Raw genomic sequence first — 133,351 nt, forward strand, 5'->3', positions numbered from 1 at the left:
TACCATCAAGATCAGCTCAAATGACCCTGTACTTTGGGTAGCTCCCTCCACTCGCTCTCCGTTCCCCGTTGTTCTTTGCAGCACAGTAAGGATTTACATCTGCCTCTCAGCTTGACCATAAACTGCCAAGGACAAGGATGGAGCCTGATTATCACTGTCCCTCAGTGCCAGCACAAAGCCGGTGCACAGTTGGCCCAGGAAGTGCTCGAAGGATGAAAGAATTCTCTCCCTGAGTGGGAGAGGAAGCCATGAGAGCGAGAATTTTCCCGAACAGATGTGCATCCTTGCCTTTGCTGTTGCTACACTCCCTACCCCTGCCCCCAAGAAAGAGGCAAGTTTGTTTCTCTCTTGAAAAAGAGGAGAAACGCAGAAGGAAGGTTTGCTGCCTCTGCAGCCTCTCCCAGTCTGAGCCCCCCTGCGACCCTCAGACGCTCAGTGAGTGCAGTGGGTGGATGTGGTCCTGGACCACCCAGCATCTTCTCCCTTTCCTAGCTGGGGACCGTCCCCTTCACCTCTGGTTCCAGGTGGTTGCAGGGTGAACTCCAGTCGCCGGCTCCCAGGACTGGTCCGTGACTGAGTAAGTGAGCTCACGTCTCATCCCTCACATTGCATAGGCCGGCCACCAGGAAGGGACACCTGCCTGAGCCCCAAGACCACCCGGAAGCAGGCTGAGTGGGAGAAGCAGCGTGAAGACACGTTTGTGTCCCTGGAGCTACTTTCCGGAAGAGTAAATTTCCTCCCTTTTTCACTTGAGCTGATGTCTTAGTCAGCGCGGGCCGCGGTAACAGGACAACCATGGACCCTGAGCTTAAACAGTAGGCCTTCACTTCTCCCAGTTCTGCAGGCTGAGAAGTCAAGATCAAGGCGCTGGCAGATTTGGTTCTTGAGAAGGGCCCGTTTCCTGACACAGGCAGCCGCCTTCCGCCGTGTCCTCACTGGCCTTTCCTTGGTGCAAGCCCGTGGAGAGACAGAAATCTCTCTCTTCCTCTTCTTGCAAGGACGCTAACCCCGTCATAAGGTCCCCACCCTCATATCTCATCTAACCCAATCACCTCCCAGAGGCCCCACCTCCAAACACCAGCACACTGGGGGTCAAGGTTTAAACATACGAATTTGGGGGGGGACACAAACATGCAGTCAAACAGCCAGTTTGAGGCACATTTGTGCCCCATAAACTGAGCAGAGGCCTGAGGCCAGTGCTGTGTGGGCCTCCAGGCTGGCTGCATGGCAGGGGTGGTAGAGGGACAGAAGGCAGGAGGCGGGCCCACCCAGAGCCCTGTGCTCGGTGGAGACCTAGGGGGTCCCATCACAATGAGCCGTCGACGTGCCCTGGTCACAGGAGTACAGGGATTTCTGGACTGCACATGAGAGAACACAGTGTCGCATGCCAAAGTATCTTCAGTCAGCCAGGTGTGGAAGGCACCTGCACAAAGCCACACAATGGCCAGGATCCCTGGAAGGGGCCGTCCCCATGACCTGCGCGTGTCTTTAGGGTCAGTGGGTGCTAAGACAGGGTTATCATGCCCCTTCCAGGAAAGGCTTCTGTGGCCTCTTGTTATCAGTATCTCTGCCGTGATTCCCTCTGTGCACATGGACATGCTGGGCTGGAGGGCTAGGAGTGCAGATGTCACCTATTTTCAGTTATTTTTGTCCACCAACACCTGCAGACTCCAGAGAAGATCCCAAGCATTTCACTCAGCAGACCGAGATTGGTAAGCTTCCTGACAGGAGACAGTTTGCACCCCTAGAGTACAGGGAGCCCCCCTGGGCCTCAGTGGGTGGGCTGAGCCAAGAGAACCATGACCTCAGCTCAGTGGGCAGGAGTGGGTGGGAGGGGTTCCGGGGACCACTGAGAGGAGCTGGTGGTGGAGGGGAGGCAGGGCCCCATCACCCCTCTGTGGGCACTGTCCCTCCAAGGAATTTGAGGGCCCTGGCACTCACGGACATGGTTCCCAGAGGGCCTGCACGTGTCTCCACAGCCCTCGGCTCACAGTGCAAGCAGAGGCCTGAGTCACAGGCCTGCAGCCCCTCACTGTGCGGGCAGGACAGGAGGCCCACACTGCTCCTCCCAGGTGAGGGGCTGGCTCCATGCTCCCCAGGAGCACCAGGCCCCTTAGACAAGAAGCCATTCCCGCTAGGCTTGGAGGCTCTTGATCTCTTTTTGCAGGAGGATGATGAAAATGTTCTGAAGTTGATTGTGGGTCACACAACCCTGTGACTATACTAAAAACCTTAGAATCTTATGCCTTAAATGCGTGGCTAGTATGGCATGTACATTATATCTCAATAAAGGTGTTACATATAAAGCAAAGCACAGGGAGAATTACACACTGCATGGCATTGTTGTAGCCTCCTTTTCTGCTCAACAGCACACCTGCACACACGTGGGCCACCCCCTGATTCTCAGGGCTGCATTTCACGACGGGAATGCTCCATTCTTCATGTAACCGGTGCCCTGTTGATAGATGTTACCAAATTTCTCTCTAGCAGCTTGTACCCACTGACACACTCTCAGGCAGTGCGTGAAAGTTTCTGCTATCTCCATTTTCTGGAAGAAGAGAAAGCCTTGTTCAAGTCCCCACCACGAGGCTGCAGAGAGCCAGGGCTCACGCCTCGCCAGCCCCGCTCCGGGGCCAGTGCCTCTCTGCTCTCCCGGAGCCTTCTGGCCTGCCCTGGCATCTCCATCCTCCCTTGTCCCACACCTCCTGCCGCTCCAGGCTCTGGGACTGCTGATTTTCCAGCTGCGAATGGTCCCCGCACAGCCTCCTGCCTGCTTGGAGCTGTTGGCATCCTGATTTGAATCAACAACTCTAAAAAGACATTTTTGAGACAACTAAGGAATATTGAATCTATTTTAATATAAATCAATATGGAATATAAGGTGAGTGTCAGATAATATTAAGGTATTACCATTAATTTTGTTTGGTGTGATCCTCATATTGCAGTCATAAGAGCCTTTATCTGTAAATACACATAACGAATTATTAACGATTCAAACCATATCAGGACTTATTCCAACGAAACAAAACCTGGAGTGACAGGCGAGACAAGATCCATTAAATGTCAGTCATTGTTGACTCTGAGTGATGAGTACATGGGGGTTCATCAGACTACTTTTGAAATTTTTCATAACAAAAAAAAGTCTGTGTGTGAGTGTGCGTATCTGCCAAAATCAAAAAGATTTTCTAAATATAATATTGTTAAGAAGGGAAGTGAAAAACTGCACACTCTGGTTTCCGTTTACAAGAAAGAAAGATGGTTTTTGTAGATGGGCCAAGTTACTCCAGAACATGAACATGAACATGAATATGAACGGAGCCTGGCTTTACCGGCCCGTTGTCTTGTTTGAAGGAGGCGTTTTCTCTCCTGGAAGCATCAAGGCCCCTTACTATCAGCTCGGGCCAGGAAGAGGAAATCTCCATCCCAGGCAGGGAGCCGCTACCTGATGCCAAAGCCAAGCAGACCAGCAGCAGACCCAGGCGGGCGAGCCCTCTGGCGATCTCGGGCCGGTGTCCTGGGCACTGTGAGCTGGGCACCCACTCCCCACACTCCACAGAAGGTAGGAATTATGGTAACAATCAGCTCACAGGTTATATAAACAGGCCATTGTGCTACCCACATCCAGTGAGAAACCTCAAGGAATTTCACAAAGATAAATGCTTGGAGGACCATGTCACAGGAAGGACCCACTCCTGCAGGGCACTGCACATGAAGGTAATGAACACCTACTCAGTGACTGGCAGACTACCTGGAGGCCCCCAAACATGGCCAAGTGTGGGGCAGCAGGGGCTGGGGAGGGGGCAAACAGTGCAGTAGTCCCTGGGGGCAAGGGTCAACCTCACCTGGTAAACCAGGGCCCCCACCCAAGCAAGGACAAAATACCTGAGAAGTCCAGTCATGAATGCCTTCAGGTAGGGCTGGATCCAGGTGCACAGATCTGCTTTTCTCTATTTTGTCTCCTCTCCTGGATTCTCCCTACTTGGGGTCAAGCTGGCCACATTCTAATACCTTAGTAACTTCTTTCTTCAGAAAGAAAGCCCCTCTTCTGACGAATCCAACAAAACTCCTCCAAGAAGACACTCGCGGGTTCTCACGGGCCTGATTCAGGTCCCTTGCCCAGCACAGATCCAATCCCCCTGTCCTTCATTCTCCAGGCCTGGGTCATGTACCCACCCCAGCAGCCAGGGGACAAGCCAGCCCCAGGTGACCCACCAGGCTGAGAAAAGAGAAGGGGAATCCAGGTGTGATCCTAGAGGGGAGGGAAACAGGCCCTGATGTCCCCTCTGTCCCCTGGTCACTCCAGAAGTCACCATTGCTGGCATGCCTACTGACACCCAGGCAGGCCCTCCCTGAAGCCTCCTCCTAGCACCAGCAAGGTCTGGGAAGGTCTCATGACCCAGCTGCCTCAACAGACAGGGAAAGGAGGCCACACATGGCACAGGAGGGGCTCCAGGCACACTCCGGGCCGGGCCCCCTGCCCTGTGGGGCTGGAGTGACACTTGCATAAAAATACCCTCATTGCCCTGTCTGCATGGCCCACCCAGAAGCACCCCGTCTTCACTGTCTGATGGAGAGGGACATCAGAGGAGTCTGGGAGCCCAAGCTTTACCCTCTGTCCCTGCCCTGGGCTCTAAGAATCATAGCCAAATGCCACTGCCAGACTGGACAACTTGGAGGGGGCATTAGCCACCACCCTCGGAGAGCCCCCTCCTCCACCTGCCCCTGTCCCTGGGAGCTGTCGGACAGCAGCAACATGTGGAGGGGCCGGCTCAGCTGCCTGCGGGGCCAGGTGGGAAACCCAGGCAGGTGGGACAACCAGCATCAGCCGAGGAGGGGGACAGGGAGAAGATGGGCGGCAAGCCCCTCAAAGGACACAGCCATCCTCAGTGCCAGGCAGCTGTTGCCCCTCGGAGCGGGGCCAGGATTGCCAACTCTTTAATTGGTCACGAGAAACTGGAAGTCCAGAGCACTGCCTGGGCCCTTCTTAACCTCGGCTTAGCAGACAAGAGGGTGAGGAAACAAGAATGTGGCACCAGAGCCTCTGCAGGAATCGGTGGCATCTAGAGTGACCAACCATCCCAGGACTGAGGGATTCCCTGGCACCGGGCACTTCAGTGCTAAAACCTGCACAGTCCCAGGCAAACTCAGGCAGCAGTCACCCTGGGTCGTGCCCTTGGACAGGGTGATTCAGAGCGTTTCCTGCAGGGGTGTGCAGGGTTAAGGAGACCCACAAGGCACGTCAGCCACGGGGGTGCTCAGCCACAGCATAATCCACTCCAGACCTGAGGGGGCCGGCCTCAGACAGGGCAGCTATGAGACGCCACCAGAGAGAACCTGAGGCCTGGGGGAGAGGGTGAATGTCCTGACCACACCCCTCCCTCCCCAGACCTGCTGCTGGTTGTCTCCTGCTTGCCAGAGCCAACCAGAGCCAGAGGACCTGGGACCCTGATGAAGGCCAGCCCCTGGGGGCACAGGGCAGAGGGAGGGGTGAAGGGCATATCTGCCGGGGCACAGAGGTGAAATTTAGGCCAAGAGATCCTGAAGAATCGTCAGTGAGGACAGGGTTGGGCAAAGGCCCCTCAGAAGAACACAGCCTCACCAGGCAGGCTCTATGCTGACCTCCGACCCCCAGGTGTCCTCAGTCACCATGGCGGCTCAAGTGAGCAATCCAGACAATTCTGTGCTCCCCTCGCCTGCATTAGAACACCCCTCCAGGAGGATGTGCTCTGGGAAGCCTTGAGTTCCCCATGCTCAGGGGTCCTTCCCCCGGGGCCCCTGGACAGGGCTGCAGGACAGGGCCAGCAGCATGCACTCATCTTTCTGGGAATAGCATCCAGACCTGGCCCTCTGCGGGCCAAGGGATCCTTGTGCAGCGTGGGGAGGCCTCTGGCGTGTCAAGAAGGGCTCTGCACTCCATCTCCTGTGGACCCCGCTGGTCTCCTGAGCCTGCTTCTCTAGACTTCCTACTGAGTGTGTGAGCTCCTCACTCCTGCCAACAGCAGCTGGAGGAGGGGTGGGCTCTATACCCCATACTGGACCAACAGGGCCTTCCTCTCCTGAGGGTTTAACTCCGTGGCAGCCCGGGGCTGAGGGCTTCCATCAGAACAAGGGTCAACAAACCTCCGTCCACAGGCCAAACCCTGCCGCAGACTTGGTTTTCTATGCCCAGCAAGCTAAGCATGGCTTTCATATCTTTAAAGGATTGTAAAACACAAAAGAAAACAAAAAGAAGCTGTGACAGAGAGAGCTTCTGTGGCCCACAGAGCCTGAAATACTTACCTAATGAATTCCCTGCTGTCCCATTTCTCTGAGTCACCACCCAGCCTTCATGCCCCAGGCCAAGCTTCCCAGCCAGGCTGGCCGGGGCTGCGAGGGCAGCCTCCCCTCCGGGATTCCACAGGGGAAATGACCCCAACAAAAGCAGAGGTTCGGGTGGGGCAGTGGGCCAGCGTGCACTGGGACTGCTGCCCTGCACCTTTCAGAGCACCGGAGGGGCCGGGCTTTCTCACAGCTGCCAGGTCAGCACTGGCGTCCCCGGGCAGAGCTCTGTCCCCAGCAGCACCGTGCTCCGGGCTTCCAGGAAAGATCTGTTTGTAGAACAGACATATGAATGAAACGTAAAACACCTACCTTGAATTATTAAAAAAGAGGCTCTTATAAATTTGGGGGTCCTCTCTCCCCTAATTGATCTCTGCTCTGTGGCCACCCTCACCCGCACAGCATTTTTTTTCTTCTTTAATTATTTTATTGAGGTCATAATGGTTTATAACATTGTGTAATTTCAGGTGTACATTATTATTTATCAGTTTCTGTATAAACTACATCCTGCTCACCACCAATAGTCTAGTTTTTGTCCGTCACCGTACCTATGTGTCCCTTTACTCCTTTCGCCCACCTCCCAACCCCCTTCCCCTCTGGTAACCACTAATCTGTTCTCTTTGCCCCTGTATTTGTTTATCTTCCACAAATGAGTGAAATTATGCTGTGTTTGTCTTTCTCTGCCTAGCTTATTTCACTTAACATAATACCCTCAAGGTCCATCTGTGTTGTTGCAAATGGGATGATTACGTCTTTTTTTCTGGCTGAGTAGTATTCCATTGTATAGACATACCACATCTTCTTTATCCATTCATCAGTCATTGGGCACTTGGGTTGCTTCCACATCTTGGCTATTGTGAATGGTGTTGCAGCGGACATAGGGGTGCAAAAGTCTCTTTGAATTGTTGATTTCAAGTTCTTTGGATAGATACCCAGCAGTGGGATAGCTGGGTCCTATGGTATTTCTATTTTTAATTTTTTGAGGGATCTCCATACTGTTTTCCATAGCGGCTGCACCAGTTTGCATTCCCACCAGCAGTGTATGGAAGTTCCCTTTTCTCCACATCCTCTCCAAAACTGGTTATTTCTTGTCTTGTTAATTATAGCCATTCTGACAGGTGTAAGGTGATACTTCAGTGTAGTTTTGATTTGCATTTCCCTAATGATGAGTGATGTTGAACATCTTTTCATGTGCCTTTTGGCCATACATATATCTTCTTTGGAAAAATGTCTGCTTATATACTCTGCCCATTTTTTGATTGGGTTGTTTGTCTTTTTGTTGTTGAGATGTATGAGTTCTTTACATATTTTGGAAGTTAATCCCTTATCAGATATATGATTTGCAAATATTTTCTTCCAGTTGGTGAGTTGTTTTTTCATTTTGTTGATGGTTTTCTTTGTCTTGCAGAAGCTCTTTAGTCCAATGTAGTCCCACTTGTTTATTTTTCTTTTGTTTCCCTTGCCTAAGTAGACATGGTATTTGAAAAGATACTGCTAAGACCCATGTCAAAGAGTGTACTGTCTATATTTTCTTCTAGGAGTTTTATGGTTTCAGGTCTTACATTCAAGTCTTTAATCCATTTTGAGTTAAGTTTTGTGTGTGGTATAAGCTAACGGTCTACTTTCATTCTTCTGCATGTGGCTGTCCAGTTTTTCCAACATCATTTATTGAGGAGACTTTCCTTTCTCCACCGTATGTTCTTGGCTTCTTTGTCAAAGATTAGCTGTCCATAGATGTGTGGTTTTATTTCTGGGCTCTCAATTCTGTTCCATTGATCTTTGTGTCTGTTTTTCTTCCAGTACCATACTGCTTTGATTACTATAACTTTGTAGTATATTTTGAAGTCTGGGATTGTGATGCCTCCAGCTTTGTTCTTTTTTCTCAGGATTGCTTTGGCTATTCGGGATCTTTTATTGTTCAATATAAATTTTAGAATTCTTTGTTCTATTTCTGTGAAGAATGTCATCAGGATTCTGATTGGGATTGCACTGAATCTGTAGATTGCTTTAGGTAACATGGGCATTTTAACTATGCTTATTCTTCCAATAGCCTCATGCCCTGTTTTGGTACCAGAAAGAGGTTTAAATGGAACACATGGTCCTAGTACCCACAGTCCCTACTGCTCCCTATCATTTCACCCCCCGCCCCCATCTTCCTTATTTACATTACCTGCCTGGACCCCCGTGGGCACCCCAGACAGGTGTAGAGGGTTAACAATTATGTATGCTTACTTCCCGTGCCTGACGTGGTTTTTCCCACCCCTAGGCGTTTGCATACACTGTCCCCTCCGCCTGAAATGACCTTCCCCACTTCACTTGCCAGTTGAATTACTTCTCAACTTACAAAACTCCGAATCTGAACCACACCCTCTATTTTCTGTGTGCGTGTGTATATGTGTGTGTGTTTGCCCACTAAGACTGTAAGTTCCTCCAGGGTGGAAACTAGGTTGGTCTCCTTTCCATACCTCCTGGGCCTAGCACAGGGCAGGCATGTGGAAGTGTCAAGAACATTTGCAGGATAAATGAACAACCATGCTTTATTTTACCGAATGATCCATGAATGTGGGGCTTCCCCTGCTCTGGTAGGGACCTCAATATGTGCCTTTTTATCCCAGATGAGATGCCTGTCTGAAGCAACCGAGCTTGAACTACTATGCCCCGAGTGGGGTGCCATGCAGTTGTGGAAAGGCAGGCAGAGCCATCACCAGCCCCTGCCCCTGGGCCAGAGAGCCTCTAGGGCGCTGGCAGGGGTGGGCCTGCGGTGTCCACTCACACTGTCCCACAGCCACTGCTGGTGCAATCTCAGGTTCTGTCATAGGCACCGGTCCCACACAGGCCCCTCCACTCTCCTGGCGAAGTAGATCCCAGCTTTTCCTGGGTGCAGTGACGCCAGGAGTGCACTGGGGACAGCACTGGCACTCCTGGGACAGATCTGAGCTTCGCAGCACTGTTTAAAATTCTTTCTGATCAGGGTCGAACTCCAGCTACAAAACAGTATTTGCAGTCCAGCCACAGTGTTGTTTAAATAACGACTATAGATGAAAAGGGGAATGTTGCGAGGTGTAAAAAGTTGACAGTGGTTAACTCCTAAAATTTTTTATTGTTTATTTTCTAAAAAGAATATGTATTTCTTCTGGAAGAAAAAAATTATAAAGATTTATAGTTAACCCTATTTGTTTTACATGAACTTGCAGTCATACAAGAATACACAGGTTCAGCCTGTGGCAGACCACCTCCTCAGGCCCTGCAGGAGACAGGGAACAAGCCGTGGCTCCAAGGACCTCCTCAGGAGGCCACCTCTGTGCAGCCCCCACCTTGCTGCAGGGGGGGCCCTTCTTGCCTCAGAGCCGGCATGAGGGTGGGGTGGAGCCATCTGGCAGCCAAAACTGAGCTGCACAACGCTCCCCCTTTTCCAGGCCCCAGCCAAACTTGAGGCCTTCCTCCCCCAGGCTTTCACTCTGTGGAAGAATTCCTGCCTCAGTTCCCCATCCTGCTCTCCATTTCTCGCTATCCTCAAACCCTGGCCCCAGGCCAGGCTCTCAGACCCTCCTTAGCCATGGACCTTTTCAACCCCACCCACCCCATCCCAGCCCCACAGGAGGGAGGGGATAGGGGCTGGGGGTTGGCTTCCTGCCCCACCCCAGGTCTGGCCTCATGTCTTGCTGCTTCCTGTCCTCTCCACCTCAGGTCTAAACTGAGGACCAGCCACCCTGAGGTGGGGAACGCCATCCAGGTCATGACATCTGGGATTTCTGGCCTGGTCTCGCCAAACCCTGTCTGCTGTGAGCAATACTCAAGGTTCCCCTAGAATCTTATGTCCCCCCGCACACTTGGAGTTATCCAATGCAGGGATCCAGCTGCAAGCCTCAGCTCCCTGGACTCCCAGCTCCTCGGACCCTCCACCGAAGCCTGGAAGCCCTGTGATCCACAGTTCTGGGCTGGCCTGAGTCTCTGGGCTCAAGGAGCCAACGCTGAGGTCTGCTTGGCATTTCTGCTCCCAGAGGGGAACAAGGAGATCAGGAGGAACAGGTGACCATCCCAGGTCAGCTAGTGGCCACAGCCCAGCTGGGGCAGATGGAGACTGGTGGTAAGGAACCTGATGACCACATGGGAGCTGGTGAAAGCCCAGTCAGGACTCCTGCTGGAGTTAGAAGGCAGCCCTCCTAATACCAGGGACCCTGTAACCCTCCCAAGGCCCCAGCAGAAACATCACAGGGAAAAGCAGCTGAGCAGGGCCTGTGGCGGGGGCTAGCAGGCACGTTCCATGTCTACCGGGACAGCCATGAGACTCGGCTGGCTTGTCGGGGGAGGAGGAGAAAGCAGATCCCTGTGTTGTTTGGGAGAATCCAGATCAATGAGCAAATCTCCCAACTTTATAAAAGTTAACTTGAGGTTTGAAAAAACTGTACAGGGGAAGAAGCCATGTCTGTGGCTGGTATTTGCAATCCCAGCTTCTGGTCCCACCCTGCTAGCCAGAAGGGTCGAAGTCTCTCCTGGAAAGTAGGGCCACAGCCAGGGCACTGGATTTCTGGGACACACAGGGAGCAGGCACAGGGCCCTTCTCTGCAAGGCCCTTTGGGCTTTGGACTCCAGCTGCTCAGGCTCACCCTCCTGGAAGCACAGGTAAGAGGCCAGGCTGGGGGCAGCATCTACGTGTGGTCCTACATCCTCCCTCCTTTGAAAGAGACCAAGCCTGGGCCTCCTGATTCAGACCAGTCCCCACTTCCTGGCTGAGTAACTTTGGGCAGATTGCTTAATCTCACAAACCCCAGGGGCCTCCTGGGCTCCACCAGGTCCCTGACAAGCCTGGGGGCAGGAGGGGCTCCAGCCAGCAGGACCTCAAGGGCTGAGGACCAGCTGCCTAACTGCTCCCTGGCCCTCAGATCACAGTTTCAGCAGTTTGAAGGGGCCAGGACTCTACTCGGTTGCAAATAACAGAAGTCACTTCAGAGTGCCTCAATCAAGCATAAGAATTTATGGAGCACTGATACTGAGAATTCCAGAGAGAAGGCCTGGCTTCAGACCCAGCAGGATCCAGGGGATCCAAAAACATTCTTCTTTCTCCATCCTAGGGATCTGCTTTGCTGTGGATTGCTTCACTCCCAGATGGCCTTTCCTCATCCCACTCCAAAGGTGACAAGAGGGTCCCCAGCAACACCAGTCTACTCTCCTGCTGACTGCACCACCTGGCAGGGGACAAGCTCATCCTTTCTGCCAGTATCCCCCATAGGCCACATGCTGATTCCTGAACCAACACCAGGGCCAGGAGGATCTAGTGCCTTTACGGCAAGACCCAGGCAACTGGCCTCCCAACGGACTCTCAGGGGCTGGTCCCCAAAGCAGGGGGGATGCTGGGCCAGCAGCAGCTGCAGATACCTCCACCGGGGTCCTCACATGGTCTCTCCTCCCACTCATAGGGGGCAGTGAATCCCCATGAAGGGTGGGGAACAGATCTGGACCCTGCTAGGACCCCAGGGCTCCTGGTGTCCTGGTGCTAGAGGAAGGCCTGATGACATCATCCTGTCCCCACCTCAGTACAGAGTGTGGAGGCTGGTCTGGGACAGAACAGCCTGCTTGCCGGGCCCCAGCTCTAGTCCTCAGCAGTGGGAACTTTGCACATGTTCCTCCCTTCTGGAGTCTGCTAACTTCCTCTGGCAACCTGCCCTGGCTCCACTCTGACCTGCACGAGCCCCAGCCCCAGCCCAGTCCCAGGCAGAGCCTGGCATCCCCGTCATCAGCCTGGCCTGCCCCCCTCCCTGTGTCCCACCTGGAACCGTCTGCCTCTCTGTGTGACACTGGATAGTGTCTGCCTCCTACCACTTCGTAAGTGCTTCGAGGACCCGGGTGGGATTATCCCCACTCATCGTTAAGTCCTTAGCATCAGGACAGGCACGAAGCAGCTTCTTAAGAACGCAGGGAGGAAGGAATGACAGTGGCCTGCGCAGGGAAGGGTGAGGCCCCTGAACTGGCTCGGCTATTTCCCAGCAGGATGACTCAACCAAACCCCCTCCTTACTCTCGCTGAGCCTCAGTTTGCTCAACAGGCAAATGGGTACAGTAAACACCTCCTCCTACAGGGCCTGCAGAGCCGAGGTGAAGCTAGAGAGAGATTACGTCAGGAAAAACGCTCTAGACAAGACGCGAAAGGCTCGTTTTGTTCTCTAACACGACTGGGGAGGAGTTGTTTAGAATTTCAGGATTCCTTTTTTTTTAAGTAAAATAAAAAACACCAGATGGCTTCAAAGTACGCAAATGTTGGGCCAGTTCTCGTGACCTTCCTCGGGAGACCCGGCCAGAGCGCAGTGGGGAGGGAGGGGACGGCCGGGAACCAGGGCGGGGAACGCCGGCCCCGGTGACGCTGGCGGGCGGATCCGGGCTCCAGGCTGCGGGGGCGGAGGAGCCCCGGCGCGCTCGGCCCAGCTGCGCGGAGGAGGGTCGGTCAGTGCCGCTCCGGGGCTCTGGGGGCGCGGGGGCGGCTTCCTGGGTCCCCCCACCTTGGCTCACGACCTGGGGAATCCCTGCCTCGGAGCTCCGGCTGTGGAGTCAATGCCGGGTTCGAATTCTGCCCTGTTGAGCACAGTCCTTTTCCTTCTGCGAGGAGCGTCAATTTTGTCATCAATCAACGAGGCCCTGGAGTCCTCTCCTCACGGGAGGGAAGCAGGTTTGAAGGCCCGAGAGGGGTCTGCGCGCAGAGGGGCGCACGCCCGGAACGTGGACATTGCGCCCGACATTGCGCTCTGCTCACCCCACAGACCGCCTCAATCCTCACCCCGGTCCGGGAGCCAGGGTCCATCGTTATCCCCATTCTACAGACGGGGAAACTGAAGCACAGAGCGATTCAGTCCCCTGCCCAAGGGCCACGCCTAATCCGTGGTGGTGTCCGGGCCCGAAGTCAGGCGGTCTGCCACCCCAGCCCATCTCCAGGACCTAATGCCCAGCGCCCTCGCGTCACAGCAAGACCTGCGCCTGGAAGCTGCCCCTAGCCCCTGCCCCTACTCCTGGGGGCCCAGTCCCCGCCGTTGCCACGACAACCGGCGACCAATGGGGAGCAGGCGAGGGGAGGGCCCGCCCCCGCCCCGCCCCCGCCCCGCCCCCGGCTGAGGCTCCGGGCTATAAGAGCAGGAGGCCGAGCCAGCAGAGCGCGAGGCGCGGACCGAGAGTCGAGCGTCCGGAGGGTGCGGAGCCCCGGATCTGCGAAGGGCGCGGGCAGTGGCCACGATGTGCGGTGAGTGCGGCCTCTCTTCCGTGGCCACCGCGGGTTCCGGCGCCCCAGCGTCTCAGCGCGTGGGCGGGAGAGCCCGGCGCCGGGGCCCGGCAGGCGGCGCGGGACGGGGGCGTCGGTCTAGCCCAGTCCCCGACCGAAGGGCTTTCACCGGCCCGGCCTGCCTCCTCCTGCCCCGCGCCCCCGAGTGGGTGTCTCAGGAAGATGTAGGGGAGAGGGGTGCCCAACCTTGGTCCCGGACTTGGTGAGGGCCACCCTGTCTCCCACAGAGGGGAGGGAATTGGCCCTTTCCCGGGCCTGGACCCTCATAACGCAGAGGTGTCCGCGTCCCATGTCCAGTAAGGAATGCGCCCCCAAGTCTCCCACAAAGGCGAACACGCGCAAGCTCGCACATCCCGGGCGCCGGGTGCCCAGCCCAGCTCTCAGCCCCCCACAGCCACCGAGGAGACGCGACCCCACCTGCACCTCCTGGTGCGCTCGGGAAGGGCCTTCGCGTCCTCCTCGCGACCCAGAATGAACCCCCTGTCCCTATCAGGGTCGATTCCGTGTTGCTGCCTCTTTGCTGGAAAGAGCTCTGGGTGAGGCGCCGGGAAGAGGCAGCGATCACCGCCGAGCCTCGGACCGAAACTGGGAGAGGGCGTCCAGGGCGGGGAGCGGGCCGGGCTCTGGGCGTCCCTAACACCGCGGCGACCGGGCGCTGTCCGGCGGGGCTGCGCGGCCGAGGCCCTGCGCGCACATCTGCAATTCCTTACACTCCTGGCTGGGCCGCCTCCGCCGGCTGGGAGAGAGCCCGGAACTTCTGCTGGGACAAAAGGTCACTGTGCCTTTTTTTTTTTCTTCTTTGAGTGGGATTCAGTTACCCATTCCAGCCTCCTGTGGCTGGAGGACCTGGTGGAACTTTTGAAGCTATGAAAGGCCTCTGTCTGCTTTCTCCGAGGGCCGTGGGGTGGGGTGGGCCGGGCCAGCGGTGAGCGCTGGCCCAAGGCCTGTCCAGGCCTTGTTTCTGAGGCCAGGCGCTCCTGAAAAAGTGAAAAAGGAGCGACTGACCAAGAAGGGAGCAGCCAACTTTGGGGCGCAGCCTTCTCCAGACCAAGCAGGCAGCAATTTAAATTCCGGAACGCCCAGCGAATGTCTCAGGACTCGTGGCCATCGTTCCCAGTGTCTACGGCTTCCTGTGGGCATTTCTGGGGACAGAGATGAGGCAAAGGTGACAGTTTTACCAGAAGCCCTTTGGGTTCCAAGCCCTTCAGTGTGGTGTTCAAGGCCCTTGACCACGTGGTGGCCTTAGAGTCAGACTAGTGCACCAAGACCTTGCCGTGGGAGAGTCTGCCCGTCCAGCTCCAGCAGCTTCCTCTCTGCGTCATTCTGTCTCCAGCACCACCCCAAGCTTCCATCCTGCTTCCTACTTGCATCCAGCTTTATCGGTGTCTTTCTGAGCCTGGGAGGGGAGGCGGGCGAGGGTTCCATCTTCAACTCTCAAAATCACCAGTTTTGTTCTGCTTTCTTAAAGGGCCGCTCATGTTCTGTCCCCTACGGAAAGGATGAACTGTGGGTTGTAACTACCTGTGTCCTGACCTTAGGGCTCCCTGCTGGCACAGCCCACCCGGCAGCTCTCAGCGAGTCAGGGAGTCACATGGAATTCCTACATGGCAAAGTTACTTCCTTTTCAAGTAGCCAGGAGAAAGTCGCAGCTGGGTGCTAATGTGTCTTTACATCTCTCTGACACTTGCCAAGCACCCCTTGCACTAAGGAAGCCATCCCAGGCTCAGCGCACAGGGGCAGCTGCCTAGAATTGAACACACTGGTCTGGTTGCTTTTAGATTATGGTCTGTGTATGTACGGCAAGTGGTACTGGTTTTCCTTTTACGGTTACTTGCTTTTGTAATGAATTCATATACGTTTTTGAAAATTCAGTCAATTTTATAGAAAGAGATTAAAGAAATGATTGTGCATTTGGTACAAGGATACAGCAAAACCTGTGAAGATGCTCCTGGAATAAACCACTTACCCTCTTCACTTTACTTTTGGGGAAATTGAGGCCCAGAGAAGTCTCTGCACACCTGTGTCTGAGCAGGAGTTGTTCCAGGTCCTTTCTCTGGGTTGGCCATCTCCCTGCTGAGATCCACTACCTTGAAGCCACTTCAGAGCTCAGCTCTCTGGGCTGTCTGGCAGGGGTCAGCAGGATCTGAGCTGAAAGGCCTTCCTGTGCTCAGATTGGCTCTCACTCTCCCTGGTCTTCGATGCTTCTCCCGCAAAAAGCCAGACCTGGTATTAGCTGATCCTCCACACTCTATGCAGATGACCCTCACAGTTCCAGTGCACTGAGAGTTTAGCTGAAATGACACGGTGTTCATGGGTGGTTTTGTTGACATCAAGAGTTGCCGTCATTTTGCTGACTTTCTGCCAGTAGAAAGGTTACTATATTCCTTCTCTCCCCGCCTCCCTCCTTTTCCCATTTTCTTTCCTTCTTCACTCAGCCATTAGTGAATGGCTTCTCCTAGAGAGGCCCTGGGGCTGTGTGGGTGTGATCCTCCCCAAGAGAAGGAGCAGGTAGTTGGAGGGATAACGCAGGAGATAAATGCTGCTGTGGAGGGAAGACCTCGGGCACAGGTGCAGCCTGGCAGCCCCATGGCAAACCAGCAGGCAGACATCTTTCTGTTTGGTGCACAGGGTTCAAATTTTATTTTTTAAATTAGTTAACAAATTACAAAATTGGGAGATTTCACATAGGTAGGTGGGATTTTCTACTTCTCTTGAAAAAACCCAAGGTGAGCAACCTGTATTTCTGAATAGCGCCCCCAGGATGATAGGTGCAAACTCCTCAATTCTACCAGCCCCTGCCCAGCTGCCTCGCTCACTGATGGTACCTGTCGGGCCCTGTGCAGTCTGAGCTTGGGACCCTGGCACAGCAGAGGCATGGAGCACTGACTCCCAGGAAGAGAGGGAGGAAGGGAGGAAACTGGGACAGTGCCATGAGGGCCTGGCCTCGTGTATGAGCTCTGCAGAGAGAAAGAGGTGATGGGGTGCCAGGCTGCAGGCCCAGCATATGCAACGGCACGGCAGCATGGACTGTGCCTGCACGGGGATCTGACAGAAAGGACTGCACTGCCCATCTGTGAATTCTTAAATCTTCCCTGTGCTTCACGGCTGTGTTTAGTAATCTATGGGGGGGTGGGGGGGGGCATGGGGAGGAGGGGTGCTGGCTTTGGAGAATTGGATAATTCTCAGTTTTTGCTAAAAGGTAAAGCCCTTGCCTTGCATTCATCATCTTTTGTCTTAGTTGGTATGTTAGTTTTCTCTGGCTGCTGTAACAAATTACCGCAAACTTACTGGTTTAAAACAACATAAATTTATTTTCTCATAGTTCTAGAGACTAGAAGTCGAAAAATCAGTTTTACTGGGCCAAAACCAAGGTGTCAGCAGGACCCCACTTCCTCTGGATGCTGTAGGGGAGAACCTCTTCTTTGTCTCTTTGAGCTCTGGTGGCCGCCGGCATCCCTTGGCTCGGGCCACATCACTGCCTTCTCTGTCTCCCTGGTCACAGCGCCTTTTCCTCTTCTGTGTCTCTCCCTTATAAGGACACTTGTGATTGCATTAGGACCCACCGGTGTAAGCCAGGATAATCTCCTATCTCAAGATCCTTAACTTAATCACATCTATAAAGGCCTTTTTCCATATAGAGGAACATTTATGGATTCTCGGGGAGAGGACCTAATATCTTTGAGGGCCGTTATTCGTCCTGCTACAATTGGGTTCTTGCTCTCAGGTGCCTTCCCCAAGAACACCCCAGTGTTGCCAATCCCAGATGCTTAAGTCAGGGCCACAAGGACATTGACCAGAGGGCTGCTAGGACCCCTCCCACACACACCCCCAAGTCCCCTGGTCCCAGCACCCTCAGACTGGACTCAGCACAGTCAGAAGGTGAACACAGGCATCAGTTAAATACCCCATCCTGCACTGGCAGGTGTCACACACCCAGTTGGACCAAACAGTTTTCACAGTTTCTCTACAAATCAGTTCTCGGGTCACGTAAGTACGGCGCTCAGAGGATCTTGCCCTCCGTGCACATGCATACCCTTTCCACTCATCTTCCATGCAAGCAGCACGCATGGTTTTATTCCCTAGAATCAAGAGGAGCCAGGACATGCACAGTCTGTTTACTTGCACGGTGGTCTCTCGGGAGAGCTTGCCCCTCATCTCAGCGGATGAAACAGCAGTCCAGGGAGGTTATGTGACCCAGCAGACAGCTCACCCTTTTGTCCCAAACTACTTCTGGCTCTCAGAACCCCATCCTATTGACACTCCCTTCCTCCCTATACCAGTTCAGTTCAGGGACAGATGCCTCACAGGGGACTGGGCTGGAGTTAACGGTGCACAGACTCTTGGGTCAGATCACTTAGCTTGTTCTCTCTCCAAGCCACAGGGGCCTCTCAAAACAGAGCCCCCTACTCAGTGATGTGCAGAAAAAATGCTTAACAACAGCTCCCTGGTTTGCCCGTTTCTGTGGTGCCAGTATTCTCCCCATGGCTAATTTCTGTTCATCAATATAAGGTCCCTGAGCGTGGAGCTGGGAAGAGGTGCACACAGTTGGCTCTCGGGAGCTGCTGGTCCTCCCACACAGCTCCCACACACCACTGCTCCTGCTTCCGGGACTGTCGGGACTGCCGTGGGCACTCTGGGATAGCGGCCGGTGGGCAGGGCTCGCTCAGCACTGCCTGGTATCCCCCCCGCCTTCCTCCTCCTCCCCGTCATCATGCCGTTTCTCTATCAGTCGGTCTTATTCATCAGGGGTTTCCCAAATTTAGGGAAACCTTCCGGAAATTTTGTAATGTGGCATGAGTAAACAGTGCTTTTAAATTGAGGCGTTATTTTATATTTAGCAAAATTCATTTATAAAGGGAGATTAGCCTGAGGTTACAAACACTCTTCAGAGAAAATCTGAAGATCAATTTGGTAAAAAAAAAATTAAGTAATTTAATCTTATCGTCTCCCTCTTTAATTTTCAAAGGAAATATTTCTCTCACTGAGAAAAAAAAGGTCTAGTTTTTTTTAAAGCCAAATTCTGGCAGTTTAAATAAGACTTCTGGTTTTCCTCTTAAAAGTTTTTTTGGTATAATTTAGAGAATATGTTGCTTCCCCTTTGCTCTTGGTGATATCTTAACCTGATAAGGACACCAAGAACTCTTCTATTAAAAATAGAAATGCCTTGCCCACGTTTGCTGCAGGAGGCAGTCTCCTGTCATCTCAGGGACTGCCGTGGGGCGGTGACTTTAACCCACGGAGTCCCAAGGAGGCCTGAGGCAGGGCGAGGCTGTTCCCAGAGGAGCCAGCTGCTCCCGATCCTGAGCCAGGCCTGTGGGTCCCTGTGCCTTTGTGTGAGAACCAGCCTGTGGGACCTCACGCTTCCTTGACACCCCCACCTCTGCTCTCACTTCTGCCAGGAGGCAGCAGAAATTGTCATCTCCCCCTCATCAGTAAAGTGGCATTCCTCAGTCTACACGAGTGAAGACTGGACGTGGAGAGAGGCCGCAGCCTCCTGTGCAGCCCTCACCTCTGGCCCAGCGGCCTCCCCAACTTGGGGACCTCCTGCAGAAGAGTAGATCTGCGCCCCCGCCCCCAGCACACCACACAACCCCCCGACACTCAGACACAAACCCGCGCACTTACATGCACGCGCTCACACTCTTAAGCGCTGTTTGCATGCTGCACAAAGACTCCAGGAATTCTCACAGCAACCCTGGGCGGGAGGTGCCGCCACGGCCCTGCTCTGCCGGAGGTTCCACGACTTGCTCCCAGCCACACGGGGGGCAAGGGGCGAGCTGGGATTTGAAATCAGTATTTGGCGCAGCTCTGTGCCTCCTGCTGTCACAGACAAGTGAGCAGGCGAGGGAGAAGGCCCTCAGGCGGGGTGACCCAGCGCGTCCTTTACGCTTTGGACCGTGTGCTCGGATTGTGCTTTCCCCCTTCCTGTGGCTGTTGTTCCCCAAGTGAGCTAGGGAGCCACAGTGAAGTCAGAAGGGCTAGATGACAATCCTGTGCCCACCGCCCTCTGGTTCACGTAATGGCACGTGTAAAGTAGTGTATCTGGGCATGTGTCGAAATGTCCTGAGCATACAAAGAGCACATGTGCAGTCGAGGGGACTTTCTGCCCTGAGTCCAGCACCTTCCTCAGAAGCACCCCTGCCCCGGGGTCACAGGTGTCATTCCAGGAATATTGTCTGCGTCTCTCCAGCCCACCCTGCATCATTTACTCGTGTTCTGCAAGCTGCTTTTCCCCTTGACACATCTTGGAGGTGTAGCTTGTTTTCCAAGAGAGCACACAGCTTCACCTCATCCTCTGTGGAGGGCGCCTGCCTCTGGCCCCGTGGGCCCCACCGTGTGGCTGCATCGTCACTTACCTGGTCCCTGCCAGGCATCAGGCTGTCTCCAGACTTCAGCTGCCACACACAGCACTGAGCACTCTCCTTGTACGTGCACACAGGCATCTCTGCAGAGATGGCTGTTGGATACATTCCTAGAAGTGTAACGGCTCTGGTCAACAGATGTGTACATTTTAATTTTGAGAGAATGCCAAATTGCCTTCCAACCAGGGTGCACGAATTCAAACTCTCACTTATTGTCAAACTGTTTGCTCTTTACTGATCTCATAGGTAAAAAATGGCTTCTTGGCTTCCATTATGGATGGAAGGGGTTCAAGGAGGGAATTCTGACGTGAATAGCAAGAGAAATTCTATTTCATTATTTTTTTTTTAAATAGTAAGAGCACAGTGTCAGTGCTGTTTTAGTCACTTCATCTCAGTAGAGTGCAGGGAAAATCCAGCCAGGAGGGTGAGCTGCGAGACAAGAGAGGTTGTGCTTGGTTAATGAAAGAACTTACTGAATAGATGTCGGCATGCAAGAGATTTTTTGTTGAAAATTAGATTTATGCCTTCTTGCAAAAAGACCTTAAGAAACACTCCTTGGCAGCCGCCCTCACCACACTGATCTCCCAGTCTGTGCCTGAGTGGCTGCCGAGCCTCTGGCTGGGTATGGACACAGCTAGTGTCCTGAGGACAAGGACCCTTTAACCGCCCCAGCCCACCAGGGGCTCTGGTGGTGGCACCCCCTGCACCAAAGAGACTGTTCTGGATCTTTGAGCCAGAGACGCATCCGTGCCTGACGTGAGTCCAGAAGTGAAGCTGCCCGGAGGAAGGGGCATAGCCGGGAGGACTAGAGAGCAGAGTCATAGAGCACTCACGCACTCATGAAAACTTTTCAGCAGTTAAGTGCGTTCTGCTGGTTCGGATCCCGGGTGCGGACATGGCACCGCTTGGCAAGCCATGCTGTGGTAGGCATCCCACGTATAAAGTAGAGGAAGATGGGCATGGATGTTAGCTCAGGGCCAGTCTTCCTCAGCAAAAAAGGAGGATTGGCAGCAGATGTTAGCTCAGGGCTAATCTTCCTTAAAAAAAAAAAAAAAAAACCTTTCGGATTTAAAGCTTTCCAGAGTTGGGCTATGGCCTTTGTGTCACCTGCAACATGCCTGTTGGCTCCCCTTCGTGGGGGGCAGCTGTAATTCTAGAACAATTCCCAGGATGCCGGGAAAATTTGGTAGTTTAAAAGACTCCAAAAATGATCTGTGAGTTTGTAGAACCGTCTCCCAGAGGCGTGTTCCTGATGGTGACTGGAACTTGGCTGTGCCTTTCCAGGGAACTTTCTGAAAAATTAATGTTTTGGGAAGTTTCACGAAACAGATTGTGGTGATGGTTACACAACTCTGTGACTATACTAAAAACCATTGAACTGCACACTTTAAATGGGAGGATATTGTGGTCTATGACTTATATCCTAATAAAGCAGTGAAAAATTTTTTAATGTTTATATTAAAAGGTAACTATTGGGTTTTTTAGTAAGGAAGGTGACAAAAATACATCCCCTGCCCAAGTGTGTTTAGGTCAGAAGTGTCGGTAGAGATGAGCCCCTGGCGCACAGACGCTCGGCCACCCCGCCCGACGGCACCTTCGCTGGGCAGGGCCATTCTGACATATAGCCCTCGCCTTCAGCATCTCGCCTGACCGAGGCCACCAGGAAGACAAAAATAGCTGACCGCCAAAATTCCCCTCAGCCGTTTTTAAAAGAAAACGTCTGTAACTGCTCAGAAAGCACACTATGCATCTTTTTATACATAAACCCTGCACCTTAATAGTTGTGTGCAAATATATCCTGTGTACAGTGACGTACAGTACATAAGAATGCAAAATATCATTTTTAGCACTGTTTAAATTTATCGCCTGTTTTTTGACTGACTGTCCAGATGAATTCTAGCAAGTTAAATGTCCACATGGTGTGACCCTACTTACTGCTGAGGAATGTAAAGTTCATTTAATTGAAATGTAATCATTCATTTGGATGTACCACATTGACTGGAATCTAATCTGCTGAATGACAGCGATACTGCAGATGGTTTTGCACATGGTCGTGGTTAACTCTCGATTACCCGCAGGCAGGCGTGCACTCTGAGGTTTATCTCTGGCAAATATTTTCCCCTGTTTTATTGAGATATAATTGACATATATCATTGTGTAAATTTAAGTTGTACAACATAATGACTTGGTATATGTGTGTAGTGCAAAATGATCACCACAATAAGATTAGGTAGCATTCATCACCTCACATAGTTAAAATTTGTTTTCCTTGTGATGAGAACTTCTAAGATCCTCTCTCTTAGTGACTCTCAAATACACAGAGTATTGTTAATTATAGTCACTGTCCTGTACATGACGTCCCCAGAACTTATTTATTTTATAAATGGAAATTTGTACCTTTGACCAACTTTACCTAATTTCCCCACCTCCCACGACCCACCTCTGGCCACCACCTGTCTGCTCTCTGTATCTATGAGTTTGGCGTCTTTTAGATTCCACATATAAGTGAGGTCATATAGTGTTTGTCTTTCTCTGTCTGACTTATCTCACTCAGCACAATGCCCTCAAGGCCCATCTACGTTGTAACAAATGGCAGGATTTCCCTCTATTTTATGGCTGAAGGAGATTCCTTTATAGATAGATAGATAGATATAGATATAGATATCTAGATATATATACTTTATATATGTATGTCACAATTTCTTTATCCATTCATTCGTCGATGGGCACTTAGGTTGTTTCCATCTCTTGGCTATTGTGAATAATGCTACAGTGGACATGGGGATGCAGATTATCTTCTTTTTTCTTTATTTTTCTTTTTTCATTTTTTTTGGGGGGAGGATTGGCCCTGAGCTAATGTCTGTGCCAATCTTCCTCTATTTTGTATGTGGGGTGCTGCCACAGCATGGCTTGATGAGCGATGTGTAGGTCCGCACCCAGGATCTGAACCTGTGAACCCCAGGCCGCTGAGGCGGAGTGTGCAAACTTAACCACTGTGCCGCTGGGCCAGCCCAGATCTAGCAAAGTTTTAATCCTAGTCAGACCTTTCTGTCATCCCAGCCAAATGTAGTTGGAAAAATAAACCTTCTTTTAACCCTATTCCTCCCCGAGGCAGCGCTGCTCAGTGGTTTGGAGCATTTAAGTCCTGAAGTCAGGTCTCCTTGACCCCACTCCTGACTCTGGCCCAGTCACAGGCCCCCAGGCTCCTTCTCCAGAAGGTGAGGGGAGGGGAATGGCAGGTCCAACCTCCAGGACGCTGTGAGCTTTGAGTGACAGCTGTGCGGGAACGCTTGGCCAAGTGCCTGGCACACACTGAGGTCTCAATAAGATGAGTTACTATGAATGTCCCTGAAGCCCAAAAGCTTTTTCATGATTCAGACTATCGCTTTCCTGATTAATATAGATTCATGGTCACTCTATTCCACATACATTTATTGAACAAGGACCGCATGCTGATACACAGTGAGAAATATAAAGATAGAAGCGCCAACCTGTGTCCTTGTCAGGGATGTAGATGCAAGCGCACGGGGGTTACCCAGGGCTGGGGCGTGCTTCTGCTGGGGCCTGGACAAGCTGCCCTGGGAGGTGGGGTTTCCCATGTGGGGCAGGGAGGACGAAAGGACAGAGGGATGCTGGGATGGGGCGCTCACAGGGCAGGATAGCCGTTGAAAAAGTAGTGTTTATTGATGCTAAAGCCTCAAGCAGGAGGGCCAGTGGGAAGTGGAGCAGAGGCCCAGCCCTGTCCCACCTGTCTCTGGAGGCGGCTGCGGCCTCCCGAGGACTCTTCCCAGGCATGTTCTGTGCCAGTCAGAAGTTCTCGGAGGTGGGGACTTCCGGATGTCCCTGGGTGGTTGGGCTGTGTTGCTGACCTTTACTATTATAAACATTGCCCCCGGACGTAGGTCCCTGGAGAGGTTCCGTGCAGTGGAGCTGAAGGCCGTAGTGTGTGTGTGTGTCCTTCACGTGTCTCGTGAGTCTCTGGTCACAGAGGGAGGGCTGCATAGGACACCCTTCCAGAAGCAGGAGGGGCGCGGCTCTTCTCCAGGGATGTCGGGAAGGCCCCGTCCTTCCTGTGCAGGCAGCTGGGAGCCTCCCACAGTGCAGGAGCGCTCAGGCGTTTTCTTCTAAACATGAACCAAGTGTTTTATAAACATGCGGTTTTCCCCTCTTTTAACAGGAATCTTCGCCTACATGAACTACAGAGTCCCCCGGACGAGGAAGGAGATTTTTGAAACCCTCATCAGGGGCTTGCAGCGACTTGAGTACAGAGGCTATGACTCGGCAGGTAGGCCCTGCAGGCGGCTGCAATACACACATAACGCTTCTTCAGTAAAGAAATTTGAAAGCTGTAGAAAAGGAAGAAAGAAGGATAAAACAATCTCCATCAGAAGTGTCCCCCGTCAATATCTTTGCGTCCCTCCTCCGGTCATTGACATGCGTATATTGGGGTGGTCTGGTGGAAATATCATGCATAGATGTTTTTTTTGTCTTTACTGAATTGAAATTATGCAATTCTGTAATTTTACATTCTTTTTTCACTTATCTTAGCGTTTCCCATTATCCTAAACTCTTCCTAACGATCTTTCCAAGTGGCTGCGCAGTCCTCTGCTGGATGACTGTCTCAGAGTTCACTCCTCCATCCTCTAACAGGTGGATATTTAGTCTGTTTCCCATTTTGTTATTAAGCAGCCTCAGAAGGAAGGGAGAGCCGGACCATGTTCCATCCCTATCAATTGTTAACAGAAGCAAGTCAGATGAAAGGCTGCAGGAACACTGATGCGATGGAGATAGTGCTGAAGAATGCAAAGGATGCAGCAAGATAGATGCCCTCCAATGAGCCGCTGACTTCAGAGGCGGGCATGGGGGCACCTGTCCCGCAGGGCTCGAGGGCTCACCCTGGTTCGAAGCCGGGGAGGCAGCCACAGCTCGGGTTCCAGGCGCACGCTCCCTGCTCACTGTTAAGCATTGCCACAGCTACAGCCTATTGTTTCCAAGTCGATATCCCGAACACTATTGGGTTCTCTTTTGGGCAGCCCGGGGAGCAAGAACTAATGAAGTGACAGCTCTGTGTCGCCCTCGCCCTGGGTGGTACCCTGTAACAAAGTGTGCAGGCAAAACTTACATTCCAATACAAAAAATCATGTTTACACTACAGGTGTGGCAATCGATGGAAATAATAATGAAGTCAAAGAAAGACATATCCAGCTAGTCAAGAAAAGAGGAAATGTCAAGGCTCTTGATGAAGAACTTTACAGTAAGTGGAAAGCACAGTGAGTGAGAGCAATGCACGTAGCCTGGGTCACTTTGCAATCTTCTATTCCAACAGCACTCGAGATGAAAAGTTCACTCACCCAAGTGTGGATGCACAGGCAGAGGGCTAAGCCCAGGCTGTAAAACTGAGTTTCCCAGAATGTGGGACAGTTTATTTTAGGTGGAACTGCATGGAGAATCATTTTTTTAATAATTAGTACTTATCTATTTATTTTATTTTTTTCTGATAAATGGTACTGCTTTTCCATTATGGTAGTGTTCTATAATTTTCTTTTTAAAGTAAACTTGTTTCGGTTAAGGTGACTGATAAGTACTAAATAAACAGCAGCAGGGGGCTGGCAGAGTCCCCAGGGTGGGCTTTGTGGTTGAGGGTGGCTGTGCTTTGGGCGCAGCTGGTGGGTCTCCCTTCAGTGAGGCCAGCTCGCCCTGACTGTACTGTGTCAGTGTTTATTTACACTGCAGCAAACGGATTTCTCTTTTATCTAGAACAAGACAGCATGGACTTAAAGGTGGAGTTTGAAACCCACTTTGGCATTGCCCACACACGCTGGGCCACCCACGGGGTCCCCAATGCTGTCAACAGCCACCCACAGCGCTCAGACAAAGGCAACGGTACGTAGTGTGGCCTTGCTCCCCTGTGCCGACGGTTGTGCCCGGCCCTGAGCTGCGCCAGGTTGATCCACGCCCACTGCCAATTGGCTCCACAGCCGGCCCTGTCCTCCCTGAAGATGCAAAGTGGTGGTACTGGACCTCAGCCTGGCCCCTGAGCACTGCTGGCCCCTTAGGCATGCACAGAACAACGTGGCCTCTCCTATGAGTGCTGCTGGCTCTTGGGACCCAGCCTGAATGGGACCTAGTGGTGTGACGGGTTGAAGGCCTGAGCCCTATTCCTCAACAAGGGACCCAAGTGTCAGAGGGCTGGCACTTGAGGGAGGATGGGGCTCCTTCCTCATCCACCTAAACCCACCCCTGCCCCTGAAGAGAGTGACCTGAGCCAGGGCAGATGGCAGTGCTGATCTCGTTCGGCATCCATGGGCCGCAGCAGCTGAGGGCTTGAGGTTTGGAGAAGCAGAGGCTGCCACTGGCGGCCCAGGAGCTCCTCCCAGCAGCAGACCCCTCAACTTGGCTTGCTTTGCTTTTGTAAAAAATCAGAATAGTTGTACATAAAGTCCAGACGTCCGGCATCCCTTGACCAACTGGAAGGTATGGTAACTGGGCTCTGACGCAGCAGGCCAAGGTCACAGAGCAGGGACACGGCAACTGCTCAGGGCAGCCACAGGGGCACAAGGCCCTCTTTAGTGGGCTGGGGGCTCACCAGTTCTCCCAGTTTCCCCTGTGCCAGCTCGAACTCGTGGGCCCCAGGACGGTTCTCCATGCCCTCTTTCTCTTAAATGACGTCCCCGCCCGCTCTCATGAGGGAAGGGCTGGTAGGTCTGGGGCTCCCAGTGGCAGCTCTCAGGGGCTCGTGTTCAGCCCCCAGGGGCACTGGGGCCTCCTGCAGTAGGATACAGTGAGCATGTGAGATGGAGAGAGGGCACAATCTCTGACTCTTCCCAGGGCTCCAAGGGCTGGCTCCAAGGGCAGACAAGAGGCCAAGACATCATCCAGGCCTTCCAGTGAATCCCAACTCTGGGTTGGACCCAGTCGTGTCAGAAGCCCCCAGTGACCCACACCAGGCACAGTGAGGAGGGTATCTGGTGGAGAGAATGATCTCTGGATCAGCTAGGATGCCCACCCAAGATGCCCCGTGGCGTAGGGCAAGTTCTTGCCAAACCCCACATTACAGCAGGGATCAGAGTCCTCAAAGCAATTGTGGGTACTTCTCAGCAGGCACTTAGCTAATGCTGGACCAGCCTCACTACACTTAATTGTCCTGGAAGTGAGGCCACAGCAGAGAGCAGCACCTCCCTGTGCAGCCTCCTTTCCACTGTGGACGGTAGTTCCCCAAGGCAGGCAGTATGCTGCCCTGGGTGGAGGGACGGGCACCCCAGCCTCAACAGAGCCCGTGTGCTGCACCCTCTCTCCGAAGCACTTTGCAGAGTGCATCACCTGCCCAGATTGAAAGGGAAGGCCTCCTCTGGAGAACAGAAGGAGAGCCTCACGTGCCCTGCTCAGCAGAGCAGCTAGCGGTAGCACAGGGGCTGGGCTGCACATGCATCCCCACGGTCAGAGTCTCGGGCAGTGAGGCTTTGGCTGGGGACTGATCCTTGGATCTGGTTTGTTCCCTGAACCATAGAGTATCCCACTACTGGGGTAGGCACCCTACACCCAGGAGGGGGCAGCGGACCCCATGGTCCTGAGGACCCAGAAGTACATCCAGCCAAACCCCAAGCCAGATACAGAGGCTGGTCCCTGGAGCAGCAATGTTGGCTGGAACCACGTTCTAGACCACGTGCCCTCGGGTAGCACTACCCCAGCCACAGACTCCTGCCCACTCGGCCGTAAGGTGAACCCTTCACGTCAGTGCAGATGACGATTCAGTGTCCCTGAAGCAGGGAGGCTCCAAGGAGATGCCCCCACCACCCAAACTTGGAAGTGCCTGCCCTGACTCAGGATGAGTCATTGAAAGAAAATAACATGAGAAATAAAACATTCATAAAATTTCTGTAGCAACTCATCAGTGATAGCTGAAGAGCATACTTTTAAGACTTAGACCCGGCAACTTCACAGCACAAGGAAATTACACAAGGAAGTTTTCCCAATGAAAGAAAATGTGACAAGGTTAAGAAAATAATGTAAAGAAATAATGTCACAGTAGATAAGGAAAAAAATAGAGAAGGGGATGGATATGGAGGCAGTTAATAGAGATCCAACAGGTGGATAACTGGTGCCCCCCAGCTCAGATCCGAACAAATGAAACAGTAACAAATTCACAGAGCTGTAGCAGAGACCAGCTGTGGCTCACACCCCTGCTGAAAATGGCTTTTCCTACTCAACCATCAGAGTGTTTGTAGGACCTCTCGAAAGTAAACAATAGGTTGTAAAAAAAAAAAGAGAGACAGAAAATTATGGTAAAAATAAAGAAAAGGAATAAAGGAAAAGGGTTTAAAAGATATAGTAGGAGAAATCTGTCCTGTACTGAAGAAAAACTTGAATCAGAGATCCAAAGATTCACTGAGTAATAGTATTTATGAAGAACGACCAACATCTAGGCACGTCCTGGTGGGTAATCGAATCTCGAGGATAACGAAGAGTCTTTCTGTCATCTAGGCTGAGTGGGAAAGGAGGTTATTTCCTCAAGTTACTGATTCAACAGCTATTGATGGAGGAAATGCAGAGGCGACTGGGGTGGACGTTCCTCACCCTCCCAGGGTCACCAGGGGGTCCCAGCTAGGCGGGAGCAGCCCTGATCCAGTGCATGGGGTGCGGAAGCGCGGCTGTGCCGCAGCGTGCAGGGAGCTGGGAGAAGCTGTACCCGGCGACCTGCAGAGAAGCGTCCCTGGCCACACAGGAATGTGGGTGAGCCCAGGGATGCCAGCACCTCTGGGAGTTTCCCCCCAAGAAAACCCGAATTTTTAAGTGAAAACAAAATTTTAGACTCAGATCTTTTTACGGTTGCTAGCCTGTGGCCTCTTTGAGCCTGAAGCCTGTTGGGAATGCCTGGAATCGTTTCCATTTAACCAGGGGTTAAACGGGTTTGGTGTAAATACCAAAGCCTGTTTGAGGATATTGCAGACCAGAGCTCCATGGTGGTCAGATGGGTGGGTACTTTGTATCAAAGAGAAATGTATGTTTCCTCGGGTTCAAGTCGTAGACACAGCAGACATCAGTTCTATCACTGCAAATGAAGTTTGCTTAACAGAAGTCCCTGGAGGAGCAGAGTTTGCAGAGTTTCAAGCTACTGAATCATTTTCCTTCTCATCTGACTTGAACTTCTCTTCTTCATAGCATTTCTCTCTTGATTAAACTTTTCCTCCAGAATTTGTTGTCATCCATAATGGGATCATCACAAATTACAAAGACCTGAGGAAATTTCTGGTAAGACACCTCCCCTGGCTAACATATGAGTCGAGTGGTATTGGTCTTCCCCGGGAAATTTCCAATTGGCACATCTCCCTCTGGAAACAAAGGCAGGAACTGAGTGAGACCCACATGGGACAGAAACCTCACCCCCGCTCAGCCGCCTCCCCAGATCTTTCTGGAGGAGATGGCAGGGGATTTGCAATTACCTCAAGGGCCGCCACAGACTCGAAGAATAAAAAAAAATGCACTTCTTTTTATTAAAGTATCTGCGCTAAATAACATATCAGCTCATACCCCAAATGGAATGTGGAGTGGGAAGGCAGACAGCAAGTGTGTAAAGTATGGGACGGTCACGGTGTTGGTTGGGATGTGGGTGGCTTTGACTCAACACATTTGATCATTTCGACTGCTGTTCTTATGCAACGTTCAGATTAATGGCAAGGACAAGCTTCTGAGGCAGGGTGATCTCAGGGAATACCGGAATGACTCAGCCATGTTGGGCTGTGTGATTCTGGCAAACATTTCTCATCCCCTCCCTCTTTTCCTTGTTCTCGCCTTAAGTCTTTGCGAGGGCAAATCATAAGGGAGGAGAGGGAGCTGGCCAGGCCGGCATTGCGCAATGACAGTTATCTGACACTCTCTGTGCAACCAAATATTCCAGGAAAGCAAAGGCTACGAGTTTGAGTCAGAAACAGATACGGAGACCATCGCCAAGCTGATTAAATACGTGTTCGACAACAGAGAAACTGAGGACATTACATTTTCGACACTGGTTGAGAGAGTCATTCAGCAGTTGGTGAGTTATAAGTTCCACCTGTCTAAATCATCTCTTCATTCCCTCATTTTTTATAAGCATGTATTAGCCAAATTCGTGCAAAGTATCTAAGTATTAAAGATGGTTTGTCTACGGCGTCTGGCCTTAAGATGTTACACCCTTGTGGAATTGGGAGAAGTTCTGAGATTTTGGTGGTAAACATCAAATAGAAAGTGCCTTGTTTCATTTTAACCTCTGAAAATGTGATTGGCCGTCTGATCTGTGGCTTCTTGTGATGGCATGTTGCTCATGGGACCTTGGTCATGGCAGTTCGCTTTGTCATCTTGTCAGTTGCGTTGTGTGCGCTGTTAGTTACGCACCTGAGATGAATTTAACTGATGTTGGAGACTTAGAATTGTAGTCTGTCTTCCTGTTTCAGTAAAGCAATTATTCGTCCAGGGGGAGAAACGCCCACGCGTTCTTACTGAGTGGAGTTGAAAGGAAGGCGGTAAAGACAGCAAGTGCGGACTCTTGAGAAGTTTGACTGCAGAGGAAGGGCACAAGGAAATGGCCCAGCGGTGGAGAGGATTGCAGTTCTGAGGGAGGATTGTGTATCTGTGACAGGAGATATCAGATCACATCTGTGCGCTGAGGGGAATGATCTGGGAGAGAGAGAGAAATTGGCGATGGCCCAGAGGACTGGACCCGCAGAACGAAGTCCCCTCCAAGGGGCACAGGCGGGGGGATTGTCCAAGAGAGGCCTCTCCCTGGAGGAGGCGGTGGAGCAGACGTAGGCCCATGTGGGGTGTGGGGGCAGGGGAGAGGGCTCCACACCTCCTAGAGCTCGTCCTCCGGGGCATCAGGGCCATAAATAGCTCCCCCCAGACAGCAGCCACCTGTGTTCAGGGCGAGACTCTGGAACATCCAGGGTCACAGGGGGCTGCGGGTACGACACTGTGGTTTAATATATATCACCCTTCGGTGTTTTCAGAGTGTTTTTCAAAAAGTACATCTACTGTTGAAACCCTTTGCTCTGTGACTCCCCTTTTTGGGGGTCCGAATTTAGAGGATGTCTTTATAAATAAGAGTAATGTACAGTATAATGTACAGACTAGTGCACAGTAAACCAATTTGGTTTGGCAACACTATATGTCTTCTTTTCCATTTGTAACTTTAAATTTCAGAAATATCAGTGATGGCACTTTGAAAGTTCAGTGACTTCTCTTGTCTGAAGCAACACGGGGTTCTTTTTGGCAGACAATGGGAGGCATTTTTCTATTCAGTTCTACTTCATTGTTGACAAAACTGGCAGAGGAATGTCACACTCCTCAGGGTCTGCCTGAAGCCCCTTCGTTTTGGGGGGTTTCAAAGGCCCTTAGTGGCCTGGGGATGCTGAGTCTGGCTTTCTCTGGCTGTGTGACTGAGCTGGCAAACCAGCTGTCACATGCTGGCTGCACGGCGGGGCCTTGGGTCTGCCCAGGGTTCCAACCCTTGAGGAATTTCAGATGGAAATCCAGATTTATAGCTGGTCGTTCATAAGCACAGTCTACTGGGGACATGGTAAATTAGCACAGGATGGTCAGAATGTAGGAGAGAATTTTGCACCAAGGTTTTAAATAGAAAGAGTATTTGAAGTCTTGAGTTAGGAGAACTAGATTCTAATTCTGGTTTGCACAAACTAACAAGCTGAGGCACAGAGGGCAAATGACGGTCATCGCCGTAGAAATAGTAACAAGAACAATGATGACAGCTCATGTTTCTATTGGTTCTCCGTGTGGCAGGCACTCTTCTGAGCACTTAGAGTGCATGAACTCACAGAAGCCATCTAGGGTAGGACTGTTCTGGTTTCCCCTCACCACAAGGCGCACAGAAGGCTGCAGTGATTGTCCAGTTAAGAGGTGGAGCCAGGATTTGAACTCAGGCTCTGACATGTGTCGAGTTGAGTCCAGGTCATGGATTAACCCCTCTAATCCTCACGGTTGCTCCCTGAGTCAGTACTGTCCCTTAGGCCCAGCACAGGACCCTGGCCCCAGTTCTCATTTCCTGAGGTTCTAACTGCGCCAGTCCCCCCAGTTCATCGCAGAGCTGGGAGTCATCCCTTGTGGGCCTGGGCAGGGGTGGTCCACATTGCTCACAATGAAATCCTCAATTTCTGGTGTCTGGTCCTTCACCGTGTACAGTCTCTCTCACTTCCTCTCCTGACGTCACCCTGCACCAGCTGTCCTGCATTCAGCGCCCTCCTGAGTGACCCCAGGACTGCCCTCAGTGAAGAGGGGCCGAGTCCTCAGTGGCCTGGCTCAACCAGCACGAGTTATTCTTCACTCTTTTCTCCTGTGTTTTCAGGAAGGCGCATTCGCATTGGTCTTTAAGAGCATCCATTACCCAGGAGAAGCTGTTGCCACAAGGTGAGGCAAAACACTTTGACATTTCCAATAACAGATAAATAAAATGAAACTGCTCAGCTTGAGGCACAAGGGAGGGGTAGGGCCTCTGGCAAACTGGAAGGTACTCAATCTAAGGGACAACTGTGGCTTAGCCACAAAAAAGGTACCCCACCATCTCTGTGGCTGGAGCTTCTGACTTTTTAAAGATAAACTAAAAAGTTGGATTTTTTTTTTGAAATCTCCAGATTTTTAGAAGTTGACAACAAATTCAAATTAAAAATAAAATTGTATAGCAAGGGCAAGATCCAGGTTTCAGATAAATTTCAGAGACTTTCTTTATAAAAGCATGCAAAATTATGAACAGAAAACTAAGAACAAAAATGAACATTGATTTGAATCCAGTAAAGAAGAGGCCTGTCAGGCCAAGAGCTCAAGTTTCATCACCTTCATGCCAGCAGTGTCCTGGGAATCAGCTGAGAGGGCCTGAGTCAGCCTACATGTCCCTCTGTTAGAGTCCCTGTGGCCCCCAGCACTGTGTGGATTCACACAAGTGGGCATATGAGTGCCATCCTATTATTTTATATTCAGATGGGTGGATTATCCATCCATCCGTCCATCTGTCCATCCATCCATCCGCCATCTATCCATTCATCCACCCATTCATCTGTCCATCTATCCATCCATCTGTCTATCCGTCCATCCATCCGTCCATCCACCGATCAGTCTGACCATCCATCCATGTGTCTATCCACCCGTCTATCCATCCATCCATACATCTGTCCATCCATCTAATATATGTTGACTACTTACTGTGTGCTGTGCCCTGGGAATCTAGTGGCACCCAACCTGGTCCTACCCTTAAGGATGGGACAGTTGTGCAGGAGGACAGAGCAGGGCAGAGGATGGTGATGCTCTGTAGTGGGGGCTGGGAAGTAATGCACTGGGGGCCTGAGCAGGAGCAGGTGTCAGCCTGAGGGAGGCAGGCAGAGGGACCAGCATGAGCAAAGGCAAGGGGCCCAGAGCAAGCATGGCATTTTGGGGATCTGCAGTTAAGACAGGATGGCGGCGGGAGGGGAGCACTGCTGGGACTTGAGGCTCTTGCAGTCTCAGTGTGTGCTTACTGACACCTGCTTTGTACCAGGCATGGGGGACAGCAGTGAACGAGATCACACAGACACCGCCCCGCAACATTGAAAGCTAGTGGAGAGTGGGGACGTGGGCAGAGGGCCAGCTCTGCAGGGCCTGGGATGCTGTGTAGGCTGCAGGCTTCATTCTCAAGGCGCTGGGGAGCCATCGAGAATGCACCTGTGGCCCTGGGAGACCGAGCCAGAGACGGCAAGGCTGTCCCTCGCAGACTGTCACAGTGTCTAGGCAGGAAATGATATGAATGTATTATGATTTTAATTTTCTGGGACAGGAACTAATTTACCATTCCGAATTTAATTCCTTCCAATCATAGAATTCTAAAATACCAGTTGGTCCTATCAAATTTAGAAACCCCTTTTGAAATCTGATATTACCATGATATTGCTGTTTTAAATGAATGCAGAGGAAGGCAGCATGAAGGAGCAATAAAGCTTTATTTTTCAAATTGTCCATAACTGGTGGCTCTGTAACCTCCGGGACAATCTTTGGGATGTCTTGGGAGCATTATATGTCACAAAATCTGGAGAAGCCACAGAGCTCAATCTACAACAATAAATTTGGGGAGACATTTGCCACGAAAATTAGATGCCACAGTGCTTTCTCACTGTCATTGTTATAAAGACTCTTGAAGCTAGTTCCCCGTGGGGCCCGGGACTATACTCTGATTTGCTTTAAATATGATCAGAGATTGTCCCAAATAGGCAAGGTGTTCACAGCACCTTCTTCAAAGCTACAGACTTTGTCCCCCACTCTGAGAAGTCAGAAGTGGGGTCCAAACAGGGCAAACTAGAAAACAAGATCTGTTATTGTTGAAGAAATATTTAGGGTCTGTATGGAGTCAGGTTAACAGACCAAATGGATATATGCGGGCTGGATTCAGGCTGGTTTAACCATAGGTCATTAGTTCATTGATCTAAGTTGGTAAGAAACTGGTTGAGGTAAAATATTACCTCATTGTATTCTAATTAATGTGTTTGAGACAGCGCTTCTAAATTGTCTTATTAACACATTCTCAATGTTTTCTTCTTATTAGTGAGCCAGCGTGGAGGGGAGAAAAGGCATGCGCTCTTTAGTAACTGTGAGAATGTTACTGTCTGGGTTCTGGCTAAAAATCGCAGGTCTAAAGAGAGTTACAAAAGTGAACAGCTCATTACGCTGCACACCCACACACCCATTGTGAATTTGATTTTCATGCTGTCATTTATAAGAACGGGCAAAGAGTTAGGTTTCAGAGGCAGGATACCACTAAAATCATGGAATAATACTTTCACCACAGTAACTGCAGGACTCGTGAACCATGAAGCACTTTTTACTGAAGATTACCTCCTGGCACGGGTGGCTAAGCGGGGGCTCTGGGGATGAGACCTGAGTTAGGGGCCCTCACTCCCATTAGCTACAGGAAGTCCCCAAGGCTTTGCCTTGTGAAAGTTGCTGTCCCCTTTGTGATGGAGTCTGCCATTTGCAGACTGAAGAGTCGGAACTTCACCCACGGGTGCCACTCAGGCAGAGAAAAAACCACCTTGAAAGTGCCTCCAGTGGCGCACAGAGTCAGGTAGACCCAAAGCCAGTCAGTTTAATCCCCCAGAGCTGGAGAGCAGCTGAGCGAGGTGAAGGGGGCAGAGAGCCTCTGGGCAGGTCCTGGGCATCAGGGGCTCCCGCCACAGAGATGTGCAGCACACGGAGGCCAGCTGGGGACCAAAGTGCTCCTGTGTGCCACCAGGGCCTCCAGGCAACTCTGTCATCTAACGTGTGGGGATTCACTGGGCAGCTGTGTGGCGCCATGAAAGTGAGCTTGGATCGTCGTGCTAGCCTGTTGGTCCCTGCTCCAAGCCTTGGGAGCATCTTCTCGTGGCTGAGGAGGCCGTCTTGTGGAACTCATCAGGACGCTTTGCCCCAGGGAAAGGGCTAGATATGGGGACCCTTCCTCAGTGCTCAGAGGATATCCGGCCCCGCCAGGGTGTCAAGGCTGTGGGTAATTCGATTCCCTCTTGTCTCTGCAGGAGAGGCAGCCCCCTGCTCATTGGAGTGCGGAGCAAATACAAACTCTCCACAGAACAGATCCCCGTCTTGTACCGGACACGTGAGTGTCTCAGAAGGCCCGGCCCAGGGCAGGGCTGCTCCGGCAGGCAGTACCCTGGGAGGCAGGAGGCCTGCCCCCCGCTGGGGCCAGCCTGCATGCGGTTCCAGGTCAAAAAGGCTTTCATGCAACTGGCTCCATTTATTCAAAAGCTTTTTACTATGGATATTTTCAAACATATACACAAGTCGGGGTGAGGCACGTGGCTCCCTCATATATAGCACCCGTGCCCTGATCTGAGTGTTGATTTGGTTTGTTTGGAGCTGTTTAAATGCTCTTGCAGCAGCACTGTGTTATTTGGGGATCTTTTATATGATTTGGCTGATGCAACTAAAGCTAAAAATTGCAAATTTCTCCCACACATTCAAAGAGGAAATTGGCTCCATGCTGTGTATTATTCAAACAAAATAGTTTAACAGGATTTGCAATCCTTTCCTTCCTTTGCTAGGCAATATTGAGAACGTGAAGAATATCTGTAAAACAAGGATGAAGAGGCTGGACAGCTCAGCCTGCCTTCACGCCGTGGGTGATAAAGCGGTGGAATTCTTCTTTGCTTCTGATGCAAGGTAGCTAACCCTTGTTTCCTTTCTTTCCTAGATTATGTACTCAAGAATGACTGGCTAAACACCATTTCTTACTCATCCCCCGATTTGAGTTGTTTTCTCATGGCTTAGCAAGGGGTGGAGGTGATGGCAGATTTCAGCTCTCTGTGGCCCTTGTCCAAGAATCCTTGTATAGTGAGCACCTGCGTGGCTGTTGCTGGCAGCCATGGTGGCCAAAGGCCAGGTCCACTGACCAATACAACGTTTTGGGCCTGCATAGAATAATTGTATGAGTTGCCAACACTTTAATATTGGGAGATTTCACATAAAAATCTGGATTTCTATCTTCTTGGGAAAACCAGCAGATCTGAGCACACTGGGCTGTGCTCCCTCCTGCCTCAGTGGTCTGGGGTCACTCAAAGGCTGCTCCCTTCAGATGGGGCAGGCGTCTCCAGAACTTTGGTCCTTCCTGCACCCCGCCTGCCTTGGCCTGAGTTTGACCATTTGTAAAAGAGCCAAGATTTAGGGTTTCAGTCCAATTGATTCCACAGTCCATGTTTTCATCAGTACACAAAACAATAATTCTGAAATTTAAGTTGGCTTCATACCGTTTTAGGACAAAATATTTATACACACACTCAGAAAAGACCAAAAACTTTCCTGCTAGTTGAAATAGAAAACCACCGCAAACACCACCACTGCCTCCTTCCTCCATGTCTTTGTTGTGCCACTTGCCCAGCGGCCTCTCACAGGGCCTCGCTGTGAAGCCGGGAGGACACCACGGAGGTCTTCTGGGACACACGGAGCAGAAGGAGCCTAGCGCCCACGCTCAAGGCCTGTGTCAGCCCACAGCCAGCATCGCCCTTGATGCTGACAGGACGGCCAGCGTTTCCCAGACTGTGTTCCTTAGAGCACCATTTCAAGAGAGATGTTTCTCAAAAAAAGAGGCATGAATGCCTGAATGGAGATGCAATCATTATTAGTAGGCAATAGGATTATATACTTTCCCACTGAAAGGCCATTCGAACTAATACTGCGGCTGGTCAGAGAAGAAAGGTGTGGAAATGTGAGGTCCCAGCGGTAGCCACTGAGCTGAGCTGAGGACCACGCCCGCCTCGCTCCTGCTTGTGTCTCCTCACGTGACTGGGACAGTAGGCTCTCAGCAAACACTTGTTGAACAAAAAAGTAATCTATTTACCACAGTTGAAAAAAACGCGTTTTTGTTCGTTTGTTTGCTTTAGTGAGGAAGGTTTGTCCTGAGCTGACATCTGGGGCCAGTCCTCCTCTTGTTTCGGTTGGGGACCATCAGCCCTGAGCTAACATCTGCGCCAGTGTTCCTCCATCTTGTATGTGGGGCACCTTCACAGCATGGCTGATGAGTGGAGTAGGTCTGCACCCAGGATTCAAACCCAGGCCGCGGAAGCAGAGCACGTGGAACCTTAGCCATTCAGCCACAGGGCTGGCCCCTGAAAAAAACTTTTAATCCCTTAGTAAAAATAGTGCAGAGCCTGTTTGCAGAAGACTACAAAAGTTTACCATGAGAAACAAAAAGAAATTTGAATAAAGGGAGAGATTTCTTTGGTAGGAAGGCTTAATATTATTTTTAAAAATAATGTAATAACAATTATTTTTTAAAGATATTGACTCTCCTTAATTAATCTGTAAATTCAATTCTATAATTAAAATCCTCAAGATTGCTTTGTTTGTTTAGATTTTTTGAACTTAAAAAAGTGATTCTACAATGTATGGTGTATAAACAAGAAAGCAAACACAGGGGGCTGGCCCCATGGCCGAATGGTTAGGTTTGTGCGCTTGCCAGCCCAGCATTCGAAAGTTTGGACCCTGGGCGCAGACCTATGCACCGCTCATCAAGTCATGCTGTGGCAGCATCCCACACCAAAGAACTAAAATGACCTACAGCTAGTATATACAACTATGTACTGGGGCTTTGAGGAGGTAAAAAAAAAGAGCAAGATTAGCAACAGATGTTAACTCAGGGCCAATCTTCCTCACCAAAAAGAAAAAAGAAAGAAAGAAAGCCAACACATATTGAAAAATAAGAATGATGAACCTGGGTGACCCTCCAGGTGTAAAGGTGCCCTGTAGAGCTCTTATGACGATAGTAGCCAGCATGTGCTTTGCACTGACAGCTGGACACTGTGCTGAGGACAGGATGATCCCATTTAATGACCATAACAAACCTCTGGTGTAGGAAGGCACAGCAGTCATCTCCCGTTTCACTGATGAGGAACCCAAGACAGGATTTAGAGGGATCATGTCTGTGTGATCTGAGGGCACAGTGTGAGGCAGAGGCGAGGAGTCCACCTCGGGTCTGTCTAATTCCTGGGCCAATAGTCTTAATGATTATCACCCATTTTGTGAATAAAAAGTAATAATTATTCTTAAACATACAGAGGTACATGCACACATAAATACAAACACATGTATTAAACGCTGTCTCAAGGGCAATACGATGTAAGCAGGGTTTATCTCTTGGAGATAGGATCTGGCCACTTTCTTCTTCTTGTTATTCTGTGTTTTCTACTTTTTGAACACTGGGTGTATATTGTTTAAAGTATTTTTTCCCAGTGCAGTGGCTTTCCATCCTTCTTGATCTTTCTCCCCTAGGATCTATCTGGAGACACCTCTCTTAGAGCCACAGAATTTGATCATTTCTCTCAAACTTTGCATCAGGAGCTTTAAATGCTCTTTGTTCTGAGCAGGACTTGCGTGGGTGTGACACTTGATAGAATGAGGTTTTTTGCTCGTGTGGCCCCTCAAGCATCGCCTTCATGGTTTCCACCGTATCCGTGGACCACTTGTGCTGTTGATTACCCAACTTTCTTTTTCATTTACCGACTTTTCTAACAAATTTATTTTTAAAAGAAACTTTCTATTACCATCTCAAGGGAAAAATCATTATTACTTTCTATATAAAGCTGCTCTCAGCCTTTCACTTCTTAGTTTCAACAGCCATTGATGGTGGGTGACTAGAGCTATTAATAACTAGGAGTTAATAGATTGATTATTCTAAGTCTATCCTTCCTTTATTAGCTATGTTCCCCCTGTAAAGAGAAACTTGCCTTCGTAAACCATGTGGTTACTCTGAAAGACAGACCATTTGGAAAGGCAAGATAAATACTTCATTCTTTCCCTTTACAATTCAGAATAAGGTGCTGGTTGCTGAGCATTCTCCAAAGGTGACACTGTGTGGATCCTGATTTGAAGAAAGCAATTCTAAAAGGACATCTATGAGATTATTGGGAAAATTTGAACATCCTAGATGTTTGATGATGTGAAGGAATAACTATTAATTTTAGATATGATAATGGTATTGTAAGGGGAGGCGGCCAGGGCAGGCAGAGTGAGGTGAGGTTAAAACCTCACACAGGTTAAAAAATAATCCTTATCTTTTAGAGCTATAAGCTAAAATATTTACAGATGAAATGCTGTGATATCTGGGCCTGGCTTCACAATCATGCTGGGGGGAGGGGAGGGAAGTGTAAATCCATGTGTATAGTGTAGTGTGCCTGGCCCTCCTAAAATGCCGTCCCGTGCTACTGATAGGGACCCCCCCGGGGAAGCAGTGAGTGACTGCGTCTTGTGACTGTCGAGGGCAGGCCCCGTCTGTGACGCCTGTGTTTTTGTTGCTCCAGTGCTATCATAGAACACACCAACCGGGTCATCTTCCTTGAGGATGATGACATTGCCGCAGTGGCTGATGGGAAACTCTCCATTCACCGGGTCAAGCGTTCGGCTAGTGATGACCCATCTCGAGCCATCCAGACCTTGCAGATGGAACTGCAGCAAATCATGAAAGGCAGGTGTCCTCTGAGGGCCCCTGTGCAGCGGCCTCAGGGGGCAGGTGCTCTGAGACTCTCTGTGCCCTGACCTGGCGGGCGCCACGGCCCTCCTGCCTGCCGTGGCCACGGGGGCGGAGCTGTAGGTGCTCTGTGGCTCACACAGCTCAAGGGATGTGGGGAGCTCCTGACTGTATCCATCTCCCTGCTTGAGCTGACCCCGTCCATCACCTGCCTCCCTTCACTGACTCTCTGGGACACATTCACACACTCCTGGCATCATCTCTTCTCCGGGTGGGAGGCCTGCAGTGATGGCGGACTGTGGATTGCTTTCTCCTTGCAAGGGGAGCCTGTCTCCTTGACCCACGTCTGTCTCCTTGCACACTCTTCTCCACAGGGCGGCCTGGGTAAACTTCTAACAACATGAATCAGACCCTCTTATCCTGCTGGGGAAAGCCCTCGGGTAACTTCCGCTGCTCACAGAATAAAATCCACCCTCCCCGCGGCCGCCTGGCCCCACCCCGCTGCACGCCAAGAGCTTGCTCCCCTGGGAGTCATTGCACTTGCTGTTCTTCTCACGAGACTGGCTCTTTTTTGATCATCTCCCCGGAGATGGCACCCCTCAGAGAGCCCTTCACTGATCCTGGTCTGCAGCGGCCCACCCTGCTCACCTGTCTTATGTGCTTCATGGCACCCTCTGTGCAAGGCCTCTGTCGAAGGCGTCAGACAGGGAACATGGCGATGTGTGGCATCACGTGCTGTGCCTCCCAGAGAACACTCCTGCCCTGTCTATGGGCACCTCCAGAGATCAGGCTCAGCACCTGTCAGGGGCCAGATTGTCCCTTTGACATCATCCAATTCCATTCAAAGCAGAGCCCTGGAAAAGCATGTGTGGCTGAAAAGTTTTTCTTTAATACAGAAGCTAGGAGGTTATTTGTTAAAAAGAAAATTGCCTGTTTCTTTGGGCTTGCTTAATTTGTACTTCCCTAAGTAGGTGGGTTTTGGGAAGTAAAGTATTTTCTGGCCTAGCTAAGAGGAGTGTGGCCCAGGAAGACCAGCCACGCATTTGTCACTTCCTCCCTCCCTCTCTCAAGCTGCAGGGTCTGATAGGTAAATTGGAGACAGTAATTGTACCTGGCCTGCTTCTCCCTCACTTGTCACCATGAGCATCAGGTGGGACAGTACCTGGGGATGCCCTTCGTAATCTGCAGTGGGCTTCATATGTGTCACTGTGACTACCTGCATAACGATGTTTCACCCTGATTAAAAGTTAGGCAGTGGAAATGTAATGAAATTAAAACCGACCCACTTTGTTCGTTTGACTAGGTAACTTCAGTGCATTTATGCAGAAGGAGATCTTTGAACAGCCAGAGTCAGTTTTCAATACCATGAGAGGTCGCGTGAATTTCGAGACCAACACAGGTAATGGCTTGCCTGTGCCCTGGGCCATCGCGCACTCCCTGTGTGCACTCAGCCCTAATGCCCTGCCCGCATGCGCCCTGCAGTGCTCCTGGGTGGCTTGAAGGACCACTTGAAGGAGATTCGAAGATGCCGGCGGCTCATCGTGATTGGCTGTGGAACCAGCTACCACGCCGCTGTGGCCGTAAGCACGCGTGGGGGGGGGGGGGTGAATGGTCGGGGAGGGAGCAGTGGTCTAGGACACTCGTCTTAGATGGTACCCGGCATCGGGCCTTGCGAATTCGGTGCTCTGGAGCAGCCTGAGAACCGGCGTGGAGCCCTTTCTCCTGCAGCGTGGCCTGTGAGTTCCTGCAGTTCCCTCAACACCTGGACGTGGAGCCGCCACCTCACAGACTGCCCCCAGAAGCCAAGCTGCTCGTGGCCTGTAGTGTCCGTGACTGACTTTAGTCCCCGTTCTTGTTGGCTTCAGACACGGCAAGTTTTGGAGGAACTGACCGAGCTCCCAGTGATGGTTGAACTTGCTAGCGACTTTCTGGACAGGAACACGCCCGTGTTCAGGGACGATGTTTGCTTTTTCATAAGCCAGTCAGGTAAGGGGTACAGGTTTGCGCCAGTGCATCTCAGGGCGCTGTCCTCCCAGCAGCACCCCATGCACCTCCCTCCCTCCTCCGTCCAGTGAAGTTCTCTGCACGCTGGCCCTGTGCCACACTCTCTTGTGCATAGGATCCTTTCATCCTCAGCAGCATCAGTTACTGCTCCACTGTACAGGGCGCTATGCGGCTAGGGCTTCTCCTTCTTGCCAGTCTAAGTCCAGTGAGGGACCCCTCACCAAGGTGCTCATAAATGTGTGCTGGGTTTAATTTAGTGGAGAAAAAGTTCTCCTTCAAAATTCTGCTCGTCGAGAGTCACTTCAAGGACTATGTGTGCTCTCTGCACTGTCCACACTGCCCACCAGGGGAGGTGAGGAGAGACACTACTCCCTGGTAGGGCCCAGGGCACCCTGGGCTCAGTGCCGCCTGGTGTGGTCCTCCCACTCGGCTTGGACATTTGTTCCAATCGGGCCTGGCAGAGGGTCGAGAATGTCATCTAGGGCCTTGTGCTTGGCGTCCCCATGAACTCTAGGAGGATTTTTAAAACATTTTAATTAGGGAGAATTCCAAACCCTTACAAAAGCAGAGAGATTCACATAAGGAATCGCCTAGCCTCAGCAATGATCAGCTCGCCCCTCCTGCGTCATCACATCCACATTAACCTCTCCCCTCCACTGGGTTATTTTGAAGTCAGTCCCAGACATCGTTATTTCATTTATAAATACTTCAGAATGTATCTCTAAATTATAAAAGAAAAAACATAACCACGATGTCATTATCACAACTAAAACATTGATAGCAATGCCCTAATATCTATTGGGACTTGTAATGCTGCTTCCATTTTGAATTTTTAATACCATTTTTATTTTGATGACAAACTAAGAAAAACTAATACAGACATGCCCACCATCTGGCTCACTGCCTGGCACCCAGGTGCTGCCATGTGACTTCAGGTGACAATGTTTCCTTTGGGTTTATGATCCCATCAGAGCCCATCAAACATTCATGAAAAGCGTTTCCTGAATCAGTGGGAGCCACTAACCAAAGAACAGAGGTGGATGTAATGTGAAAATAATGCAGTGACAGCTCATAAGTGTCACATAGAAGGGGTTTAAACTTTCATTTTGTTCAGCCCTTTACCTTAAATTTTAAGAAACTGTATCAAAAACTGGGGAGCAGGGCTGATAAAGATGGCGCTGAGGAAGGGCCCAGTGATGCCCTGGCACAGTGGACAGAGTCTGAAGAGAAAAAGGAGTGGAGGATTAGGCCATACAGGCACCAGCCTGCACCCCGGAAGAGCCAGGACAGGCACAGCCAAGAGCAGCGGCCATCACATGGGTTTGGTTTTATGGTCTGGATCATATTTAATTTAGCTTGAGTTCTTTAGGACTTCAAACATAGGGAGTTTGTGCTGGCTTATGCATGAACCTATTTAAGTAGTTTTATTGTATTAGAAAAATAATTTGAGTCCACATTCGGAGGTTGCAAGAAGTGTTTTCCTTTAAAACAAGATCTATTTGAGAAATGCCATTTGGGGGCATTCTTGCTTTTTAGATGTTAAATCTCAGGACATTCTGAATAGGGCAGCTTAGAGTCCTAGAAAGGGCACTGGGGGCCAGGCCCGCCTGGGTGGTGCCGACTCTGGCACCACAGCCACTTGGCCTTGAGTGAGCAAGGCACTGGCTTCCTCCATCTCTAAGCATCTTATCCCCAAGGGAAATGGAGAGGATGGCCCCAGGCTGTTGTGAGAGCTCGGAGACAGTGGATGAGAAAGTGCTTGCTACGTAAATAGTAGTGAAATCTTAAATCTAAGAATCAACCCAAAAAACCCTTGAGCGTACATTTTCCCTTCTGAGCACACACTGACTGTGCCTGGACACCAATTTCTGCATAAGAGTGGGGAGTAAATGAGTCAGAGGCTGGGGGTCCGGGCTGGCACAGCCACGCACCTGTGAGCTGAAAGGAAGGGCCTGTGTGGCAGGGGAGACCGCTGACACCCTCCTGGCGCTGCGCTACTGTAAGGACCGCCGGGCTCTGACCGTGGGCGTCACCAACACCGTGGGCAGCTCCATCTCCCGAGAGACCGATTGCGGCGTCCACATCAACGCGGGCCCAGAGATCGGCGTGGCCAGCACCAAGGTAGAAGGGCCTGGGCCGGGTGGGTGGATGGAGGCCGTTAGGGGGCCAGCGGTGTGCCTCGTCCCGCGTGGTTGCCGTGCGCACTTTCACTCCTGCTCTGCCAGCGCCACTGTTTTGTGCACAGGCTTACACCAGTCAGTTCATCTCCCTGGTGATGTTCGGCCTGATGATGTCCGAGGACCGAATTTCTCTACAAGACAGAAGGCGGGAGATCATTCGTGGCCTGAGATCTTTACCTGGTATGTTCCAGAACTCCATTTTCCTTATTTTCAAATCCAGTGGGCTTTTCTTGGCTGCTCTCTTCCTGTCCTCTTCCTTACGGAAGAGTCACGGTGCTGTTAACCGTGCCTTCCTCCTCACCCCTAAATCCCTGCAGCGGCTCCCTCTGGGCCGAGAGAAGGGCCTTGGAGCCCTACACGCTGGGCCCCTGCTGCCTGGGCCGTCATCGCACTCCCTCCCCGTCCCAGGGCTGCCTTGCTGCCCTCTGACCCTCAGGAATGCCAAGCTCGTTCCACCGCGGGGCCTGCAGACTAGCTCTTTTCTCTACAGAAACCCTCTTCCTCCAGCTCTTCATACAGCTGAGGGCTTCTCATCACCCAAGTCTCAGCTCAAATGTCACCTCTTGGGACCCTCCCTGGCCACCCTGACTAACAAAGGCCCCAGCCGCCTGCCCCAGCTCCCTGTGAGACGATAGCCTGTTTCTTTTCTTTATAGCACATGCCGTGATCTGAAATGACCTGTCCACCTGTGTACTAGTTTGTCTCCCCTGATTAACGCGTCAGCTCAGTGAGCACACAGCCCTGTCTGTCAGAGTCATGGCTGGAGGCCAGGTACCAGCCAGGGCAGGCACGCAGTAGGTGCCCAGGAAACCCCTGAGAAGGAGCAAACGGCCCCAAGCCTCTTCTGTCCAGACTGCTCCTTCACAGTCTCACCAAACTCTCCTCATTTGCTGGGTCCCGTCTGTCGTAGTCGGTGAGCTACAATGTCTGTCGCACTAAAACTCAAGCTCTTTAGGGGGCCATGGTTTCAATCACTCATTCATTCGTTCACCACACATGCATTCAGGACGCAGCGTGTGCCCTGGCGCCTGGCCACCCTGGCGCTGCCGAGACGAGCATGCTCCCTCCAGGCAGTCACTCGCTCTCCGGGGAAGGATAGAGGCCTCTTGGGTTTGCTTTGTGCAGCGCTGACAGTGTGAAAGGAAACAGACGTCACCCCATGGTGACACGGTGACATGGAGCCAGCGCTGGGGGCAGGATGGTCATGGGGCTGAGGGGTGGGCCCTCTCAGAGACAGGGAGGACACTGAGTTCTCCCTGGGAGCTCAGGGCAAACCCCAGAGAAGGCAGTCAGGGAAAGCCACCATCCAATCACACAAGGCCCAGGGATCTGAATCTGACCAAGACAACACGCTGAGCATTTCTTGACAAGCAAAGTATTCTTAACTTTAAGGCAGTTAATAACCCTGCAAAAACAGTACCCTATTCTGCTAAATCAGCAGTTCTCAAGATGTTGTCCCGAGGTCCTGGGGGTCTACAAGACCCTTTCAGCCAAAACTATTTTCATAGTAATATATTATTTATTACAAATAAAGTGTTTTTGCCTTTTCCACTGTGTGGACATTAGCAAAGGCAGTGGTGGCTGCCAATGGCGCCTTAGCACACTTCAGGGCAGAGGCTGCACACTGTTCTCGTGGCGGTTGTGTTCTTCACTACCTGGACCCAGCTTCACTTAAGAGCGTCCTTGAGGATGCAGTCAAATGCTTTAGTCTTATTAAATTGCAACACTTTTTAATATGCTATGTAACAAAATGGGAAGGATGCATAAAGCACTTCCTGAAGCGGGGACAGGTGTTTCAAAGAAAAGCACCTGCGGTTGTTTCAGTAGCAAGCCAACTTGGCTATTTGGTAGACAGTTCGAGAAATACAACTGACAGTTTTTGTTGCCAGTGATAAACTTCGAGCTTTCAACTGAAACTTAGGATTTTGGAAAACTTGTAGCTTGTCAACATGAGCTTGACCACTTCCCAACTCTTAAAGACATCTCTGATAAGATCATGGTGATTTTAACAAATGTGATTTTTAAAAAATGTTTTATGATGAAATGTGTCCATTTTTAGATTTGCATAACTCAGTCAACCGATATTTTCCAAATAGCCAGTGCATGATGTTACAAAATTATGTACATGTACAACATCCATTTAAATAAGTGCATGATAGACCAATAAGTTTTAATGTAACAAGGTAGCAGAAGTTTATTCATATGATTTCAAATTCCACATTTGCAACTACCATTTTAAGAAATTACCACTTCTGGGGCCGGTCCGGTGGTGCAGCGGTTAAGTTCACACATTCGGCTTCTTGGTGTCCCAGGGTTTGCCGTTTTGGATCCGGGTGCGGACATGGCACCGCTTGGCAAGCCATGCTGTGGCAGGCGTCCCACATATAAAGTAGAGGAAGATGGGCACAGATGTTAGCTCAGGGCCAGTCTTCCTCAGCAAAAAGAGGAGGACTGGCACTAGTTAGCTCAGGGCTAATCTTCCTCAAAAAAAAAAAAGAAATCACCACTTCTTGAGTTGGATGTAGTATTAAAGAAGAACATTCACAATTATTTGAAAACGTTATTTAAATACCCCTCCCTTCTCCAACTACAGATCTCTGCGAGGCAGGATTTTCTTCCTCTCCCTCAACCAAAAACCAAAACGCATCACAACAGATAGAATGAGGAAACAGATGTGACACTCTTTTATTAAAAAGTCAGACATTAAAAAGATTTGCAAAAATGTAAAACAATGCCACTCTTCTCACTAATTTTTTAAAAATATATAATGGGTTTATCATTATTTTTAAATGAATGAATAAAATATCTTTAATGTTCTCAGTTTCTAATCTGATAAATATTGATAGATATAACGCACAAAAACAAAGGGTAAGGATTCACAATAATTTTTGAGTGTAAAAAAATCCTGAAACCAAAAAGGAAAAGTGCTGGTCCAACTTACTTTGGCTTTATCTGGAGACCTAGCAGTGGCCTGGACGATGGGCACTGATGTGGAGAGTCAGCTCCGTGGCTGGCCAGCTGGGGAGGGAGCCCCTCTGAGCCTCAGTTGTCTTGTCTGTAAAATGGAGCTAGAAATAACACTTCCCCGCTTAACTACATGCCCAAGAAAGTCTGCACACAAATTTGAATCACCATCCCAGCAAGGTCCTGGCCAGTAAGCCAAATTCTTTCCCATAATATAAATTTAAAACCCATCTAAGGTAATGCAAGGAACCCAAGTGCACTAAGTGATGTGAGTTCCAAAACCTTGTCTTATACACCCTCATTTTTCTCTGTGAATCTTGTTTTAAAATCGCTGTGACTGGCTCTCCCCCACTGCTGTGTGCATGACTTAGGGCTGATCAAGGAAGTCTTGTCGCTGGATGAGAAGATCCATGACCTGGCCCTGGAGCTCTACACGCAGAGGTCACTCCTGGTCATGGGGCGGGGCTACAACTACGCCACGTGCTTGGAAGGAGCCCTGGTGAGCCCCCTCTGCCCACCCCCCACCTCCACCAGCCACTGCATGAGGGCAGGCATGGGAGAGACCCCGAGAAACAAGCAAGAAGGAGGGCAGAGCATTGAGCTAGGAAGGGGAGTGATTGGGGACCTGTTGGCCACCATGTGAGGCTGCACTGAGCACCAGCTCACGACCAGGTGGTCTAGCCCTGGGGACTGAGATGGGGGCTCCAGTCTCCTGAGGAGAAAGGGCAGGGTACCCTTGGGGCTGTGCCAGGCTCCATCTAGGAGAGCCCACTCACACCTCATGAGCATCTTCCAAGAGGCTGGCAGTTACTGTCCACAATTTACCCAGGACGAAACTAAGCCTCCTTGCTCAAGAGGCCATGATTGATCCGAGAGTCAAACCCAGCTCCATGTGGGCTTTGCTTTTGTCCACCCCTACAAGCAGCCTGTGTAGGAGGATTGAGGTCTCAGCACAGTTTCCCTGTTGCCTCTCAGACTTCCAGGAGACCTGGAGATCCTGCAGGAATTGGCTTCGCAGTCCCTGCCTTTTTTAAGTCAGTGACTGGCTGTTTTGCCCCCTGTGGCAATAATGATCTGAACCAGAGTAAGAGAGAGCTGGTGGAGGGGGTACAAGGGCCCAGGACCACCGGCTACCGAGAGGGTGGACAGTGCTGTCCAGGGGCCTGAGTGTAGGGCCTGTGCTTTACTCACTGTCCACTTGCTGCTTATGGGTCGGAATGCCCAACCAAAGTCCACTGGACACAGTGTCACAGGTGAGGCAGCACTTGGTGCCGAGACGAGGGCATCATCCATGACCCAGCTTGGGTCCTCTCCTCTCCCAAGGGGAGCAAGTGGCTGCTCCCATTTGAAAGTCAAGCGGCTCACAAGAAACACTCGCAGAGTTTTACATGTGGTGGGGGGTGGGGAGGGTGCAAGCCATGATTTGCCTGACCAGGAGTGAGCTCCAACTTCCACAAGCTGCCAGTGGAGATTCTGCCCCTGCCAAAGGAGGTGAGGGCTGGGCACGCTGCTTCTCAGTGGGCACAGTGGAAGCAAGGCCTGAGTGGGGTGCCCTTTCAGCGCCCCCCATGACTCTGCCTCCTGGAGGGGCTCAGCTGCAGCGCCTGAGTATGCTGGTGAAAGATGCGTATTCAACTGTGGCTCCAAGTTAGTCTTTGGGCAAAGAAAGAAGCTTTCACGCTGCTGCTGGCACATGTCAATGGCTCCTCTGTGGTCACTCGTGGGCCGCACTCCAGCTGTCTGTGGCACCCAGAGTGGAGCCACGCTCCTGACAGTGTTTCCCTGACCCAAATAAATAGTTCTAGGGGAGTTAAGAAATGTTTTCCTTGACACTCTTGCCAGTTCAGTAACGTGGGTTTAATGGTAACTGAACAGAAGTGGATCTCCCCAAATATAGGGAGAAATCCCAGTAACAGCCCAGTGTGGGATTTCACTTCTTAGGTGAGCTGGAGCAACCCTTTGGAAGTTATTAATGGTCTAGGATTGGGGGGATGGTTAAGCAGATAATGGAATGAAGGCATATCTCAACAGAACACAATGCTGTCATTACAAATGATAACTGTGGGGAGGCCATCCGGCCAGCCACAGAGCGGGAAGGGGAAGCTAGATTGACAGTGACTTGTCCATCCAAGGGGGTGGCTGTGCCCGAGGGCTGGTCTGGGGACACAGGCTGTGTGCTGGGCTTTGTGCAGTCTCTGGACAGCAGCCAGCCCTCTCCCCTGGCCCTGGCCTTGCCAGCTGCCTCCAGTGTTGTTGACTGCTCCGTACGTCCATCTGCCTTGCAGCCCTCAGCTCCCTGCCTTCTGGCATCATCCCTCTCCCAGCTCCCCTTCCTCCCCTCTGGCTGATCTGCTCCAGCCCTTTGTCTGCCCAATGTCACACTGATCCCACCTCATGTCTCCCCAGAAAATTAAAGAGATAACCTACATGCACTCAGAAGGCATCCTGGCTGGGGAGCTGAAGCATGGGCCCCTGGCGCTGATTGACAAGCAGATGCCCGTCATCATGGTCATCATGAAGGATCCTTGCTTTGCCAAATGCCAGAACGCCCTGCAGCAGGTCACAGCCCGCCAGGTGAGGGCTCTCAGCTGGGCTGAGGCCATCTCTCCTGTTCTCTTCCACACATGCCCACCTTGCCAGCTGTCTGTCAGCACCGGCTATGGGTGGTCCTGCCAGTGAGTGGGTGTGACTACACATTCTCTCCTGGGCCCCTCATGAGTGATGCACACGTTCCAAAAGGGACTGGCCAGCCTGTGGAAGTTACAGCAAGGTGAAATCCAATCCATGTGAGCTGGCTGCTGCCTCACGGCTCAGCACAGTGGTCAGAGCAAAGTTATAAAGCAATTGCTACACTTCCCTGCTTAACACCTTCCGGCGGCTTCCATCAAACTGCGCTGACCCACAAGCCTGCGTTAGTTATCTGGCCCCTTCCTTCTGTTTCCCACTCATGTGGAGGTGATTCCTGCCTCCAAGCCTGGGCGCCCGCCCTTCCCTCTGCCCGCCATGTTCTTCCCTCATATCTTCAGCGTGGTGGCCTCTCCTCATTCATGTTTCCATGCACATGTCTCCTTTTCAGAGAGGACTTTCCAGACCTCCCCAGTGCCTCCCAATATTATCCTGTTTGATTGCCTTTGTGGCATCATCTGAAAGTCATCATTATTTATTGGTTTGCTTGTTTATGTTTTTGTTTTCCACCACTTGGCTATGAGCCCCATTAGAGTAAGGAGTGGGTGTGCCCTGCCCTTCGTACGGCGCAGTGAAGCCACTCAACAAAGGGGCGCTGAATGATTGCAGCAGGATGGTGGTCACCCACCGGGGAAGGGAAGGAAACCCACCAAAAAGCATCAAACGCTTTGTCCTCCACGTGAATCGTACACATCATCTCACCCATAATTCCGGCAGAAACAAAAGATTGTTGTCATTGTTTCAATAACGTTGATCTTGGAAACTCTGCTGCGCGTGAAGGATTGCTTCTTTCCGAGGCGATCTGCACTTTGTGATCACGTTTCTCTGCTTTAGGGCCGCCCGATTATACTGTGCTCCAAGGATGACACTGAGAGTTCCAAGTTTGCATATAAAGCGATCGCGCTGCCCACCACCGTGGACTGCCTCCAGGGCGTCCTGAGCGTGATCCCGCTCCAGCTCCTCTCCTTCCACCTGGCTGTCCTCCGAGGATATGACGTACGTGAGAAATTGCATCTACCCCCCCAAAGAGGAGAAATGCAACCCCAGAGTAACTTTTTGTTCTTAAATACTTAGTTGGTGTAAATATTCATAGGAGAAATACTTTCATTTAAAATAACTCTCTTTAAAGTAACTTATACCCCCTGAAAAGGAGTTGTGAATTGCAAGATGTATAAAGACTGCACCATTAAACCATACCTCATCACCCAGAGGCAATGTTCATTAGCAAATTTAATATTTTATTCTGGTCTTTTCCTTGCATATGTGAATTTTCTAACATTTTTCAAGATTATATCAAGAATACAATTTTACATCTCCCTTTTTATTATATTACAAGTATTTTCTCACATCTTGAACTTGTTGTAAGCAACATTCAATCATTACATATTTCACCACAATCTCATTACATGGATTTTAACAATTACTTATCCAGTCTTCTATTATTTAAACAGTTTCTAAGTTTTTGGAACATCTGCATAAATAACAATGCAGTGAACATCTTTACACATACTTCCTCATCCCACATGTAAGATTTGTCCCCAGTCTAGCAAATGATTCAGCATTTTGAGACTCCTAACATATATTGTCAGCTTATGTTCCAGAAAAGAACCAATTTATCATCTCACCAGCAAGTGTGTAAGAACACACAATTCATTGCACAAAGAAATAGATGTTTTATTACAATTTTATTTAGAGCTTCTAAAAATACATAACAGGGGCCGGCCTGGTGGCATAGTGGTTAAGTTCGTGTGTTCCGCTTCGGCGGCCTGGGGTTCGCCGGTTCGGATCCTGGGCACAGACCCACACATCACTCGTCAAGCCACGCTGTGGCAGCGTCCCTCATAAAACAGAGGAAGATTGGCAACAGATATTAGCTCAGGGCCAATCTTCCTCACACACACAAAATATATAACAATACAAAAAACGGTATAGCCAACACCTGATGGTGTAACGTATCATCCAGAATTGACATTTGTTAACATTTTGTCATATTTGTTTTTTCTTTTTCTAAACATTATTACAAATGAAATAAGGCATTGCAGATAAAGCTGAAGCCCACTTTATCAACCATTCCTAGTCACATTTCCTTCCCATCTCCACCCTAAATTCACAAGTCTTGTGGATTTAGTGTATATCCTTCCAAAAAAAGTGAATATTTAACAGTACAAATCGAGCTGGTTTTAATAGCATGAATCATATCCCCTTTTAATAGTGTTGACACTGGCTGACACCTGTCAGGGGCACAGTAAATGTTTATTGAATGCACTAAACATTATACAGTTCAGTCATGTTTCTGGAGTAAGGAACTGCTTCCGAGATGCAGGTCTCAAGGGCACTCGTGGTTGGAGGTGAGCAAGAATGCCATCTTCTTGTCATCAAGGACTCTGATAATAGTCTTTACAATGCAGCGTGTCGCTGAGACCTGTGGGGTCCTGAGCAGCTACTTTCTATCGTTTTAGGTTGACTTCCCCAGAAATCTGGCCAAGTCTGTAACCGTGGAATGAGAACAAGAGCATGAGAAAACCATCGCCACCTTTAGTCTTGTTCAAGACCTGTCCCAGTGATGCCAAGGGGGAAGAAGAGCGGGCATTCTGCGTGTTCTGAGTAGATCCCAGTAGAGCTTAACAGCTTTGACGTGCCTTGTACCCAAGTGCTTTGCTTACAGCAGATACTGTTTCTCCATGTCCTGAAGTCTCCAGAGGAGAAGGGAATCGTTTACACATGGGGATCAGAGCGGACTTTTCCACTACCGTGCAATAGAGATACAGCTCTCTTCAGAGTAACTGTGAACCTTTTTTAACCAACACTAGTTAGTTTTAAAAGACAAAATATTTATAATAATTGTATAGCTTTTAAGTTATTTTTCTGGTACATGGCTGTCTGTAGCCAAGGTAATGACCAGACTGTGCACCCCAGCTAGGGCAGTGTGCCCAGTCTCCTGGCAGGGGACATTCATCTCAGATTTGAGCACAAAGCAATGCCCCTCTGGACTCCTTTCTCGTTTCCCATCCTCTTTTGCCTGCTCCTGAATCCTGTCCCCTCACGTCAGGGAGGCCTCCCGCCATCTTCCTATGCGTCCTGTAAGTCTTGTCAAAATGTTAATGTCCTTCAACGGTTTCTTCCTGTCTAAATCTCTTCAACTTTTGTTTAATCTGATCATGGTTCTTTTTAAGCCCAGGCAGCATTTGATCCCTGCTCCTGCCCATAGTAAAAGAGCTTGAAATATCTCATGCAAGAGAGTACTTTCAAGGGGCTACCTTGCCCTCTATTTAAAAGTGTGCACAATCAAAGTACTATGCAATATTAAGACAATAAAGACAGTACAATTTTTTTTGGTCTTGTGTGTTTGAATTTTTGTCAATCTCATTGTATTTGTGTACTTGGATTTCGAGGGCTCTTTAAAACAGGAACTCAGCAGTGTCTGGAGGGAGCAGCCCCATTTGTGGTGTTGACCTTAAAAAATAGACAGCTGGTTATATCTCCAGAAAAAAAGGATTTATTTGAGATCAGCAAAGAATTGCAATGTGAGGTCTACAACCATGGCAAGCCACGTGCAAGTCCCTGAGCACCAAAAGGAGGAGAAACTCTTTCAGAGAGGGAAAGAGGAAGTTGGGAGGGCTGTTGCAAACACAGAGTTCAAGGTGTGGTGGCTTTTCACTGGCTGAGTTGGGACAGTGTCTCACTGGCTGAGCTGCTTGCTGGTCAAGAAGAGGAAGTCTTTCTTCTTCCTGTTGGGTTCTGCTATGACGTAGGGCGTGAGAGCTCCCCTTTCTGGCCTCCTGACTCCATTTCAATGAGGTTTCTGTTTAGTTTCACATTTTTCCCTTTTGACCAAGATCTTTCTCTGAAAGCATTGCTAATTGAGAGCCAGATTTTTCCAGTTTCATCAGCCTTTTGCCCCTCAATGTGAGGAAGGACCTTTGCTGCGTGTCGTGTCCTGGGTCAGAGGGAAAGTGCACAGATTGGAAACCTACTGAGGTCACATTTGAGTAACAAGGAGAGGTAGGAGGGAGAACTCTCAGGCATTTCTCTTTTCTAAAGTCCACATGTTGTCAAGATCGTAAGCATCAGAGGTCATCTGAAGCATTATGTCATCATCAAATGTTTGACAGACAAACCTCCAACAGGCCTGGTCTGGACATCTTGGGGAAGCTGTCTCATCAGAAGGCTTCTGCTTTAATTCTGGGAAATCTTTGCTTTTAAGTCACCAGATGATGTGCAAGTCCACTCAGGGCTTGGTGCTTTCTTTAGGTGTGTCACATGAATCCAAGAGTCTGGTCTCTGGAGTTCTGCAGCACAGGGGTTAGTTAGCAGTACCTGATGGGGCCTTTCCAGCAAGGCTGAGGAGAGTCCTCCCGGAGGTGTCTTTTCCAATAGGCGAAATCTCCAGGTTGCAAAGTGTGATGCTTAAGGTCTTTGTCTCCCTGGAGCACACTGAAAAGGTGGCTCTACCCAAACATGGTTATTTTTAATAGAAGCAATCAGGCCTTCGCAATAGTAGAGTATATCTCCTTTCTCAGCTGTGGGTCAGAAGAGGCAGGAGCCAACTGCATTGGGTGTGACTATCTCAAAGGTGGGAGTTTATGCATTCCCGAGGGGGTGGATCTGAGATACAGAAGGACCAACAGTAATGCTTTTGGCCACGGTATTTGGAAGGTCTTGACAAATTCTGACCTTAAATAAATAGTTATTTCTCCAGCAAAAATGGGTTTATTCAGGATCAGCAAAGAATTGCAATTTGGGGTCTGCAACCATAGCAAGCCACAGTGCAAGTCCCCCGGCAGCAAAAGGAGGGGAAACTCTTTTATAGAGGGGAAGAAGAATTGGGAAGGGCTATTGTGAACGGAGTTCAAGGTGTATTTCATTGGCTGAGTTGCGACAGTCTCTCATTGGCGGAGCTTCTTGCCAGCCAAGAAGAGGTCCTTCTGCTTCCTGTTGGGTTCTGCCATTGACATTGTATGTAGGAGCTCCCCCTTTTGACCTCCTGACTCCAATCTAATGAGGTTTCCGTTCATTAATTTTCATAGTTGGTAGCCACTGACACTGTCCCCACACCTGTGACCTGCATGCTTCCAGTATGAAATGAGGACTATTTTACAAAACAGAACAAAATGCAAGAGATTTTGGAGTCCACTGAACAGCTGTTAGAGGGGTTTGGGCCACATGACACTATTTAAGTTGGTTGTCCCGGGCCTGGCCCTGGGCCCAGTGGTTAAGTTTGCGTCCTCCCAGGGTTTCACCAGTTCAGATCCTGGGCGCGGACCTAGCCTGGCTCATCAGACCATGCTGAGGCGGCATCCGACATAGCACAACCAGAGGCACTCACAACAAGAATATACAACTATGTACCAGGGGAATTTGGGGAGAAGAAGAAGAAGAAAGAAGATTGGCAACAGATGTTAGCTCAGGTGCCAATCTTTAAAAAAAAAGATGGTTGCCCAGAGCCTGAAGGTAGCATACAAGGGTGAAATTCAAATTCATACTTTTTTTTTCGAGTCCATTATAGTCATTGATTTTATTAATATAATCAGGCAGGAAGACAGAAAGTCAGAGACGGAGTTCCTGAAGGCTTGTGGAGTTGGAATTGTAGGCTTCCTACGAAAGTGCTCTCTCAGATGGCTTCAACAGTGTCTCCATGATAACTAATTGGTGTGTGTCACTCTAGTATCCCCCAGACCTTTATTCTGGATTACCTGTGAGCTACTTAGTAACTTCTCTATCCTCTTCTATGTTCTCACCTGTATTACAGGGGTTGGAAACCTGAGAATTACATTTCCAGGTTAAAATACACCAGTGAGAGGCATGCGTGGAAGTTGCAGAAGATGGTTTAGAAATCATATTACTCATTGAGAAATCATATTATTTCTTTCCCCTCTACAGAGGCAGACAGAAGCATGGCTTCAGTAGATGCCGTTACCCCAAAGCACCCACTAGGATGGTGCTCCCTAAACCCACCCACCACTCAGTGTTCCAGGCAGTGGTGGCCACCAGTAGAGGTTTCCTGTGGCTCCTCCAAACTCCCCATCCTGGAGAGCTGGCAGGACCCCAGGGATTTGGTGGCATCCGCTGACCTCCATCCTCTCTCTTCTCACAAATTATCCCGGGTGTAAGTCCTGCTGGAAATGCCTGCCCTGGTTTCTGCCTTTCTAACTAAACCATGGCCAATGTGACTTCTGAGGTTAGGAGACTTTTTACACACTAGCTAGAATATTTTTATCTGGTTAACAGCAGAAAAATATATTTCATCCTTATGTCCTACAGGTGATGACCATCCTGACTTTCATGTTAATCATTCGCTTCTTTTCTTTATAGTTCTACCCACCTCATGTAATCTATCCCCAGGCAATACACCGCCTAGTCTTGAAAACGGAGGGCAAGCACCCACCAGCCTTGCAAGGAGAGGGCAGCACTGCCCCCGCTGGACGGAGGCTCCAGGTGGAGGTGAGCGGAACAGTCTCCTGGTCATGGTCTGCCTTCTGCTTCTCTGGGAGTTGACAAGGCCCCTTCTGGGGAGGTTGTGAGCAAGGTCACGAGCGAGTCTTGGGAAACACAGGGTTCTCCGCAGTCGGGCGCCCGGCAAGACGGAGGTGCACACCAGGCACTGGACACGCAGCAGCAGTGCAGTCAGAGGGAGCGGGCTGCTCTGCACTTTCCGCTTCTGAGCCCACCATGGCCTCCCTGCAGCCCTCAGGGAAAAGCTGAGAACTTCTGCGAGTGAGGTGTGTGCCCTCAGCAGAGCACGAGGGAGAGACCCTCCTCAGCCATGGCCAAGACAAGCCAAGGGCTGATGAGACTCTGGGCCAAGCTCTCCTGGGCCTTCTGTCCTCGGGGTAAGAAGACGGCCGATGGAAGTGGGGTCTTAGTGATGACAGTCCATCTCTTGGGTCCCACTGCTGCAGTGTGGCTCAGCTGCCCCCCAGGTCTGGTGCAGAGCTGCCATCTGGGGATCGCTTTTCAGCATCATTTCACCAAGGGATTCCTTTGTCATTTCTGTTGTTAGGTCCCCTGCTTCCTGTATCTCATGTCTTCTTTCTGAGTTTCCTTTCTTGTTATAGTGGAGCACATCCTTCTTGAGTAAAGGTGCTTGAGAGGTAAATTTTTTGAGACCTGGCATGTCTGGAAGTGACTTTATTATTCACACTTGATTAGGGTTTAACTAAATATAGAATTCTAGGTCAGAAAAAAAAAATGCTTCCTTTAGAATTCTAAAGGTAACACTCCATTATCTTGTTCCCAGTGTTGCAGTTGAGGGGTCCAAAGTCACTCTGATGTGCCTCTGTAGGTGACCTTTTTATCTTTTGTTCCCTGTGTCCTGAAATATCCCAGTCAGTGCCTTGGATCTGTAGTGTTGATTGCAGTCTGGTAACTCATGCCCTTCAGTTGTGGGAAATCTTATTACTTTTGTGTGGATTTCTCTCCATTTCTCTGGCCTGTTGTTCAGACCTTGAAGCTGCTGGACCAGTGTCTACTTTCTTATCTTTTTGACCGTGCATTGTGTTGTCTTTTTGCTCTACTAATTGGGAGATTTCTTCAATTTACTCTCCCACCCTGTTACTACTAAGATTTTTCATTTCTGCCAACACAATTTAACTTCCAAGGGCTCTCTTTTTTTGCTCTGAATGTATATATACATTTTTATAATGCGGATTTTTAAAAATAACTACAGTTCATTCCTATTTCCTTAGTTTTCACCTAAGGTGCTTTTCCTGCGGTCCTTTTCCTGATACCACATTACGTCTCCTTAGGCTCCTCTTGGCTGTGACAGTACTGGGAGGTATTTCATAGAATGTCCCACATTTGGGTTTGTCTGATGCTTTTCTTGTGGTTAGACTGGGTTTATGAGTTTGGGGGAAGAGGACCCCAGAAGTAAAGTGCCATTTTTCATCAGTTTGCATCCAGGATATATACTATCAACATGAATGATCACTGCTCACTTTGGTCACCTGTCAGAGGTAGCATTTGTCAGGTACTCTAATTTCCCCCCTTCCCATAATGAACTCTGCGGAAGGAAGTCACTATGGCATCTCACACTTAAGGAGCAGGGAATTATGCTTCACCTCCTTGAGAGGGGGGTACCTACATAATTTGGGATTTAGTACAGATTTGTCCGTTCTTCCCTATGTATTTATTAAATCATTTATTTCTATTACTGTGAACTCATGGACAGTTATATTGTACTTTGAGTTATAACTCAATACTATGTTATTTATTTTGTTGCTCAAGTTGTCCCAGCTATGGCCATTGGGAGCTTTCAGCTGGCTCTGGTGTCTCTTTGACATACCCCCTCATCGTGTGTATGTGTGTGTGTGCGTGTACTTTGTAAGCACTTCCTTATTTTCTGGCACTACAATACCTCCAGGATTATCTTGTCTATTTCCTGCCCCAGCCCTAGAGTCAGCCATTGCTTCAAGGACTCCTGGTTTCCTTTATTTGAGAATGGCCTGGGGCCAGCCCAGTGGCGCAGTGGTTAAGTGCACACGTTCTGCTTCGGCAGCCCAGGGTTCGCCAGTTCGGATCCTGGGTGCGAACATGGCACCGCTTGGCAAGCCATGCTGTGGCAGGCGTCCCACATAGAAAGTAGAAGAAGATGGGCATGGATGTTAGCTCAGGGCCAGGCTTCCTCAGCAAAAAGAGGAGGATTGGCCGTGGATGTTAGCTCAGGGCTAATCTTCCTCAAAGAAAAAAAAGGAAAAAAGGAGAATGAACTTAGGAAACAAGCCCTGGACTCTGGGTGTGCTTTTGCTGCTGGGATGTCATTGCTTCTAGGCCATTTCAGCTAAGAAAGCAAGGACATAATTTGTGTGAATATTTTTTAATGGCTAGTTCTTGTTTCAAGGATGAAATATTTTTTCATTCTCTCTGAGCCTGCAATGATAAATATTTTTTTTTTCTTTTGAAATTTCCTTCTCCTCATAGTCTGTTTCTTTCAAGATGCAATTTTCTGTTTGATTGTCTTAGTTTCTTCGCCATGTCTGTCTGGTCAGAGCCAAGGTGATGGGAAAGATCTGAGCACATGGTGGGGCTTGATGCTGAGAGTCACTGCTAGCTGATCTGGGGGACTCTGCGGGGGGCGAGGGTCAGGCCTTTCCTTTAGGCTTTAGGGCTGGTCAGACTTCCAAAGAAGAGCTTTCCAGTCCCTTGCCTGAGCACAAGGGTCTAGCTGCTGGTGCTCTGGGAGATGCCTGGATGAAGAGGGCTGAGAGCCACTGCATCAGCATTCCATTATACTGCCACCAAACGCCCTATTCTCATACAGCACCCATGCCCTCAGCTGTGCCCCCAGCCCTCTCTTACCATCGCCAGAGAAGAGGGAGGGGGTGGTTTGGGGAGAGGGCAGAGGAGGCCAGCATGAGGATGCTCACCACTCTGCATGCACAGTTGATACCCCACACTTGGTACTTCTCTTCTTGAGTCCTCACAGTATCCCCATCAGGCTGAGATCACCACCCACGCGCCCTCCCCACGGAACTGAGGCTCAGAGGAGCCAATACCTCACCCAGAGGGGCACAACTAAGCAGGCAGCCCGATGAGATCCAGGCCCGTCAAGAGTGGCTGACATTGGAGTCACGGAAACCTGTCGGCCCTGTGGCCCCTGGCCCAGCCCCGGTGCCCCCCTGACACCCCTAGCCTGGGGAGTTGGAGCCTGAGCTCTTCATCCCTCCTGTGCTGTCTTCTCCTTGGTGAAGAGGCCAGTGTGGGGTGGGAGAATCTCCCAGCTGTGGCATCAAGGAACGAGGCAGGGCAGGGGAGTGGCAATGAGGTCTCAGGAGGAGAGAACGGGCTGGCGGCTGTCATCAGAGAGGTACACAGCCAGGGCCACAGAGCTGAAGGTGACAAGAAAGGGAGAGAAGGATAGGTGGCTCGATACAGGTTCGAAAAGGCCTTCCTCTCCACAGGAGGGTGAGCAGGCCAAGGGGAGAGGTCCCTACTCTGAAAACCAGGCCAGCAACATGGCGTCCTCCCCGACTGCTCTCCCTCCCTCAGTCCCACATTCCACCTCTCGCTAAGACCTGAGAATTACCCCCCTTAGACAGCTTTTTTCTCCCCTTTACGTTGTTTTAGTGTAATTTACACACCCTAAAAGTCACCCTTTTTCAGGTGAACAGTTCTGAGTTTTGACACATATATAGTCATATGACCACCGCTGTAATTTTAAAATATAGAATTTACCCATCATCCCCAAAATTCCCTCATGGTCCCCCTGTAGTCATTCCCCTCCCCCTACTTGAGCTCTGGCAACCACTGATCTGATTTTGCTTTCTCCATAATGTCATATAAATGGAATCACAGAGGACATAGCCTTATGTTTGTCTTCTGTCCCTTAGCATGATGTTTTGGGTACTTATCCACGTTGCATACTTGTCAGCAGGTCACATTCCGCTGTACAGATGCACCAGTTTGTTTATGAACTCACTGGATTATAGACATACGGGTTTTTTCTAGCTTTTGGCTGTTGCAAATAAAGCCGCTATGAACACTTGTGTACCACATTCTGTGTGGACAAGCTTTTATTTCTTTTGGATACATACCCAGGAATGGGACTGCTGGGTGGTGTGACAGTTGTATGTTTAATGTTCTCAGAAACTGTCAAACTGTTTTCCAAAGTGGGTATACCACTTGGCTTTCCCACCAGCAGTGTAGGAGAGTTCCACTTGTTCCACATCATCACTAACAGGTGATACTGTCTGTCGCTTTCATTACAGCCATGCTAGTAGCTTACAGATAGTAATTACAGTTAGTGGTTACACATAGTCATAGTAGTTCATTGTGATTTTAACTTGCATTTCCTTAAAGTCTTGAAACAGTTTTAAAATCAGTTCCTTCCTTTTGACACCTGCTGCCATGGCCATGGCCCCAAGGCCAGGCCAGGCCTCATCTTCTCTCACAAGGCCCTTTGCAATAGCTCCCTAAACTAGTCTGATGGCCTTAAGCCCCACATCCCTGAAACTTCACGTGCCCTAGCAATCTTCCCACAACAAACACCTAGTCACACTGCTCACTTCCTTTCTCAATAGCCATCAACAGTTGCCCCTCACCTCCACAAGCAGGCCCCCACCCTGCCATGCCCCAGGGGCCAGCAGGTGAGGGACGAGTGAAGTCACAGCCAGGCATGGGTAATGGGGGGGGAGGGAACTGTGGTGAACTAGGAGCCTCACCTAAAAGGGCAGCTGCCACTCAGTTCCTGCTGACCACTGCCCTCTGGCAAGGCAGGCCCCATGTTGCCAGAGCTTCTAACTATTCAAGCAAAAACAACAATTGAGATTTCTCAAGCGAATGCTCCCAATTTTTAAATGCTGGCAACTAAGTCACTTAAAAAAAACCCAACTCCTCTCTGGGTGACACAAGGCCTACCAGTGAGCTGAAGCCAGCCCATGGGCCTCATCAGAGGTGCCAGTCCACCTCAAGGCCCTCATAACTCTCCAGTCTCTCCTCCCCCATCACGAGCAAGACCACGTGAACACAGCATGCAGATCCTCACTTGTGAACTTTGGGTCTGAGTGCCCTTGCCACCTAAACCAGTAGCCCAGCACATGCCTGCTGGCTTTCCACCGTGGCTGGGGCTTCCTCCTGTGCAAGGGGCCTTCCTCAACTGCTTCTCCCTGCCTGGCAGGCTAGGTCAGCTGTCAGTCATGCGCCTGTGTTCCCCATGCCCCTCCACTTGGCAGTTCTCAGCACCTTCACAGGATCCTCTCACTTGGCTGCCTCAACCAAAATTCTGTGCATTCTTCCAAGTATGGACCAGCCCCCCTCCTACCCTGTCACTTCAGCTGTGTCCATTAATGTTCACTGTATTTCATAAAGCAGAAAAAGGCAGACTGCCTTCAGAAACCTCAGGGTGAAATATGTACAGGTGTGCATGTATGCGTACAATGACTTTTGGTACACACCTTGCGCAGGGTGAGTGCTGTAAACTAAAGGCTGGAGTGTGTCTGGGAATGGGTGCCCCTTCCAGTCTGAGGGGAAGCACCAATGTGCCTTGGAAAACTGCAGCTCTGACGATCCACGTTCTAGTTTCCGGCAATCCTTGATGGCAGCCATATTTAGTTCCCTGTTTCTGCTGTGCCCCCTGGGGCAGGGGGCAAGTGAGGCTGAGGTGAGGGGAGGAGCCCACCTGGTGGCCCTCTTCAATGCAGGCCACGCTAAGGAGCTAGAATTTCAAGCAGGGAGGGGCCATACTCAAGCTTGGAAGACTCCCTCTGGTGGCCTAAGAGGGACACCACGGCTGGCTGGATCTCTTCCTCCACCTCCTCTGAGGCCCTGGCGCCCCCAGCCTGGCCTGGGTCACAGGTTTGCTGCTCTTCCCAAATTCTGCCACCACCCTTCACACCCCTCAGCCCCCTGACCTGCCCATCTGCAGGGTCCTGCTCCTTCCACCCCAACCTGGCCCCCGCCTGGTCGCCCTGTGGGCCCTGGCGTCCTGTGAGGGCTGTTCCTCCTCCACAGTCCCCCACTCCCCCCATCTCTAAAGTCCAACTCCCCCACCCCATCCACGGCCCTCTGGGCGTTTCCCCACGGTGTCCAGCCTCCTTGCCTCACTTCCAGCTTTGCTTACCAAACGCGAATCCGGAACATCCAACACTCGAGCCTCTCCCGTCATTGCATACGTCCCCAGGCCTGCGGGGGCCCGGCCGGCCGAGGGGCCGCGTCGGCGTCCGGGAGCGCAGCCCTGGGCGCCCTCGGCACCGCACTCCCTTCCCCGCCTCACTGCCTGCCCCTGCTCTCGGGCAGAGGCGCGATGCCTGCGCCCTCGTCTGCCACTGCCCGGCCGGGGACAGTGGACCGCACGGGGTCCTCTCCTCGCACCTCCTCCGCTGATTGCCCGCCGCACCCCTCCAAAGGCCCCGCCACGAGCAGCGGCGCCCGAGCCCCCGCCCGCTCCCGCCCCGTCTCCTCCTCCCGGGAGCCACCGCACGGGCCCGAGCGCCCCCGGGCCGGGTCGTCCCCTCCAGGCCGCCGGCACGGCACCTGCAGCCCGAGGCCCGGCCCTTCGTCCCGCCGGCCGCCCTCTCCGCCGCCCCGCCGCGGGCCCGCCGGCTCCACCGACCCCGAAGCGCCGAGCCCGCTCGCGTCCGCAAGGCGCCTGCCCGCGAGCCCCGCCCCCCGGCCCAGCGGCCCCGCCATTGGCCGCGCCTGCCAGGCTCTCCGCGCGCTGATTGGCCGGCGCGCGAGTCGGTCAGGCGGGGCGCCGCGGCGGCGGCAGCGGCGGCGGCGGCGGCTGCGGCGGGAGGGGACCGGAAGGGTCGAAGCCCCGGCGCCCCCTCACACCCACTGCGGCGGCGGGCGGGGCGGCCGAGGCCGGGGCAGCGGAGCCGCGAGGGCCAGCGCGCAGCGCCGCCAGTCCGCCCGCCGCCCTCTCCCCGGCGCGGCGGCGGGAGGCGAGGTGAGCCCGCGGGCGGGCGGCTAGGCCCGGCGGGGCTGCTCGCCGGGCCCGGGGAGGGGCGGGAGGCCGCGCGGGGGGCTCCTGGCCGGGCGCTCACGCGCAACGGCAGCCCCGCCGGGATGCGCGCGAGCCCGGCGGCCGGCTCCGCGACCTTGGACCCGGGCCGCCGCCCGCGGGCCCTCGGAGGGTGGGCGCGCCTGCCCCCGCGCGGGGCGTCGTCAGGCTCCGCGGAGGAGTGTCAGCGCCGGGCAGAGCCAGCGCGCACGGGGGAGCCGGCGTTGGCGACCCCGCCGCGCTCCGCCGGTGCCTGGTCGTTGCCGTAGGCGCCTACCTCCCCACCGCTTGCCCCCGCCAGAGCCCGCTCTCCTGTCCAGTCTCCCCACCCGCCTGGCCGGCACCCCGTTTACCTCAGGACCTTTGCACTGGCGGTTTCCAGGGCGGGGAGTTGCCTCCCGGGTCTTCGCACAGCTGGCTCCCTCTGGTCCCTTCTCTGGCCAGATGTCTCCTTTTCTGTGACCACCCTCTGTGTCCCCTTCGTCTTGGCATGCCCGTTGTTTCATTTCCTCCCTGGCGCTCCCTGCGGGGTGGCACTGTTGGGTCTGCTGCGGTGGCACTGTTGGGTCTGCTGCGGTTCGTTCCCGTCGCCGCGGAGGACGCCGCTGCGCCCCTGGCCTCTGCGCGGCGTGCGCCCGTGACTCGGGGCGCCCCGCGGGGCTGGAGCGGCGGGCGCCTCGCTCGTGCGCGGACGCGTCCCCGCCGTGGCCCTTGCCCGTGGCCCCCGCTGCGGCGCCGCCCCCCGCGCGTGCGGAGCCGAACCCGGCCCGGCTGCGGGCCACCGCGGGACGCGCGGGGGCGGAGGCCCGGGCGGGATGGCGGGCGGGGGGCGCGGCCGCAGGGCCGCGGTACAGCGCGGGGCGGGGGTGCACGGCCAGGCCTCGCCGCCGTGTGTTTGAGTCAGGCTCCAGATTTGCGTCTCTACTCCCCCGATTCCTAAATATTGGCGGCCGCTGATTAAAATTTTTAACCTGCCGTGAGCCAAGCAAAGGACAGAGCTCGTTCGGTTTGGCTGCAGGGTGGCCCCCTCCAGGCGGCTCCCCGGAGGGCAGCGCTGCGACGAGCGGGCCCGGCCGGGGGCTGGGCCGTCTGTCCCCTGCAGCCCGGCCGCGGCGGCTGGGAACGCGTTTCTGCAGGGCGCGGAGCGGGCGCCCACACTCGCAGCCGTTGGCTTCGGAGCCCGGGGCTGGGGGTGGATTTGAACCCGGGTCTCCCCAGATCGGCGTTCCTTCCTGGTCCCTCAGCTCTGAGTAGTCTCCTTTGCCTTTCTGTTTGTTCTGCAAGAACCACATCTGATCTAGATAATGCTTTCCTTCATTTAACCCCTTTTTCCCCTTAAAACGATACTGCAGGCTTAAAAATAACCCTATTTTGGTATAGTCTTCTTTGGAGACCTTTGAGATTTTCCTGAGAATTTAATTTTCAGAATACCAGGACTTTAAATAATTGGTTGACAGATTAAAATGTGTTTATTTGCCCCCCCCCCCAAATAAATGTTAGAGAGTGCACTTCACCTTGTCTATTTAAAATAAACTCTTCTTAATTTTCTGGGTAAAGAAAAGTGCCAGGTGAAGCAATTGATAGTGAGTAAAGCAGTTGTTTTTATGGTGCATAAGGTAAAACAGAAACCACATTTTTTTCTTGACACTGTTGATTCGGCAGTGGGGCAGCTATTTTTGGTCTAAGTATGTGGTTATACTTCACTGATGGTTAAGAAAGTGACATTTTTACATAATTTTCCTTAAGAATAATTAAATTTGTACTTGGCCTTTTGTGATTGTGTGAACTGGTTTCAACATTAGTCTTTATTTTAACTGTTTATTATGAGGACTTGTAAACAGATACAAAATGAACAGAATAGTATCCAGCTTCAACAGTTATCTTGTTGCATCCCCAATGTCATTCACATACACCCTCAACCCCCGTATTATTTGCAGGCAAATCCTAAATATCATGTCATTTCATCCATGAATTTTTTAGTCTATGTCTCTACAAGCTAAGGACTTTTTTTTTTTTTTAAGATTTTATTTTTTTCCTTTTTCCTCCCCAAAGCCCCCCAGTACATAGTTGTATATTCTTCGTTGTGGGTCCTTCTAGTTGTGGCATGTGGGACGCTGCCTCAGCGTGGTTTGACGAGCAGTGCTATGTCCGCGCCCAGGATTCGAACCGACGAAACACTGGGCTGCCTGCAGCGGAGCGCGCGAACTTAACCGCTCGGCCACGGGGCCAGCCCCCCCAAGCTAAGGACTTTTTTAAACTTAGAAAAGCAACAATTCCTTAATATAATCAAATAACCAGTCAATATTCAAATTTCCAATTGTCCTATAAATTGTATAGTTTCTTCAATAGTTTTTTTGAATTGGAATCAGGATCCAGATAAAGTCTGTATGTTGTATTTGGTTGATAAGTCTCTTTCTTTCAATCTGTAGCTTCCTCTGTTTTTGTTTTCCTTGTAGGTTGTTTATTGAAGCAATTGGGTTGTTCTATAGCATTTCCGTAGTTGGAATTTTACTGATTGCATCTCTGCCATGTCATTTACTGTGTTTCTCTGTATTTCCTGAAAATTCATGCTTGGCTCTGGACGAGGCTTCGTCGGATCAGGTGCCTTCCTGGGTGGGTAGGTGCTTCCACACAGGCCGGTGCCCCTGACTGGCTCGTCTGTGAGGCTAGCAGCTTTTGATGCTCACTGCCTAGACCCATCGATTCATTAGGAGGCGCAGGATTTGGGAGGCAGGTTTGTGTATCTTTTGCCTAGCAGGAACTCATTTTTTAAAAAAGAACTGGGGGTCTTCTCAGATTTTGTATTGGCCTTTGAATTGCCAGTTAAAATATTTTTAATTGGTACTTCAAATCCTCTTTGGAAAATGGGGTATATAAAAATAATGAGGACAGTAGTCATTGTTTTAACATAGGAATTCCTTACAGCTAAGAAAGTTTACTAAACATTTGAAGGTGAAATTCAACAAATTTGATTTTATATAGTTCTCTTGGTTTTTTTGTTTGTTGTTTGTTTTTTTGGTCTTATAAAATATTCCAAACCATACCCCTCCCCTAGTTCATTTTATCTTAGTATCTCTCTTAAGCGAAGACTACGTACTCTAAAACATTTCAGAAATGGTAAAAATGGATTTTAAGGATAGATGGGTTACAAATGAGATAGTTCTTTTTTTTCCTTAAAAATGAGGCATTAATATTAACTTTCTTTATGTTAAATAAGTTCTTGCCTGTTCTGAAGTTGTAATTTGAAGTATTTTATAACTGAATTATTTGGCTGTTAAGAGAATGAATAAACCACCTTTTAGTTTGTCCTTACATAGACCAGGGTGTGAAAAACTTAGTGATTTGTGTAAAAAAAAACTTTTTTATCTCCCTTTCCCTACAATGATGCTAAGAGAAAAAAACAATTGAGAAAGAATGATTACTTTTTTTTTTTTTTGAGGAAGATTAGCCCTGAGCTAACATCCGCTGCCAATCCTCCTCTTTTTGCTGAGGAAGACTGGCCCTGAACTAACATCCGTGCCCACCTTCCTCTACTTTATATGTGGGACACCTACCACAGCATGGCTTTTACCAAGCGGTGCCATGTCCTCACCCGGGATCCGAACTGATGAACTCCGGGCCACAGAGAAGTGGAACATGCGGACTTAACCGCTGTGCCACCAGGCCAGCCCCAGAATGATTACTTTTGAAATAGCTCCTTTTCCTAAGAAAAGATATATACACACACATATGTACACACATATGTATATAGTTCTACAGAACTGTAGGTGATTTCTTTTGTCAGATTATTTCAATACTGTCCATCTAAGCTGCTGCTGCTACTTGTTTGACTTGAGCGTATCTAGGCAGGGGGATGCAGCCCGGGAATACCCCAGCTCCGATTCTGGAATCAAATCTGCTCTACCAGCTCGTAACTCTCAGAAACACAGCTGCTATTATGTGTTGTGAAGCAGGTGTCTTCAACAAATTTCCTGATACATCACCTGCCTACCACACCCTGGAATGAAAAATAAATTCTGTGCATTGCCTCCTGCCTGTGCATTTTCACTGAGGTGCTCACCAGTATTAGCCATGTCCTCAGCTCTTGCACTTACCAGATTTTGGTTCACATTTCAGAATGCAGGCGTTTGGGGCGCAGTAAGAATAATGGGTGTGGGAACAGCTGTCCTAATGTCAGCCAACACTGAGACTTTGCCCTGTCCTGGGCACTGTGCTAGCTGTCCTCTGAGGTTGATTTTGCACATATCGCTGTTTCACAGGTGAGTGTAATTGCTTGCCCGGGGTCACTCAGATAAGCGCCAGCTCCACTGCCCTCTGACTCTTAACCACTGCAGCACGCTGCCCCACCACATATATTCTCCCACTTAGTTTTGCCTTAACAGACATTTAGCGGGCACCCACTGTGTAATTAGTAGGAGGCTGAGAAGTGGATCAAGCACATTTTCTGCCCCTGCAGATCTCCCAGGGTAGAAATAGAGATAGACTTGCAGTGTAGTAGAAAGTGAATATAGGTTGTGCTGCCAAAAAAGGGGGCCTGCCCAGCACAGTATGAAGGGAAAGGCTGTGGAGGAAAACTTGCAGGAGAAGCAGGTGCTTGCACTAGATTTTGAAGGAGGATGGAGGTTGGCCAGGAGAACAAAATGGGGAGGGAAGTCATTTCAGGCAGATGGAACAGCTCACGCAGAGGCCTGAAGGTGTGCAGGAGCCAGTGCGTCCGCTGGTCCCAGGTGGTGTGATTATTGCCTGAGAGTGGGCCAGAGGGCCTGTGGTCTCCTCTGCTGTGCTGAGGATTAGAATTTTACTCTCGAGGCGGTCGGTCACTGTTGAAGGAATTTAAACAGGAAAGCAGTATGACCCCAGCATATTTTCAACAAATCTCTCTCTTTTTTGATTCCTTATTTTGAAATAATTATAGATTCATAAGAAGTTGCAAAAATAGTACAGAGAGGTCCCATGCACCCTTCACCGAGTTTTCCCCACTGGTGGTATATTTACATAACTATACTACAGTACCAAAACCAGGAAATTGGCATTGGTACAATGTTTGCACAGTTCTGTCATTTTATTGTATGTGGAGATTCCTGTCACCACCACCACCACAACCAAGATGCAGAACTATTTCATCATCGCATGATCCCCCTTGTACTAGCCCCTTATAGCCACACCACCCTCTGTGTCCCCTAATCCATAACCCTTGGCGACCACTGATCTATTCTACATCTCTGTAATCTTGCGATTTCAAGAATGTTGTATAAATGGAATTACACAGTATGGACCTTTTGAGATTGGCTTTTTCACTAAGTATAATGCCCTTAAGATCCACGCAAGTTGTTATGTGTATCAGTAGTTCAGTCATTTCTATTGCTGAAGGATGTTCCATGGTGTGGATGACAGCAGTTGGTTAATCATCTGCTCATTGAAGGACGTCTGGATGGTCCCAGCTTTGAGCTGTTATGAGTAAAGCTGCTGTGAAGGTGCACGGGCAGCTTTCGGGTGGACAGATCTCTGTCTGAAGTGGCGTGTGTACCGTGGTTTGGAGGTAGCAGAAACGGAGGCTGCGAGGAGCACTTTGGCTATGGCCGTGCCCAGGGAGTGATGAGGAGGCCTTATCCAGAGCACTGGGAGTTGGGGCTGGAGACGGGAAGAAGGAACAGGCCCAAGTGCCTGTAGGAGCTGGTGGGGAGGCGTCCTCGCTGGACCTTCAGGATTCAGCAGTGGGTGATGTGATGATAAACACTAGTTACTCTGTATTGTAGTGTGTACTGTAGCTTAACTGATGCTCAGAAGGATGGCCCTGAGGGGCTGCAAGGTTCTTGATTATCAAAGAAAGATTAAGTTGTTGTGCTATTCTATTTTTAATTAGGATTCCAGTAGGAAAAAGAAAAATTTGATTAAGAATTTTGACCACAAGTATTGAAACAAAGAGGGTGATCATGGAAATGTGCTTTTTTTTTTCCCTTGGTGAGGAAGATTGCCCCTGAGCTAACATCTATGCCAAACTTCTTCTATTTTGTATGTGAGGTGTTGCCACAGCATGGCTTGGTGAGTGGTGTGTAGGTCCGTACCTGGGATCTGATCCTGCAAACCCTGAGCCACCAAAGCAGAGCATGCGAACTTAACCACTATGACACTGGGCCAGCCCCATGAAAATCTGCTTTTAATCACAGCAGTCAGTTAATTTAAATATTGCGTGTCCTGGGTATTCTGAAGTATTAGGATGATTAAAATTTTGAGTCTGTGGATGACTGAGTCATTTTAATCAGAAGAAGAAAAAGCATGTGTGGTGAAGTCAGCAGGATGAAGTGTGGAGGACTGGGTTTTTCTGGCCTGGTCTTGACCAGCCCTTGGACACATCACTTTACTTTCTAAATAAAATTAAAGATAATAGAGTGGTGTATTGGGAAGAGCATGAATATTATAGTTAAACACACCTAAATTCAAATCCAGGCCATACCACTTTCCAGCTGGAATTTTGGCAACTCCCGTGCTGCTCGCGGTTTGCTCATTTGCAGTGGAGATGGTCCCGAGCACCTCGCGGGCTGTTAGGAGAGCCTTTGTGACTGCGCAGCTCTGAGCCTGACCCACTCTCCTGCCTCGAGTCCCCTCTGCTTCAAACCCGTCCTCCATACGGGTGTCGGAGTGACCATTCTGCAGCTTTTCATTTAAAATCTTTGTTTAATTAATTTTTAAAATGTGACATATGAACATAGTTTAAAAAAAGAGACAGAACAGAAAGTGATAATGGGAAGAGTGAGTCTCGTTTCCCACTGTGTCTCTGCGCTTGTTGGCGTGGTGTGCGTGTTTTTTCCGTAGACTGATGTTTACTCTGGGCGCTCTTCTTTAGCTTGCTTTGGTTCCTTTATATATCTGGGACATCTTTCCATATCAGTACATCAAGTGCCTGCATTGTTTTTAATGGGTTTTTTTGTACTTCTGTGCCATAATTTATTGAGACAATCCACAGTGTATATTTTAGATTATTTCTAATATTTTTCCTGTTATAAGAAATGCTAGAAACATTTTTCACAAATCTTTGGATATTCATATACATATATTTGTTAGATACAGTTATAGAATTGTAGTTGCCAGATTAGGATTCATGTCCACTTAAAATTTTCGTTAGATATTACCTATTTTACTTCTAAAAGATGTTTTACCAGTTTACAGTTCTCGTCAGCATGTATGAAAGTCCGTGTTTCCCCACACCTGGGCTGCAGTGCCAAGCTTGTGCTCAGGTCTTACCTCCTCCAGGAAGCCTGCCTTTACATTCATCTCCCACTCACACACTCCTCTCCTCGTTCACTTGCTCCTCCCCCTGGACACCGCTCTGCTGGGCTCCTGCCTTGCGGCCTGTGCACACTCCTGGATGTTTCCTGTGTGGTGTAGTGATTATGCTGTTGGCAGCTGGAGGGAAGGGACTGTCTGGTTAGCACGCTCCCACAGCGCCTGCCTTGCACTTGGCACACAGGAGGCCCTCAGGAAATGTTTGTTGGGCGAACTCAGTGAATGGTAGCTGATGTCTCCAGACTCGGACTGTGTACTGCTCTCCACTGTTCTTTCCCACTTTAAAATTTGATAGCTACGTAAAGCTGTAGTAGATTTTTTTGATTTAGAAAAATTAATGAGATTTAATATTTATAGTACGTGAATTGCTTATATTTGGAAGAATACTGGAGTTAGAGAAATTTTTTAAAAAAGCATTTCTTACTCTCAGTTGTAAACAGGTAGGAATGTTCCTCATGCACGATATTTATTTATAGAGTGGGTAGATTTTACTCCAGTATCCTGGAGGGGATTCTGCAAGAGTCCCCAGTCTTGGTGAAGTAGAGATTTTAGATTAGATTTCATTCAACAAGCATTCTCGAAACAGCATAGGAAGGGGGAATGGCATGGTCATGAGCCGGATGCCTCTAGTGAGGCCTTGCCGAGTCCTTCCCTCGAGGCGTTCACTCGCCACAGTCAGGTGTGAGGAGCCCAAGGAGCAAAGTGTGTCCCCCTAGGGGCTTTTTCACTGCATCCTTGGTGCGCACTAGACATTTCCTTAAGTTATCTAACAGTGCTGTGTGAGAGGGAAGACAGGCCTGCCCCGCTTTTGAGGAGCTCCCAGCCTGGGGGAGGGAGGCAGAGACAGACCTGCAGAAGCCGAGTGACAGTGCAGTGCCCACTGGGCTGCACAGCGCAGCAGCAGCGTGGGCGGGCACCGGGTCCCACTGCTGGGAGCCGAGGTGAGAAACCAGCACCCGCTGGTGAGGGGAGTGGAGGCAGCAACTGCACTTCATGTCCTGGTATTGTGGTCACATGAAGAATGCTTATACTTCCCCCTTTGTGAACTGTTTTCTGAAATCCAGTTGAGGACCATTTTGTTGAAATATGATCTCAACAGAGTTGATTTCATTAATGGCTAAATTACATACATTCTTGGGTTGCCTTGAGCTTCTTTCTCTTACTCTCATCAAGCCTGAGCTTGACAGAGAAGGTAGCTTTGACAGGTTCTCTCTTAGGTGTTTTTTTTTCTGCCTAATAAGGGAAACTTATTTTAATTTTTAGATTATTTTAAATCTTGCAATGAAATTATGTCAGTAATTCTTGAACCTATTGATGTAATGTCCTCCCAGAATTCACTAAAGCTAACTTAATATTGTACCCGTACAGCATAGGTTACTGCAGCTGCAGCAGAGTTTCAGGGTTGCTCAGCGAGGTTGAGATTAATTCGTATTGGTCCCATGTGTGCAGGTGATCCAGAATGGGGGGCAGCTCTGAGCCCCAGGTCATTCAGGAATCTGGCTGGTGGGCAGCTCTGTTTTCTTCAGCATGTGACTTCCAGCTCCAAGTCTACGACGGCTGATCCCTAGCCAGCAGTAAGGGAGAAAGATAGATGGAGTGGACGGCAAGCAGCTTTCTGTAAAAAAAAAAAAAAAAATCTGGAAGTAGCATATATCACTTTTTTTCCAAATCTCATTAGCCAAAAGTTGATCATCTGGACACACCTGGTTGCCAGGAAAGCGGCCAGATGCTGTCTCTAGTTTGGTAGCCGTTTGTCCGCTGGAATGAGGCGGCTTCTGCTTCTAAAGCGAACAAGGGCAGAGTGGACCCTGGAGCACATCCGTCAGCAGCCTGTGCCTTCATGCGGCTCACCCCTTCCCTGTCCAAAGCTGAACTTGCTCGCTGTGTGTGTATCTTCTGCTCACCCCCAGCTGCTTCACCCTCATTTCTCCTGTCTCCTCTGGGTCAGCAAGTCACGTACGTTCTTCCTCCAAGCCCTGCATTTCCCCACCTGCCATTATCCTACTGTTTTTGCCAGGTCTCCCTGTCTTCAGTCCTGCCTGCTTGAATCCATCCCTTTCTCAGCTTCCCAAATGACCTATCTGAAGAGCATGTCTGAGCACGTGCCTCTGGTGCTTTGATGGCTCCACAGCCCTCAGGGCCCAGGTCCAGATGGCTCCAAGCAGCTTCCAGGGCCTGTGGTGATCTGGCCTCCTTTTCTCTCTCCAGCTTCTCTTCCCCACTAGCCAGCAAAACTAAATCTCAAATGACTTGTCATGCTCAGAAGGTACCTCTAGCTCTCTGTGCATGCTCCTCCTCTTCCCCACACCTTCTCCATCCTTCTGGGTTTAGGGCTCTTCTTGCATCCGGTCTCTTCCTGAGTGTGCCCACCGTGTGCGCTCTCTGTAAGCTCTCCGAGGACGTGCACTTGGCTGTCCTGGCACAGGACCTCGTCCACAGTGGTGCCCAGGAAATGCTTTATCAATGACCAGCCCTGCTGGTACATTACAATATGGCAAAGAACAGCAGGTTGTAGTGGCTACGTGCCTTTTCACCAAGTCTGTCTCTGATCCTCAGTGCTTGCACCCCACTGGCCAAGCTGAGCAACTCACTTAGTCTGAGCAGTCAGTTTAAGCTTTGTGCTTCTACTGTCTGTCTCTCGCAAAACAGCCCAGGGCAGATGCCACCTTCATGAAAGGCTCCTTGTCTTCTGCACTCCTGCCCATGGCTAGGAACTCTTTTGCTTTTTGCCTTTGTTATTTTTTGCATATGGCCCTTACCTCGTTGTAACTTGTATTACAATACAGATAACGGACTCATTCCTCACACTTCTCCCTCAAATAGTGAATTATATGCTGTTTCAAGACTGGTTGCCAGCTGATAGTGCTGTGTCTCCTACATTACATATCACTTTCTTGTACAAAGAACCCTGTAAATGTTGAGCTGAATTGTCTCAGCCTCTTAAAAACTATAAATAAATTAACCTTTAGAAAAGGATATCCTTCAGATGTCAGTAAAATGGAACAGCATTATAAGGAATCGTTAGATGCTGTATTATGGGTCAGATCAGCAAAGGTTTATTGAACGCTCCTGCTGTCCCAGGGCCCAGGCAGTCCCTGTCCTCCTGTCTCAGGAGTGTGGGATGCCAGGGTGAGAAGATAGACCTGCCCCTGCCCTCCTGGACCTTGGGGCCCCCTCCTCACAGCAGCGTGGCGTGGCCAGCTCACTAAGCCTTGGGTCACTCCCCTGTAACGTGGGTCTGACAGCCCTGCTGTGCAAGTTGTCGTGAGCAGTGTGCTGGTTTGTCTAGTGCAGGGCTGGCCTCCTGGAGGCACCCCCGGCAGGTGTGCGAGGGCTCTCAGTTGCAGTGGCTGGTGGTACTAAGAGCTGTGCTCCAGCCACTGACTGCCCTGAGAACAGCAAAAAAGCATGAAGCAATAGTCAGTTGAAGAAACTATTCATTTTATTTAAATTCTTTGTTTAGGTTTGTTACTTATCAATTTATATTCATGTTTAATGGAAATCCTAGACATCATGTGTTGAAATACAAATCATCACTCCAAAACACTCATGAGTAGACATTAAATATTAGATGGTAGAACACACAGGCAGGAATTTGCTGGAGCTATAGAATAAAATTTAAATGCTGTGTTTTTAAACAGTGTAGAATGTTTATCTAATATGATTTTATTGTTCACTTTAATTTTTAATAAAAGACCGAAATAAATGGCTTGCTGACCTTTTAATAAACATTGTCAGACAAGAGCCAAGGAACCAAGTAAATGTTGCTGCCTGCTGATTTCTGTTTGCTTGTTTGCCGTATGAAATCATGTAGGCTCCTGCAGAGTGGGCGTCTCAGCCTCCTGTCTAAACCATAGGACAGCCACTCTCGGGCTGCCAGTTTATACTTAGACCTCGTGAATAACATAGCATCCGTGCTGTTGATTGCGGGTCATGACAGAGTTCTCTGTCTACCGTGTCTGGAGTGAAGCCCATTAGAGACATAGGGTGTGGGGACCACAGGTCGCCTCCAAGACCACCTCACAAGGCAGGAGCGTACCAGTGGGCCTGCATAGGACACACCTGTGGCACCAGCCTCCCAGCAGCCCACTGTTCTTCAGCTTTCCCCTTTTACATCTCTTTGGCATAGGACTTGCTTTTTGCTTCATCACTTTAACTTGAATTTATGGACTTAGCAGAAGACAGGTCCATTTGTTTTCCTGCGGGAATTATAGACATGATCATTCTGAAACAGCACCTCCCTCTCTGGTTGAGGTAATTTAGCGTAAGCTGGTCCCACAGGAAGCAAGCTGATGAGAATCAGAGAGTGACGTGGTCTTGTCATGGCTAGTAAAAATGTGCAAATTCTTTTCTCCGAAGTTTGTTATTTTCTAAACCAATTCCTTAAAGTGTGGTCATACAGGGCCTCAGATTTCCTTCCTTTCATAATGGCCTGATACCCCTGAAATGTGTTTCCATTTTTTGCATGTTGCTTAACTTCAGAACTTGGTCAGACTGAGTTTATCAACTTACAGCCGCATCATCTTCTCTGCCAATAAATTTGAAACACTGTTAAGTGAGCTATGCATGTATAATTTCAGTAAGAGTGCATATTCATTCTGTTTTTCTTTTAAGGAATCTGACGACTCTCCCAGCTCTTTGGAGTATTATATAACACTACATCATGAGTGACAGTAAATGTGATAGTCAGTTTTACAGTGTGCAAGTGGCAGACTCAACTTTCACTGTCCTGAAACGTTACCAACAGTTGAAACCTATTGGCTCTGGAGCCCAAGGAATTGTGTGGTAAGTATGGTCTCTTTCAATAGCGTGGACTGAGTTGTTTTTGTAATAAAAACGAAATAAAACCAAATCGTAAGAATTTAGAAAGACTGATGATAAAAATATTCTTTTCTTAGCTATACGTTTATGAGCTAAATTGAATCAACCTCTTGCTCTAGTTATATTTAGTCAGATTGTAGGCTACAAACCCAAATTCTTAGAATGTTGCATAAATTTAAATAGGTAGCAATTTTTCTGTTTTTTTCTTTTTTTTTCTTTTCCATTACCCCTGTCATTATGATATTAGAATAATAGGTATGACAGTGAGTTGTAACAGAAATCTGGAGTTTTATTCATTTCTTCATCCTGGCCACCTTTCCCCCTCCCCCTTTTATTCCCAATCACTCCTATTCATTTCTAGGCGCCGTCATTGCAGTGCCTTGCCCTTCATTGGCAGGATGAGGCCAGTCAGTGTCATTATCACCTCATGGATTAACCAGGAAGGGATGCTGTGTGAGGGGTTGGGCTGGCCGTCTCTTCCTTGGTGTCTCACTTCAACTATGTGTCCAGCCCAGGACGTCAGAACCGTTGGTCTGACCCTGAACCTTAGTCTCTTGCATGGTAAGACAGTCAGCTGCCGCGACATCACTGGCCAGCTAAAGGTAAAGTTTTTCACATGTTTTCTAGACTACAGTTATCAGCACTTCCAGAACTTTTTATCCCTTGTTTTTCTTGGCAAAATTTTTTTTCCTTTTTTGGTCAATAAAAACAAGATTATCTTTGCATCTAAACGAACTGTGATGAAGCTAAGCATCCATTGTTTACAGCCTGTAAGCAGAGGGGATTCAAGATAAAGGAGAACTGTGGATGTTCTGGTAGGGGAGCTTATGTTTTCATTAGAGATGTTGAGTATGGAGAATCCTCACCAGTTACAAACGTAAGTGATCCTCTCTTGTAGAGACACGTGATCAGGGAAGTCAGTTGTTTGCATTGGCTTAGGTGGTTGGAGGCACTGGGAGCTCAGAGGAGATGGCAGTATAGATCTTCCCAGAAAAACTAATGAGGGAGAAGGGGCTGTTTGGAAGAAATGCCCAGCTTGTGTCTAAAGTAGTGGTGTTCTTTCTCTCCAAACAATACCATGCTCTGTTGGTACTTAAATCCACTGTGCCACGAGAAGCTTTAAAGTCAGTAGATAGTTCACATTAGGAAACTTGGATGTTAATAAAAAGTTCTAGATGATAAAACATTCTTTTGATTTATAATCCATCTCTTTTTTGGAATCAGATGGTAATTTGACACAGGTAATTCGGCAAGACTGATATCAGGGACATTTAATGTAATAACCACATTAAGAGGCTGAGTAAAAGTTCCTTACTAATTGTAAAATGGGAGGCTTTGTAAAAGGTAGGCAGTTAAAAAGAATGACTTCATCACAACATGGTAAATAACAGTGAAATCACATCATGCTTCATAAAATCCTATTTTGTAGAGATTGATTTTAATTTCCGGTTTGCATGTGCTACTTCTCAGCTTTATTTTTTAAAGAAACGTTTAATAGTGAAATTATTCATTATGGATATGTATTTTTCATTTAAAAATTCTAGTTTTGAAATGAAAGTTCCTAATACACCATTATAAGCTAAACTACCTCTGGTAAAAGTAGTGGTAAAATTATAGACTAGAACGTTCTGTATTTTTAAAAAATTTTAAAAACTGTGAGTCCAGAAATAAACCCATTCATCTATAGTCAGTTGATTTTTGAAAAAAGTGGCAAGATCATTCAATGGGGAAAGAATATTCTTCAACAAATGGTGCTGGAACAACTGCATATCCACATGCAAAAGAAAAGTTGGACGCCCAGCTCTCATCATATAAAAAATTAATTCAAAATGGATCAGTGACCTAAATATAAGAGCTAAAACCATAAAACTCTAGAAGAAAACAGGGGGAAAGCTTCATGACTTTGGATTTCTAGAAATGATACTAAAAGCATGAGCAGCATAAGAAAAAATTGGGCTTCATCAAAATTAAAAACGTTTTTGCATCAAAGGGCAATATCAAGAGAGTGATAAAACAACCCAAAAAAATGGGAGAATATTTGCAAATCATATATCTGATAAGAGTCTTGTATCCAGAATATATAAAGAACTCTTACAATTCAACATCAAAAAGACAACCCAGTTTTAAAAAACAATGAACTTGAAAAGACATTTCTCCAGAGATCTACAAGTGGCCAGTAAGCACATGAAAAGTTGCTCATTGTCACTCATTTGGGAAATGCCTATCAAAACCACACCCACTAGAATGACCATAATCAACAAAACAGAAGATAAGAAATGTTGGGGAGTATGTGAAGAAATTAGAACCCTCATACATTGCTGGTGAGATTGGAAAATGGTGCAGCCTGTTTGGAAGACAGTTTAATGGTTCCTAAACAAGTGAAACATAGAATTACTATATGAACCAGTAAATACTCCTAGTTATATACCCAAAAGAATTAAAAAGACATGTTCATACAAAGACTTGTACACAAATGTTCATAGCAGTGCTGTTTCCAAAGGCCGAAAGGTGGAAACAGCCCAAATGTCTATCAGTGGGTAAATGGATACATAAATCGTGTTATACACGTACATGAAATATTATTCATAAAAAGGAATGAAGCACTGATACATGCTACAACGTGGATGATCCTAAAAAACACTATGCTAAGTGAAAGAAGCCAGACACAAAAAGTAGTATATTACAGTCATGCATCACTTAATGACAGGGACGCGTTCTGAGAAATGCGTCGTTACACGATTTCATCCTTGTGTGAACATCACGGAATGTACTTACACAAACCTAGATGGTACAGTCTACTACACACCTGGGCTATATGGTACTAATCTTACAGAACCGCTATCATGTATGAGGTCTGTCATTGATCAAAATGTCGTTATGCTGCACATGACTGTATATGAGTCCATTTATGTAAAATATTCAAAGTAGGTAAATCCATAGAGAAAGATGGCGGATTGGTGGTTAATGGGCAAGGAGGAGGGGGAAATGAGGAGCAACTGCTTAATGGATATGGGGTTTCCTTTTGGGGTGATGAAAATCTTTTGGAATTACATAGAGGTAGTGATTACACAGCATCGTGAATGTACTAAATACCACTGAATTGTTTACTTTAAAATGGTTACTTTTATAATTATGTGCATCTCACCTTAATAAAAAATTCTTTTTAAAAAGTAAACTGGAAGATGCCTTAAACTAAAGGTATTTGTCATTTTTAATAGATATTTAACTCCTAATACCATAGTATTGTTTATAATAATATTTTCATGTTATATTATGTGTAAAATATGTTGCAATTTTCTTATAGTAGCTTAAGTTATATATTGACAGTATCTTAGTAATTTCACTTAACTCAATATTTTCATCATTTAAATGAATTTATGACAATTTATTAATATTTGTAGGAGCAGCTTTCATCTCACAGACAGGAAGATAGGAAGAAAAAAGTATGTAGAGGCTAAAATTTTAACACCATCCTGAATCTTGTCTCTCGCACGTCCCCATTTCCATAGCTTGAGTTTTGATTCTAAGGAAAGATCAAAAACTGTGTTTTGCTCAAGGAGGTGAAGGACTTACACACTGAAAACTATAAGACATTATTGAAAGAAATAGATGATGACATAAAAAGATGGAAAGAGATTCCATGCACATGGATTGGAAGAATAAACATAGTTAAAATGTCCATATTACCCAAAGCAATCTACAGGTTCAGTGCAGTCCTAATCAGAATCCCAGTGACATTCTTTACGGAAGTAGAGTAAAGAATCCTAAAATTCATATGGGGCAACCAAAGACCCCAAGTTGCTAAAGCAGTCCTGAGAAAAAAAGAACAAAGCTGGAGGCATCACAATCCCTGACTTCAAAATGTACTACAAAGCTGTAGTGATCAAAACGGCATGGTACTGGTACAAAAACAGACACACGGATCAATGGAGCAGAACTGAAAGCCCAGAAATAAAACTCCACATCTACAGACAGCTAATCTTTGATAAAGGTGCCTAGAACATACAATGGAGAAAAGACAGTCTCTTCAATAAATGGTGTTGGGAAGTCTGGACAACTACTTGCAGAAGAATGAAAGTAAACCATTATCTCGCGCCATACACAAAAATAAACTAAAAATGGATCAAAGACGTGAAGATAAGTCCTGAAACCATAAAACTCCTAGAAGATAATATAGGTAGTACACTCTTTGATGTCAAACTTAAAAGGATCTTTTCGAATACCATGTCTTCTCAGACAAGGGAAACAAAAGAAAAACTAAACAAGTGGGGATTCATCAGACTAAAGAGCTTCTGCAAGGCAAAAGAAACTAGAATCAAAACAGAGACAACCCACCAATTGGGAGACAATATATATGTGACAAGGGGTTAATCTCTGTAATATATAAGGAACTCACACAACTGAACAACAACAAAACAAACAGCCTGATCAAAAGATGGGCAGAGGATATGAACAGACATTTTTCCAAAGATAGACAGATGGCCAATAAACTCATGAAAAGATGTTCAACATCACTAATCATCATGGAAACGCAAATCAAAACTACACTAAGTTGCCAGCTTGCGCCTGTTAAAGTGGCTATAATCACTAAGACTAAAAACAAATGTTGGAGAGGGTGTGGAGAGAAGGGAACCCTTACACACTGCTGGTGGGAATGCAAACTGGTGCAGCCACTATGGAAAACAGTATGGAGATTCCTCAAAAAACTAAAAGCAGAACTACTATACGACCCAGATATCCCACTACTGAGTATCTACCCAAACAATTTGAAATCAACAATCCAAAGTAACATATGCACCCCTAAGTTCATTGCAGCACTATTCACAATAGCCAAGACATGGAAACAATCCAAGTGCCCATCAACTGATAATTGGATAAAGAAGAAGTGGTATATACATACAATGGAACACTACTCAGCCATAAAAAAAAAAAAAATCATCCCATTTGCAACAACATGGAAGGACCTGGAGGGAATTATGCTAAAGAAAATAAGCCATACTGAGAAAGACAAACACCAGGTGATTTCACTTATATGTGGAATATAAACAAGCACATGGACGAAGAAAACAGTTCAGTGGTTACCAGGGGAAGGGGGGAGGAGGGTGGGCACAGGGGGTGAACGGGAACACTTGTGTGGTAACAGGCAAGAAATAAGGTACAGCTGAAATTTCACGACGATGTAAACTATTATGAAAATAAAAAAAAACAAAAAACTGGGTTTTGCTCTTTTCTGCTCAAGAAAGAAGTCATTACTTTGAACTGATTAAGGCAGCTCATTAATGAGCCTGTGCATAGCTAAGTTTATTTCGTGATCTTTGATGTCATTATTCACTGAACTTCGTAACCCAAGCCAATTATTCATTATCAAATAAAAACATTTTTGTTGGGTTAACTATACTGAATGCATGAAAAAATGGTTAATTAACTTGATTCAGATTATTGACATTTTCTTTTAGAAATTAGACTTCTGGGATATTTCGTCTTTTGGCCGTTAGAAGAGGTGCCATCTTAGGAGTTGGACCTAGGCAGTTGGAGAGCAGGTTTCCGTTATTAAATTATTGCTACTTCCCCTCAGAGCCTGTGGTGGCTTCCTGTCAGCCAGGGAGATAGGTGACTGCTCCTTGCCTGCCTTCTGGGCTTGAGGCTCCGTGGGCCATTGAGTTGCAGCACTGGTGGTCCTGGGAGTGGTAGTCCCCAGGTTGACAGGAGAGAACCTTCACCCATGATACTTCCTCTGCATGTCCTTTGAGGATTTTTTCCTGACTCTATTTTGTACAGCTTCTTGGGTATTGACATTATGCTTTAAGGTCCTCAAAATAATAGTGTTCTGTACATGGTGCAAAGAGAGGGTCTTTTACCTTGTCCCACTGTTTGGATAGAGCAAGAAACTGAATGGCATCAGTCAGACTCCTTTCTTACCCATCAGTGATAGAAGGGCCCGGGCATCCCCACCATCAAGCCCGGACTTCCACATAACCTGTTTTCTCCAGTGGTCTCTTCCCTGCAAACATTGCAGGTTCTTTCCCATGCCCATCACTTTTGTCCCCACTGCATCTCCTGGTTGGATTCTCCTCTGAAACCCCACGGTCTGTCCAGACCCTACCCCAGTCTTTCAAAACTTTCTTGTCTATGAAACCTCCCCAGATAATTGCCGCTCACACTTGGAATGGAACCTCCTCTCTGATTGAACCAAATGCTGCATGGACATATGCACACACATACTCCAGGACTGTAAAATAAGAAGTTTGTGTTTTAAACCAGTAAATTTGTGGTAATTTGTTATAGCAGCAGTAGGAAACGTATACAGGGGATATGTATGCTTTTATATTTTGAGAAATAAAATATAGTAGCAATAGCACATGCTTTACAAAACTTGTTAGTCATCTGTCTAAACTAGAGCTTTATAAAGACATAGGAACAGGTGTGCAGGTAAGCCACAGCGCAGATGCTGGTACAGGGTTAAATAGAAGAGCTGGGACCAGAAGAAAATATTCTTACTTCCAATTTTGAATTGTTTTTACAGTTGTCTTTGATTTGTTCCTATGTTTTTGTTGTTCATGAAAAATATGCTAGTAATATTTATTAGGAAGTTTTAAATATTTACCATTTTGTAGTACTCATTAATATCAACTAAGTTGTAGAGTAAAATTAAGTAATTGCAAGACTTTGAAGTTCTAGTGGGGAAAATGTGTGTACAGTTCTTTCATATACATTCATTTTTTCTTTCACCTTCTAAAATCTCTTATTCAACCAAAATAGTAAAGATTATTTGTTTTATAACAATTCTATGAAGTGTTTAACTTAAAAAAAAAAGTGTTTAAATATTAAATCTGGCAGTACTTAGAAGGGACAATTAAAACCTTAACATGAAATGGTTGGTGTAGCTCTAGTTCTGTACAAACGTGAATATTGGCCTCTTACATTGTATTATTTTCCCTCCATTAGTATAAATAAATTAAAACATAATATTCACAGCAAAACTTCAGTGGTAAAGGAGATATATGGTAAAACGCTGTAATTCAGGAGAGTTGAGTTCTAAGTCCAGCTCTGATCCTCATAGAAGTAGTTCTTTGTGACCCTGGGTAAATCATTGTGTCTTTATGGGCTTTAATATTTTCACCTCTAAAATGAGTGGTTTGGAACTTCTGATTTAAGATGGTGCATCAGACACCTAAACAAAGAGACCAGGAGAGTAGCAATCAATGAATGAGAGCTTTTAACAAGTTTCTGAAATATAAAAAGTAATTGGAAGCTTGATGCAGATAAAACAGAGCAGAGGAAGTGAAAATAAGTAGATGAGACATTTGCAGTAAGGAAGAGAACCAATCTATAGTAGAACCCCCTCAAAGAGGTTGTGGGTATAGAGATGATGAATACAGAAAATGAAGATGAAACAGGTGGCTAGAAATAGAGGTGTTAATTGAAAGTGTGTCTATAAAACAACTATGCCAATTGACTCCCAGCTTTCCCACCCCAATCCCCCTGCTCAGCATTTGCCCCTAGAGAGTAGGCAGGCCAGTGAAGAATTATTAGGCCAGAATCCAGGGAAGGACAGAACCCTAGTGAGGGGAACCCAGAATTTGGGGCCGTCTGTCCCTTGAGAGCATTTGAAAGTTCTGGAGTGGGCAGCTGAGAGATTGAGTAGTTCTTTTGGCTGCCTCTGGGGCTGGGAGCCAGGGATTGGAGTCCAGGGCCCTCTAGAGGGGTCTAGTGAACTTCATTTGTTTTGAATTGGGCCCATAAAGAGCTGCATCCTAGAAGTAAGGATGAACCAGAAAGAGACAGGCTCTTGCAGGCACTGCCATTCAGCTTCAAATCATGTAATTTGCTGGACTTGTACTGAGGTGAACCCAAATTGCTCCTGCCCCCAGGTACCCAGCAGAAGTAAATGTAAATTTCCTCTTGAGGAAGATAGCATCATCTTGTATATCAAATTATTTCCAGGTAGTTTTACAAGTACGAGGCTCAGCACATAATCAGAAATAACTAGGCACACAAGGAGATTAGACAACATGCACAAAATTCAGCACAGACAACAGAGAAAAGAAACAGATCCATGGGAGATGTTGGTCTTAATCAGATCCAGACTTTTAAATAGCTATGATGTTATATTCAGCATGATAAAAGACAAGATGAAAAATTTTTGGTGGAGAAATGAAAACTTAAAAAAAAAAACAAATTCTAGAACTGTAAGATATAGTAATTGAATTATGAAGTTAATGGATGGGTTTAATAGCATATTAGATATAACTGGAGAGAGAATTAGTGATCTGAAAGATAGGTCAGAAAAAATATCCAAAAATGAAGCCTGGAGAGACAAAAAGAGTAGAAAAATACAGAAGAGAAGATGTGTTAGTTTTGTCTTGCGGCATCGCAAATTGCCACAAACTTAGCAGTTTGTAACAGTGTATAATCTCAGTTCTGTAGGCTGGGAATCTGATGGACAGCAGAGCCCAGCTCTCTGCTCAGCATCTCACAAGGCTGAAATCAAGATGCTGGCTGAACTGGGCTCTTATCTGGAGGCTCTGGGGAAGAATCTGCTTCCAAGTGCTTTCAGGTTGTTGGCAGAACCCCAGTCCTTGCAGCTGGAGGTCTGAGGTCCCCATTTCCTCACTCCCTATCAACCAGGGGCCATTCTGCTCCTAGAGGCTCCTGCTTTCCTTCTCGCATGACCCCCTCCATCTTAAAGGCAGCAGTGGGACATCCAGTCCTTCTCAGGACTCATCTCTCTCTGACTTCACCTTCTTCCCACCTGCCAGAACAAAGTCTGCTCCTAGAGGGCTCTTGTGATAGTTGATCCCCTGACCCCAAACTACCTTTTGTTGAATTACTGAGTATGTATAGCCCCGTTGCAGGACACAGGTCCAATATGCAAAAAAACTCAAATGCCTAGAAATTGGTAGAACAAACCACTTTTGAAAACAGTTTGACATTATTTACTAAAATAGAAGCTATGCAATCCCTCTTAGCTATCTACTTGTAAGAAATACATGCATAGGGGACCCAGAACCATGTAGGAGAATGTTTATGACCATGTTTTATATAATTGCTTGCAGAACTGAAAACAATTATCTATCAACGTTATGTCATATAGTTATGTAAAGGAATATTATAGCAATGACACAGAATGAATTATAGCTACACATCTCACAAATAGAATAGGTGAGTGAAAAAAGTCAGACACAGATGATTTCAAAAACCAGGCAAAGATAAGTCAGAAGTAGTTAGCATCTTTAGGGAACAGGATGGGTGATGATTGGTAGGAGATGCATGAGGGGCTTTGGGGATGCTGAAAAAACATGGCTCTTTACAATCAATCTTGAGCCAGTGAGCAAAAAAGGGAAACAAAGGAATGAATATCAGAGAGGCGTAAGCCTTCTCACCAGCGACACTCAACACTGGAGATCAGTGAGTTCCGAGAGCACATGGATTTTGAAATCAACCAAGGGTGAGGGCAGAGTAAGATCGTTTATTTTCCATGCCCTTTTTCTGAGGAAATTGCTTGAGGATGTACTCCAAGAAGAAGGAGAATACCAGGACGTGTCATGTGAGAAACAGTGGAGGCTAGTGAAAAGAAATCCCAGGATGATAACCATGTAGCAGGCCTTGAAAGAAACTCTAGGAAAAACATCTCCAAAAAGAATGGAATAGATTCCAAACAATAGATAATGTGAGTAAGAAACCAGGAAGTACTGGTGATAGGCTTAGCAAAGGTTTATTTTTCTTTCCTTAATAATAAAAATAAAAAGTTTATTAGAAATTTGTGGGGGGAGAGCTAGAAAAAGTCATGGTCTAAGTATAAAAGAAATTAAAAGGACATCATGTTTGAGCAATTGATGAAATGTGAAAAAAAGAATCCATTTGACCTTAATGTTGGAAACATCTCATTCTCTTATGAGTGGCAGCAAGGGTCATGTGATCTTTAGAAATGAAATGTAATCCCAGCTGTGCAATTAGTAATATTTACATGTGCACACACATACACATACATTCTCTGTCTTGATTTTCAACTTTTATACACATCCTAAAGAAGAAACACAGAAGACTGAGTTATAGATGTGTTATCAAGTTTGACCACTTAAGACAGAAGTTTAGAGGAAAAGGGAAGAGAGTAGAGAGCTGGAGGAGAAAGGAGCTGGCATATAATAGTCTCGTTTTAAATACTGGAGAGTCAAGAGGTTCCTTTGAAAGTTGATGGAACAAGGAATTTCGGCATGTTGTTTGAAGTCACAAGGGTAACCAAGGGAAAAGTTAAAAATAACACGAGAACAAAACCTGGGAGGAGTTAGGGGTTTAAGTAAATGACTAAATCCTCAGTTTTCATAATGGGGAGTAAGTAAATCATTTCTAAAGTTGATAAGTGAGGAAATCATGATAAAAGTGTGTTCTTTGAATTTGAGAAGTCACCACAAGAATTAAAACTAGGAATAATTGAAGGGAGTTGTTCCTGGAGTTGGAACTAGGGTTGGGGGAGCGTGTGTCTGCTCAAATACTCAAAATTGGCTCATTTGGCTCATTTTGGACAAAAACTTTTGAGACCAAAAGAAGTGTATTTGTTTTCAAATTCTTGAGACTGTAAAATATATATATAGATACAAATACACATTTGTATAGAAGCATACTAAATAATTTCACAAGTAGATTTATCTTTAATATTTTATAATTCGTATGAACCGACATTTGCATATTGACATGTAAATTTACATATGTGTATCTATGTACACATAATGTCAAATGAATTAAAAAATAATTCCAAAGTAACATGAATTTTCTGTTAATTCTTAACCAAATACAACAGCGGGCAGCCTTCAATTAAAAACAAGTTGAGTTAAGTTAGGGTTGTTTAACATTACTAATAGAAGGAATTAAATATAATTAATATTATAAACTGAATAGAATAAATAAATAGAAACCATATTTTAAATGGTGCTTAGGTTCTCAGGTGGTCTTTAGCAGCTTTTAACCCCTGATGAGTAGCCAAAAGATACTAACAACACTATTGGTACTAGTTTGAAACCCAAAAATGTGCAATCAGGCTGCTCAATATTTCATGTCTATTTTCTGGAGGAAAATGAGGCATAAATTTCAGCTTGGAACTTGAGATGCTGGAAACACAGCCTCTAGATTTTATTCTCACTGTAATAGTATGAGGAGGTATTTCTAGTCAAATTTTATATATAGCAATTGCTTATGTTAGGAATTTTGTATCTTGGGGATTCACCATGAGCTGAGATTTTGGCTTCTGTTTTCTATTTAGATTCTTTTGTCTGAGAAAAAACACAATCAATCAAAACTTAGATTTATTATATCTTCTCATGAACTCAACCGTTTCTTCCAATGTGATACTCCAAAACATACTTATTTTGTTCTGCGATAATAAGTGACTTTTTTTCAACTTACTGGCATAATTAAACTGAAGATTTCATTTCTTGACTGGTTTTACATGCTCTGTATTAAATTAATTGTTTCTGAACATAATAATTTCAACTAAACTAATGAAAAGTCAAGGTGCAAAAGATTGCTGAATCCCATCTTAAATGCAGCTGCCATGTCCATGGCCCTGCAAAGGAGTCAGTCCGTCCTGCACTCTTAGCCGGCTCACCCAGCTCTTCATGTGTACAAGGACCTTGGATGGAAACAAAGACTTTTCCTTATTTGTTACTCATTAAAAAAGATAATACACTGAATGTGCATTCTGCATTGCTTTATTTTCTAAAATCATTCTAATGGATTGCTTATTATATTTCCTAATTATAGTGCTGCTTTTGATACAGTTCTTGGGATAAATGTTGCAGTCAAGAAACTAAGCCGTCCTTTTCAGAATCAAACTCATGCAAAGAGAGCTTATCGTGAACTCGTCCTCTTAAAATGTGTCAATCATAAAAATGTAAGTTATGTCTGTGTGTCCTCTGTATATTTTAATATTGTCAGTGATGTGATCATCTTGGGTCTTTGGAGATACATTGAGTTTAGACTTGGGGTAAACTGGTGATAAAAATAACTATTAAAATGGCAATATTTTATTGATAAAGTTCTTAACATTGTGGAAATTGAAGTCAGAGACATCATGGTCATAAGAATTTTGGTCACTAGACAAGGATAGGAATGTCAGTTAACTCTCTAACCATTTGATTTTCACTATTTCTGTTTCTATAAAATGACAACACTATTGACCTAACAAATTGAGAAACAGCTAAATAGTTTTTGGGAAAACATTGTTTTATAAGTAGCTTTTTACCTTGTAATTCTGGACACCTCAGTTTTAAAGAAACATTATTAGATATTATATTTAAGATAGCTGTACTTAGCATCCCCACAGAAATCAACCCACTGTAAATTTTAAGCAGAAATAGTATGTCTCTGGAAAATGAACTATTCAGGCACATGGTATTTCCTACTACTGGTCTCTGAGCATTCTTTTTTTATTATTATTATTGAGTTCATAATAGTTTACATCAATGTGAGATTTCAGTTGTATGCTATTTCTTGTCTGTCACCACATAAGCGCTCCCCCTCACCCCCTGTGCCCACCCCACACCCCCCTTCCCCTGGTGACCACTGAACTATTTTCTTTGTCCATGTGCTTGTTTATATTCCACACGTGAGTGAAATCATCTGGTGTTTGTCTTTCTCAGTATGGCTTATTTTGCTTAGTGTAATTCCCTCCAGGTCCTTCCATGTTGTTGCAAATGGGATGATTATGTCCTTTTTTATGGCTGAGTAGTATTCCATTGTATGTATATACCACATCATCTTCATCTGATCATCAGTCAATGGGCACTTGGATTGTTTCCATGTCTTGGCTATTGTGAATAGTGCTGCAATGAACATAGGGGTGCATATGTTACGTGGATTGTTGATTTCAAATTGTTTGGGTAGATACCCAGTAGTGGGATAGCTGGGTCATATGGTAGCTCTGTTTTTAGTTTTTTGAGGAATCTCCATACTGTTTTCCATAGTGGCTGCACCAGTTTGCATTCCCACCAGCAGTGTGTAAGGGTTCTCTTCTCTCCACACCCTCTCCAACATTTGTTATTTTTAGTCTTAGTGATTATAGCCACTTTAACAGGTGCAAGCTGGCATCTTAGTGTAGTTTTGATTTGCATTTCCATGATGATTAGTGATGTTGAACATCTTTTCATGAGTTTATTGGCCATCTGTATATCCTCTTTGGAAAAATGTCTGTTCATATCCTCTGCCCATTTTTTGATCGGGTTGTTTGTTTTCAGTTGTGTGAGTTCCTTATATATTACAGAGATTAACCCCTTGTCAGATATATGATGTGCAAATATTGTCTCCCAATTGGTGGGTTGTCTCTGTTTTGATTCTAGTTTCTTTTGCCTTGCAGAAGCTCTTTAGTCTGATGAATCCCCACTTGTTTAGTTTTTCTTTTGTTTCCCTTGTCTGAGAGGACATGGTATTCAAAAAGATCCTTTTTAGTTTGATGTCAAAGAGTGTACTACCTATATTATCTTCTAGGAGTTTTATGGTTTCAGGACTTATCTTCACGTCTTTGTTCCGTTTTTAGTTTATTTTTGTGTATGGCGTGAGATAGTGGTCTATCTTCATTCTTCTGCATGTGGCTGTCCAGTTTTCCCAACACCACTTATTGAAGACACTATCTTTTCTCCATTGTATGTTCTTGGCACCTTTGTTGAAGATTAGCTGTCCATAGATGTGTGGTTTTATTTCTAGGCTTTCAGTTCTGCTCCATTGATCTGTGTGCCTGTTTTTTGTACCACTACTATGCCGTTTTGATCACTACAGCTTTGTAGTACATTTTGAAGTCGGGGATTGTGATACCTCCAGCTTTGTTCTTTTTTCTCAGGATTGCCTTAGCAATTCAGGGTCTTTGGTTGCCCCATATGCATTTTAGGATCCTTCATTCTATTTCCGTGAAGAATGTCATTGGGATTCTGATTGGGATTGCATTGAATCTGTAGATTGCTTTGTGTAGTATGGACATTCTAACTGTTTATTCTTCCAATCCATGAGCAAGGAATCTCTTTCCATCTTTTTTATGTCATTATCAGTTTCTTTCAGTAATATCTTATAGTTTTCATGTATAAGTCCCTCACCTCCTTGGTTAAATTTATTCCTAGGTACTTTATTCTTTTAGTTGCAATTGCAAATGGAATTGTATTCTTGAGTTCTCTTTGTAAGTTTGTTATTGGAGTATGGAAAAGCAACCAATTTTTATAAGTTGACTCTGTACCCTGCAATTTTACTGTAGTTGTTAATTATTTCTGTTAGTTGTCTGATGGATTTTTGGGGGTTTTCTATATATAAGATCATGTCGTCTGCAAACAGCGAGAGTTTCACTTTTTCACTCCCTATTTGGATTCCTTTTATTCCTTTCTGTTGCCTAATTGCTCTGGCCAAAACTTCCAGTACCATGTTGAGTAAGAGTGGTGATAGTGGGCATCCTTGTCTCATTCCTGTTCTCAGGGGGATGGCGCTCAGTTTTTGCCCATTGAGTATGATGTTGGCTGTGGGTTTGTCATATATGGCCTTTATTATGTTGAGGTAATTTCCTTCTATCCCCATTTTGTTAAGAGTTTTTAACATAAATGGCTGTTGGATCTTGTCGAATGCTTTCTCTGCATCTCTTGAGATGATCATGTGGTTTTTATTCCTCAATTTGTTGATGTGGTGTATCACGATTGATTTGCAGATGTTGAACCATCCCTGTGTCCCTGGTATGAATCCCAGTTGATCATGATGTATGATTCTTTTCATGTATTGCTGAATTGGGGTTGCCAATATTTTGTTGAGGATTTTTGCATCTATGTTCACCAATGATATTGGCCCGTAGTTCTCCTTTTTCGTGCTGTCCTTGTCAGGCTTTGGTATCAGAGTGATGTCGGCCTTGTAGAATGTGTTAGGAAGTGTTCCATCCTCCCTAATTTTTTGAAATAGCTTGAGAAGGATAGGTATTAAATCCTCTCTGAAAGTTTGGTAAAATTCCCCAGGAAAGCCGTCTGGTCCTGGAGTTTTATTCTTTGGAATGCTTTTGATGGCTGTTTATCTCTTTCCTTGTAATTGGTCTATTCAGATTGTTTCTTCTTGACTCAGCTTTGGAAGATTGTAAGAGTCTAAGAATTTATCCATTTCCTATAGGTTATCCATTTTGTTGGCATATAGTTTTTTGTAGTATTCTCTTATAATCCCTCATATTTCTGTGGAGTCTATTGTTATTTCTCCTCTTTCATCTCTGATTTTGTTTATTTGAGCTTTCTCTCTTTTTTTCTTTGTAAGTCTGGCTAGGGGTTTGTCAATTTTATTTATCTTCTCAAAGAGCCAGCTCTTTGTTTCATTAATCCTTTCTACTGCCTTTTTTGTTTCAGTAGCATTTATTTCTGCTCTGATTTTTATTATTTCTCTCCTCCTGCTGACTTTGGGCTTTTTTTGTTCTTCTTTTTCTAGTTCAGTTAGGTGTAATTTGAGATTACTTATATGGGATTTTTCTTGTTTGTTAAGATGAGCGTCTATTGCGATGAATTTCCCCCTTAATACAGCTTTTGCTGCATCCCATATGAGTTGGTATGGTATGTTTTCATTTTCATTTGTCTCCAGATATTTTTTGATTTCTCCTTTAATTTCTTCAATGAGCCATTGCTTATTCAGTAGCATATTGTTTAGTCTCCACATCATTGTCCCTTTTTCTTATAATTACTTTCTAGCTTTATAGCATTGTGATTGGAGAAGATGCTTGTTATTATTTCAATTTTTTTACATTTATTGAGGCTTGCCTTCTTTCCCAACATATGTTCCATCCTTGAGAATGTTCCATGCACATTTGAAAAGAATGTGTATTCTGCTGTTTTTGAATGGAGTGTTCTATATATGTCTGTTAAGTCCAACTGGTTTAGCTTTTCATTTAATTCCACTGTTTCCTTGTTGATTTTCTGCCTGGATAATCTATACATTGATGTGAGTGGGGTGTTGAGGTCCCCTACTAGTATTGCGTGATTTTTAATATCTTCTTTTCGGTTTGTTAATAGTTGCTTTATGAACTTTGCTGCTCCTGTGTTGAGTGCATAGATATTTCGAAGCAGCATTTCTTCTTGATGGAGTATCTCTTTGATCATTATATACAGCCCCTCTTTGTCTCTCTTTACCTGACCTTATCTTGAAGTCTGCTTTGTCTGATATAAGTATTGTGACACCTGTTTTCTTTTGTTAGCCATTAGCTTAGAGTATCGTCTTCCACTCCTTCACCCTGAGCCTGTGTTTGTCATTGGAGCTGAGATGTGTTTCCTGGAGGCAGCATATTGTTGGGTCTTGTTCTTTAATCCATCTCGCCACTCTCTGTCTTTTTATTGGAGAATTCAGTCCATTTACGTTTAGGGTGATTGCTGATGTATGAGGGCTTAATGCTGTCGTTATATCACTCGTTTTCTGGTTTTCCTACATTTCCTTTGTTTCTCATCCTGTATGTTTTCATCTACCCTTTGAATTATGTAGTTTTTTATGATGCATTTCTTTGTTTTCTCCTTATTTATTTTTTTGTGTCTCTGTTCTGCTTTTTTGTTTAGTGGTTACCTTGAAGTTTGTATTCAGAATCTCATGTATAAGATAGTCTATTTTCTGATGGCCTCTTATTTCCTTAGTCTAAACTGATAGTCCCTTTTCTCCTCCCCTCCTAAGTGGTTTTTCTCATATCTTATTCTGGCTTGTGTTGTTTGTGGTTAAAGTGACAAGATTGTCTTTGTTTTTGGTGTTTTCCTTCCCTTTAGCCTAATGCTATACTTGAATAATTGCTATCCTATTCTGATTCTGTCTACCTATTTATCTCCTTACTCTGTGTTTTGTGACCCGTTTCTCCCTTTTTTTCTTTTTTCAGGTTTGAGGGCCTTCTTCAGCATTTCTTGTAGGGGGGGGGGGGGGCGGTCTCATGGCTACAAAGTCCCTTTGCTTTTGTTTGGGAAAGATTTGATTTCTCCCTCATATCTGAAGGATATTTTTGCTGCATAGAGTATTCTTAGCTGAAGATTCTTGTCTTTTAAAGTATTGAATATGTCATTCCATTCTCTCCTAGCTTGTAAGGTTTCTGCAGAGAAATCTGCTGAAAGCCTACTAGGGGTTCCTTTGTAGGTTATCTTCTTCTGCCTTGCTGCCCTGTTTCTTTGTCATTCATTTTGGCCAGTTTTACTACTATATGCCTTGTAGTAGGTCTTTTTACATTGACAAATCTAGGATATCTGGAAGCTTCTTCTACATATATTTCCCTCTTTCCCTAGATTTGGGAAGTTCTCTGCTATTATTTTTTGAACGTACTTTCTGCTCTATTATCCTTCTCTTCACCTTCTTGAATACCTATAATTCTTATGTTGCATTTCCTCATTGAGTCAGATATTTCTCAGAGACTTTCTTCATTTCTCTTTAGTCTTAGTTCTCTCTCCTCTGTCTGGAGCACTTCAACATGTCTGTCTTCTATTATGCTGATATGCTCCTCTATGGCGTCCCCTTGGGTGTTAAGGGAATCAGTATTTTGTTTTGTCTCTTCCATTGTGTCTTTCATCTCCAGTATTTCTGATTGATTCTTTATAGTTTCGATCTCTCTCATGAAGTAGCTCCTGAACTCGTTGAATTGTTTCTCTACATTCTCTTTTACCTTGTTGAGTTTCTTGGTGATAGCTATTTTGAATTCATTGTCATTTAGATTACATATTTCTGTGTCCTCAGGACTGAGTTCTGGGTGCTTGTTGTTTTCTCTCTGGTCTGGAGATTTGATGTAGTGTCTGATGTTGGAAGGTCGGGTCTTTCTCATTCTGATATTATTCGGTTGCAGTTGCCACCTATAGCCACTGGGTAGGGGTCGAGAGATGCGTATTCTGAGCCCTCCGCCTTCAGCCGCAATGGCGCAGGGTGGGTGGGGGGAGGGGCGCTTTCTCCTGTGTGCTTTCTCAATCCGCTCTTGCTATCTGGTCTCCTGGGGTCTTGGCTTAATGAGGTCACCCCATGCAAAAGCTTTCCCCCATTAGAGGGCTTCCCTGTAGGCCGCAAGGGGCTTAGGGAGTCCTGGGTGATCCCGCAGATGTGCTACCCCTTGCCCACTCCTTCCCTCACGGATCCTCCCGCAGCAGCAACCACAGTCTTTATGGGAGGGGGTGAAGATCAGTCTTACCACGTTCCACCTCCTTCGAGGGGGGCTTCAGCCTCTCCACCCTCTGTTGTGTGGCTGCATGTCTCTCCGAGGTTTTTGTGTTGTTAGAATGTCTTTTCTTGGAGTATGGATGTCAGTTTTTGTTGTTGTATGTTGGAGGGCAGAGAGTCACGGGCATGTTCTCTCCGCCATGATGCTGACGTCACTCTTCTGAGCATTCTTTTAAACATGATTTTGATAACCTTGCCATAACACATTCAATCTGGAAAGGGCTTTGGAGAGCACCCCGTAGGACCCCTTATTGTTGAGGCGGGTGAGTATGTAAGAGTACACTCAACTCTATGGCTCCTTTTATTTTAACATTTGTGCTGGATCTTTCTGGTGTAGGGACATTAAATATGAAACTAAGATTCATTCTTTTGAGTCTGTGCTCTGAGTTTGTTTTTAATTTCTTCACTGTGAGCTTTATTTTACCTATTGATTTTTTTAAAATTTTTCGGGTTATAAAAAATTCTATGGTTGTTATTTCTAGAAATTCCAACAATGTAAACAAGAAAGCAAAAATCCTTGAAAATCCCACCACCCACAGATCACTATCATTAACATTTTGGTGAGCATTCTTGTGTGTATATATATACGCATAGATACACAAGATCAGTTGTTATTATACATTCTTTTTTTCCCTCATGAAGTGTTGCTAGATCTCACATACTTTAATGAACATAGATATAAACCATTTTTTAAAGGGCCACATAAGATACACAATAATTTATTTAACCAATCACCTATTATTGGATATTTAGATTGTTTCTGGTTTTTTACTCTTACCAACAATGCTGCAGTGAACATCCTTACACATGCATCTTTGCACACTTGTCCAGATGAATGTCTTGGCCAAGATTGCTCAGTCAAAGAGTATGCACACTTCTGGCTTTCATATATGCTGACAAATTAACCTCAAGGAAGACTGTCAGTTTTACACTTTCGTTAAGAGTATCTGAGAATGTCTTTTATTTCAGAATCCTCCAGTACAACATATTATTGCTTTTTTGTTTTACTTTACCAGTCTGATAGATGACAAATGATACCTTATTTTTATTTGGGAGATTGAATTTCTTTCCATATCTCTGTTAACCAATTTTTTTTCTTGAGAATTTATTTTCCATAACCTTTGTCCATTTTCCTCTTGGACTATTGGTCTCTTTCTTATGCATTTATAGAAGATCTTTGTATAGCGAAACTATCAACCCTCACTTCTTTTCCGTTTGACCTTATTTAGGTCACTTTTGCCATACTAATTTTTTTTGTGTGGTTTATTTTGGTTTGGGTTTAATGTAATCAAATCTTGTGGGTTTCCTGTCATTCTTAGGAAGGCTTTTCTACACCAGGATTATATAAATGTTTATCCATATATTAATGTTTTATGGTTTCATGTTTTAGGTTTAAACCTTTGTTCCATATTGAGTTTATCTTGATATAAGGACTGAAGTATGGTTCCAGTTTTATGTTTTCCTTGGCTAGCCAGCTACCACAATCATATATACTAAATAATTCATCTTTCTCTGGATCATTTGAAATGACTGAAGATGTGTCTTTGATGCTCAAGCAGCGAAACTCATTGTTTAACCATTGGGGTGCCAAGAGTAGGCCTGCAGGGGTCAGTTCTAGGACCCTCTTTAAAGTACATAAATAATGCTATGAGGTATTTCATCTTTATCATACCAAAAATACAAGCTTAGCATTCATATTTCAAAACTTTTTAGAAATTTACATGTAGTATTTAAGTTTTCAGAGTTAATATATTGCTTTATTTAGTGTTTTTCTGCCCATAATTTCTAGTTATTTATATTAAAAACCAGAAAGACATTTTGTGTTAAAATTCTGTAATAATAAGTTACTCGGGACACATAAAAGTGATTTGATTGAAAGTGCATCTTATTTCCAAGGTGAGAATCCTAATCATTTAGCTTTTTTCAAATGCTATGTAATAGAATGTTTTGTTAAAAACAGTGACAATAATAATAAATACTGAGCTTGGCTGTGATTTTTTTTTCCAGTTTTAATACATGTTAATGTTAAACTTAATTTTTATAATCAAGTAGAGTCGTCTGACATGCTGAGGTGTAATTAATTTTCTCTTTTCAGATAATTAGTTTGTTAAATGTGTTTACACCACAAAAAACTCTTGAAGAATTTCAAGATGTGTAAGTATCATTTTTATACAGTAATGCACTATGTATCAAAGACTGAAAATTTAGAAAAAGAAGTAGCTGCTTTTTTTACTTAGGAAATGTAGGTTTCAATACATTTTTAATGATGTCTTAGCTACTTTTCTTTGTGGAAGAGAAATATTAAGTTAAATGGTTAATAATATTCAACTCTTTGTGCCTAGATGGTTATCATCTCCATAACAGATAAAGGATGACTGAAGATAATTTTTCAGAGCAGACAATGACCATTAATGCTGCTGATTTGCTTTATTGTAATATAAAGTGTTTTTCTTCAGTTTCCTGAAAGCTCACATTATAGGGTTCAGGTGTTTACAATTATTATTTGAAATGGTTGTCATTAAATATTGTGTGTTTCCAAAATCTGAAACAGAGGTATCTTACTAACCATGAAATGAAGTGTCAATTTCTCCTATCAAGATATAAGGCCCACCTTCATCCTAAGTTCACTGATGTATTCATTCATTCAACAAATATTTGATTGCCAGCCGCATTAGGCACTGTCTTGCACTTGGCATACTTTAGTGACCAAAATAGACAAAAATCTCTTTTATTACTTAAGGTGGTAATACTGCCTCCTACAGCTTGCCAGGAAAACTAGGGAGGGTGGACCATCAACACAATAAATAAGAAAATGAAGCGTTCATGAGGATGTGGCAAGTGGTCTGGAAGAAGCAGAGCTGGGTGAGGGGGTCAGAAGTGCTGGGGATTAGGAATCAGGTTGCAATTTTAAGTAGGGTGGTTGGGGAAAGACCTCACTGGATTGCTGACATTTGAAGAAAGCCTTGAAGGAAGTGAGGGGGTTAGTCCTACAGATACTTAGGGGAAGATGGAACTAAGACAGAAGGAATAGGCAGTGCAAAGGAGTGGAAGTGGGAGCATGCTTGGTGTGTTCTAAGAGCAGCAAGAGGCCAGCACAGCTGGAGTGGAGGGAGCAGAGGAGAGTAGAAGAGCTGGGCTCAGAGAAGTGATGAGGCCACATATTGCTGGGCCTCTAGGCCATTGCGAAGATTGCCTTTTACTCCAAAGCAAGTCAGTAAGACTTTCAGCAGAAGAGTGAGCTTGCTTGAGTTACATTTTAAAAGAATAACTTTGATTTCTGGGTTGAGAACCCACCATAAGGGGTGGGGACACACGAGACCAATTAGGAGGCTATTACAGCAATTCAGGTGAGAGATTGTGGGGGCTCCGTTTGGACCAGAGGGGTAGTAGTGAGGACAAAGGGAAGAGACTGGATACTTGAAACTGTTTTGAAGGTAGAGGCACAGTGTTTGCTCTTAGAGGGGATGTATGGTATGAGAGAAAGAGGAGTTGAGAACAATGCCTGGACTTTTGCCCTGAGCACCTAAAGGATGAAAGTGCTCTCAACTGAGGTGAGGAAGAGCAAATTGGAGCATAGGATGGAACCAGGAGTTCACTTTTGGACGTGGACTTCAAGATGTCCATTGGACACCCAGATGGAACTGAGAAGTGGGCAGTTAGATAAATGAGCCTGGATGGAGTTCAGGACAGAGGTCTGGACTGAAGGTGTGAATCTGGGAGTTGATGGTCTATAGATGGTATTTAAAGCCTTTGAGACCAGAGACCAGAGGACATCACCAAGTCTGTGGGTACAGTTAGAGAAGGAGGGAGCGCTGGCACTCCAGCAGTAAGAAGCTGGGGAGAGGTGGGGGCACCGTCAGCTGGGACTGTAGGACTGGCCGTTGGGTTTAGCAACATGGAGGCCATCCAGGGCCTGGAGGACAGTTTCGGCAGAGTGGTGAGGCCAAAAGCCTTATCCAAGTGGGATTAAGAAAAAACGGGAGAAGGATTGGAGTTGACAAGTACAGACACCTCTTTGGGGAGTTTTGCTTGGAAGGGGAGCAAAAATATGGGATGTTAGATGGTGGGGGAAATGAAGTGAAAAGTTTCCTTAAGATGAGAGAAATAACATCATGGTTTCTATACTGGCAAGAATGATCCAATAGCAAAAAATTTAAGATGAAGGAGAATTTGAATGTTTGAGATTCTGTTTCCTATATGATGTAAAAATTGTTTTTAACTTGAAAGACATTGTGTTGTTCATTGTTTTTTTTGCAGGGGGGAATGTTTACAAAGTTCCATTATACGTTTGGTTCTTTTCAAGATAGCTTATGAATGTTTAGCAGAAACAAGGTATCTTTTGATTTTAGCCAGTGCATTGAGTAGGTAGTAAGTTATTACTGTTTGATAAAAATAATAATAACCACAAAGGAATTTTGGATTATTTTCATGTTTACTTGGCTGGTCTTTTTTTCCTTCAGGTATTTGGTGATGGAATTAATGGATGCTAACTTATGTCAGGTTATTCATATGGAGTTGGACCATGAAAGAATGTCCTACCTTCTTTACCAGATGCTCTGTGGTATTAAACATCTGCATTCAGCTGGTATAATTCATAGAGTAAGTAGTGATACCATATTAATTTTATTTTTAAAAATCACGATCATTTTGTTGTCATAATCCTCCAGATACAAAAGAACTTAATATTTTTAAAAAACTTATCAGTGTTGAAAATCCAAATAAACTATGGGATCATGTTGAGTTTCCAAATAGTGTTGAGGTTAGAAGACATTTGTGGAATGCCTGGATGCTCAGGCCTTGTGAGCCACGCTGGGTGCAGGCATGGGCCAGCTGATCAGTTGGATGCTGCAGAAGAGTACGTCTTTTTTTTTTTTTAACTTTTAACTTTGAAGTAACTTAAAACTTAGAGGGGCTGGCCCCATGGCATAGTGGTTGGATTCGAGTACCCTGCTTCAGCGCCTGGGTGGGGTTTGCGGGTTCAGATCCCTGGTGCAGACTTACGCACCACTCATCAAGCCATGCTGAGGCAGCGTCCCACATAGAAAATAGAGGAAGATTGGCACAGATGTTAGCTCAGTGACAGTCTTCCTCAAGCGAAAAAAATAAAAGGGGAAGATTGGCAACAGATGTTGGCTCAGGGCCAATCTTCCTCACCAAAAAAAAAAAACCTTAGAGACAAGTTGCAAGAATAGAACAAAGAATTCCCAAATACTTTTTACCAAGATTCATCTATTGTTAATATTTTTGCCATATTTGAACTCACATTTTTCATGAGCAAGGAATTTAGATTTGGGATGGGGGACAGTTAGAAGCCAAGTAGTACATGATACAGTTGCTTGAGAAATCTTACATAAACTATGGCCCAAATATCCATTTCTTTCTTTTTTGTTTTTAAGATTGGCACCTGAGCTAACAACTTGCCAATCTTTTTTTTTGTCTGCTTTTTCTCCCCAAGTTCCCCCAGTACATAGTTGTATATTTTAGTTGTGGGTCCTTCTAGTTGTGGCATGTGGGACGCGGCCTCAACGTGGCCTAATGAGCGGTGCCATGTCCACACCCAGATTCGAACCAGTGAAACCCTGGGCCGCCGAAGCGGAGTGTGCGAATTTAACGACTCGGCCATGGGGCCGGCCCCTCAAATATCCATTTCTTATATGATAAAATTCTGCCACTCCAGCATCCCTGCCCCACTGGTGGGAGTTTTTGAATGGCTCCTAGCTGGCCTCTTGACTGGACTAAGGCTGGGATTTGAATGACAGAGTTGCCTGCACTTTCAGGGAGTAACATTTAAAAATGGGAAAGATACAATGTAATTCTCTAAACTGGTTTTATGAGTTTTGTGTATTTTTTGACTTGTACCACCATGTAAGAACATCATCATAGAATTTTTTTTAGCAACTAAAATATTGAATGAGACTAGAGGCAGAGATATATAATTTTATTGGAAACATTCTTGGCATTCCCTTGATTATTACTGACTAATTTTGTTAACAGACTGTGTTTAGATATTATGTTCCAACATCAAGAAGTTGTAATTTCTCTGAACTAAACTCTGTGTGGGGAGGAAGATAGACCAAAACAATGAAGCCTTTTCATATAGAAAAGAAAAAAGAGATTTTCGGTGGTGTAGCAGATCTGTTAGATACCAAGAAAGGTGGTTCCGAGACAGCTCGGAAGGGAAGTCTCCCACTGCAGCAGAGCCCACCAGTCCAGAGAGGGCTGAGCGCCTGCCCCTCGTCCAAGCCTCTGTCTGCGCCCCAGGCCAGCAGGCTGGCACCCTGCTTCTCCCTGTGCCTATCCAGGACCCGGCACCCTGAGAAGCGCCCAACTGCTGACCATTGTGCCATTATTTAAAATACAGGCTTTGCTGCCACCAAGTGTTCAGTTAAAATAATGTAAGTTCTGTTGACGAATTTGCTTTAAAAATAGTGACACTAGTTTAAGTAAAAATAAAGATTTCCCAACTTAGCATTTTTTTCTCTTCCTAAAATTTTACAGACCTTTATATAAATTAAGGCACTCTTAATATCTCTTAAATACAGTTTGTATTAAATTCATCCCTTAGAGTAAGTGTTACGTTAGGCCTTATTAATTTTATGAAGGGAATTGGTTCTGCCTTCCTTGTTTCTCCCCTCTTGGGCCCGGAGAGATGCAGGAAAGCACTATCCCCCCATTCCTGGGGCCTTGCCAGCACGCGAGCCTGTGTGAGGAAACATTCTGTCGCCGCTGCCCAGGAGGTCAGATAGGGTCCAAAGAAGTGTTTGGTGCCCAGCATGATTCTGCAAACGGCCTCTCCATCCTCCTCACCACCCCGCCCGGCTCCTCCCCCATTGTCTGCGAAGGTCCTTCCTGCTCATTGTGGGAAAGGTGGATAGAGCAAGTAGTAAAAGGCCCCTATTTGCCACCCTCTGACCCCTCCAGGTCCCAAGAGGTGGTGGACAGTTTAGCCCTTTAGTGTGTTAACGGTTTCTGTGAGCCTTTCCAGTCCTTCCTCCTGCATATGACACCACACACATAGATACACACTTTGAACTTTGCTTATTAAAATGGTTTATACTAAACATAAAATGTAATTATTTGAAAAATAAAACACCTGTAATCCCACCACTTTTTACTTTATATAATTCAAAAAGTTAAATGAAAGTCTCACAGCCCTCCGTGTCACCTGGAAGTGACCAGTGATAGCGGTTGGGTGCGTTTCCTTCCTGACACTACATTGACACCATCTTGCTGCTTATGCTAATACCAACTTATTTGTTTACACTTATGTCCTTTTTAACTTACATTTTTCCAAAAACGGGATCATCTTGTACATAATGGTTCTGCAACTTGCATTGATTCATTTGTTTTGTATTTTTATTTTTATCGAGGATCAAATAGCTTTACTAATATCTGTGAAAAAACGGAGTCCCCACCTCTTCGCTCTTATTTCTCTCTCCCCAGAAGGAAACTCCTTTGGTTCTTTTAGCTGTTATTTTGGTGTTTATCTCCCTACCTTGAAATGGTGTGAGTAGATCTCTACTCATTGATCTTTCTTTAGTTTGGGTCAGTGCGTACTGATTGAGCTCTCTCACCAACCACGGCCCTCACCCCACCGCCTTTCCTGTCCCTCTGCCCTCCCAGCATAGTGACGGTGTCATTGGGTGTGTGTAAGTATCCATAGTGCGCTTTATGTCATCATGACCACGTAAATGCTTTTCATACCTGATCCTATGTTTATACCGTGAATTTGTTTCTTTTCATCTCAACTGTTTGTCCCTAGAATTAGCAACACGTCTTTTATTTGTTTGAGTTTTAGTCTTTGGTGTTTTGTTTTGTTTTTCAAGGAGGAAGTAGTTTTCTATGTTCCTATTGCTGATTTAACCCTAAGCTTTCTGCCAGCTGTCTGAATCTTCTCTCAATGGATGCAAGTGTCTTATTTCATCAGTTTCATGTATCCTGGGGCCTGCGTCCTGCTCCCTGGACTGGCGCCCCCGGACCTGATGCAGCCATGTTGTCCTATACCTCGCCCAGCATTTCCCTGGGATTCCTCCCCTCTCTTGGTGTTGGATTCCCTGCTTCCTGACCTCTGTCTCTCTCTTTCTTGAATTACTCCCTTGTTTGGATGAAACACACCCTCCAATAGCTTCCCCAGAAGTGGTGCATGGGTGGTAAATTTTTTTGGAGACTCTGCCCTGTCCTGTGATTAATAATAGTTTGGTTGGATATAAAATTCTTGGTTACAGCTCAGTTGCCCTCAGAGTTCTAGACGCAGTATCCTGTGGTAGCGTGAGCATCTAGTCTGGCTTTTCAGCTTTCTAACGCCATTCTTATCACTGATCCTTTGCAAGTGCCCTGTTTTGGGTTTTGTTTTATCTCTGGAAGCTTTTAAAATCATTTCTTCATTCTTTTTTTTTTTTTAAGATTGGCACCTGAGCTAACAACTGTTGACAATCTTCTTTTTTTTTTTTCTGCTTTATCTCCCCAAACCCCCCGTACATAGTTGTATATCCTAGTTGCAGGTCCTTCTAGTTGTGGGACGTGGGACGCTGTCTCAACGTGGCCTGATGAGCGGCACCATGTCCGCGCCCAGGATCTGAACCCTGGGCCGCCGCAGCGGAGCGCACGAACTTAACCACTCAGCCACGGAGCCGGCCCCCATTTCTTCATTCTTTGTATTCTAAAATGTTATGACGATATGCCTTGATATGGACATTTTTTTCATTAATTGTAGTGGACACTTGGTAGGCCCTTCAGTCTGGAAGGACATGCCATAGAGCTCTGAGAAATTTGTATTATTTCTTTCAGGACGCCCTCTTTACTGTTCTTTGTTCTCTCTTTCTGTGAAGCACTAGCTGGTTGGACGTCTTTTTTATCCTTAAAAGTTCCTTTTTATAGCATTTTGTTCTTATTGCATGAATGCGCTGTCCTCTCTCTGAGGGTAATTTTCTTTGAAGTTTTTTATTGCTCCCTGCATGGCTTTTCTTTCCCCTGCGTCCCTTTTTTGGTGTGTTTGGTCTCTGTCACATGCAGGGCTTTCCCCAAAAAGGGCAATCCTTCGTCGTCTGATACTGTCTAAGACAGACAAGTGGGAGTGCACGGTTTGGGATTATGGCATGATGGGTTTTTCCTGAGGTAGCAGGTGGCCACAGGCATCTCTGTTTGTAGGTCTTTTCTCTGGGCATCATTTAGCTTCTCTGGAAAAGCCTCCTATGGTCTCTTTACTGAGGGTTGTAAGCCTGGCTGCCAGTGTGAGAGGGCTGTGCGGGGTGGGGCTGGGGTTCTCAAGTGCCAGAGCCCTGTCTTCAGGCTGGGCCCTCACCCATCCCCTCGCTGTGCCTCATACCAGTTACCTCTGTTGTTATTGTGCCTGAGGCCCAAGTCTGCAAACTCGATTTCAGTTTTTCTAGATAATGGGCCATTAGGAGCGAAGAAGGAGCCAAAGCCTCTTCTAGGATGGAGCTAGGCGTCTGGGAGGTCTGCCTTTACCTTTATGTGGACTTTCCAAAAAAAAAAGGACCCCTCACTGTCCTATTCCCTGCCTCACCCTGCCCTCTGCAGTGCCTGTCATTCACCTCCTGAGCCTTTCCTGGGTGTTGTGGTCCACATCACCTCCCTGTGGGCCACTCACTGAGGTTGGAATTTCCTCCATTCGGCCTCCATTTACTGCTTCTGCCCCGCTTTCCACCCCCATGGAGTCTGTGGAGTTTTTCAGCGACTGCATTAGTGTGCGACAATGGGATTAGACATGCAAAAGATGTGTTGGGAGAAGGCCTGTGAAGAAGAATGGGGAGCAAGTTGAAGGAGGTGGGGAGGCTGGCAGAGGGCAGCACGGGTCTGACCCCTTAGAAGGGAGATATGACAAAGGAGGGTTAGGGGCAGAGCCGCAGGCTCCTCTGTAGCCCGCAGAAGGCTTTGCCCGGCCCCAGAGGCTTTGAACCACCCATCTGAGGGGTCTGGTGTCTCACAGGAGTGGGCCTCCTGCCTCATTGGCTGAGAGCCACCATGGGCGTGTGGCCCTGGCGTGAGCGGAGGGGATGGTTGGAGCGCCCAGTGGGGGCGTCTGACAGTTGCACTCCTACAACGGGAGAGCCGAGTAAGCATTTTCGTGGCCACCACCGTCTACCCTTGCCCCTCTCACCTCTCCTGCACACAGGTCAAGAGCAGCTCCCTCATGCTCTCCAGGGCCTCCTCTCTTCCTGAGGAGAAGGCTAGTGGGATGAACTATAGCCCCTGTCACTGCAGTCACTCTCGGGGTCGCAACAGGTACTCACTCTCTCCCTTCTCTGTTAGCCATACCCTCAGCCATGCCCTTGGCAGTTCTCTATGGCTTCCTGATGTGACCCAGACTTTCGTTCCTCAGAGGTCTGAGGCTAGAGGCTCACAATGGGCCACTGAGTTCATGGACCCACCCAGCAGTCATCTCCCCAGTTCCCAAATGTGTGATTGGAATTGATACAGTTGGTGGTTGGGGTGACCCAAGAATGTGGATTCTTCAGCCTGTGAGGAGAGGGCCAATTGGAAACCTGAAACTGCCTCCCTCAGGATAATAAATCACAACAGTATTGAACTCTGGGGGTGCGGGAGGGTGGAGGAGATTAGTGCCACCATTAAAACCTAAAGGATGCAAGGACGGTGGTCTGTCTCATCTCTCAGTTTAATTCACTAGTCCGGCCCTTGAAGAAACTAAATGGATCCTAGAGAACTTAACCAGCTAGTAGTCCTGATGGCAGCTGCTGTGCTGGACACGGGCTAGTTGTAGTGCAGATAAATTAGTAAAGCCTCGGGTAGAGCATGTAGCCAGTGATTGGGCAAATGCCTTCTTCCATACTGATTAGAAAAGAGGATCAGAAACCATTCGCACTCATGTGGGACGGACAGCAATGTTCTTTCAGAGTTTTGCCCTGGGCCAATTTTGTCATACTGTAGCCGGAAAAGATCTGGTCCAGCCTCCATCCATTACCTGGCCCCACCCCTTCTGAGTGGAGGAGGCATGATGATGCTTTGAGTCTTCGAGTTTCAGTGTCCACTCAGAACTTGTGTCCAGTAGCCCCTCAGATGTCTGCTTAGTCTCTTGTCCCGGGGTACAGTCCCCGAGTAAGCAGCCATAGATACCTGTGGGGAAATCCAGGCAGCAGACGCTTGTCATGAAGCACAGAGTCCGCCCTAGGACACCTCTCTGGTTGATGGGTTCTGATCTGAGAACTGACCAGGAGTGGTGCTGGTTTATGGGGTGATGCCCTCGACCTCCCATCCTCTGCTCTTGCCCTTCTTTGGTGACAGATGCTTGTACACCCTTGTTGGCTGCCCAGGGGTGCCATACTCTGTTTAGCCATCCCCATATCTTTTTGATCAAGCCCCCAAATTCAGGTGTCATTTGTACTTTAACATGTGTTTCTTCTTTGGGGTAGTTTTCAAGATTTGAAGGGGCAGAACCGTCTTTACTCTGCCACCTTGAAGCTGCACATCCGGTTCGTTTGGGGACACTGCCTCTGGTTACATGTGGAGGCTGAGGGGAGAGTGGCTCTGCGTGTGGGGAGCCCTCAGGAGCCCTGGGACCCCTTTATGCACCTCCCCATTGGCAAGCGTCAGAAGGCGGCCACCTGTCCTGGTCCTGCCAGGAAGACTGTCCACATCATCGATGGCCTGATTTGCATTTTATTATCATAGTTTTCCGGCAGATGGCAGTAAAGTGTGTTGTTCCAACAAAATCAGTGCGAGACGACAATTTTCTGACAGGTTGAAGTGGCTGGAGCTGGGCCTGTTTTCTGGTTCACTCTGCAATCCCTGGAGCTGGCTGGCCGCGCTGCTCTGACCATCCTTGTTTGTGTGACTCTGCTTCAGCTCCAGCCCAGGGCGGGTCTCAGGGGCTGGGGGGGAAAGTGCAGCTGTTTCACATTTTTAAAAAGCCAGCATCCTAAAGAGAAAGCTCCTATTGACGCCCCACCGACAGTGTAAGGAGGGGTCTGCTTCTGCTTCTCCTGCGGGCACTGGAGGTCACCATTCTCCTCATTGCCGCAGGAGACACTAAAAAAGGCTCCTTGTTGTTTGGGTTTTTGTTTGTTTTTTTAATTCATTAAGTTGAGCATTATTTTATCTGTTAGTAACTTGTATTCTAAAATGCCTGTTCTTGCCATATGCTTTAGCTTTATGAAAGGAAACTGGAAACGAATTGGTCCATTTTGCCTGAGCTGCATTACCACCCCTCATGGAGAAGGGCGTCTGGTTTGAGTGTGGGCCTGACTCTTCCCCACTGTCCTTTGTGCAGATCAGCCGCTGTGGGTGAGGCATGGCGGCACTCCCGGGACCTCCCCCGTGAGGATACGTGTGGGAGAAAGTGGGGTCCACACGGTGCGCTGGGGCCAGTTAGGGACCTGGCGTCCACACGGGGCTTGGTGGGAATATTCACTGTTTTTTTTCAGAATTGTAAAGTTATGTTTTACTAAATCCGGACGTTTAGAAAGAGAGCCTTTAATGGTAATGAACCATAGTTTTAGCTGTTGTAAATTTTAAAGGGTTTTCTGCTTATCCTGATAACTCTTGGCAGCCCTCACTGTCTCGAAGCACACCAGTGCCAATCTGTGGCACATCAGCTGGAAAGTTTTAGCCAGGAGCTGGGCCTGAAACGTCACACTTAAAGTCCTTGCAGGTCCCACTGTGTGGCGGGACTCGGCAGTTTGGCATTGCAGCCACACATTGGAAAACTCTTGTGAGAAGAATAGTTGTGGACTGTGTAAAAGTCACAGTTTTTAGGGTGAGTTTGCAGGCTGGAGTCGCAGGTGAAAGTCAAATTCCTGTGGCCTGAGGAAGGATCTGGGGTGTGGGGATTAGCATGAAGAGCAGCCCTAGAGGTTTGAGGGGAACACTACAGAAGTTGTGTTAAGGCATCGAGAGGGTGGTGGAGTGTGGCGTCTTCTGAGTTCTGCTGTCAGGCTTGGGTCTGGGAGCTGAGAGCAGAGCAAGCATCTCCTCTCACAGAGACCACACGGGGAGGGTGAGATGTGGTGTGTGCAGTGGGTCCCGGGAAAGGGGCTGGGGAGGTAGGCTTGGTGATCATGGAGTGCTTCTTCCAAGGAAAGAAAGAACCATTGGAAGATTCCAGGGTCAGAGGATTCTGGTCCTGTGCTTTCCAGTATGGTAGCCACTAGCCACACGAGGCTATTGAGCACTCAGAATGTGGCCATAATTGGATTTCAAAGACAGTACCAAAAAGATGTAAAATATCTGATCATTTTTATAGGTAGCTTACATTTTGAAATGATAATACTATGAATATATTGGACTAAATAAAATATATTAATTTTACCTGTTTCTTTTCACTTTTTTTTTCCTGAGGAAGATTTGCCCTGAGCTAACATCCAGGACAATCTTCCTCTATTTTTTAGTATGAGGGCCACCAGCATAGCATGACTGCTAAAAGAACAGTGTAGGTGTGCACCCAGGAACCGAACCTGGGCCACTGAAGCAGAGCGCGCTGAACTTAACCACTAGGCCGCTGGGGCTGGCCCTCTTTTCACTTGTTTTAAGGTGGCTACTAGAAAATATAAATTACATACGTGGCTTGCATTGTATTTCTTTTGGACAGTGGGGCAGAGCCTGGAGTGCTGGGGGAACTGCAGGGTGACCACGAGTGAGGGAAGGAAGGAGGAGTGGGGTGTGGAAGCTTTCAGGTTTTAAGCAAAGGAAGACCATGAAGGTTTCCACATAGGGGTGAGGGCAGCCATCTGACTTCTTCTGGCTGATTTGTGTTAGTTTGAATTTGAGAGTAGGATTTTCCAAAATCCTTCCAGAATCCCAAGGTTTAGTTCTAAATTTCCTCCTTCTGTGGCGCTCTCATTTCAGTAGTCAGTGACTTCGCACGTCCTTCCCAGTTGAGGTTATTTATTTATCATGCTTTGGTTCATTTTATTAATTTAAACCATTTTTGTCCTAGGATTTGAAACCTAGCAACATCGTAGTGAAATCAGACTGCACCCTTAAGATCCTTGACTTCGGCCTGGCCCGGACAGCATGCACCAACTTTATGATGACCCCCTATGTGGTAACGCGGTATTATCGGGCACCAGAAGTCATCCTGGGCATGGGCTACAAGGAGAACGGTGAGTACAGGCGGGGCTGGAAGAGGCTGAGATATTTAAAAATAGTGCGTTCATCATTACTGGTGTTTTATCTTTCCTGTGAACCATATGAAATATAATATGAGCACTGTATTATGCATGGGTTATCGTAGTCCAGAGATAAGAAACAATTAATTTTATATTTCCATTGGTTAAAATCATTCACTTTTAAAAACTCACTTTTGAAGTTAATATTTTTGAACGTTTATCAAATATAATATACTTACAGAAAAGTATAGAAACCCCAAGTGTGTGGCTCAGTGGAGCTCATCCTCATAACCAGCAGCAGCCGAGGCCTCTCCAGGTGCCCTCTGGGTCTTAACCCCCAAGGGAAGCTGGTATCCTCATTTCCAGCACTGTAGATTGATTTTACTTATTTTTGAACTTGATATAAATGGAATAATGCAGCATGTTCTCCTTTGTGTAAAATTGATGTTTTTTAACATCAAAACTTAACTTATTCAAGCAATATCAGAGCTCTTTGAAACTTAGCTTTTGACAAATTTGTTGAAAAGAACTAAATTACATTGACATGTTAAAAAAAAGGCTGACACTGTGGCAGTGACCCACATACAACATAGAGGAAGATTGGCACAGGTGTTAGCTCAGAGTGAATCTTCCTCAGCAAAAATAAAAGTCTGCAAGGTTGCCCAAGTCACCTGAAATGCATTTTGCTACAAGTCTGCTTGGATGCTCTGCAGCCTGTGCTCCCCACTGAGAGACAGCTCTTTGGGCTTCCTGTTGTCTCCTGTGGAAGTGAGAGAGAACTAGAGCCCCACTCAGCTTCTCCCACCTACCTCCAGCAGCAGGGCACCTACGAAGCCCTCTGCCCGCTCTGAGGCCTGGGCTTCAGCTGGGCCCCACAGAAGAGGGTGAAGGGCTGACAGTCAGGCGCCTCTAACCAGGCCTCCCCTGGAGCCCAGAAGAGCAGGCCTGCCCCTGTGAGGCCCTGCTGACTGGCAGCTTAGAAAAGGATGCTTCCGGAGGCGGGGGTCCTTATCAAACAAATGGTCCCGTTGACAAGCCGTGTTTGTCTTTGTTTGGGAGGGGGTTTGAGAAAAGGTGTGTGGGGATGTCGGGCTGGTTTTAATCACCTGGTGTTTGGTAGTGGACATCTGGTCTGTCGGGTGCATCATGGCAGAAATGGTCCTCCATAAAGTCCTGTTCCCAGGAAGAGACTGTATCCTTCACAGGGAGAGACCTAGCGCCGGCACAGGGCGCAGGGGGCGGGGTGGGTGTGGCCTGAGGACAGGCACTCGTTTCTGGGTTTTTGTTTGTTTTTTAAGCTGTGAACTATGGGAATCTTTGGCACTAAAACTCCACATTGCTGTAAACTGAAGCCTAAAACAGAGGTTGACAATCACTCACATTGTGTAAAAAGTCCACCCTTAGCTAGCAGTTTATTTTTTCATATTTGTGTGTTTAGTACACTGTTAGAGTTCCTTTTCCTCACCTTTGTTTTGTTCATGGCACTTCATAATTTTGTCATTTCACTTTATTTTCAGTTGATATCTGGTCAGTGGGTTGCATCATGGGAGAGCTGGTGAAAGGTTGTGTGCTATTCCAAGGCACGGACCGTATCCTTCCCAGGGCCTTCCCGGCCGTGCTTTCATGAATGCCACAGGCACGGGGTGCTAGGAGGGGTCCTAGCTCGAGACCGTTCTAAGGGGCTCATTGCGTTTACTAAGTTAGTGTCGCACACCCAATGGCTTGATTTCAGATTTTTGGGGGTTTTTTTACTTGGCTACCTGTAATGATTTTATTGAGGCTTAGAGTTAAGTTAAACCAATTATATTAGCTCTTAATTCTATCAAAAGTAGTGTATAAGAAATTATTTACTCTGTGACAATGTATTCTTGTATTTAAATGAAAATACTGTTTATTTAGTTCATTCAGTTAATTTACCTAGGAAACTTGCTATCTAAATTTAATAAGCCAGTATTCTTATGTAATTTAATTAATATACTATTTTGTTAGTTATCAGTATTGAAAATATTGAAATATTTTCCCCCAAAGTAAGAACTGACGTACTCTGCATAAGACCTGAGTGAACAAGATTAAAATGAAAAGTTTGTGAGGAGCAACATACGGTAAATTTTCTTGTTTGTCTGCTGCCATTTCATGGAAATTTTTTAAAAGATCCATCTAGAAGGTTATTTTGTGACACATTGGGGGAGTCTAAATAAATATAAAATGCAGAAGATTAACTTTCACTGTGCTCATCAAATCATATTTATGACATATAGCATAAAGGAGAATAGATAATATAACAGCTTGCTTTCTTCATAGAGTCGTTCTTCCATCTTTAATATTTTTTACTCTAACATGGTTCTTCACATATACCCTTTTTCATTTGTCTGCTAACCACTTAATATTTTCATTAGTCTTTGATTTTATTTTCCGTTATAAAAGCTTAAAGTGGTCTCTGTCCATTGGTAAATTACTGGTTATTTTTAAAGGAAATCAGGTTGTATAGTCAGTGTTTGGTATGTATTTTATTAAAGTGATTTTAGTTTGCTATAATTTTATGAGGGTAGTTTTCTTGTAATATAAATTCTTCACAACAGAAACTTGGAATGAGATTTTATTCCTGTCATTTTATTTACCTTTCTTTACATTTTCTGCATCACAGATTTTATGTAAAGTAAAATACAGCAGTTTATTTTAACAAATTTTCTACCAGTTTCCATAGCCTTACCTTAGATTCACGTGTTTCAAATTGCAAATAAAGAGATGTTTATTTGCAAATAAACTCAATTAAAAAGGGAAAAGTTGATATATTCTAAAGGTAAATAATTTAAAAGTATCTACTTAACATTCTGTTTGTCTCAATTCTTATTTATTTTGTACCTTTTCTTTTTTTGTTAATTAAGAAATGTTTTCTTCACAAAGTACAAAAATGAAAAATGTGGGTACTTTTTGTTGCATTCTTAAGTAATTTAAAATTCCTACTTTGCATATTAACATCATGCAATGTTAGTAATTAGCAGTTTTATGTATAAGATCACCTAATGTCATTCTCAAAACACACATAGAAATTAACATCATTTTCCAAGGAAAATTTTGCCAACTTTTTCAAACATTAGTTTAAAAATTATTAGGATAGAAAAAGATTCCAGAAACCTGACTGAAGTTCTTCTCAGAGATTTGCTACAGATTGATGACCTGGGGTAGAAAAGGAACTTTTGTCCCCACGTGGTCTTTGAGAAAGAGAAAACGTTAGCCAGACCACCTGGGGCCCCAGATCTGACTCCCACCTGGTAACTGTGCACGTCGAGGAGTCAGGGCCCCTCGGAGCCTCAGTTCCCCTTTGGTACAATGAGAGACCTGTGGTGGTGGAGTGACCGAAGGTACATGCACACAACCCGGGTCAGCCAGGCTGTTGGGATTCTCCTCCCCTTTCCCACCTCCCTGTAGTCTATAAAAATGACCCTTTACCATGAATCCAGTAGACATGTATTAAGCGCCCACCCGTTTCTTGGCTCTTCTCTGACTTCCATTGGAAAAGGATCACCTTGCTGCTAACACCATCAGGGTGAGGGAGAAGCAGGAAGACCAGGATGGGGGAAGTGAGGCGGGGGTGGGCTTGAACTCTGCATCTGTTTGAAGGTCAGCACGTCAGAGAGCCTTATTAGGATTCTGAGATGTCCGTTAGTGGAAATATCAAGAGCAGAGTTCAGGAGAGAGGTCTGGATGGAGAAATAAAGGTGAGGGTCGTCAGTCTGCCAGTAGTCTGTGAAGCCTTGAAACTGGTAGCGAGTGCTGAGAGAGAGAAGAGCAAAGGAGGAGGGCTAAGCTCCTGGGGTGACAGAGAAAAGAGGAATAGGAAAGGAAGCTGAGCGGGCCCGCCAGGGATGGTGCCTCTCAAAGAGCACTGGAGGCCAGGCAGCGAGTTACTGAGGAAGACTCCTTGACACCGTTACAAAGCTGAGGTCTCAGGATTGACCACTGGATTGAGGGACAGTCACCAGCAGCCTCACTGGGTACATTTTCACGGAGTGATGGGGGAAAAGCCTGATGAGAGGATGTTTAAGAGAGAATGAGAGGCTGGGAAATAGAGATGCAAGTACTCAACTCTTTTTTGCTGCAAACAAGAATGATAGCTAAGTAGCAGATATGGGACCGAAAGAAGGTGGCCGTTGTTTTAATATGGGAGAAAAAAGAATCACGTTTGATTGGTGGTGGAATGCTCCAATAGAGAGCAGAATGGTAATGGCATACCAGTGAGAAGAAGCAATTGCTGGAGCAGCGTCCTTGAGGAGACAGAGGGCGCAGAGTCTGAGGTGAGCAGGCGTGGCCACAGTGAAGGGCACTCATGCAGGCAGTCCACGGGCTTCTGCTGTGCCTGGGGTAGCATGCACAGCGAGGAGTGTGTATGGGGAGAGGTGTAGGAAGGATAAGGAGAGAGGCAGAGGTGTGGAATTGTTTTCCTGTTTTGGCTAAATAAGTAAATAAACTGTAGGCAAAATTCTGACTCGGCAACATGTATGAACAGAGAAAGAACATGCGAGTGGTTTGAATGTCCAAACCCATTTCCCGAGCAGGTCTGCAGAAGACTGATGTTTTAGAAAGACTGAGTCTTCTCTATTCTTTGGAAGAACATGTCTCTGCTCCCTAGCTTCTTTCACAGTGATGTAATTTCATTTTTCTAAGACATGCCTCAATTAGTCATTTTTTAAAGCTGCTGTTTATATGATTTCTTCTGGCTTGCATTCTCTTTTACAGTTGTTTACAGTTTCAGAATCACTTTCCACGCTCATTATGCCAGCTATCCCAAGCCCCCTGTCTAAAAGGCAAAGCTGGTATTATCTGCATGTTACAAATAAGGAAGTTGAGACCCAAGGTAGAGTGATTGCCTGACACCAATGAGTGTCTAGTGCACAGTGGAGTCTGAAACCCAGGTCATGTAGTTTGAAAGGAAATAAGACACACTGCTAGGTATTGCAGTGATGGTTGGGGTCAATGCCAAGTAAAACAGAATGACCTCTCAAAGCTATCACTGCTCAGTGTAAGCCCAGCCACAGGAAGGTATGCAGTCCCCAGGGAAGGGACGTGGGGAGGGCTCAGAAGACTCCTCCTCCCTCCCTCACGCACCCCCTGCCAGGCCAGCTGCAGCTGCTGGTACCCCAGCTGTGAACCCAGGAGTCCCTCGGTCTCTCTGCTTTAGGAGCCGTAGATCTAACTCAGCTTTGGTATGAAAACTGATTTCAATTTTCCTGTGTTATTACTATCTAATTGCATGTTGAAGCATTTCTGGCATAGGCATTCTTCAGTGATGAGATAGCTTGATTTTCATCTAGAATGGAAAAGCAGATAGACCTCATTGTGTTGATTTCATAAATTGTGATCATAGTAATAAAGATGCAGGGTGTAAGAGTTTTTAAAAATACTCTAAACTTGAAACCCAGATCTTATTTGAATATTATTTCAAAATGCCTCTACTGACCCAGTAGGGTAGCCTAGTTAACTACTCGTCAACAGGTAGAAATATAATTTAAGTTTTTCTTTGAATGATGCTACTTGATGTAATATGAATACAAGACCTTTCAGTTGTATTTTCCTCAAGAGACTCCTTAGATATTGATCAGTGGAATAAAGTTATTGAGCAGCTGGGAACACCGTCCGCAGATTTCATGAAGAAACTTCAGCCAACTGTGAGGAATTACGTAGAAAACAGACCCAAGTATCCTGGAATCAAATTTGAAGAACTCTTTCCAGATTGGATATTCCCATCAGAATCGGAACGAGACAAAATAAAAAGTAAGATATCCTTTTTCCTTATATTTGTTTCATAACCTGGTGAAGCTTTTACTTTTTCATGTTTGCGTCTAAAACCGTAAACATTGAGAGATAAAATAATCAAAACCCTCAAATAAAGTCACTTACAGGCTAGAATGAAGGCATTGCACAGAGAAACCTTCAAGACCTGAAAGTTTTGTCCTCAGTAAAATGGCTTAAAAAATGCCTAAGACTAAAATAAAAATATTCACATCAGCCTGAAAGACTCTTATGTTAATTACAGCAATTGGAATTCAAAAAGTTTTCAGGAATATAGAGCACTTGAATAAAGATTCTAGCCCAGTTGAAGAGTCAGAAACCCTATTATGGTAGTTCAGTAAAAAAGCTCCTCCTCACCTTCTCCTGTGCCCATCACTAAAACGTGATTTAAGGGAAAAGGAGAGATTTGTTTCTTTCCACATCTGGGTCACGTGTGCCTCATCAGAAAAGCCCCACCTCCCCTCTGCTCAGCTGCGCAGACTTTAATTGCCGAGACCTGGAGGAGCCTTGTAGTTAACTAAGTTGTTGAACTTGCTGGTTTTTTCTAACTACTGATGTCTAGATTTTTAAAAAAGTGTATGTTGCCAACATCATATACAGGTAGGCAAAGCAAGGGCACCTGTGAAGTGTTCTACACTAAAGGGTCTGTTCTCATTTCATTGTGATGTGACATCAAGAGAAAACACCATGCTTCACGCCTGCACTCTCCACACTGACATCCTAGCTCAGCTCCTGTGCGCACGACGCTGCTCAGCCCGGGCCCTGTCCTCCCCTCTCCCGGGCCAGAGGCTGAAACCACATTTGAAAGCCTGGTTTGTGGTGAAAGTGGCTGCTTGACTTACTCTTAAAGAGAAAGGTCTGTTATTCTTGAACCTATCAAAAATGTATCAGAGATAATACATCTTCGTTCTGTCTGTGCTATCACATTTAGTTCTTTATTGTGTGGTTTTCAGATCAACAGCATTAGTTTATGAATGTAATATTTGTTTTTACTCTAGCAAGTCAAGCCAGAGACTTGTTATCAAAGATGTTAGTGATCGACCCCGACAGGCGGATCTCTGTGGACGAGGCCCTGCGTCACCCCTACATCACGGTTTGGTATGACCCTGCAGAGGCAGAGGCGGTAAGCATCTGTCTTGGAAAGACTTTCTATAGAGGCAGGGCCTGCATTTCCTTGGCTCTCCTGTCTGTTAGTCCGGAATGGCTACATATGATAGCAAGTCCTGGATTGAACAGGACTCCTTATTACAAAGAGAGCATGGGACATGGGTCACAGCCTCTTTTGGGACCATTGCTGCTGGGGCTCCAGCTCACAGAACCTGGGAGTGAACATGCTCATGCTGTGGTGACAGCATTGTCTTCATTTATGCAAATGCTGATGTGCGAGCATGGTATCACCAGTTTTAAGCCTCCGTTCTGTGTGTGCCTGGCTCTGTACCTTGGGCTTTGGTCACATCATCTTGTTTAGGCACCAATCAAGGCTAAGAAACTTGCTGAAAATCCCAGGTTTGCTTGTCCTTCCCCAGAGGCACCTGCTTGGGGAATCCCACCTCTGAGTGTGACGCTCACGTGCATTTTTCCATAGCGGCACTGTATGGGTGATCTTCAGCTGCAAGTGCCATAACCACAGTGTGACATGCTTATTTTATGCCGTCGGTGGAACACATTCTTATGTCCTAGATGTGCATTTAACCACCATTTTAAACATTGTTTTATATCAAAAGAATCCGATTTATAAACATGTGATTTTTAAGTAAATTTTGGAACAGTCCCTTTATGAGAGGGGCCTGGGTTTGGGAATTCTAACAGGGAGAACTGTAACCTGAGCTGTGTTCTGCGCCATTCACGTTTCCTAGCACAGTGCCTTGTGCAGGGTGGGCCTCTAGGAAGCAGCCTGTGGTTACCAATTTTATACTTACATTTGGGCAAATGTCTTTAGAGTGTTTTGAGATCATGTAATTATTAACAGGACCATAGTAGCTCTATCGTTTTGGTTAATTTTTCCTTAATTATTTTGATTCTGAAACTGATATACCACATTTATGAAGAAATCTTTAATCATGTATTGAATGAAACTACATCCATATCAGAAATAGATTAGAAGGTGATTCTACCTTTTTCTTCATGCCTCGTTAGTTTTTGAACTGTTGACTTTACATGTAATTTAATTTTTAGCCACCACCTCAAATTTATGATGCCCAGTTGGAAGAAAGAGAACATGCAATTGAAGAATGGAAAGGTAAAGACAGAGCCTATTTTGATCCTTACTTATGACATTTCTTGAAGTCGTGCAAAGGGGCAGGTTTTCACTTTTTGACAGTAGCCTTTCTAGGAGAGGGGTGAGAGACCCCGCAGCCCATTTATCCTGTCTTCCCACTTCCCAGTAGAAAAAGAGCTTCAAGAGAACAGAATTAGAGGAACATGTATGAATTGCATATTATTTGCTTCGGAAGAGAAAAATAAGGGCTTTTGCACATAACTTTACATTATCAAATCTTCCCTTCTAAACTAAGTTGAGCGACTGCCATACTTCTCTTGTTAGCGTGCTGCACGCAGACTGTTGAGTAATCCCAAGTCGCAGGCCCCTGTAAAGAGACATGGGGGAGCCGCTCGGGGCCTGCGAGTGCTGCTCTGTCTGTAAGCCATGGATTTGTATATATGCTTTAAAATAGAGTTAGGGGAAAATTGCAGCTCAAAAATATGTAAATATTATTACCACTGTAAGATTACTCAAACAGCCCGCAACAAACTAAACCAGTAATAAAGAGTCTGAACTAAAACTTTTGCATTAAAAAGCCAAATCGGTAGTAATTGGGAGCTGTGGTCAGCACAAGTCAGAAGTTGTGCTGTGTCCTGCCCAAGGGCCCCTCCCCAGGATGTCGAGAGTGCCCGTGACCTACATGTGCACACTCAGCATGGCAGTGCACATAGCCATACTCAGTGGCAAAAGGCTGGCTCGTGGGCCTCCTTATTAGGAGGCAATGTGCTAATATTATTTCATGAATACCAAAATTTTAGGAACCCCCTAATAGCTTATTTGATAGGTAAACAGTTTTTCTTACAAGTGAAAACTGAGGAATACTGAGGTTGAAGCCAAGAAAAGACTTAGGTATATAGATTAATTTCTGGACAATCTAGAGGAGCTTCTGGCCCACCCGTGGGTGCTGGTGACATTTGGAGAACCATAAGTACTGATGGAGAGAAACGTGTGCAAACGGTGCTTTCAGATGTTCTCTGAGGCCACTCTGCTGGTCTCCTCCCTCCCCCTCCCTCTCTCTCTGTAAAAACCCCTCATGGATCCAGAACTAGCCTACGTTTTTGGCTGCCTTAATAGTTGGATTGCAAACATGTAATGGATCAAAACATGGGTGTTTGGGTCTAGGTGAACTCTATTACCAAATTAAAGTATATCACACTTAAAAAGAACGCATCACAGTGCCCTTGGGGTGGTTCCGTTGATTTGGAAGCAGGGTTTAGAGATGCAAAGAAACTGATGAAGCACTTTAACTTGCATTTCTGTTTGAAGAGCTAATTTACAAAGAAGTAATGGATTGGGAAGAAAGGAGCAAGAATGGTGTTGTGAAAGATCAGCCTTCAGGTTAGTGATCGCTCTAATCGTTTGCTTGTGTAATATTTTTCTTTCCCCTTTCAACTTGTATAAATGGCAGTGTCTTAAGTGCCAGCTTGACCAGCAGTGGGTTTGAAAATTCCTTTGTGAAATAGTTTCCTCTCTTTTGTTTTGTCCCAGTGGTGGCAGCTAACATTTTACTGATGTGCCTGCCAGGCAGCAAACTAACTGCGTTATAAACATTCTTGTTTCATCCTTGCAACAGCTGCTGTGAACTCCATTTGTAGAGGAGGAAATTGAATTTAAAACCGTTTCAATGTGCATGACCTTCTTTTTTTGGCCCCAGCCAGTTAAAGAAGAAAATTAGGGGCCAGTCCCATGGCCAAGTGCTTAAAGTTTCATGTGCTCCACTTCAGCAGCCCACGTTCGCAGGTTCGGATCCCAGGCGTGGACATGCTCCACTCATCAGCCATGCTGTGGAGGCATCCCACATACAAAGTAGAAGAAGATTGGCTTGGATGTTAGCTCAGGGCTAATCTTCCTCAAACCAAAAAAAAATAGGAAGATTGCCAGCAGATGTTAGGGGGAATCTTCCTCACCAAAAAAAAAAAGAAAAAAAAATGTGAATCTAGGTAAAATAGAATTTGATTTTCTTTTGAGAAAATTGTTCATGTAATTCTCCCATTTTTCTCCTTGATCTACCTAGTGGTAGAAGCCTGACTAACAATTAGGTAATTGTATGATTATTAGGGACATAACATATGTGGTGTTAACCAGTGTCTGTAGCATTCTACCTATTTACTAAATGAAGTGCTTTAGTGATTTATTTTCTCACCCCACTCCCCCTGGAAAGTGCACAGACACACACGCACACATGCAGAAGTGCAAATTGCACTGCTTACTTCTCGTTCTTGAATTTTACATTCAGCATGACGTATGTGTCAAGCGTCTAGAGATTATATAACTTTAGTACGAATTTAGGGGCTTGTTAACGAAGCACAAATTTAAGACTGCAAACACTGACCTCTGAGAATCTGGATGTTTTATTTTTACTCAAACCAGACTAAAATATAGATAGTAAGAAATAAGATAGTTTCATTTGCCTCAAAATGTCAGTTTTCAGGATTTATAAAACAAAATAAAATGAACAAGAGGCCACTAAATTTTTTTCTTTCTTTTTTGTTTGTATACTGTCCTTACTTTAGAAGGTGTTTTTATTGCAAAAAAATTTTTCAAAGGCTTATGCTTTTTTCCTTTCCTTCAAAAGTTGATGCTTTTCTCATAAATGTTTATGATTACAATTGAAATGTCTGATGACATTTGAATTCTATTTGGGCTTAAGCCTTTTGTGATACTGATAGTTTTAGGATAAATTCAGCAATTTTCTTTTAATACCTTTTTTAAAGCAGCAGGTATTTTTTAAGTAGTTAACATGGTTATACATGAGCACATGTATGATGTTTAGCCACTGGGAAGACAAGGAGAATGTTGCAAGGAAGGACAGAGGGATATTTGAGATTCTGGGCCTAAAGAAAGACTCCGGGAAAGATTTAAAATGGACAGTTGACTAACTTCTTATTTATACTAATAATTAGGATAGGAGACTACAAAGGGACAGAGCTGAGAAATGGCCTGAAGTCTCATTGCCTGAATTTGCAGCAATGTCGTGCCTCAGATTTTATTATACTTGGTTTTCTTAGCACAGATGCAGCAGTAAGCAGCAACGCCACTCCTTCTCGGTCATCATCTATCAATGACATTTCATCCATGTCTACTGAGCAGACCCTGGCCTCAGACACAGACAGCAGTCTCGACGCCTCAACCGGGCCCCTTGAAGGTTGTCGATGATAAGTTAGAAACAGCAAGCATGTCGCCATTGAAGGAACTCTCACTTCCATAGGCCTGAAATGCTTGGGAGTTGATGGAACCAAACAGAAAAACTCCATGTTCTGCATGTAAGAAACACGATTCCTTGCCCTTGCTCAGTTCTCATAGGATTGTCTGCTTAGACTATAAAGTGAAGCAGGTTATGTCTGAATAAGAAAAGTGCAAGCCACACTGTTAGAGATTTTTTTCAACGCCATTTCAGGTGAGCAACTAGGATAGATGAATTTTTTAAAAAGTTGTACGGTAATAGTAGTGACAGTTTCTCATCCTCAGTAACTGTTGGGACTTACATGCATGTGACCACAAGTGTGTCCTTGGACTCACCATCTAGCATTTTGGAAATCAGTATTTAAATGCCAAATAATCTTCCAAGTAGTGCTGCTTCTAGACTTATCTCGTAATCCTAAGTAATTTGATATCTGTCCAGAAAAATAGATTTATGTGTATTAATTGACCACATCATATTATCATATCCTACCTTCTTTTATGGTATGATTTAGTCTATCTTTTGTATTTCAGAAGGAGTATAATTAAATCTATTTAATAAACAAAATATATAACTTTCCTTAAATTTGTCATGTTTTGGGCTGAGAATTATCACTGCTAAAACCAAGACACTTTGTTTTCTCTAAGTTGGTTTAGTCCGAATGATTGTACATTCAGCTTTACTGCATGATAAAACCTTAAGTTTTGTTTTTTGCTGCTTAAGACATATATACCTTTAAAATCCTATCTGTCCTATCCCTTTTCTCTTGGTTTTCTGGACTTATTAATTTAAAATGCTACCTAGAACTTCACCTTCTCTGTTAGCCACCTGATACTCCATGTCAATAATATGATGGCAGATGGATTCCTGAGTCCATTACCTGCTGTTGTAGCAGAATTTTAGAGTGACCACTAAAGGTGATGGCAGTCACTCACCAGGTGCTCGCTTTGCCAAGGCTGGCTGGGACCCTTCCTTAGCATCTGTCACGTGGGGTAGGGTATGTGATGTCCCATGGCAGCATTTCCCTTTGCCCACACAGCAGGCTTGCTGGATTTTCTTTCTTTATGAAAGAACCCACGTAACTCCCGCTTTCGTCTGTTTTAGGAGGCAAGGCTGATTCAGAATGCCTGTTTGTTGTTGTTTTCCACTCTGTGGAGGCATTTACTTTTCCTAAAGGAAATCCATGAATGTTCTGGGGAAAGAGTAGTGATTAGCTATTGAATGTTTTCTGATTTAAAACTGCTCACCTGAAATTGATCCTTTCAGACTCACTGATATGGAAATAATTTGGCAGTCACTAGGATACTGAGTAATAATGTCCCTGCAGGAGTGGAGAACAGTGGCCACATCTTGGCTACTTGTACTCATAAGCTTTCTCCTTGAGCTCATTCTGTTACAGATTCATATCTTGTGTTTAGTTATTTTGGAAGCTATTGGATCAACATTGTTCACATTTTATAGAATGTGTTCTGAAGAGGAACTTTGATAAGAAAGTTTATTATAAATATTACCTAAAATATATGAATCTCTCTGCACCAGTTGTATCTTATTGGTTGGTCTCATCACTGGAAACTGGAACCCTTGATGAACAAAATTAATACTGAAATAATAAATAGTTTTATATTGTGAGGTTTAGACACATTCAAATACAAGATGGAAATACTAACTTGGATTGAGGCTGAAACACCTGTCCTATGGCTTGGGATTATTTTGGTTTTAGAGGCCTGATGGTGTGGTGAGGAAAGTTATCGGTATACGTACATAAACATCTTAAAATGGCCATCTCTCTAATATACATGCTTTAAGAAGACTTTACTAAACCTGTCTTTAAAAAGAAAAACAAAGAAAGGGCAGAATTTTAAAAATGCTTTCTCTGCCCGAGGCTTATGGAAAGGCAGCGCAAGGGTGCCGAGGGCACATCGAGGCCCTGCTTTCCAGGCGCCATTTGTGAGCAGAGCCAGGAGCCCCGTCCATGGGCTTCCAGCCACTCGTTCCTCTCTGCGTTCATGGATGGAGCCCGTGGCCGTGTGCACAGGTTTCCTACCCAGACCAGCTTCAATCAGGCAGCAGCAGATGCCCCTAGGACAGGCCGCAGGCTGCAGATGACAGAGCTCCATAGAAATGCCTCACCCAGTCCAGGGTCCTCCTCCTGAGCCGAGATGTGCCAGGTCCTGGTGCAGTGCAGATGGTTTCAGACTGCTCTCTGTGGTGAATGCTGATGTCAGATAAAGAACTGAAAATGTACTCAACTTTTTCATCTTTTCTATTTTATTTTTGTAATTTATATGGTACACAACCCCGGAAGTAACTATTTTGAACGCATATTTTTATAAACCAGGTAATTTATTATTAGCCTGGAATTTGGACTAGGTTTGTTTTGTTCATTGGCTTAGTTTTCAGTCAAAAAGGAAATGACTGCCTCCCCTCTGTCGGGTCTTGATTTCAAGTGCAGGTTCCGGAGAGCAGACAGAGTCTCCCAGAGCAGGAGAGCAGGCTAGAAACACACACTGCTCGGTGTGGGTCGGCTGTGGCCACAGAGATGGAAGTAGGGCTCTGTTCTTATTTTTGGGACGCAAAACTCAGAGCCGTAGTGCTGAAAGGAGATCCCCTCGCAGGCCCCTTCCTGACACCCAGAGTTGTGGTTGAAACACTGAATGGGATGCTGGTTTAATCCAGATCTGATGCTGTGCAAGTCGGGGTGTTCACCTGGTTGGTCCCCAGCGTGACTCCTCTGCATTTCATACTGGCGGTGAATACAGCGTGACCTTTCAGATTGCATATCTCAAAAGTAACATTGCCTAATGTTTTATAATAAAATATATTATATGTGTTTTGATTGGTGAAAATAATACAGATACATTTTAAAAGAGAAGTGTATAGCACGTCCAGTTTTTGTGTTTTTAAGTGACACTTGACTGTGTATTTCGACATCACCCTCTCTGATTACAGATTTAACGTGAACACAGGTAGAAGTTGGAGTGTCGTCATTTCAGCCAATATTAGCAAATGTTTTTAAATCGAAGGGCAGGACATTTCTGTCAGTTCTCTTGCTGAAATATTCTGCAAATTCTCGAATTTGTTTTTGAAAACATGGACAAAATCGAATATTCAGTGTTGGTGTAATTGTTTTCTCACAGTGTGGCCAGGAGAACCCACCAATCAGTGTTTCCTTGAGTTACCTAAACTCCTTAATGGTGCTTGTAGGCCTCTGGGTTTGTGCACACGATGAGCCACTCTCATTTCACCTCTGGTTTTGAAGCACTTGAGGATGTTCATGACTGAAAACCACAGGAGTAAAAGGGCTCTCAGTGGCTCATTTTCTTTTCTCTGCTTCAAAGGACTAGAATCCTTGATAGACGGGTATCAGTCTTATTTTTAAAGGTCTCTAGAGAAGGGAAACATTTCTCTTGATATTAGTCTGGGTTCCATTTCTCTGTCTTATTCCCTTCCCACTTTCAATGTAGACAGTACTAAAATACTTTTTATTCATTGGCTAAAACAGTACCTGTAGGTGGGGTAAGGTTTTTTGGTGGGGGGAGGAGTAATATTTCAGAATAACTTAATATTGTCTTGAAGATTCTGTGGCTACTCATGTAAATTTAAGCATAAGGTTGCCTTTGACAATAAGGCAGTTATATGACATTTTTGTTTTTAATCTGGAAAGTTGGTAACAAAATCAGTAATAACAGTGATGGAGTAGCCAGTTGCGTCTCCTTGAGGCCATCCGTGACCCTGATTTAAGAGGGATGCTTCTGTCATCATCATTGGAACTTGCCATTCATTGTGTCGTCAAGGCCCAGGGCCTTCCACTCCTTCACAGTTTGAAAAACCAAGGCTTTGAGGACCCGGGGTCTGTGGGAGCAAGGCTGTTTGCCGCCATCCCTTCTCTGCCGCGGTGCTTTAGAATGGGACGGAAACTTGGCATCAGTTCTCCAACCCCTGCGTGACAGCACTGAGGCTGCAACCCCGGGCGGGGCAGGCGGGCCCCACAGGCTGCCCGCTCCTTGTTGCCGTGCATGCGTGCAGAACGCTCTGTTCCTTTAGTCATATAAACACCTTTGAGAACTGCTGAAAACTGTGACCTTCTCCTTAGAAAAATGCCATGAGCTCAAAATTTTGCCAGACTCCTCAAGGAATCCTGGACCCTGGTGGATCCCGTGTTAGGAGCCCCTTTCTAGAAGCAGCTTCTAGATGCACGAGGCGTCTTAGATGGAAGCGGAGCCTGCAGGAGGGTTCTGCTGCCTTTTCTGCTGTTAGTAGCCCCAACACCTGTGCACACAGATCTTGGGTGTAAATAGGGACATCTCACTCTGAGCCCAGCTCTAGTTGGTGTTCTTATTCAATATCAAAAAGAGCGTCTGGAGGCTCAGTTCCAGTGAAACGGCATTTCCGTCATTCCTTCCACAGAACTCGGGGTGGGACTGCAAAGGAGGAGCTGCAGGTTTGTGATGCAGACTTCGTGGAGAGACAGATGTAATTAAGCCTCTCTCCATTTTAAAGTAGTAGTTCTGTGCTGAGCTTTGAAGTAAACTCCTGACTTTCACTTAAATCTCTGTTTTAAATGGATTCTGCAATAACATTTTCTCCCCTTCTCCCCAAACTTCCCTGTGACTTAGTTCGGATTTTTATACACGTGCTTTAAGATTCCTTTCACTTACGCACTTGGATGGCATGGAGCGCTGGAATGGAGGGAGTTCTCCAGCTCACACCTCCGTTCAGAGCAGGGGGCCCCCTCCCGCGATCACCAGCCTCGGCTCTGATGGTTTTCATGCAGGGAATGCCCTTCCCACTGAATTTTTTGTGGTTTTGAGTGTTAGAAAGTTCCTCCCTGAACCGAAACCTGGCTCCCACGACTTCCACCCGTGGGTCTGAGGCCTTTCCTTTGGGTGAACTAGAGCGAGTCTGACCCATCTTCATGCAACAGGCTTTAACACGTTGGTTGGAAACCTAAGCTCCAAGTGTTGCCATCTCTGGCTAAACTCAAAGTTCTCCTAATCCTCTTTATCTGAAAAAGCCCCAGAGCCTCTCTCCCTCAGCGCACCCTAAAACTATGGTCCTGGAAATAACATAACATTCCAGGTATAGCCTGAGCAGCAGCACCCTCCAAACAAGGCCCCTCACTAACTAATGCAGTCTCAGGTGGCCTGAGCCTTAACAGCCATGTCACACTCAGAGCCTGTAGTCCAGCAAAATTACCGCATTTTGTGGTGGTGCAGTTAATCCTGATTCTGTCATCCTTCGTAGGTGTTCTCTCTGCTCACTTGTGACATCCATCAGCTTTAGGAGCATGAACGTGCCTTCTGAAAGTTCGTCCACGTGGTGATTAACAGCCGTGAGGGGCAGGACAGGGCCTGGGGCAGACCCCAGCAGTCACAGGGACAGGGCCCTTGTGGCCAGCGCTTTGTCACCTCCTCAGTGGGGCCCCTCAGCTCCAGCATCGTCGTTCAGCCCCTGCGGAGTGTCATCTGGCCACTAGGTCAGGAAGAAGGGTCTTGATGGCTGCCTCGCAGAGATCCCGAATGCCCTTCTGCAGTGCTCTCATCTCCTCACTAGCCACCTTTCAAGACAAGCAGTGAGTCTGTCACCACGCCCTGCTTCTCAGAGTTCATTCTTTGATTTTCACTTGGGAGGAGCAGGTGATAAGCGCCAGCTTCCTCTTCCAGAGCTACACGTTTGATATCCCTTGGCTACTTAGAAAGTGTGACCAGTTGTCCTAGTGTGCGCAGGTCAGTGATGGGCAAGGGAGCAGGGCAGAGACTCGTGTTGGCCTTACTTTGTTTCCGTGTGAAGAAAGAAATGGTGTGTTTTGAAGTCACTGTAACCGTGACTCCACCAAGGGCCGCACTCCAAGCAGCCCTCTTGGGGCCTGCTGGCTGCAGGATCGTGTCTGAAGGCAGAGCCTGGCTCCAGCTGGGTGTGACTTCAGAGGGTTATCACCTGGAGCATACCTCGATTTTTGTTCTTCTCTGCTCTCCTTTTCAAAGAAGAACAGTCAGGGTCCTTTGTTTTCATCCGTTTCTAATCTGGGCTAGAGCTCCACACAGACTGTCACTGAGAGTTAAGTTTGAACAACTCTCCATTTCAAAGTTGACTTGGGTATTTTTAAGCAGTAAAGTATCATACTAAAGATGCTTTAAAATATAAATATTTGAGCAGCAACACTCAAGTGTATGTGTTTATTCTCAAATATTCTCAAAGGTGGCTCCCTAACTTGACTGAGAACTTGACAGAGGAATAGAATGCACCCAGTCGAGGCCTGCCCCTCCTCCCCTCAGCCCCTCTCCCTGCTCTCAGACCTGTCGCCCTCCTGGCCCAGAGACCAGCTCTGCTCCTGTCTCAGGTCAGGAGCCTGGCCCCTTGTCTTTTGCGAACTTCACTCATGTTAAAAAGAAAAAGCTCTTAACCCAACATCACCCTCCAATCGCTCCCCCTCGCAGCAGAAATCAAGAGCAGTCTGTATTCACTTTCTCCACCTCCTCTTCTCCCATCTGCTCCCTCTTTTTAAAAAAGCAATATATATGTTAGAAGATAGAACCCAGAATGGGAAGCTAAGCACACTGTATTCCCCCATCCAGAGAGGACCACTGTTAATACCTTACTGTATATCTGTCACATAGTTTTCTATGGACACACACATCTGGATGGTTCTTTGGGTTTGGTGGGGGGAGGTTACCCCAGTGAGGTCATACATCTGTGAGTTAGTGATCTCCAACTGTCCCCGTCCATAAGTTTTCACCTGGTCTAATACCCTGGATTTGGGATTTCCCCAGTGTCCCCAAAGTCCTCTTCCAGTGTGTCCAGCCAAGATCCAGTCAAAGCTGGTCATCGTGTCCTTAAGAATCTTCTAATCTACGTGAAACCAACGTATGGGCCTAGGCACGTTGTCCTGCAGGAGGTGCGCCCTGTGGCTCCGTGTGGCTGCTTCTATGCGGTTGCACTGACCTCTCTCCCAGAGACAACTCTCCCGGAGTTCCTGCATCTGGAAGGCGTATTTGAAGGTTTGACAGATTCACCTGCAGCTTTTGGTTGTAATATGTGTAGCGATACTGTGTCCTTTATATGAACTCATATCAGAAGATGTTTCATATCTTTTTGACCCACTGTCAACGATGCTGAAATTGACCTCTGGTTAGGGGGCGGCCAGTGCAGTCCTCTGCCATGCAGTCATGTGTTCTCCTTGTGACTAGAAAGTCATCCACAGGGGCTTACTTTGGGGGCGCCCCATCCACGGCACATGGCGTGCTGTTAACCCAGGTGATAATCCTTGCCATGAGCAAGAATTTCACGAGGGCTTAGGGAAGAGTGATGACCCTAATCTGCCATCCCTAGACAGCATGTGCTGATGTTGGCTGCTGTCCGGGAGAGCCGCCCGGCAGGCTCCGAGCCTGCCCTGCCCTTCAGCAAGCAGTGCCGAGTGGGCGAGGGCTGAACCCTGCCTCAGGTGGGGTCACGGGAGGGCTTATGTTCCTGGTTTTCTCTTGCTTTGAGTATTTCAAATCATTCTTTCTGAGGTTAAATTGCCATAACCATGGACAGGCAAGCTCCTTAAAGCTGATTCCTTCCAGTGCTTTTGACTGACCTCATTAAGTTTTTAACTTTTTATTTTGAAAGAATTTCAGACTGACAGAAAAGTTGCAAAAATAGCACGAGGGATTCCTGCCTACCTTTCTGCACCCAGATTCCCCAGACGTTAGCCGTTTACCACGTGGCTTTGGCCTTCTCTGTGTGTCTGCATACAGACAGGTATCTGTACACGTGCATACCTACATGTGCACATGCGTATGTTTGTACATACATACATTTATGCTGATATATTCACTAATTTAGTCCCTGTTTTTTTTTTTACAAGCAACCTGGTTTTTTAGTGTCTGTAAACTCGTGTATACATGAAGTCTACGCATGTACGTAAAGACACATGAGCAAAGATCTAGAAGATTGGAATGCACAGTTATTTAACTTGGGCTCTTAGAGAGTATTATACCCAATAGCAAATTCCCTTTGATCACACATAGAACTTAAAAGAAAATTGACTACCAAGCTACAGAGCACACCTCAGTAAATTCTAAAATCAACAATATACAACTTTTTCTATGATAGTACAATAAAATTCAAAATAAATGTGAAAAGATCTCACATCTGGGACCTAAACAATACACTATAAGCAACCAAGGTGAAAGAGGAAATCATAAGAAAAGTTGTGAAATTCCTGAAAGTTCATGACCTCAAAAAATACATAACTTGCTGACTTTGGCGGGACCCTGCTAAGGCTTAAATACATTTATCAAAAACAACATTTTTTTAAACGAGTTCAGTGTGCAACTCAGATACTGACAAAAGAGCAACAGAGCAAGCCCAAAGACACAAAGAAAGAGGAGTAATAAAGATGAGGGCAGGGGCCAGCCCAGTGGCACAGCGGTTAAGTGCGCATGTTCTGTTTCGGTGGCCCAGGGTTCACAGGTTCAGATCCCTGGTGTGGACATGGCACCACTTGCCACGCCATGCTGTGGGAGGCATCCCACGTATAAAGTAAAGGAAGATGGGCATGGATGTTAGCTCAGGGCCAGTCTTCCTCAGCAAAAAGAGGAGGATTGGCAGCAGATGTTAGCTCAGAGCTAATCTTCCTCAAAAAAAAAAATGAGGGCAGGGACAAGATAAAACAGAAAAAATCAGCAAAACCAAAAGACTAAAAAGACCTCTGGCAATGCTGATCAAGGAAACAAAAAGAAAATGCAAGTTAACATATGAAGTGGAAGAGGGAAATAACTGTAGATGTAAAAGAAAACTTACAGTATTCTAACAAACATGAGGATCTACAGAAAGCAGATACATTCTATGGAAATAGAAAGTACTAAAATTGTCAGAGGCATGATGATACTGAGCACGTGATACACGTGAACTTCTTTAATCTTCTCAAGAGGTCGCAGGAGGTGGGTGTTGTTGCTTCCATGGTAAAGGTGGGGAAGAGGCAGGAAGAGAACGTGAGCTCCCGCAGTCAGACTTGGCAGGGGTGGGGGCCGAGGCGGGTTGCGCTGCAGTCAGGCGCCGTGCTCTTAGCTACTGTGTTCTGGATGGCTTCCAGAAACCCGAATGCACCAGCGACCATCAGAGAAAGGGGCGTGGTGATCAAGCCCCCACCTGCCCCCAAATTCTCTCCAGGACAATCAATCTTACAGGTCACTTTTTACTAAACTTTCAGGACACACACAAACCCCATCTTATCCAAGATTTTCAAAGCCACCCCAGTCAGTTTAGCAGGCTAGTATAATCTTGATTCCAAAATTAGATAAAGACGTCAAGATGATATGCCCTTTTCATAGATGCTAAGTGAAGCCAACATCATATGGTTTATTCCAGAATGCAAGAGTGACTCAACACAACTGTTTCAATAAATAACCTATTTTTGTTTTTAAATGCTCAGAAAACTGAATAGAAAAGAGCTTCCTTTGGAGCGTGGCAGAGCGTCTTCCGGGAAGGGCAGGAGGAGGCAGCGAAGGTCTGACTTCCCAGAGCCACCTAGGGGGACACGGACCACGATGACGTTCTCCATGCGCGCGTGCATGTGTGTGTGTGTGTGTAAGCTGATGAGGCATAAGCCAGAAAGGCTAAAGGCCACTGGCCAAAAGGGCAGCCCAGGTGAGCAGCAAGCACGTGCAGGGCTAACAGAGACACGCGGTCCTACAGCGGTAAGGGACCACCTCCCACCCACCTCCGCCCAGTGGCGGGAGAAACTCGGACTGTGGCTGTGCTCAGTGAGGACGCGGGCTTTTGCATGCTGGGCATACAGAAGGAGTCTGCACCCTGATGAGCACAGACAGGCAGCACGGCCCAGGCTTGGCGTGCAGCTCTTTGGCCCACCCATCCCCTCACCCCCCTCTAGAAACAGCAGAGAGCACCACTCCCCAGGAAAACCCTGCTGCCTCTGTGCAAATCAAAGTGCATCCTTCCACAGGATCATGTCAGGACTCCAACTTGGCTGTGATGCCCTCCCGGGCTCCCTGCTTCCAGGACCCCTCCAGGCCACTCTTCCCTCATGCAACTGCATGCCATTCCTTCCTTCATTTTCAGCAAACGCCTGCTGAGGCCTTCCTGTGTTCCCTAAATGAGACACACACCTCCTGCCCCTAGAGACCTTACTCTGGGGCTGCAATCAAACACTTAATCCAGCTGAGTTGACAAGTAAGGACAAGTTGCCTGGGTGAAGGATCTGATTCTGTTGACTTCATCACCAAAAAATAGCTCAGCTCTGCTCCTCTCCCCATCTCCATCATCACCCCACCTGCAAACCATGGGGACAGGCTGTGTGGCCTGAAGGGTCTCCTGGCTTCCATTCTTGTCCAGCTACCACCCAGCCTTCACCCTACCCTGGCATGAGCCTCCTAGGATGCACCTGTGACCTTGTCACTGCCTCCGTGGCAGCCTCCATAGGTCCCAGCTGACCCCACAGGTGTTTCTCAAACTTGAGCTCCTGCTGCCACCCTGTTCACACACACCTTTCCTTTTACATTATCAGTGTGGCCAGCTTCACACTTAGGACATTTGGATACCCTAAAACCACCTTCTGTGCTTTTTCTGCTGGTCGATTCTAAACAATCGAAGGTCAGTAAACCATGTTAATGCGGTGACGATGCAAGATGCAAATTCCCAGGCCCCACCAAGACCCTTTGAGTCTGAGGTCTCAGCAGGGTCTTGGGCATCTGTGTTGTAAACGAGCTCCCAGGGAAGGCTGAGCACATGTCCAGTCTGCCCAGTTGTGGGCCCTGTGCAGGGCAGCAGCCTGATGCCAGCCTCCATGCTACCCCCACCCCCATGCAGGGCAGCCAGAGGAAAACATGGAGGGTTTGGGCCCCAGTCTGCTGTGCCACCTGCACAAGTCACCTGCCCTCTCTGAGCCTCCCTTGTGGAATAGTGTCGTGGTTTCCCATTGCTGCTGCCGCAAATTACCACAAACTTAATGGCTCAAAACAACACAAGCAGACTGTCTTACAGTTATGTAGGTCAGAAGTCCCACACAGTCTCCCTGGGCTTAAAGCAAGGTGTGGGCAGGGCCGCTTCCTCCTGGAGGTTTCAAGGAAAGAACTGGTTTCCTTGCCTTTTCCGGCTTCCAGAGGCACCCACATTCTTTGGCTCCTGGCCCCTTCCTCAATCTTCAAAGCCAGCAGCCAAGCCTCTCTCTGACCCTGCTTCCATCCTCCATCTCTTTCTCATCTTCTGCATCCCTCTTCCCCTTTTAAGCACCATGTGATTACACTGGGCTCACCCTGATAGTCCAGGAAATGTCTCCATCTCAGTGTCCTAAGTCACACCTGCAAAGTCCCTATGCCGTGTGCAGGTTCCAGAATTAGGGTGTGTTCCTCTTGGGGGGCTCATTATTCTGCCCACCACACACGGTGGTGATCACCCTACAGCCCTTTCCATCAGCATTTCCTGAAGTGTGCCCCATCTTCTGCCTGCATCAGCATCACCTGGGGCTCTCGTTACAGAGTGTGGGGCCACCCAGACCCCCAAACCTGAGCCTTGATGGGAGACTTGGGGTGTTGCCTTTCCTTGAGTTCAGGTGATTGCTACGCTCAGCGGCATCTGATAGCCTGGATCAATGAGACCTCCAGTGTGGCAGGGCAGGGCACTCTGGAGGGGTCAGTCCCCCACCAAGAACCTAGTGGGCCCATCACATCGCAGCCTTTTTCAGGAGGTGTTTCCCAGCCTACAGGTGGACCTCAGGACCTCAGTCCATTCCCTGGGGACACTTTGGGCTCCACTTTGGGGCCAGTGAACCAGCAGGTGAGGGGCCTCTGGGAGGGGGAGTAGAGGGTGGGTGACCACATGGACTGAATGTGGGACCCAGGGACTCTGAGTCTTCCAAGCAGGGGAGCTTGGCAGGCAAGTTTTGCCCCCTGTGCTGCAATGCAACCCACCTATGTTCAGCACACACGCGTGCCACACACGTGCACCATGCACGTCCATGGGACACCATGCACCCACATACACACACCGTGCACACACTCTCAGAGTCTCTCTCTGTCCCTGGTCTCCACCCAGACTGGGGGGAGTCGGGCCCTGCTCTGTGTGCAGTAATTACATGTGCCGTCCTAGCACGTGCAGACCGCTATAACAAAGGACTGCAGGCTGGGTGGCTTAGAAACAACAGACACTTCCCTTTCACAGTTCTGAGGGCTGGGAGCCCAAGACCCAGGTGCCAGCACGATCAGCTTCTGAGGAGAGCTCTCTTCCAGGGTGCAGACAGCCACCCCCTCCGTGCGTACTGCTCACATGGCAGAGGCGGCAGGGGGCTCTCTGGCTCTCTGGCCCTCACAACCTAATCACCTCCCAAAGGCCCACCTCCTACTGCCGTTACCTTGGGGCTTATGATCTCAGAGTGCGCATGTGAGCAACACAAACCCTTGGCCCACCGTGCACCCCCCGCTAGCTGTGATGACCTTCTCTGGGAGCTCTGCTCTTGCAGGGAGTATGGAGAGATCTCGCCAGAGCCCAGGATGACGCGTTACGGGCGCACTAATAAAATGCAATGCCCAGAGCCCAAAGTTCTGTCCTTGCTGTTCTCTGATCTTATTGGTGACAGTGCTTGGCAGCTCTACTTGGTGTCAGGCTCCTTCCTGCTCCGGTGGGGCCAAGATGTGGGGCTGACGTGCTGCCGGGCTGCGCAGGCTCCGGGCACTGAGTGTCTGCACGGCTGGGCGCCAGCATCTCCTCCCCTCCCCAGCGAGGACCCACACCACCTCTGCGCCCACACGTCCCCCAGTGTGCCCATGCCCCCACAGTCTCAGCAGACCCGCCGTCCACCTGGCCAGACCCTAGCTGCCTCTGTGACTTCTCACACATTCTCCTCGTCTTCCCATCACCCAGTCCCGTGGCTTCTCCCCAGCCACAGCCCTCGGGCTGCCCCCAGTCCCCTGCCCCTGCCCAGGGTCTGTACTTGTCAGCTCTTCCCTGCCCGTTGCCCCCTCCCCATGTCCACCTTCAGTGCAGCGCTCCAGGGGTGGCCTCCTCAGTGCACAAGGCCCCCCACCCTGCCATCCTAGTGCTGGGCTGGTGGGGCAAACTCACGTGGTCCCAGAGTCATATGTGTGTGGGAGGTGCCATTTAGGCTGTGGGTAACCAAGGCAGGTACCAGGAGTGCTGGGAAAGGCCTCGTGGGTGCCAAGACCAGTACCCGTGGGCGGTAGGATCACCTCCTGCTGGGCCACACCCTGAGGACAGAGTCTCAGCCTCTCACCCCCAGGAGGCACTGACCTGACCCTGCCCCCTCCTCCTCTCCAGGCAGGCAGGCCTCCTTTCCTTCTCACAAAGACATGAAGCACATGCTGGCCACAGGGCCTTTGCTCCTGCTGTGCCCTCCATCCAGAAGGCTCTTCCCACAGAGCTTGTGGAGTTGGGTCCTCCTTCAGGTCTCAGCCCAAACCCCACATGCCCAGAGGGGCCTTTCCTGAACCCTCCCATGTAAGGAAGCCCTGGCCGTGCTCAAGAACCTTATCCTGTACTGGTCACTTCCTGGCACTTACTGCTCTCTCAAATGATCGTTTCTATTATTCTTCTGTTTTCAGTCTCCCCTCTCTAAACTGTGGGGAACCCCATGTCCTGCTCGCTGTTGTAACCCAGCACCCAGCATGGTGTGAGGCACCCAGAGGCCCTCAGGAAACATCCACCAGAGGGTTGGGGGCAAGGGGCTGAGCTGACAGCCTCCGTCGCAACGCCCACACTCTGGGGATTAGCCCCCCAGGAGTGGGAAGGTAGGCTGGGGCAGGGCAGACAGAGGGGACGAGCTGGGCAGTATGCTGTCGGGTGGCCGGGCCTCTCCCAGAGCCCAGACAGTGTCCCCCACGCTGGCCTCCAGGAGCTGCCGGGGTGGCGACCGCAGTCCACACCGCAGCCTCAGCACAGAGCCGAGCTCCCGTGCAGTGGGAGAGGACGCCGGAGAGGGTAGGAGACACAGCCGGACCCCCATCACAGGGCAGAGGCACCCGAGCGGCGCAGGCGGAGCGGCCCCTCGCCCCAGCGGCCCCGCCCTCGCTCAGAGAGCTCCAAGCCAGCCCCTCCGAGCGCGCTCTGCGCCTGCTCCCCAGCCGCCCCGAGGGCCCTGCGCCTGCGCCCGCGCCTGCGCCTGTGCCCGCCCCCAGGCTGTCTATCTGATAGGACCACGCCCACCTCGCGCCCCGCACCTCCCCCTGCCTCTGTCTAGCTCTGCCCTGCCCACAGCAGCCCTAGTACACTTGTGTGCCCCAGGCAGGTGCCTGCTCTCTCCAGGCCTCAGTTTCCCAAAGTGTGCAAGCACGGCTGGACTCTGTTGTTCTTGCTTGTCCAGTCTTCTGGAAACAGCCCTCAGCGCGTGCTTGGAGCAGCTGCACTGGAGAAGCTCAGAGCAGGCTGCACCCCCATCTCCAGGCCTGGAATTCTCACTGACCAGGTCTGCAGAAATGGCCCGCGTGCAGCAGCCCTGGGCTCCCGCTGGAACTATCAGGCAGATGTGCTCTTTTTGAGATTGTCAACCTAGGGCTGCTGGGGGCCATTCTGCCACAGAGGGTCTGGTAGATGGGAGAGATGGATTCTTATTAATATTGTGCAGCTGGATCTAGCTATTCCTGAAAG

The 133,351-nt window shown here is 47.1% G+C and overlaps 2 protein-coding genes and 1 long non-coding RNA gene across 11 annotated transcripts; 2 read left to right on the forward strand and 1 right to left on the reverse strand.

Annotated features, from left to right (window-relative positions):
- Positions 1-12,690: 12,690 nt before the first annotated feature.
- GFPT2 (glutamine-fructose-6-phosphate transaminase 2) lies at positions 12,691-53,067 on the forward strand. The gene is made up of 19 exons (XM_008541112.2): positions 12,691-13,542; positions 24,121-24,228; positions 25,099-25,197; positions 25,701-25,826; positions 29,134-29,192; positions 29,839-29,973; positions 32,275-32,336; positions 35,462-35,541; positions 35,987-36,104; positions 39,737-39,900; positions 41,207-41,302; positions 41,386-41,483; positions 41,769-41,889; positions 43,871-44,028; positions 44,153-44,267; positions 47,423-47,550; positions 49,458-49,625; positions 50,571-50,732; positions 52,196-53,067. Exons 1-19 carry the CDS (start codon positions 13,536-13,538, stop codon positions 52,238-52,240), a joined length of 2,049 nt encoding a protein of 682 aa, XP_008539334.1. The 5' UTR covers positions 12,691-13,535; the 3' UTR covers positions 52,241-53,067.
- On the reverse strand, positions 33,877-43,978 carry LOC139075020 (uncharacterized). Its single transcript, XR_011525016.1, has 2 exons — positions 43,839-43,978; positions 33,877-42,417 (listed from the first exon to the last, which is right to left on the reverse strand). It is a non-coding gene; the product is annotated as an uncharacterized lncRNA (long non-coding RNA).
- Positions 53,068-62,938: 9,871 nt separating the features above from the next.
- Positions 62,939-121,622, forward strand: MAPK9 (mitogen-activated protein kinase 9). 9 transcript variants are annotated; one of them, XM_070568959.1, is made up of 13 exons: positions 63,029-63,117; positions 75,070-75,240; positions 75,638-75,878; positions 87,034-87,163; positions 95,531-95,589; positions 97,896-98,034; positions 107,348-107,513; positions 109,037-109,108; positions 113,109-113,291; positions 114,308-114,432; positions 115,485-115,548; positions 116,836-116,907; positions 118,583-121,622. In XM_070568959.1, the coding sequence occupies exons 6-13, from the start codon at positions 97,906-97,908 to the stop codon at positions 118,723-118,725; spliced, it is 954 nt and encodes a 317-aa protein (XP_070425060.1). In that variant the 5' UTR covers positions 63,029-63,117; positions 75,070-75,240; positions 75,638-75,878; positions 87,034-87,163; positions 95,531-95,589; positions 97,896-97,905; the 3' UTR covers positions 118,726-121,622. The 9 variants fall into 9 exon arrangements, 8 of the variants coding, with proteins under 8 accessions (XP_070425057.1, XP_070425058.1, XP_070425056.1 ...); XM_070568956.1 differs by lacking the exons at positions 75,638-75,878; positions 109,037-109,108 and adding an exon at positions 108,640-108,711 and having other exon boundaries at positions 62,939-63,117; XR_011525015.1 differs by lacking the exon at positions 75,638-75,878 and having other exon boundaries at positions 62,951-63,117; positions 108,640-109,108; positions 118,583-119,329.
- Positions 121,623-133,351: the final 11,729 nt, after the last annotated feature.

Source organism: Equus przewalskii, chromosome 13 (genome assembly GCF_037783145.1).
Source record: "Equus przewalskii isolate Varuska chromosome 13, EquPr2, whole genome shotgun sequence".
Taxonomy (NCBI): Eukaryota; Metazoa; Chordata; class Mammalia; order Perissodactyla; family Equidae; genus Equus; species Equus przewalskii.

What these genes read in the sequence shown, in the direction of transcription:
- GFPT2 (XM_008541112.2), top strand. An exon ending in TCGGCGTGGCCAGCACCAAG is followed by an intron (nt 44,029 to 44,152) that starts GTAGAAGGGCCT and finishes TTTTGTGCACAG; the next exon opens with GCTTACACCAGTCAGTTCAT. An exon ending in AGCAGGTCACAGCCCGCCAG is followed by an intron (nt 49,626 to 50,570) that starts GTGAGGGCTCTC and finishes TCTCTGCTTTAG; the next exon opens with GGCCGCCCGATTATACTGTG.
- MAPK9 (XM_070568956.1), top strand. Translation starts at nt 75,119, where the DNA reads ATGAGTGACAGTAAATGTGATAGTCAGTTTTACAGTGTGCAAGTGGCA. An exon ending in GGAGCCCAAGGAATTGTGTG is followed by an intron (nt 75,241 to 87,033) that starts GTAAGTATGGTC and finishes TCCTAATTATAG; the next exon opens with TGCTGCTTTTGATACAGTTC. An exon ending in CCTGTTCCCAGGAAGAGACT is followed by an intron (nt 108,712 to 113,108) that starts GTATCCTTCACA and finishes GAGACTCCTTAG; the next exon opens with ATATTGATCAGTGGAATAAA.